Source organism: Salvelinus alpinus, chromosome 3 (genome assembly GCF_045679555.1).
Source record: "Salvelinus alpinus chromosome 3, SLU_Salpinus.1, whole genome shotgun sequence".
Classification (NCBI taxonomy): Eukaryota; Metazoa; Chordata; class Actinopteri; order Salmoniformes; family Salmonidae; genus Salvelinus; species Salvelinus alpinus.
Window position 1 is genome coordinate 36,579,576 of NC_092088.1, and position 117,203 is coordinate 36,696,778.

Below are 117,203 nucleotides of genomic sequence, written 5' to 3' on the forward strand. Positions count from 1 at the left end.
TTTATTTCAGACTCATGACTTAAGTGGCAGGCTGTGATTGATGGACTGTGAATCTCAATCTCCCTTGATTCCGTAGTACCGGAATCAAGTAATTACTCTGCATATAATGTATAATAATAGAAGTAACAATTGTATTTAGCATTTTATTTAGATCTGTGATAGTGTAGCTAGTTTACTGGTATGTCCTGAAATATTACTGGTATATCCTGTCTGCACAACCATTAAAGTGATTAGAGAGAAAAAATGAGAATATTTGAGCCTTAGTAGTTGCTCAAGGAAACCTTGCTGACAGTATATTGCGATGTTAGTCACAGTAGACTCAGAAAAAAGAGTGCTTTGGAGCACCATTTGTGCCTGTAGTGGAACCCTCTAAAAATAGGTTCCAGATTGAACCGGTTAAGATCAGATAAAACTCTTTCTGAGAGTGTTGGTTGTTCACTGTCCCACAGCTCACTGTCTTTATTGACGGTCAGGTAAAACACAGAATGACTGTTGTAGCCTAAGTGTGTGCACTGGGACAGCATCGACGGCAGCATCAGTGGACTAGACTGTGAAGGCTTACTGTCCAAGTCTACAGGGGCAACAGGGATGTGACCAGACAATAGTGCAACCAATAACACTATATGACTTTGGCAAGACTGCCCTATAAAAGCAAAACGCATTCACTATGAATTTGGTAAAACATATTTGATCTGTTGTAATGGTTTCCTGACACAAGAACAAGCCAGTTAATCAGAATATATCATGGATTATCAGATATTGCTGTCTGTCTAGATTTTGCAGTGAAAACAATTGCGTAGTTCCTGCGTTTTAACTTTTTAGGGTAGACGTGGGAGCCTAATAATCATATCTTACTATGAATATATAGCAACTATACAATAAAATATAGGCCTACAACATTTTACAAACATGGAGGAACCCAGTCTAAGTAGGCTATCCGTCAAGTATAGTCATTAAATAAAACAGACCTCCTAAATCTTTCTGTTGAACACTTTGGCATTACAGGCCAGTTACTAAAAGTACTCATAGAGTCATTGGAAGTACTATACAGATATTCAGTTTCTGTCTGGTTCTCTGCCAATAACTAACTCCAATAACTGAATCAGCATTCTTAATCAGTTTATTGATCTTGTTCCTGACGTGGACAACTTAATATCCAAAATAACCCTTTACGTACTACCTCATTCTGGAATTATGATTCACATAATATGACATGATGGTATGAGTATGATATTAAACTATTAGCCTTTTGTGTTGACATTGATAGATTATAAAGATGCACATTGTCCTCAATTTCAGAAATTCCGGGGTCAACAAAAAAGACGTGTCCAAGCTGTGCCCAAACCCTTGGGTAGGACCCCACAGCACTACAAAAGAACAAATAGAGGCTTGAAAAAATACTGAGGGAAAAAATCAAACAACGCTGAATTTGTCAGACTATGTATAATGCATACCTCCATGTGAGTGAAAATATTGTCGTCACAAGCACACCTGTTGATATTTTGTTTGTTGAGGCAGACTGGAAAATATACACTGAGTGTGCAAAACATGATGAACACCTGCTCTTTCCATGACATAGATTGTCCAGGTAAAAGCTATGATCCCTCATTTATGTATACCGGCTATTCCCAAACTGGGGTACGTGCAAAGCCGTCACGCCAAATAAAATTGTGATTCACGTATAAATTTTAAATGTGCAAAAGTACTATCTCACAACTCGATAAAACCTTCACTCTTGCTCAGACATTTAGAAACGAAACATGCCAATTTGAAAAATAAGCCGCAGAAGATTTTTGAGGGGCTAGAAGCTTCTTATATGGTGAGCTGTGGGGGACTTATTTCTTCCTGCTGCCGCGGATAAGGCTGGGACAGTGCTGGGGGAAAAGGCCCAAAAAACTATACAGACAATGCCTTTATCAAACAACACTGTTTGACAACGCATCAGTGACATGGCAGGAGATGTTCTGAAACAATTACTGCTTCGCATACAAGCCCGTGAATTCTATGCGTTACAGCTGGATGAGTCAACAGACGTGGCGGGCCTGGCACAGCTCCTGGTATATGTCCGTTACGTTTATGGTGGGGTCAATTAAGGACTACGTGCTCTTCTGCAAACCGCTGGAAACCAGGACAACAGGAGAGGATATTTTTTAAGTACTGGACAGCTTTGTGACATCAAATGGACTTTGGTGGTCAAGATGTGTTGGTATCTGTACTGATGGTCAAAAGCCATGACAGGGAGACATAGTGGAGTGATAACGCGCATGCAAGCAGTTGCTCCCGACGCCACTTGGGTACACTGCAGCATCCACCGAGAGGCTCTAGCTGCCACGATCCTCAAATGCAATTCTTGAGGTGGAGTAATTCTGCAAGATCACAGTCGAACCAGGGGCTGAACCTGTTTTTAATTCTCATTTTCTTTATGGGGGAGTGTTTGTTAACAATACCACTGAAAATATAAAAAAAGAAGGTCCAAGCATCTTTGACAGAGGGGATCTGGCCTATGTACTGTTTTACATAGGCCAGTTCATGAAGGAAGGCTTGGTCATTCAAGTTTTTTAGCAAGCGTCTATGACATATCAGGACAGGTTGTTTCATTGAGCAGCCATTACGAACACAGGCTGTAAAACAGTGATCACTAAGGTCATAACAGAAAGCACCAAACTGATACCTATCAGGATTATTTATGAGGATAACATTGAGGAGAGTAGCCTTTTCTGGATGTTTGGGGTCATACCTTGTGTAATTGGTAATAATCTGAGAAAGATTTAGGGAGTCCCATTGCTTTAGGACTTGGTCAGGTGGTTTCAGCATGTCCCAGTTTAGGTCACCTAGCAGGACAACTTCAGACTTAGTGTAAGGGGCCAGGGGCCAGGAGAGAGCTTAAGGCAGGTAGGGTACAGGCCGGTGCTGATGGAGGACGATAGCACCCAGCAACAGTCAACAAAGAGCTATTTGAAAGTTTAATGCTTAAAACCAGGAAATCAAATTGTTTGGGGACAGATGGGCCAGGGTGTACATGTACATTTCCAGATATCATCAACAGTAATACAATCAAGGCACGGCATAGGACAGGGAGAGCTCTGCAGTGCTGATTTATGACATCTGAATGTGTATCAGATGCAACAAGATCATATTGTACAGCAACTTCATCATGTAACATTAATACAAAGGTGGTTAGAATAGGATGGGAGGCCAAAAGTCAGTGTAACCAATAGAGAGTCAGAGTCCCGAGTGTGGGGGTGTGTGCCTTCTTAAAAGTTAGTTTGTGGAATTTCTTTCCTTCTTAATGCATTTGAGTCAATAAGTTGTGTTGTGACAAGGTAGGGGGGTATACAGAAGATATCCCTATTTGGTAAGACCAAGTCCATATTATGGCAAGAACAGCTCAAATAAGCAAAGAGTAACAACAGTCCATCATTACTTTAAGACATGAAGGCCAGTCAATACGGAAAATTTCAAGAACTTTAGTTCTTTAGAGTTACTAGCCTCAGAAATTGCAGCCCCCAAAATTTTTCACAGGGTTCAAGTAACAGACACATCTCAACATCAACTGTTCAGAGGAGACTGTGTGAATCAGGCCTTCATGGTCGAATTGCTGCAAAGAAACCACTACTAAAGGACACCATTGATTGGTCCAAGAAACACGAGCAATGGACATTAGACCGGTGGAAATCTGTCCTTTGGTCTGTCGAGTCCAAATTTTAGATTTTTATTTCCAATCACCGTGTCTTTGTGAGACGCAGAGTAAGTGGACAGATGATCTCCACATATGTGTTACCCACTGTGAAGCATAGAGGAGGAGGTGTGATGATGTGGGGGTGCTTTGTTGGTGACACTGTCAGTGATTTATTTAGAATTCAAGCCACACTTAACTAGCATAGCTAGCATGGCTACCACAGCATTCTGCAGCAGTACGCCATCCCATCTGGTTTCCACTTAGTGGGACTATCGTTTGTTTTTCAAAAGGACAATGACCCAACACACATCCAGGCTGTGTAAGGGCTATTTGACCAAGAAGGAGAGGGATGGAATGCTTCATCAGATGACCTGGCCTCCATAATCACCCGACCTCAATCCAATTGAGATGGTTTAGGATGAGTTGGACCGCAGAGTGAAGGATAAACAGCCAACAAGTGCTCAGCTTATGTGGGAACTCCTTGAAGATGTTGGAAAAGCATTCCAGGTGAAGCTGGTTGAGAGAATGCCAAGAGTGTGCAAATCTGTCATCAAGGCAAAGGGTGAGTACTTTGAAGAATCTAAAATCTAAAATATATTTTGATTTGTTTAACACTTTTTTGGTTACTACATGATTATCTTATGTGCTATTTCATAGTTTTTATGTATTCTTTGATGTCTTAGAAAATAGTAAAAATAAAGAAAAAACCTTGAATGAGTAGGTGAGTCCAAACTTTTGACTGGTACTGTATATAAATATATATTCACAAAAAATATATATGGGGGATTGGAAATTATGCAGACAAGTTATTTGATGGAAGCTACAATCTATCTGCAATATATATGAAAAAATTAATAATAATACTGTAAGCACCAGGAGAGTGCCGGAATCTCCATCTACATTTATCGACCTGTGTTTGTCATTTTCGGCTTTTTATTTTTCCCAGATTCCCACAGTGGCATGACTAGTAATTATAATTCTTACGATGTATGTATATTTTCTATGATGTAGGCATGTAGCCAATCACATTTACAACCACATTATTTTACTGTAACTGGTTGTACACAGACTTTTGTGTTCATACGTGGTTAATGAAAATTTGTAGCCTAATAAGTCTCTCCATGTCCCCAGTCACATTTGGAACCAAATCATTTGAACCATTCAAAATACAGTTGTACATGTCATTTCATTTTTTTTGGTAAATTAAATATGACACTTGTTTCCACCACAAAGTGTATTAAATGCATGCTTTTCAGTATCGGCTTGTGAGCCAGCCAACCAGGTGAATGTGGTCACCATGGAGGAGGCAGTTGAGGAGGGCCCCGTGGTAATGGAGGAGGCGGAGCAGGTGACCGTGGTCACCATGGAGGAGGCAGTTGAGGAGGGGCCCATGGTAATGGAGGAGGCGGAGCAGGTGGCCGTGGTCACCATGGAGGAGGCAGTTGAGGGGCCCGTGGTCACCATGGAGGAGGGAACTGATCCCAATCAGGGCAGGTAAGCCAGAAAGCTGAGTCTTAAGCAGAAATAACACAGGGGACTCTGTCATCCACGTGTGACAGCAGTAAGCGTTCATTCACATAGACAGCGTAGTGTATGCCGGTGTAATTGTCAGGAAAAGCTATTATAAGGAGTTGTATTCTCGTTTGAAATCTGAGTTACCCCATTCCTTAAGTTTTCCAGCCGTAACCTAGGCTACATGCCCATGATCTAAATATCAGTAGTAACTGGTGGATTTTTTTCAAATAGGTAGCCTATTTGTCAGATAAACCATTGCCCAGAGCTCAAATGTATTTTTTAACCTTTACTTAGCAATGTAGGGAAAATCATAACAATTCCTTGAATTCTCTTTCCACAAACAACCCACTCAATCTCTAAACCAGATGTGATTAATTTGAACCACTTTGTTTGAACTGTGCAATCAAATCGGCTATAAGCAACAACGGTGATGAGGTCAAGAAATTACATTGACAATGTGATATATCATTCAAAACACAATCCAGTTTATAAATGTAGAATAACGTTGCATTCATACATTGCTAAATTGTTTTCATAAGATCTAGTCTATATATATTGGCTTGCAGTTACATGTATTTACACTAAATTGACACTTTTTAACTGAACTTCACAAGCATGTTGACATTTATTGTCATCAGTCTTGTCCTGGAGGCAGAACTGGGTGATTTCCCATTAGACAGGCCTGCTGGCTATATTGTAAAAATGTATTGGCCTTATTTTAAGGTTAGGGTTAAGGTTAGGTTTAAAATCAGATTTTATAACTTTGTGGCTGTGCCAGATAGTGACTACTCTGCAGAACTGCCTCCAGAACAAGATTCATGATGAAAAACACTGCACTTCACAATTCCAGACTTGGTAACAATGCACATATAGTATATTTTCAGAGAATTTATCAGCATTGAGCCGTGAGAACATTTGTATTCCAATTTGTCGTTCTATATACTTGTGATGCCGTTGCGGCTCGCAGCAGGTCGGTTTTCTCTTATTGACTCCCATGCATTCTATTTCCAGCATAGACATGCTCATTCACGCACGTATAAAAAAGGCTTTACTCATAGTGAATCAGCCGGTCCCAGTTCACTCCCTAACTCTTTTCCCTTCCGATGGTTCTTCCTTTAAAAGTTGCATCATACTGCAGCACAGCTTGCGGGGTGCTGCAGAATTCTATGGCATATTAGAATGAATGACATATTATTTTACTGTCAGCCATTGTTGCCATTAATACTAGTTTGACCACCAGAGGGCATCTTTGACAAGTTATTGAAATGACATGGAGTTGTAAGCCGAAGAGTCCTGTTTGCTGTAGCTGTTTTAGCGTAACTTACTGTACTTATTGGCATAAAGGCTTAATTTATAGGTCTACATAAATCATACAACTCATCCATGTTTTTAGATACAGTCAAGCATTTTAGTTATAAAATTAGATAACAAAAGGGAGCCTTAAATAATTATTATATATTTAATTATAATTACAATGAATAAACGGCAACGTGTCGGCAAAGGCGATTGAATTTGACAGTTTTTTTATTGGCTGTACTAGAGACTTTAAAACTTTTTTTTGTTAGAACAGACTGAATTGGATTGATTATAATTTGTTTTAAAATGTATATAGTATTTGTTTGGTCAACATTTACAGTATTTGTTGTGCTGTTTATACTGTTAGAAATTTTGCTTAATTAAATTGATTAATGTTATGGTGTTTCTATTCCAAGAAAAATGAAAATGCATTTTACAGCAGCCTCAGGGTTTCCGTTAGGAAAATATGGCACTGTACAATGTAGTTGAGATGTAGTTGAAATAAACATCTGCATTTTGAAATAGTATTTTATTAACGAAAGCATAAAGACGTTGATGAACAAATACTGTATATGCATCTATATGATCTATATATGACAAGGCGGTGACCCGTTCCTGTAGGTTCATGCTCTACAACATTCGCAGAGTACGACCCTGCCTCACGCAGGAAGCGGCGCAGGTCCTAATCCAGGCACTTGTCATCTCCCGTCTGGATTACTGCAACTCGCTGTTGGCTGGGCTCCCTGCCTGTGCCATTAAACCCCTACAACTCATCCAGAACGCCGCAGCCCGTCTGGTGTTCAACTTTCCCAAGTTCTCTCACGTCACCCCGCTCCTCCGCTCTCTCCACTGGCTTCCAGTTGAAGCTCGCATCCGCTACAAGACCATGGTGCTTGCCTACGGAGCTGTGAGGGGAACGGCACCTCCGTACCTTCAGGCTCTGATCAGGCCCTACACCCAAACAAGGGCACTGCGTTCATCCACCTCTGGCCTGCTCGCCTCCCTACCTCTGAGGAAGTACAGTTCCCGCTCAGCCCAGTCAAAACTGTTCGCTGCTCTGGCACCCCAATGGTGGAACAAACTCCCTCACGACGCCAGGTCAGCGGAGTCAATCACCACCTTCCGGAGACACCTGAAACCCCACCTCTTTAAGGAATACCTAGGATAGGATAAAGTAATCCTTCTAACCCCCCCCCCCCTTAAAAGAGTTAGATGCACTATTGTAAAGTGGTTGTTCCACTGGATATCATAAGGTGAATGCACCAATTTGTAAGTCGCTCTGGATAAGAGCGTCTGCTAAATGACTTAAATGTAAATGTAAATGTATATGTGTGATACATGGTCCAGTTACAGCTTCTTCTGAGAAAGTAGGAAAAAAAGTGTATTTTTTTGTGTGAAGTTGCTTCGTCCAACATTTTGCAGTTGCATGAGGCTTGGTGATCACAGAATCAGTAGGATATTAAACTAACACTCAAATAGGCAACATAAGCAGGAACAGCAATGGGCTGACTGACTCACTCATTCCTGACTTCAATTCAAAATAGGTTATATTATTAAAACGGAGTCTTGTGCTCTCTAATGTGTGGAAAGGCCACTGGGAGTAAACAGATACCGGACTGCACTCTGGTCAAAGAGTGATGACAGACACAGAAACCCAGTCTAGGAGTTTAATGATGAAACAGAGTATACATGTGGTCTGTGTACAGAGGGAAACAGGATAAAATAAATAGAAAATTACTACAATTTAAATCCAATATACAATATTACATTAAACAGTAATGTCAACAATCTCTACACCCAATTGACAATGAAATAACGCACCATAATTCCTCTCAAGAGAATTAACGTTGGTCACGCTGCATAATGGAGCAGGAATACGTAATAGTTTTTTTTATTTCTCCACCCAAAATAAAGTACGTCATGAAAACGACAGGGACAAAGCCCAAAACAAACACGTAAACTCAGCAAAAAAAGAAACGTACCTATTTCAGGACCCTGTCTTTCAAAGATAATTCGTAAAAATCCAAATAATTTCACAGATCTTCATTGTAAAGGGTTTAAACACTGTTTCCCATGCTTGTTCAATGAACCATAAACAATTAATGAACATGCACCCGTGGAACGGTCGTTAAGACAATAACAGCTTACAGATGGTAGGTAATTAAGACCACAGTTATGAAAACAGGACACTAAAGAGATCTTTCTACCGGCTCTGAAAAGCACCAAAAGAAAGATGCCCAGGGTCCCTGCTCATCTGCGTGAATGTGCCTTAGGCATGCTGCAAGGAGGCACGAGGACTGCAGATGTGGCCAGGACAACAAATTGCAATGTCCGTACTGTGAGACGCCTAAGACAGCACTACAGGGAGACAGGACAGACAGCTGATCGTCCTCGCAGTGGCAGACCACGTGTAACAATATGGAAAAATATGACCTTGGCATCCCGTAATCCAAACCAACAATTTATACATTTGAAGTTTGTTCACAGACTGTATTGAACAGCAAGGAAACGTTTTACAATTAAATAAGCCCCAACTCCCCAAAATTTCCCCTAAATCAGGTAGGCACATTCCTCCATATGATGTGGGAGTGCCCTGCAGTTAAATGCTTCTGGGGCAAAGTTACATTTATTTCAAAGTGAATGAATGTAAATATTCAACACTTTGCATCTATTATGTTATTTAACAATGATAGCTTCTTGAATCTCTCAATCAATAAGAGATGATTACTGCTGGCAGGCAGCACTGCCACTCTTGAAAGGCTATCACCTCACTCTCTGGGAATTTGCCAGTGGATAGTTACTATTAGAAGTTATAACATTAGAATTATCGACAGTGAGAATGGAGTTAGACTCTGTAAAGAATAATCTCAGCTAAAGCCAGACACATACAAATATTCAATCCATAAAGCCCAACACATACAGCGGCTTGCGAAGGTATTCACCTCCCTTGGAATTTTTCCTATTTTGTTGCCTTACAACCTGGAATTAAAATGGATTTTGGGGGGGTTTGTATCATTTGATTTACCCAACATGCCTACCGCTTTGAAGATGCAAAATATGTTTTATTGTGAAACAAACAAGAAATAAGACAAAAAAAACAGAGCTTGAACTTGAGTGTGCATAACTATTCACCCCCCCCCCAAACGTCAATACTTTGTAGAGTCATCTTTTGCAGCAATTACAGCTGTAAGTCTCTTGGGGTATGTCTCTTTAAGCTTGGCACATCTAGCCACAGATTTTTGCACATTCTTCAAGGCAAAACTGCTCCAGCTCCTTCAAGTTGGATGGGTTCCGCTGGTGAACAGCAATATTTAAGTCATACACAGATTCTCAATTGGATTGAGGTCTGGGCTTTGACTAGGCCATTCCAAGACATTTAAATGTTTCCACTTAAACCACTCAAGTGTTGCTTTAGCAGTATGCTTAGGGTCATTGTCTTGCTGGAAGGTGAACTTCCGTCCCAGTCTCAAATCTCTGGAAGACTGAAACAGGTTTCTCTCAAGAATTTCCCTGTATTTAGCGCCATCCATCATTACTTCAATTCTGACTAGTTTCCCAGTCCCTGCCGATGAAAAACATACCCACAGCATGATGCTGTCACCACCATGCTTCACTGTGGGGATGGTATTCTCGGGAAGATGAGAAGTGTTGGGTTCGCAGCAGACATAGCGTTTTCCTTGATGGCCAAAAAGCTAATTTTTAGTCTCATCTGACCAGACTACCTTCTTCCATATGTTTGGGGAGTCTCCCACATGCCTTTTAGCAAACACCAAACGTGTTTGCCTATTTTTTTCTTGAGGCAATGGCTTTTTTCTGACCACTCTTCCGTAAAGCCCAGCTCTGTGGAGTGTACGGCTTAAAGCAGTCCTATGGACAGATACTCCAATCTCCGCTGTGGAGCTTTGCAGCTCCTTCTGGGTTATCTTTGGTCTCTTTGTTGCCTCTCTGATTAATTAATGTCCTCCATGCCTGGTCTGTGAGTTTTGGTGGGCGGCCCTCTTTTGGCAGGTTTGTTGTGGTGCCATATTCTTTCCATTTTTTTATAACGGATTTAAATGGTGCCCCATAGGATGTTCAAAGTTTTGGATATTTTTTTTATAACCCAACCCTGATCTGTACTTCTCCACAACTTTGTCCCTGACCTGTTTGGAGAGCTCCTTGGACTTAATGGTGCAGCTTGCTTGGTGGTGCCCCTTGCTTAGTGGTATTGCAGACTATGGGGCCTTTCAGAACAGGTGTATATATACTGAGATCATGTGACACTTAGATTGCACACAGGTGGACTTTATTTAACTAATTATGTGACTTCCGAAGGTAAATTGTTGCACCAGATCTTATTTAGGGGTTTCATAGCAAAGGCGGTGAATACATATGAATGCACCACTTTTCCGTTTTATAAAAAAAATAAATTTAAACAAGTAATTTTTTGCATTTCACTTCACCAATTTGGACTATTTTGTGTATGTCTATTACATGAAATCCAAATGAAAATCCATTTAAATTACAGGTTGTAATGCAATAAAATAGGAACAACGCCAAGGGGGATGAATACTTTTGCAAGGCATTGTACATACAAACTAATACACACACACACACTGCATTCGGAAAGTATTCAGACCCCTTGACTTTTTCCACTTGTGGAAACCGACTCAAAACAGTCTTATGTAGCAAAATCTGAAATTGTGTTTTTTACTTTGGATTAAAGTAGAGACTCAGAGCTACAAAATGGTATATCATATACTGCGTTTGAGAAACATGAAAAAGTAATTCCGCTGTAAAAGTTGATAAACCTGTAAACTTACCTTTGAGAAAATGGCCTTTGAATGTTTTGGTACCTACTGTAGAGCTCTCCTTTGTCTACACCCATTCAGCATTCTTCACACCCTCTTAAAATTTTAAGCGGGCATTGTGTCAAGAAGCAGTGCGGCTTGGCTGGGTTGTGTTTTGGAGGACGCACGGCTCTCGACCTTCACCTCTCCCGAGTCTGTACGGGAGTTGCAGCGATGGGACAGGACTTTAACTACCAATTGGGGAGAAAAAGGGTTAAAATAAATAAATAAAATAAAAGCTCAATCTTGTGGAAGCCTCACCACTCATTTGTTTGCCAGTATTATCTTATGTATAACTCTGTGTCTGTTCTGCCACCTCTCTTCTGTTTTTCCCTTGCATTAGCCTTAATTAGAGAAGCATGCCCAGGCTGCAATGAGTGAAGAGGCATATATACATACACACACACACACAGGTCTACATTTCTCTCATTCTACAGAGAGCATGGATCCCTCACTCCCGCCCCAGGCCAGACATGAGCCCCTGGTTTTCCTGTGTAAATAACATCAGCCCTCTCCTTTTACTCTCAGCCCTCACTCTTTCTCTCTCACGCACACACGTGCACACGCACGCACACAAACACAAACAGCTCAATATGGTTTGGTACTCAGTTACTTTGCAGGGAGGATTCACATGACACATGTCTAGCCCTAAGAAGTTTCTCTTTAAGGATTCACATGTGAGGTCATGTGCTAAACATTGAGTAGTGTAGTAAAGATTAAGACAAAGTGGTAAAAGTAGTAGCCTACAATAAGGAAAAAATCCAGGTGAACAGAAAATATTTTATAAATATTAGATGACGCTTACCAAGACATACTTGTCTAAATTGATGGGTCATGTGAAAGAAGTGCTATAAGTCCCAGCCACATCCAGTGGTGGAAAAAGCACCAAATTGTCATACTTGAGTAAAAGTAAGGATACCTTAGTATAAAATGACTCAAGTAAAAGTAAGTCACTCAGTAAAATACTACTTGAGTAAAACTCTAAAAGTATTTGGTTTTAAAAATACTTAAGTATCATAAGTAAAAGTAAAAGATTAAATAATTTCAAATTCCTTGTATTAAGCAAACCAGACGGCACAATTGTTAAAAACATTTTTAATTGACAGATAGCTAGGGGCATACTAACACTCAGACATAATTTACAAAGAAGCATTTGTGTTTAGTGAGTCTGCCAGATCAGATGCAGTAGGGATGACCAGGGATGTTCTCATGATAAGTGTGTGAATTGGACAATTTTCCTTTCAAAATGTAACGAGTACTTTTGGTTGTCAGGGAAAATGTACATTATTTTATTTTAGAATGTAGTGAAGTAAAAGTTTCCAGAAATATAAATAGTAAAGTAAAGTACAGATACCCAAAAAAATAATATAGTACTTGAAAGTATTTTTACACCACTGGCCACATCTTGCAAAGTGGATGGGTCTCTACAGAAGGTGTAAATGGTACAGCCAAACGGTTACTTGTGTTAGCAGTTAATGTTATTCTTCAATAACACAGACCCCAAAGCAAATCAAGGGGAGGAAAATAGGTTAATTCAAAGAGAACAAATCATACTTGGAAGTAGAGGGTAGATGGTCATTTCTTCCCTGTTCTCAGTGATTCTCTCCTGTGATTCTCTCCACAGAACAATTTTTATTTATTTTTAATTCCATCTTTATTTAACCAGGTAGGCCAGTTGAGAACAAGTTCTCATTTACAACTGCGACCTGGCCAAGATAAAGCAAAGCAGTGCGTCGAAAACAACAAAACAGAGTTATACAAGGGATAAACAAACGTATAGTCAATAACACTATAGAAAATCTGAATATAGTGTGTGCAAAGGAAGTAAGGAAGGCAATATATAGGCCATAGTCGCGAAGCAATTACAATTTAGCAATTACCACTGGAGTGATAGATGTGCAGATGAGGATGTGCAAGTATAAATACTGGTGTGCAAAAGAGCAGGAAAAACAAAAAACAAATATGGGGATGAGGTAGGTAGTTGGTTGGACGGGCTATTTAAAAATGGGCTGTGTACAGCTGTAGCGTTCAGTAAGCTGCTCTGACAGCCCATGCTTGAAAAAAGTGAGGGAGATATACAGTTGAAGTCGGAAGTTTACATACACTTAGGTTGGAGTCATTAAAACTCGTTTTTCAACCACGCCATCAAATTTCTTGGAAACAAACTGTAGTTTTGGCAAGCCGGTTAGGACATCTACTTTGTGCATGACACAAGTAATTTTTCCAACAATTGTTTACGTCACTAATGATTCACTGTATCACAATTTTAGTGGGTCAGAAATACACTAAGTTGACTGTGCCTTTAAACAGCTTGAAAAATTCCAGAAAATTATGTCATGGCTTTAGAAGCTTCTGATAGGCTAATTGACATCATTTGAGTCAATTGGAGGTGTACCTGTGGATGTATGAAAATGTCATTCCTTAACACTCAGTGCCTCAAAGACTTGACATCATGGGAAAATCAAAAGAAATCAGCCAAAACCTCTGATTTTCTTTTGGAACTCCATTAGTCTGGTTCATCCTGGGGAGCAATTTCCAAATGCCTGAAGGTACCACGTTCATCTGTACAAACAATAGTATGCAAATATAAAGAGCACGAGACCATGCAGCCGTCATACCGCTCAGGAAGGAGACGTGTTCTGTCTCCTTGAGATGAACGTACTTTGGTGCGAAAAGTGCAAGTCAATCCCAGAACAACAGCAAAGGAACTTGTGAAGATGCTGGAGGAAACAGGTACAAAAGTATCTATATCCACAGTAAAATGAGTCCTATATCGACATAACCTGAAAGGCCGCTCAGCAAGGAAGAAGCCACTGCTCCAAAACCGCAAAAAAAAAGCTTTTGCATCTGCAACTGCACATGGGGACAAAGATTGCAAGCCGAAGAACACCATCCCAACCATGAAGCATGGGGGTGGCAGCATCATGTTGTGGGGGTGCTTTGCTGCAGGAGGAACTGGTGCGCTTAACAAAATAGATGGCATCATGAGGGAGGAAAATTATATGGATATATTGAAGCAACATCTCAAGACATCCGTCAGGAAGTTAAAGCTTGGTCGCAAATGGGTCTTCCAAATGGACAATGACCCCAAGCATACTTCCAAAGTTGTGGCAAAATGGTTTAAGGATAGCAAAGTCAAGGTATTGGAGTGGCTATCACAAATCCCTGACCTCAATCCCATAGAAAATTTGTGGGCAGAACTGAAAAAGCGTGTGCGAGCAAGGAGGCATAGAAACCTGACTCAGTTACACCAGTTCTGTCAGGAGGAATGGGCCAACATTCACCCAACTTATTGTGGGAAGCTTGTGGAAGGCTACCCAAAACGTTTGACCCAAGTTAAACAATTTAAAGGCAATGCTACCAAATACTAATTGAGTGTATGTAAACTTCTTACCCACTGGGAATGCGATGAAAGAAATAAAACCTGAAAGAAATAATTCTCTACTATTATTCTGACATTTCACATTCTTAAAATAAAGTGGTGATCGTAACTGACCTAAGAAAGGGAATTTTTACTAGGATTAAATGTCAGGAATTGTGAAAAACTGAGTTTAAATGTACTTGGCTAAGGTGTATGTAAACTCCCGACTTCAACTGTAAGACTCTAACTTTAGTGATTTTTGCAATTAGTTCCAGTCATTGGCAGCAGAGAACTGGAGAAAGGCGGCCAAAGGAAGTGTTGGCTTTGGGAATGACCAGTGAAATATACCTGCTGGAGCGCGTGCTACGGGTGGGTGTTGCTATTGTGACCAGTGAGCTGAGATAAGGCGGAGCTTTACCTGGCAAAAACTTAGATGACCTGGAGCCAGTGGGTTTAGCGACGAATATGTAGTGAGGACCAGCCATCAAGAGCATACACGTCTCAATGGTGGGTAGTATATGGGGCTTTGGTGACAAAACTGATGGCACTGTGATAGACTGCATCCAATTTGCTGAGTAGAGTGTTGAAGGCTATTTTGTAAATGACATGCTGAAGTCAAGGATCGGCAGGATAGTAAGTTTTACGAGGGTATGTTTGGCAGCATGAGTGAAGGATGCTTTGTTGCGAATTAGGAAGACGATTCGAGATTTAATTTTGGATTGTAGATGCTTAAAATGAGACTGGAAGGAGAGTTTACAGTCTAGCCAGACACCTAGGTATTTGTAGTTGTCCACATATTCTAAGGCAGAACCGTCAAGAGTTGTGATGCTAGACGGGCGGGCGGGCGGGTGTGGGCAGCAATCGGTTGAAGAGCATGCATTTAGTTTTACTAGCATTTAAGAGCAGTTGGAGGCCACGGATGTAGTGTTGTATGGCATTGAAGCTCGTTTGAAGGTTTGTTAACTCAGTGTCCAAACAAGGGCCAGATGTATACAGAATGGTGTCGTCTGCGTAGAGGTGGATCAAAGAATCACCAGCAGCAAGAGCGACATCATTGATGTATACAGAGAAAAGAGTCGGCCTGAGAATTGAACCCTGTGGCACCCCCACAGAGACTGACAGAGGTCCGGACAACAGGCCCGCCGATTTGACACACTGAACTCTATCTGAGAAGTAGTTAGTGAACCAGGCAAGGCAGTCATTAGAGAAACCAAGGCTGTTGAGTCTGCCGATAAGAATACGGTGATTGACAGTCGAAAGCCTTGGCCAGGTCGATGAAGACGGTTGCACAGTACTGTATTTTACCGATGGTGGTTATGATATCGTTTAGGACCTTGGCGTGGCTGAGGTGCACCCGTGACCAGCTTGGAAACTGGATTGCATAGCGGAGAAGGTACGGTGGGATTTGAGATGGTCGATGATCTGTTTGTTCACTTGGCTTTAGAAAGTTAGTGCAGGATGGATATAGGTCTGTAACAGTTTTAATCTATAGTGTCTCCCCCCAATCTTTAGGAATCTTAGACGATACAAAAGAGAGGTTGAACAGACTAGTAATAGGGGTTGCGACAATGGCGGCTGATCATTTTAGGAAGAGAGGGTCCAGATTGTCTAGCCCAGCTGATTTGTAAGGATCCAGATACTACAGCTCTTTCAGAACATCAGCTGTCTGGATTTTGGTGAAGGAGAAGCGGGGGGGGGCTTGGGCCAGTTGCTGCGGGGGGTCTAGAGCTGTTGGCCGGGGTTGGGGTAGCCAGGTGGAAAGCGTGGCCAGCCGTAGAGAAATGCTTATTGAAATTCTCAATTATGGTGGATTTATCAGTGGTGACAGTGTTTCCTAGCCCCAGTGCAGCTGAGAGGCGTTGCTCGTTTTCTCCATGGACTTTACAGTGTCCCAAAACCTTTTGGAATTAGTGCTGCAGGATGCACATTTCTGTTTGAAAAAGCTAGCTTTTGCTTTCCTAACTGACTGTGTATATTGGTTCCTGACTTCCCTGAAAATGTGCATATCGGTGGGTCTATTCAAATCTAGTGCAACGCGCCACAGGATGTTTTTGTGCTGGTCAAGGGCAGTCAAGTCTGGAGTGAACCAAGGACTATATCTGTTCTTAGTTCAACATTTTTTGAAAGGAGCATGCTTATTTAAGATGGTGAGGAAGGATGTAGTTTTACAACTCAGCTCTGTGGTTGACCAATTAGAATTCCTTGCACTAAACCTGGGCCAATGGCCAAATAAAAAGTATCCTATTTCAGTTTCAATGTATAAACAATTTGGACCAATTAGAACTTGCCATGTAGCTATGAGTCCCCGGACGGAAATTCCTACAGAATAGCCCCTATTTCCATTCATCGCTAGTACTCTATTGACCTCTCATCCTCTGCGTTGTGTATTTATCTTCAAAATATTCTTCCACTTGCATAGTAGCAATATCAGAAATAGATGAGGTAGTTATATGCATACAATCAGGGGTAAAATGGCTGACCAGCAGGATAAAAAAAATAGTAGCAGCAACGTATGGCGTGTGTGTTAGGAGAGAATCATTGGAATAGAGGCACTGCAGATAATACTGATGACTGGTCCGTCCGAACCACGCATGATCAAGGGAATCTATATTTGGAGAGCTTGTTTCTGTCCTGCCCTTGACATTGGTGCAGGGCATGTGATGTCCATTGCCTCTTCATTGCAAAACTCCCTGATCTTCTCAAAAAGATACGTTTCTCTAGCTGTGTCCAGTCCAGGTGGTGCTTGTACAGGCAGACCATATATGGGAGGAAGGATATCAGCGTTGCGCAGGAGCTGAAACCTGTTCGACTGGTCCTGAACGTTCCTTGGCGACAACAACACCAGGCTCCAGAGCATCGAAGCTGTAAAACAGGAAATAACAAAAACAAATTGAAGACATTACAACCTTGCACAACATCAATTCACCTCCCAAGTTTAGATAAGAAGAATAACCTCATACAATGCAATGAAAATAATATTCACCTGAAGTGCTGGTACTGCTTGATCTGTGGCAGCGGCCTGAAGTACGGAGTCAGGTGTTGTTGCCAGCCATAGCTTTCCACCAGCACCGTAACATTCTCCAGTCCAACCAGCTGTGGGATGTTGACCCCTTAGCTAATTTGGCTAATCACCTGAGCGCCGTCTCAGATTATTGCATGGTTTATATTTCCGTAAAGTTTTTTTGAAAATCTGACATAGCGGTTGCATTAAGGAGAGGTATATCTATAATTCAATGTGTATAACTTGTATTATCATCTATATTTATGATGAGAATTTATGTTGAAACGATGGGCTATGCAAAGTCACTTGATAATTTTGCATTTAGTCAATCTAGTCGCCTCAATGTAAACTCAGATTTTTTAATATAAATATGAATTTAATCAAACAAAACATGCATGTATTGTGTAACATGAAGTCCTATGAGTGTCATCTGATGAAAATAATCGAAGGTTGGTGATTAATTTTATCTCTATTCTGGTTTTTGTGAAGCTATATTTAGCTGGGAAAAATGGCTATGCTTATTGTGGTTTTGTGGTGACCTAACATAATCGTTTGTAGTGCTTTCGCTGAAAAGCCTATTTGAAATCAGACACTTTGGTGGGATTAACAACAAGATTACCTTTAAAATGATATAAGACACATGAATGTCTGAGGAATTTTAATTATGAGATCTCTGGTTTTTGAATTTGGCGCCCTGCACTTGGACTGGCTGTTGTCATATCGGTCCCGTTACCGGGACTGCAGCCATAAGAAGTTTTAACACCACTCCCCGTGTGCCCCCCCCCCCCCATACATTTTTGGGGCTGCCTCTCGGGCTTCCTTGCCAGCCGTGGTCCCTCGTAACGCCGGTTCCCTTTAGCTGCTGCCTCCGCTCTCCTGGCTGCCTCCACCTGTTCCCATGGGAGGCGATCCCTTCCAGCCAGGATCTCCTCCCATGTGTAGCAACCCTTGCCGTCCAGAATGTCCTCCCATGTCCATTCCTCCTTATAGCGCTGCTCCTGCTGCCTGTTACCACGCTGCTTGGTCCTTTTTTGGTGGGTGGTTCTGTAACGGCTTTCGTCGGTGGAAGAAGGAGAGGACCAAAGCGCAGCGTGGTTAGTGTTCATCTTAATTTAATAATAAACAAAAAACTGAACACTACAAATTACAAAACAACAAAAGTGAAAACCGAAACAGTTCTATCTGGTGCAGACACACAAAGACTGAAAACAATCACCCACAAAACCCAACAGAAAACAGGCTACCTAAATATGGTTCCCAATCAGGGACAACGATTGACAGTTGCCTCTGATTGAGAACCATATCAGGCCAAACACAGAAAACCAACACAGAAATATAAAACATAGATTACCCACCCAACTCACGCCCTGACCACACTAAAACAAAGAAAATACAAAAGAACTATGGTCAGAACGTGACAATACCAAATTAAAGCTACACTTGTTGTGAATCCAGCCAACATGTCAGATTTCAAAAATGCTTTACGGCGAAAGCAAACAATGCTATTATCTGAGGATAGCACCCCAGCTAACAGAGACCATCATATTTGAATCCTCCCGGCACGACACAAAATGCAGAAATAAAGATATAATTCATGCCTTACCTTTGACGAGCTTCTTCTGTTAGCACTCCAATATGTTCCATAAACATCACAAATGGTCCATTTGTTCAATTAATTCCGTCGATATATATCCAAAATGTCAATTTATTTGGCGCGTTTGATCCAGAAAAACGGCGGTTCCAACTTGCACAACGTGACTACAAAATATCTCAAAAGTTACCTGTAAGCTTTGTCCAAACATTTCAAACTACTTTTGTGATATAACTTTAGGTATTTTTTTACGTAAATAATCAATAAAATTGAAGACGGGATGATCTGTGTTCAATACCGGAGGAAAACAATGTGTAGCATGCGCCTCTAACAAACAGTACACCTCACTGGAGCCTCATTCTGAACATGGCTACTTCTTCATTTCTCAAAGGAAAAACCTCAACCAATTTCTAAAGACTGTTGACATCCAGTGGGAGCGATAGGAACTGCAGGAAGGTTCCTTAGAAATCTGGATTCCCAATGAAATCCCATTGAAAAGAGAGTGACCACAATAACAACAAAAATCTGAACGGTTTGTCCTCGGGGTTTTGCCTGCCAAATAAGTTCTGTTATAGTCACAGACATGATTCAAACAGTTTTAAAAACTTCAGTGTTTTCTTTCCAATACTAATAATAATATGCATATATTAGCACATGGGACTGAGTAGGAGGCAGTTTACTCTGGGCACGCTTTTAATCCAAACGTGAAAATGCTGCCCCCTATCCTAGAGAAGTTAAATGGGTTTCCATCGCATTTTCAATTCTACTTATGCTTTTGTCACAAACTGTTGCATTATATAGCAAATGTGCCCACTCTGGTCTTGGCAGATGCGCTCTAGCCAACAGCTCACACATACAGTCGGGGTAGGCTATCTAAATTATGAGATTATTATGAATAAGAGCGAAACTATTTGTATTTGTCAAACGGCAGACAAGCATCAATCATCATGTCACCAGAATAAGACCCTCAATATTTATTGGAAAGGAGCATCAATCTTTGCACATTCACCATCCTGTAAAGTTCATCCTAATTAATTTAATCTGTAGTCTAATAAACTGCATGCTTGTTGTAGTGGAAAGACTACAAAACATATCACTCCAAGTTTACTTTGATGTGATGGTTTATATCAATATTTGCTCTTAAAGCGGTTTCCTCTGCCATTTATCTCATCATTATTTTTAACAACACAAAACTATCCTACCATGTCTGTCAGAGTCATGTGTATAGGTGGCAGGGAAGTCAGGCACAGGAGAATCAAACTTAATGAAATGGAGTTGTTTAATGACTGTAAACGAAACATAACTCCAAAACTATGAATAAAAATAAAACAAAGTGGGTACGAAAACCCGTCGCGCACCAATACAAACACGAAATCTGAATAACAAACAATCTCTGACAAAGACATGAGGGGAAACAGAGGGTTAAATACACAACAGGTAATGAATGGAATTGAAACCAGGTGTGTAGGAAGACAAGACAAAACCAATGGAAAATGAAAAATGGATCAATGATGGATAGAAGACCGGTGACGTCGAGCGCCGAGCACCGCCCGAACAAGGAGAGGCCTCGACTTCGGCAGAAGTCGTGACAGTACCCCCCCCCCCCCCCGACGCGCAGCTCCAGCCAGTACCTCCCATCAAGACAGCGCACCGTCCGACCTATCCCAGGATGACCAGAGGAGGGTGACGTAAGGGCCCAATAGATCAGTCGGTCGCGGACAGCAGACGGAACGTACAGACGCCCAGCTGGACACTGAGGGGGAGAGGGCTCTGCACGTGACGCCCGCTCAATGTCCGCGTTCAGCTCCCACACTACCGGCGACACCAAACAAGAAGATGGGAGTGGGATACATGGACCGCTCCTCTGTGTCATACAGCCGGGACAGTGCGTCTGCCTTAACGTTCTGGGAGCCTGGTCTGTAAGAGAGGGTAAACGCAAAACGGGATTCTCCTCGCCTCCCGGATGTACTCCAGATTGCGATGGTCAGTCCAGATGAGAAAAGGGTGTTTAGCTCCCTCAAGCCAATGTCTCCACGCCTTCAAGGCACTGACGACAGCCAACAGCTCCCGGTCCCCAACATCATAGTTTCGCACCGCCGGGCTGAGCTTCTTCGAAAAGAAGGCACAGGGGCGGAGCTTCAGTACCCGAGCTCTGAGAAAGCACTGCTCCTATCCCAGCTTCGGATTCATCCACCTCCACTATGAACGGCAAAGAGGAATCCGGATGAGCCAACACAGGAACCGAGATAAACAGAGCCTTCAGGTCCCTAAAAGCCCGGTTTGCCTCAGCTGACCACTGCAAGCGCACCGGGCCCCCCTTTAGCAGTGAAGTAATGGGAGCAGCAACCTGACCAAAACCCCGGATAAACCTCCGGTAGTAGTTGGTAAACCCTAAAAATCACTGCACCTCCTTTACCGTGGTGGGAGTCGGCCAATTACACACGGCTGCAATGCGGTCACTCTCCATCTCCACTCCTGACGTGGAAATTCGATGCCCTAGGAAGGAGAAGGACTGTTGGAAGAACAGGCATTTCTCAGCCTTGACGTACAGGTCATGCTCCCAACAGGCGACCAAGCGCTTTGCGCACCAGGGACACATGCTCGGCGCGTGTAGCGGAGTATATCAGAATGTCATCGATATACACCACTACACCCTGCCCGTGCAGGTCTCTGAAAATCTTGTCTACAAATGATTGGAAGACGGAGCATTCATCAACCCATACGTCATAACGAGGTATTCATAATGCCCTGAGTTGGTACTAAATGCCGTCTTCCACTCGTCTCCCTTCCGAATACGCACCAGATTGTACGCGCTCCTGAGATCCAGTTTAGTGAAGAAGCGCACCCCGTGCATTGACTCAATCGCCCTAGCGATAAGAGGTAGCGGGTAACTATACCTCACTGTGATTTAATTGAGACCTCGATAATCAATGCACGGGCGCAAACCTCCATCCTTCTTCACAAAAAAGAAACTCGAGGAGATGGGTGAAATGGAGGGCTGAATGTACACCTGACGCAGGGATTCGGAAACATATGTCTCCATAGCCACCGTCTCCGCTTGCGACAGGGGATACCTGTGACTACTGGGAAGTGCAGCGTCTACCAGGAGATCTATCGCACAATCCCCAAGTCGATGAGTCGCTTTCTTTTTACAGAGCCAAATCGGCATATTCTGGGGGAATGCGCACGGTGGAGACCTGGTCTGGACTTTCCACCGTAGTAGCACCAACGGAAACCCCTAAACACCTACCTGAGCACTCTCGCGACCACCCCGTGAGAGCCCTCTGTGGCCAAGAAACAGTGGGGTTATGACAAGCTAACCAGGGTAGGCCCAGCACCACAGAATACGCAGGAGAATCAATAAGGAAAAGACTGGGGGCTGGGAGAGGGAGGAGGTTGGGAGAGGACGAGGGAGGGGATTGGGAGACAGGAGGGGTCGGGAGACACTGCTGCCCCATCTGACGATACCCCCGGACAGGGCCAAACAGGCAGGACATAACCCCACCCATTTTGCCAAAGCAACGCCCACACACCACTAGAGGATATCTTCAACCACCAACTTACCATCCTGCGACAAGTCCGAGTATAGCCCACAAAGATCTCCCCCATGGCACAAACTCAAGGGGGGGCGCCAACCCAGACAGGAAGATCACGCCAGTGACTCAACCCACTCAAGTGAAGCACCCCTCCTAGGGATGGCATGGAAGAACACCAGTAGGCCAGTGACTCAGCCCCCATCATAGGGTTAGAGGCAGAGAATCCCAGTGGAGAGAGGGGAACCGTCCAGGTCCTCAATCAGAGGACCTACTGAAGAGATGAGTCTTCAATAAAGACTTAAAGGTTGAGACCGAGTCTGCGTCTCTCACATGGATAGGCAGACCATTCCATAAAAATTTAGCTCTATAGGAGAAAGCACTGCCTCCAGCTGTTTGCTTAGAAATTCTAGGGACAGTAAGGAGGCCTGCGTCTTGTGACCGTAGTGTACGTGTAGGTATGAACAGCAGGACCAAATCGGAAGATAGGTAGGAGCATGCCAATGTAATGCTTTGTAGGTTAGCAGTAAATCCTTGAAATCAGCCCATGCATTAACAGGAAGCCAGTGTCGAGGCTAGCACTGGAGTAATATGATAATTGTTTTTGGTTCTAGTCAAGATTCTAGCAGCCTTGTTTAGCACTAACTGAAGTTTATTTAGTGCTTTATCTGGGTAGCCGCAAAGTAAAGCATTGCAGTAGTCTAACCTAGAAGTGACAAAAGCATGGATTAATTGTTTTGCAATGTTACATGGAGGGAAGAAAGCTGTCCTTGAAACAGTCTTGATATGTTCATCAAAAGAGAGATCAGGGTCCAGAGTAACGCCGAGGTCCTTCACAGTTTCATTTGAGACGACTGTACAACCATCAAGATTAATTGTCAGATTCAACAGAAGATCTCTTTGTTTCTTGGGATCTAGAACTAGCATCTCTGTTTTGTCCGAGTTTAAAAGTAGAACATTTGCTGCCGATTTTGGAGCTTCACCATGTTTCATCAAAATGTATAGCTGTGTATCGTCCGCATAGCAGTGATAGTTAACATTGTGTTTCCGAATGACATCACCAAGAGGTAAAATATATAGTGAAAACAATAGTGGTCTTAAAACGGAGCCTTGAGGAACACTGAAATGTACAGCTGATTTGTCAGAGGACAAACCATCCACAGAGACAAACTGATATCTTTCCGACAGATAAGATCTTAACCAGGCCCGAACTTGTCCATGTAGACCAATTTGGTTTTCCAATCTCTCCAAAAGAATGTGGTGATCGATGGTATCAAAGCAGCACTAAGGTCCAGGATCACGATGACAGATGCAGAACCTCGGTCTGACGCCATTAAAAGGTCGGTTACCACCTTCACAAGTGCAGTCTCAATGCTATGATGGGGTCTAAAACCAGACAGAAGCGTTTCGTATATAGTGTTTGTCTTCAGGAAGGCAGTGAGTTGCGGCGCAACAGCTTTTTCTAAAATCTTTAAGAGGAATGGGAGATTCGATATAGGCCGATAGTTTTTTATATTTTCTGGGTCAAGATTTGGCTTTTTCAAGAGAGGCTTTATTACTGCCACTTTTAGTGAGTTTGGTACATGTCTGATGGATAGAGAGACATTTATTAGGTTCAACATAGCAGGGCCAAGCACAGGAAGCAGACATTTCAGTAGTTTAGTTGGAATAGGGTCCAGTATGCAGCTTGAAGGTTTAGAGGCCATGATTATTTTCTTGATTGTGTCAATTAGATATAGTATTGAAAAACTTGAGTGTCTCCCTTGATCCTAGGTCCTGGCAGAGTTGTGCAGACTCAGGACAATTGAGCTTTGGAGGAATAGGCAGATTTAAAGAGGAGTCCTTCATTTGCTTTCTAATGATCAAGATCTTTTCATCAAAGAAGTTCATAAATTTATCACTGCTGAAGTGAAAGCCATCCTCTCTTGGGGAACGCTACTTTTTTCGTTAGCCTTAAAAAAAAAATTAAAAAAGCAACTCACTGCCTTCCTGAAGAAAAAAAATGTATACGAAATGCTTCAGTCTGGCTTTAGACCCCATCATAGCACTGAGACTGCACTTGTGAAGGTGGTAAATTACCTTTAAATGGCGTCAGACCGAAGCTCTGCATCTGTCCTCGTGCTACTAGACCTTCGTGCTACCTTTGATACCATCGATCACCACATTCTTTTGGAGAGATTGGAAAACCAAATTGGTCTACACGGACAAGTTCTGGCCTGGTTTAGATCTTATCTGTCAGAAAGATATTAATTTGTCTCTGTGGATGGTTTGTCCTCTGACAAATTAACTGTACATTTCGGTGTTCCTCAAGGTTCCGTTTTAGGACCACTATTGTTTTCACTATATATTTTACCTCTTGGGGATGTCATTCGAAAACATAATGTTAACCTTCACTGCTATGCGGATGACACACAGCTGTACATTTCAATGAAACATGGTGAAGCCCCAAAATTGCCCTTGCTGGAAGCCTGTGTTTCAGACATAATGAAGTGGATGGCTGAAAACTTTCTACTTTTAAACTCGGACAAAACAGAGATGCTTGTTCTAGGTCCCAAGAAACAAAGAGATCTTCTGGTGAATCTGACAAATAATCTTGATGGTTGTAAAGTTGTCTCAAATAAAACTGTGAAGGACCTCGGTGTTAGTCTGGACCCTGATCTCTCTTTTGACGAACATATCAAGACTGTTTCAAGGACAGCTTTTTTCCATCTATGTAACATTGCAAAAATCTGAAATTTTCTGTCCGAAAATGATGCAGAAAAATGTATCCATGCTTTTGTTACTTCTAGGTTAGACTACTGCAATGCTCTACTTTCCGGCTACCCGGATAAAGCACTAAATAAACTTCAGTTAGTGCTAAATATGGTTGCTAGAATCCTGACTAGAACCAAAAAAATTGATCATATTACTGCAGTGCTAGCCTCCCTACACTGGCTTCCTGTTAAGGCATGGGCTGATTTCAAGGTTTTAATGCTAACCCACAAAGCGTTACATGGGCTTGCTCCTACCTATCTTTCCGAGTTGGTCCTGCCGTACATACCTACACGTACGCTACGGTCACAAGACGCAGGCCTCCTAATTGTCCCTAGAATTTCTAAGCAAACAGCTGGAGGCAGTGCTTTCTCCTATAGATCTCCATTTTTATAGAATGGTCTGCCTACCCATGTGAGAGACGCAGACTCGGTCTCAACCTTAAAGTCTTTACTGAAGACTTATCTCTTCAGTGGGTCATATGATTGAGTGTAGTCTAGCCCAGGAGTGTGAAGGTGAACGGAAAGGCTCTGGAGCAACGAACCGCCCTTGCTGTCTCTGCCTGGCCGGTTCCCCTCTCTCCACTGGGATTCTCTGCCTCAACCTATTACAGGGGCTGAGTCACTGGCTTATTGGTGCTCTTTCATGCCGTCCCTAGGAGGGGTGCGTCACTTGAGTGGGTTGAGTCACTGACGTGATCTTCCTGTCTGGGTTGGCGGCCCCCATTGGGTTGTGCCGTGGCGGAGATCTTTGTGGGCTATACTCGGCCTTGTACTTCTCCTGTCTTATCCGGTGTCCTGTGTGAATTTAAGTATGCTCTCTCTAATTCTCTCTTTCTCTCTCTCGGAGGACCTGAGCCCTAGGACCATGCCTCAGGACGACCTGGCATGATGACTCCTTGCTGTCCCCAGTCCACCTGGCCGTGCTGCTGCTCCAGTTTCAACTGTTCTGCCTATGGAACCCTGACCTGTTCACCGGACGTGCTACATGTCCCATACCTGCTGTTTTCAACTCTCTAGAGACCGCAGGAGCAGTAGAGATACTCTTAATGATCAGCTATGAAAAGCCAACTGACATTTACTCCTGAGGTGCTGACTTGCTGCACCCTCGACAACTACTGTGATTATTATTATTTGACCATGCTGGTCATTTATGAACATTTGAACATCCTGGCCATGTTCTGTTATAATCTCCACCCGGCACAGCCAAAAGAGGACTGGCCACCCCTCATTGCCTGGTTCCTCTCTAGGTTTCTTCCTAGGTTTTGGCCTTTCTAGGGAGTTTTTCCTAGCCACCGTGCTTCTACACCTGCATTGCTTGCTGTTTGGGGTTTTAGACTGGATTTCTATACAGCACTTTGAGATATCAGCTGATGTACGAAGGGCTATATAAATACATTTGATTTGATATATTTTATATATACAGTATATATATATTTTTTTTTTCTATATGTATACTTTGATAATGTAAGTAATAATGAACTTGCCATGTCAATAAAGTCAATTGAATTGAATTGAGAGCAGAGAGGGCATAGAGTGAGAAGAGAGAGAGAGCAGGCTGAGAGAGTGCGTGTCTAGAATCTCCCTCTCTGATGATGTCACAGGGTTCCTCTCCTAGAAGACAGTCCTCTGGTCTGGAGAGATTCCACCGGGCCATCACAACACTCTGTTGCTATAGTGACCCTGCATCACAACACTCTGTTGCTATAGTGACCCTGCATCACAACACTCTGTTGCTATAGTGACCCTGCATTACAACACTCTGTTGCTGTAGTGACCCTGCATCACAACACTGTTGTACAATTTGTTTAATTCAATTTTAATTGTTTTGTATTTCCTTTCATATTTGTTTCATGTTTCAACCAGTCGCAGGTTAACGTCAACCTGGCAGAGGCAATGTAAAATCAATAACAAAATTGTTTTCACAATTAACATGCCTTTTCTTGTTTCAAGTACGTTTTATTATTTTATTTATTATTATTTTCAACATAAAAGACAACTATTTTTCACATTGTATTTTAACAGTGTAATTGTAAGAGGTTCTGGGTCAAGGTCCTCACAATTATAGGAAGACGTGCATGTGTGTGTTTGTCCAGTATGTGTGTGTGTATGTTTGTCCAGTGTGTGTGTGTGTCCAGTATGTGTGTGTGTATGTTTGTACAGTGTGTGTGTGTGTGTGTGTGTGTACAGTGTGTGTGTGTGTACAGTGTGTGTACAGTGTGTGTGTGTGTACAGTGTGTGTGTGTGTGTGTGTGTACAGTGTGTGTGTGTGTGTATCACTGACAGAGGGACACTGAGTCGCCATCACCCCTAACCCTAAACCCTGGATAGAGGGACTCAGTGAACGTGGAGGTGAATGTGATCAGGTGGGTCAGTGTGTCAGAGGAGGCTCTATAGAAGGAAAGAGTGCCGGCTGGCCAGTCCAGATACACGCCTACTCTGTGGGAGCTGGAGGAGGGGACGTCTATGATAGTGTGATTATTATTGTGACAGGCAGAGTAACTGTTGTCAGAGCAGAACAGACTCCAGGACTTGTCATTGTGTCCAATCAGACAGTCATTAAACCCTCTCCTGCTGATTCCTTTATATGTCACTCCTATATCAGCCCAACTCCCACTCCACTCTACCTCCCAGTAACAGCGCCCAGTCAGACCCTCTCTACACAGCACCTGTCCACAGTCCTCAAATCTCGCTGGGTGATCAGGATACGGCTGCTTCTCTGTCCTACATGTCACCTTTCTGTTCTTCTCAGACAGAGAGAGGAGTCTGTCTACTGTGTTAAGGTCCAGTGTGAGATCACAGACATCTGATGGATGAAACCAGACACAATTTTAAAAATCCTCATCATTCACATTAGAATGTTAACTGACTTTTCATTAATTCATTTAATGTAGATGTTTCTAGGTATCAAAAGGAGAAGTTAAGGTAACTTGAGACATGATGAATGATCATATGTAATACTGTATGGTAATATAAAACACTAATTCCCATTAATTACACACACACACACACAGTCAAAACAACTCTTTGTAAACGTTGGTGTCCCTGATTTCTGCTTCTGTAGAACTACAGCTTATATTTAATGTGACCAAGTAAGTAATGATGGTGGTCTTTGACTTAACTTGAATTAAGACTTATTCTTAGTCATATTCTTCACAGCAGTCACTCACATTTTCTAAGCCCAGGTTTCATTGTGTTCTCTCCAACATGTTCCACACTGTAGAGGTAAGCAGAAGAACAGACAGTCATTGAGTGATACACCTTAACTCACACACACGGATATATAGCATAACTTCTAGCAAATGTTTGTCTGTGTGTGTGTGTGTGTGTGTGTGTGTGTGTCCAGTGTGTGTGTGTCTCTGCTGTGTGTGTGTGTCTCCAATGTGTGTGTGTGTCCAGTGTGTGTGTGTGTCCACTGGAGACACATAGACACTGGACACACACACACACAGCGGAGACATACACACACTGGACACACACACACACTGGACAAACACTGGAGACACACACACACACTGGACACACACAAACACACCACACAGTCAGCATATAACTTTGTTCAAGTGGTGGTGAGAATGTTTGTCTTAACTAGCCTGATAGGTCAAACATGTCTGATATGAACATGGACATAAACCCTCTACATACTTGAGTTTCTCCAGTCTGCAGCATGGATCCTCCAGTCCAGCAGAGAGCAGTCTGACTCCTGAGTCTCCTGGGTGATTGTAGCTCAGGTCCAGCTCTCTCAGGTGTGAAAGGTTTGACCTCAGAGCTGAGACTAGAGAAGCACAGCCTTCCTCTGTGACTAGACAGCCTGACAGCCTGCAAAGAGTCCAATCCGATTAAAATCACACTGCTATTCTTTGGTGGTGAAAATAGTGGCAGTATATTTTTTCAACATTTTCAGATATATCATTGTCCTGATACCTGCCATATCTATTCATAAATCAATGAATCATTATTATAAATGACAAATTATCAAAGTATTGTTTATAAAGAGAATAATGTATAGCATAAATAGAGTAGACTGACCAGACCAGTTTAAAAAGCAGTATCAGTCAAAAGACAGAGTGAGGTATCAGATTTAGATTGTATTGAGCAAACAGTCCACACCATATCTATTCTGACAGCGAAGCTAACATTTTAAATGTGGCTCTTTACTCCAACATTTTGGATTTCAGATAAATGTTTCAAATGAGGTGACAGTATATAATGTCACCTTTTATTTGAGGGTATTTTAATACATCTGTTTCACCATTTAGAAATGAAAGCACTTTATGTATCTAGTCCCCCTACTTGAATAAGTCATAAGTATTCTGACCAATTCACTCATAGTGTATTAAAGTAGTCAAAAGTTGAGTATTTGGTTGTAAACTCATTGGTTGCATTTGCAGTTTGTTTTGGTTGTGTTTTGGGTTATGTTTTGCCCAATAATAAATGTGTCCAATAGTAACTGAATGGTGGATGATGACTGGAATAATCTTCTGTGAGTGAGTAGATAGCATGTTTCTAAACACTACTAAATTAATGATGATGCCATGATTAATACAAATGAGTGAGAAAGTTACAGAGGCTACAACAAAACATGTGTAACGGCAGTCTAAGTCGTCCTCCTCATCGGACGAGGAGAAGCGAGAAGGATCGGAGGACCAATTTGCAGAGTGGTAAGTTTCCATGATATTTAATGAACACGAAAACAATATCCAATACAAAACAACAAACGAACATACCGTCACAGTCCCGTGTGGCAAAACACTAACACAGGAACAAAAACCCACAAAGCAAACGTGAAACCCCAGCTGCCTAAGTATGATTCTCAATCAGGAACAACGATTGACAGCTGCCTCTGATTGAGAATCATACCAGGCCGAACACAAAATACCAACATAGAAAAACACAGACAACCCACCCCAACTCACGCCCTGACCATACTAACTAAATACAAAACAAGGGAAAACGGGTCAGGAACGTGACAACATGCTAACCTCTCACCATTACCAATAACAGAGGCTACAACAAAACATGCTAACCTCTCACCATTACCAATAACAGAGGCTACAACAAAACATGCTAACTTCTCACCATTACCAATAACAGAGTTATTAACCTCTGACAAACTGTAGTTTGAGAGTCCCAGTCCCCGACCGCAGTTATGAACCGTTCATTTGAGGGGTTTGTGTCCCTAGCGAATGACGAAGCGTGTCAGCGTCCGGTTAAAATCCTTAGATATACTGGTGCGGCGCAGTCGTTTATATTGTCTGATGTGTTGCCCTTATCCGAAGATACATACTGTGGTTCCAGTGTGTTAGTTCAGGGTATTGAAATGGGTTTTGTCCCAGTGCCGTTGCACTTTGTGAAAGTACGCTCTGAGTTAATCAGTGGAATATTCAGAGTGGGGGTACGTCCTATGTTGCCAGTAAAAGGTGTGACCTTTATAATGGGTAACGATTTTGCCAGAAGAAAAGTACTTCCCGTATTGGATAAAAGTGATCACTCTCTCTCCAATGAGTTGGCACAGAGTTATCCACATGTGTTCCCCGCTTGTGCTGTCACTCGTGCTCAGGCACGACAAGTAGGTGACGTGATAGATTTGTCGAACACTGTTCTGTTTAAAGAGGTTGATCAAGAGGATGGGTTGTATGTTACCTCTGGGAAGCTGATCACCTCTGACAAACAGCCCAGGGAAGAATCAAATAATGTTGCACTTATTGCTGATGCAATACAGTTACCAGTCACTCGTGAGCAGCTGATTGTTAACCAAAAGGTTGACAACAAGCTTGCTAAATGTTTTTCTAGAGTTGTCTCATTGGAAGAGGTAAAGAAGAAGAACGTGGCTTACGTCATTGAAGCTAATCTCCTCATGCGTAAATGGAAATCCCATGTTGACACGGGCGGAGATTGGAATGCTGTTTACCAAATAGGGATTCCTACAGCCTTTTGACAAAATGTGTTATCCCTTGCTCATGATCACCAGTGGTCTGGTCATTTAGGAATCACCAAAACTTATGATCGGATCCTTCGACATTTTTTGGCCAGGTTTAAAACGAGTTGTGGCTCAGTTCTGTCGGACAAGCCACATATGTCAGATAACAGAAAAACCAAATAAGGTTATTCCTCCCGCTCCTCTTTGTCCAATACCTGTCATAGATGAACCATTCGAACATGTGGTGGTTGATTGTGTTGGACCGTTGCCGAAGACAAAAATCGGGTAACCAGTTTCTGTTAATGGTTTTGTGTATGGCAACAAGATACCCCCAGGCCATTCCTCTGAGAAGGATTACAGCTCCGGTAGCGAGTAAAGCCTTGATTAAATTCTTCACGACATTCGGATTACCTAAGGTGGTACAAAGTGATCAAGGTACCAATTTCCTACCAAAGCTCTTCAAGCAGGTGTTAAAATCCTTGTCAATTACGCACCGTGTGGCAAGTGCATATTACCCAGAGTCTCAGGGTGCGCTTGAATGATGGCATCAGACACTGAAGTCTATGCTCGTAAATATTGTTTGAAATCTGAGCAAGATTGGGATGAGGGAGTTCCTCTAGTTTTGTTTGCTGCTCGTGAAACTGTGCAGGAGTCCCTAGGGTTCAGCCCGGCTGAATAAGTGCTTGGCACACAGTGAGAGGACCAATGAAAGTCAGAACAATTTTTGTCCCAAGAGTTGTGTACAGGAGATGAGAATGTGTTGGACTACGTTAGTCACTTTCATGAGCGCCTACACCAAGCCTGTGCTCTCTGTCTTCCTCACAGAGGAGTATGAAAAGACACTATGATAAACTGGCTGTTTCTCGTCCACTACATCCAGGTGACCAAGTACTGGTGTTATTGCCTTGATCTTCACTGTCAGCTCGTTTCTCTGGTCCTTATTTCATTGAAAAGAAATTAAGTGAAACTGATTATGTGCTTCAAACTCCTGATAGAAAATGCCAGTCTCGTGTGTGCCAAATTAACATGTTGAAGGCATACCACACACAACCCATCACCCAGTTAGATAGTTCAAAAACAGCAGAAGGTACTGCTGTTTCCTCTGCTGCTATGATAGTGGGCTGTCATATTGATGATGTTGATGGAGCTGGATTAGAGTTAGGCAATACTCAGCAGCAGTGTGTTAGATTGCCCAACTCAGAAATGCTGCTGTCTCTCCAGTCAGGTCTGGTTCATCTAAAGGACGGACAGACCGACAATATTGGGAGGCTACTACACAGTTTTCCATGTCTCTTTAATGACGTTCCTACTCGCACAAACGTGTTGGAACATGACATTAATGTTGGAGATGCTGCCCCTATCAAGCAACACCCATATCGTATCAACGCTTCTAAGAGGAAGATAATGATGGATGAAGTGAGATATTTGTTGTTGCTATGCCAAGTTCAAGCCCTTGGAGTTCTCCTTGCATTCTAGTTCCTAAACCTGATGGTACGTCCAGGTTATGTACGGATTATAGAAAGGTAAATTCTGTCACAATGCAAGATTCGTTCCCGTTACCCAGACTGGACGACTGTATCGACACTGTTGGTCCTGATAATTATGTAAATAATTTGGACCTCGTAAAAGGTTACTGGCAGGTTCCGTTAACCTCACATGCTTCTGAGATTTCTGCCTTTGTAACCCCCGACAACTTCCTACAGTACTCAGTCATGGCTTTTGGGATGCGGAATGCACCAGCCACTTTCCAACAACTGGTTAACTCCGTATTAGCTGGCGTTCCCAATTGTAGTGCACACCTTGATGATCTAGTGATTTATTCGTCTGAGTGGTCAGATCATGTTAACTCTAAGGGTTGTATGTGAACGTTTGGCAGCTGCTTCTCTAACCCTGAACTTGGCAAAGTGCGAGTTTGAGAAGGCGACTGTTACCTATCTCGGCAAAGAGGTCGGCCATGGACAGGTGAGCCCTGTTGATGCCAAGGTCTGGGCTATAACCTCATTCCCCGTACCTACCACCAGACGAGAGCTACGCCGCTTTTTAGGGATGGTTGGCTACTACCGTAGTTTCTGTAAATTTCTCTGCGGTAGTTTCTTCATTGACCGATTTGCTCAGTCCGGCTAGATCATTTGAGTGGTCCCCTGATTGCAAGGTAGCTTTTGATACCCCTGTTCTTGCTGCTCAGGATTTTTTATAGATTTTTTTTGAATTTTACCCCCTTTTTCTGCCCATTTTCGTGGTATCCAATTGTTAGTAGCTACTATCTTGTCTCATCGCTACAACTCCCGTACGGGCTCAGGAGAGACGAAGGTCGAAAGTCATGCGTCCTCCGAAACACAACCCAACCAAGCCGCACTGCTTCTTAACCCAGCACGCATTCAACCCGGAAGCCAGCCGCACCAATGTGTCGGAGGAAACACTGTGCACCTGGCGACCTTGGTTAGCGTGCACTGCGCCCGGCCCGCCACAGGAGTCGCTGGTGCGCGATGAGACAAGGATATCCCTACCGGCCAAACCCTCCCTAACCCGGACAACGCTAGGCCAATTGTGCGTCGACCCACAGACCTCCCGGTCACGGACGGTTGCGACAGAGCCTGGGCGCGAGCTGCTACGAATTTTGAACAACCTTTTAAGCTTGAGGTAGATGCTAGTGCCAAAGGTGCTGGTGCTGTTCTACTGCAGCAGGACAAGAGTGGAGTGGATCATCCTGTTTGTTATTTTTCACGAATATTTAACAAATGTTAAACAAACTATGCGACCATAGAACAAGAAGCTCTTGCTTTGTTGTTAGCTCTGCAATACGTTGAAGTATATATTGGTTCCAGTGCCCTACCAGTGATCGTATATACTGACCATAACCCCTTAGTGTTTCTCCACCGGATGTACAACCAGAACCAGCGCCTTACTCTTCAAAGGGGGAGACACCCTGGACCCAAACTGTTACAGACCTATATCCATCCTGCCCTGCCTATCTAAGGTCTTCGAAAGCCAAGTCAACAAACAGATCACTGACCATCTCGAATCCCACCGTACCTTCTCCGCTGTGCAATCCGGTTTCCAAGCCGGTCACGGGTGCACCTCAGCCACGCTCAAGGTACTAAACGATATCATAACCGCCATCGATAAAAGACATTACTGTGCAGCCGTCTTCATCGACCTGGCCAAGGCTTTCGACTCTGTCAATCACCATATTCTTATCGGCAGACTCAGTAGCCTCGGTTTTTCTAATGACTGCCTTGCCTGGTTCACCAACTACTTTGCAGACAGAGTTCAGTGTGTCAAATCGGAGGGCATGTTGTCCGGTCCTCTGGCAGTCTCTATGGGGGTACCACAGGGTTCAATTCTCGGGCCGACTCTTTTCTCTGTATACATCAATGATGTTGCTCTTGCTGCGGGCGAATCCCTGATCCACCTCTACGCAGACGACACCATTCTATATACTTCCGGCCCTTCCTTGGACACTGTGCTATCTAACCTCCAAACGAGCTTCAATGCCATACAACACTCCTTCCGTGGCCTCCAACTGCTCTTAAACGCTAGTAAAACCAAATGCATGCTTTTCAACCGTTCGCTGCCTGCACCCGCACGCCCGACTAGCATCACCACCCTGGACGGTTCCGACCTAGAATATGTGGACATCTATAAGTACCTAGGTGTCTGGCTAGACTGCAAACTCTCCTTCCAGACTCATATCAAACATCTCCAATCCAAAATCAAATCAAGAATCGGCTTTCTATTCCGCAACAAAGCCTCCTTCACTCACGCCGCCAAACTTACCCTAGTAAAACTGACTATCCTACCGATCCTCGACTTCGGCGATGTCATCTACAAAATAGCTTCCAACACTCTACTCAGCAAACTGGATGCAGTTTATCACAGTGCCATTCGTTTTGTTACTAAAGCACCTTATACGACCCACCACTGCGACCTGTATGCCCTAGTCGGCTGGCCCTCGCTACATGTTCGTCGTCAGACCCACTGGCTCCAGGTCATCTACAAGGCTATGCTAGGTAAAGTGCCGCCTTATCTCAGTTCACTGGTCACGATGGCTACACCCACCCGCAGCACGCGCTCCAGCAGGTGTATCTCACTGATCATCCCTAAAGCTAAAACCTCATTTGGACGCCTTTCCTTCCAGTTCTCTGCTGCCTGCGACTGGAACGAATTGCAAAAATCTCTGAAGTTGGAGACTTTTATCTCCATCAACAACTTTAAAAATCTGCTATCCGATCAGCTAACCGATCGCTGCAGCTGTACATAGTCCATCTGTAAACTACCCACCCAATTTACCTACCTCACCCCCCATACTGCTTTTATTTATTTACTTTTCTGCTCTTTTGCACACCAGTATCTCTTCTTGCACATGATCATCTGATGATTTATCACTCCAGTGTTAATCTGCTAAATTGTAATTATTCGATTTATTGCCTACCTCATGCCTTTTGCACACATTGTATATAGATTCTCTTTTTTTCTACCATGTTATTGACTTGTTTATTGTTTACTCCATGTGTAACTCTGTGTTGTCTGTTCACACTGCTATGCTTTATCTTGGCCAGGTCGCAGTTGCAAATGAGAACTTGTTCTCAACTAGCCTACCTGGTTAAATAAAGGTGAAATAAAAAAATAAAAAAAATAAAAATAAAAAAAATGCGTTGGGCGCTTATTGTACAGAATTATAATTTGGAGATCCGCCACAAAAAGGGTTCTGAAAATGTGTTGGCAGATGCTTTGTCTCGTGTTTAAAAATTATGATTTTTGTATGTTTTGTAAATACTGTGGTCGCACTCCACAACCAATCAGGTGGAAGTGTTACAGATATAGGTATCCTGTGTGTGTATTTCTTTTCTCTCCTTCTCACAGGGGGAAATCATCATTCCCAAATCAGTTGCTAATCAGAAGACACCTAGAGACAATATTCTAGAGACAATATCTCTCTCATCATCACTCAATACCTAGGTTTACCTCCACTGTATTCACATCCTACCATACCTTTGTCTGTACATTATTCCTTGAAGCTATTTTATCGCCCCCAGAAACGTCCTTTTACTCTCTGTTCTAGACGTTCTAGACGACCAATTCTCATAGCTTTTAGCCGTACCCTTAACCTACTCCTCCTCTGTTCCTCTGGTGATGTAGAGGTGAATCCAGGCCCTGCAGTACCTAGCTCCACTCCTATTCCCCAGGCGCTCTCTTTTGATGACTTCTGTAACCGTAATAGCCTTGGTTTCATGCATGTTAACATTAGAAGCCTCCTCCCTAAGTTTGTTTTGTTCACTGCTTTAGCACACTCTGCCAACCCGGATGTTTTAGCCGTGTCTGAATCCTGGCTTAGAAAGACCACCAAAAATTCTGACATTTTCATCCCCAACTACAAGATTTTCAGACAAGATAGAACGGCCAAAGGGGGCGGTGTTGCAATCTACTGCAAAGATTGCCTGCAGAGTTCTGTTATACTATCCAGGTCTGTTCCCAAACAATTTGAACTTCTACTTTTAAAAATCCACCTCTCTAAAAACAAGTCTCTCACCGTTGCCGCCTGCTATAGACCACCCTCTGCCCCCAGCTGTGCTCTGGACACCATATGTGAACTGATTGCCCCCCATCTATCTTCAGAGCTCGTGCTGCTAGGCGACCTAAATTGGAACATGCTTAACACCCCAGCCATCCTACAATCTAAGCTTGATGCCCTCAATCTCACACAAATTATCAATGAACCTACCAGGTACCACCCCAATTCCGTAAACACGGGTACCCTCATAGATATCATCCTAACCAACTTGCCCTCCAAATACACCTCTGCTGTTTTCAACCAAGATCTCAGCGATCACTGCCTCATTGCCTGCATCCGTAATGGGTCAGCGGTCAAACGACCTCCACTCATCACTGTCAAACGCTCCCTGAAACACTTCAGCGAGCAGGCCTTTCTAATCGACCTGGCTGAGGTATCCTGGAAGGATATTGATCTCATCCCGTCAGTAGAGGATGCCTGGATATTTTTTTTAAATGCCTTCCTCACCATCTTGAATAAGCATGCCCCATTCAAGAAATTTAGAACCAGGAACAGATATAGCCCTTGGTTCTCTCCTGACCTGACTGCCCTTAACCAACAGAAAAACATCCTATGGCGTTCTGCATTAGCATCGAACAGCCCCCGTGATATGCAACTTTTCAGGGAAGCTAGAAACCAATATACACAGGCAGTTAGAAAAGCCAAGGCTAGCTTTTTCAAGCAGAAATTTGCTTCCTGCAACACAAATTCAAAAAAGTTCTGGGACACTGTAAAGTCCATGGAGAATAAGAACACCTCCTCCCAGCTTCCAACTGCACTGAAGATAGGAAACACTGTCACCACCGACAAATCCACTATAATTGAGAATTTCAATAAGCATTTTTCTACGGCTGGCCATGCTTTCCACCTGGCTACCCCTACCCCGATCAACAGCACTGCCCTCCCCTCTGCTACTCGCCCAAGCCTTCCCCATTTCTCTTTCTCCCAAATATAGTCAGCTGATGTTCTGAAAGAGCTGCAAAATCTGGACCCTTACAAATCAGCCGGGCTAGATAATCTGGACCCTTTCTTTCTAAAACTATCTGCTGAAATTGTTGCCACCCCTATTACTAGCCTTTTCAACCTCTCTTTCGTGTCATCTGAGATTCCCAAAGATTGGAAAGCAGCTGCGGTTATCCCCCTCTTCAAAGGGGGACACACTCTTGACCCTAACAGCTACAGACCTATATCTATCCTACCCTGCCTTTCTAAGGTATTCGAAAGCCAAGTCAACAAACAGATTACTGACCATTTCGAATCCCACCATACCTTCTCCGCTATGCAATCTGGTTTCAGAGCTGGTCATGGGTGCACCTCAGCCACGCTCAAGGTCATAAACGATATCTTAACCGCCATCGATAGGAAACAATACTGTGCAGCCGTATTCATTGACCTGGCCAAGGCTTTTGACTCTGTCAATCACCACATCCTCATCGGCAGACTCGAGGCAACTCTAATGATTGCCTCGCCTGGTTCTCGCCTGGTTCACCAACTACTTCTCTGATCGAGTTCAGTGTGTCAAATCGGAGGGTCTGTTGTCCGGGCCTCTGGCAGTCTATGGGGGTGCCACAGGGTTCAATTCTTGGACCGACTCTCTTCTCTGTATACATCAATGATGTCGCTCTTGCTGCTGGTGATTCTCTGATCCATCTCTACGCAGACTATTCTGTATACTTCTGTATACTTCTGGCCCTTCTTTTGACACTGTTAACAACCCTCCAGGCGAGCTTCAATGCCATACAACTCTCCTTCCGTGGCCTCCATTTGCTCTTAAATACAAGTAAAACTAAATGCATGCTCTTCAACCGATCGCTGCCTGCACCTGCCCGCCTGTCCAACATCACTACTCTGGACGGCTCTGACTTAGAATATGTGGACAACTACAAATACCTAGGTGTCTGGTTAGACTGTAAACTCTCCTTCCAGACTCACATCAAACATCTCCAATCCAAAGTTAAATCTAGAATTGGCTTCCTATTCCGCAACAAAGCATCCTTCACTCATGCTGCCAAACATACCCTTGTAAAACTGACCATCCTACCAATCCTCGACTTCGGTGATGCCATTTACAAAATAGCCTCCAAAACCCTACTCAATAAATTGGATGCAGTCTATCACAGTGCCATCCGTTTTGTCACCAAAGCCCCATATACTACCCACCACTGCGACCTGTACACTCTCGTTGGCTGGCCCTCGCTTCATACTCGTCGCCAAACCCACTGGCTCCAGGTCATCTACAAGACCCTGCTAGGTAAAGTCCCCCCTTATCTCAGCTCGCTGGTCACCATAGCAGCACCTACCTGTAGCACGCGCTCCAGCAGGTATATCTCTCTGGTCACCCCCAAAACCAATTCTTCCTTTGGCCGCCTCTCCTTCCAGTTCTCTGCTGCCAATGACTGGAACGAACTACAAAAATCTCTGAAACTGGAAACACTTATCTCCCTCACTAGCTGTCAGGTTTTGGCCAAGACTGTTCGGGTTTTGGTCACTAGATGTCCCCATTGCACCTTTTTTGTACCTTTTTGTTTTTCTTGCTCTTATTATTGTTTGCACCTGTAGGTCATTCCCTTGTTAGTATTTAAACTCTGTGTGTTCCTCAGTTCCTTGTTCAGTGTTTGTAAGTTAGCACCCAGCCCCAGCCCAAGCCTTGTTTTATACAGATATTTCTCTTGTTGGATTTTCCAGAGGGTCTCTGGTTTAGTTCTTGTGTATTATTTGAGTAGTCTTTTGAGGTTTGTTTTTCCCTGCTGTTTTTTACCACTTTGTGGAGTTTCTTTTGTATTTTGGAGGATTTCCATTTTGTGCCTCTTGGCTTTATTTTTGGACATTGTGGATTTAGTTTCTTTGCCTGAAGATTTTGTTCTTTAATTAAACCACCATCTCTAGTACTGCTGTGTCTGCCTCATCTTCTGGGTTCTGACGATTATTAGTGACTGTTTCTCGCACCGGGTCCTGACACTAGCTTTAAGCACCAGCTGTCAGAGCAGCTCATAGATTACTGCACCTGTACATAGCCCATCTATAATTTAGCCCAAACAACTACCTCTTTACCTACTGTATTTATTTATTTAGCTCCTTTGCACCCCATTATTTCTATCTCTACTTTTTCTATCTCTACTCTACTTTTTTTTTTTTACTTGCTATATTGTATTTACTTCACCACCATGGCCTTTTCATATTTATATATATATTTTGTTTGCCTTCACCTCCCTTATCTCACCTCACTTGCTCATATTGTATATAGACTTATTTTTCACTGTATTATTGACTGTATGTTTGTTTTACTCCATGTGTAACTATGTGTTGTATGTGTCGAACTGCTTTGCTTTATCTTGGCCAGGTCGCAATTGTAAATGAGAACGTGTTCTCAATTTGCTTACCTGGTTAAATAAAGGTTAAATAAAAAAATAAATAAACACCTGCTCCTTTTCTCTTACCCTATCAAATCCTTTCCCTTGGTATAAAAACCCAAACAGTTGTTTTCTCTGGAGCTAGATCTCTGTGTCGCTCTCACTCTCGCTATCTCTCTCTTGGATTGAGTTCTCTTTTGGTGTTTGTTCATACATGTCACATTTGTCCAGAATCCTGTGAGTATTGTTTTGTTATGGTGATTGACTGTTTGTTTGATGGTGGAAAAAGGGGGTACCAAGACAAGTTGCCCATGGGCATTCACTACCCGTAGGAATACTTTGTCTAAATACCCTAGTTTGAACTGGGCGGACCACCTACTGTGTTTTTGGTTAGTTAGCTGTTATTGAAGTAGGCTGGTCTAGCTTAGGGGTGTTTTTGGATATTTGTTTCTTTCCTTGGGTCTAGCTCAGCCCCTTTTCCTGCCCCCCTTTACCGTGTGTTTAAAAATAAACCATGAGTGTTTATAATCATAATTTAGATGGTAATTTAGTTGTCTGTGGTTTTTGTTCTCACCGTTACTTTTTCACTGTTATAATTTGTAGAGTTATGTTACAGGTCTCGTTACCCCCCCCCCCCAAATTGCCGGGCCAAAGGGATTCGTAACACCAACTACAGGAATACTGACGTCAGAGTCTCCAGTTTACAGTGGGTCCAGCAGAGAGCAGCTCCACTCCTGAATCCTTCAGGTCATTGTTACTCAGATCCAGCTCTCAGGTGTGAGGGGTTTGAACTGAGAACTGAGACGAGAGAAACACAGCCTTCCTCTGTCTCCACAGCCTGACAGCCTGCAAAGAGTCAAATCATATAAAATCACACTGCTATTCGTTGGTGTGTCATTTTCTTTCTAAGTGAGTGTCTAGTGTGTGTGTGTGTATGTGTGTGTTCATTGAGTGATACAGGGATACTGACCTCAGAGTCTCCAGTGGGGATTCCCCAGTCCAGCCAAGAGCAGCTTCACTCCTGAATCCTTCAGGTCATTGTAGCTCAGATCCAGCTCTATCGGGTGTGCGGGGTTTGACCTCAGAGCTGAGACCAGAGAAGCACAGCCTTCCTCTGTGACTAGACAGCCTGACAGCCTGCAAAGAGTCAAATCATATTAAAACCACACTGATATTCTTTGGTGGTGAAATATATTTTTTTCTAAGTGAGTAGATAACATGTCTCTAAACACTACTAAATTAATCCTGATGATGCCATTAATACAAATTATGAATAATAATGAGTGAGAAAGTTAGAGGCTGCAACAAAACATACTAACCTCTCACCATTAACCTCAATAAAAGGTGACATTCTGTACCTTCACCTAATATGAAACATTTGATCTCAAATCCAAAATGCTGGAGCATAGCACCAAATTTAAAACTGTAAGCTTCACTGTCCAAACACATATGGTGTGGACTATGTGTGCCTGGTAAACACATGTGGATCTGGTGAACAGTTATCACTTGTTGACCAACTACAGGAATACTAACCTCAGTCTCCAGTTTACAGTGGGGATTCCCCAGTCCAGCAGAGAGCAGCTTCACTCCTGAATCCTTCAGGTCATTGTTATTCAGATCCATCGCTCTCAGGTGTGAGGGGTTTGACCTCAGAGCTGAGACCAGAGAAGCACAGCCTTTCTCTGAGACTAGACAGCCTGACAGCCTGCAAAGAGTCAAATCATATTAAAACCACATTGTTATTCTTTGGTGGTGAAAATAATGACAGTGTATTTGTTCAACATTTTCAGATACATCAGTGTCCTGAAACCTGCAATATATATTTATAAATGAATGTATCAATTTAAGAAATTACAAATGATTGAAGTTTTACTTGTAGAAAGAAAAATGTATGGTACAAATATTTGAGTAGACAGACCAGTTTAAAAAGCAGAATCAGTCAAAAGATGGTGAGGTATCAGATTTAAATTGTATTGAGTATACAGTCCACACTATATATAAAACTGACCTCAGAGTCTCCAGTTTACAGTGGGGATTCCCCAGTCCAGCAGAGAACAGCTTCACTCCTGAATCCTTCAGGTCATTGTTACTCAGATCCAGCTCTCAGGTGTGAGGGGTTTGAACTGAGGCCAACACTTTACAGGATGTGTCTGAGTTTACATCCAGCGAGTCTGCAACCACAGAAGAAATACAATGACAGACAGGTTGTATTAAAATGTTACGCTTAACTTTCCCTGCTTACACTGTTACCCTGCACAAATAATGTGTATATCGTGCATTCATGACTCAATGCTACAACTTTTATTGATCAGTTTGTATTATAGTTCTCAGCTGATAGAAAGTTTAGTCAGCCAATTAAAATAATGGTGTTCCTACATACAGTATAGTTTGGTCTGAGGGATAGTCACATGAGTGCTTACAGCCAATGAAAAACTTAGAGCTTTCCTGCAGCCTCTCACAGCTGGGAGCAGTCTCCTACGACCCTCCTCCGACGTCTTGTATTCATTCAGGTTAAACACATCCAGAACCTCCTCTGATATCTGCAGCATGTAGGCCAGCGCTGAACACTGAGTAAGGGAGAGGTTTTTGGATCTGTTCTCTGACCTCAAGTACTCTTGGATTTCCTCCTGTACTGAATGGTCTTTCATCTCTATCAGACAGTGGAAGAGATTGATGCACCTCTCAGGGGACATGTTCTTCCTCTGCATCACCTTAAGGGATCGGATTGTTTTCTGGACACTCTCTGGACTGCTTTCTGTCTGTGTCACCAGACCTCGTAGGAGTTTCTGATTGGACGCAAGTGACATGCCATGAAGGAAGCGGACAAAAAGGTCCAGGTGTCCATTGTTACTCTCCAAGGCTTTATCCACGGTACTCTTCAGCAGCTCATGCACGGTTAACTTTTCAAACGCAGCTCTAGACTTTCTATTGAGGAAGGGCTTCAGTGCATCCGTGTTCCTGGTTGTGTAACAATGGTACATGTAGACAGCTGAGAGAAACTCCTGAATGCTCAGATGAACAAAGCAGTACACCACTCTGAAATAACACACTCTTCTTTATAGATTTGTGTGCACACTCCTGAGTACACTGAGGCTTCTTTGACATCAAGGCCAGCCTCTTTCAGGTCTTCTTCATAGAACATGAGATTTCCCTTCTCCAGATTTTCAAATGCCAGTTTCCCCAGCTTCAGAATAATTTCCTTATCTGACTCCATGAGCTTCTCTTGATCCATCTCATCTCTTCCGTGATACTTCTGGTTCTTCAGGCTGGTCTGAATGAGCAGGAAGTGTATGGACATCTCAGTCAGAGTCGTGGGCATCTCTCCTCTTTTCTGTACTCAACATCTGTTCAAGTACTATTGCAGAAATCCAACAGAACACTGGCATGTGGCACATGTGGAGGCTCCTTGATGTCTTTATGTGTGAGATGATTCTGCTGGCCAGGTCCTCATCACTGAATCTCTTCCTGAAGTACTCCTCCTTCTGTGGGTCATTGAACCCTCGTACCTCTGTCACCTGGTCAACACACCTGGTCAACACATCTGATTGGTTGCTGCTGGTCGGGAGGTTATCCATAGGAGAGTAGAGGGAAGCTGTCACGTTCCTGACCTTATTTCCTTTGTTTTGTATGGTCATGGCGTGAGTTGGGGTGGGCAGTCTATGTTATTTGTTTCTATGTTTAGGTTGGTTAACTAGCCTGATATGGTTCTCAATCAGGGGCAGGTGTTTTACGTTTCCTCTGATTGAGAACCATATTTAGGTAGGCTATTCACACTGTTTGTTTGTGGGTGATTGTTGCACCACACGGTACTGTTTTGTTTCGTTTCATTCGTTCTTTCCTGTTCGTGCGTTCATTGTTATATGTTCTCAAGTTCAGGTCTGTTTACGTCGTTTTGTCATTTATCAAGTGTGCTTCGTGTTCGTCTTTCTTTAAATAAATCATTATGTCTTCATACCTCGCTGCATATTGGTCCGATCCTTGCTCCTCCTCAGACGAGGAGGAGAACGAGCGTTACAGAAGCAGATTCCCCTTGATGAGGTTTGTCAGCAGAACATCAACAGATGATGTCTGGGTGACATCAGACACATTTTCATTGTGCTGGAAATCTAATGGAAGTCTGCTTTCATCCAAACCATCAAAGATGAACATAGCTTTACAGACAGCGAGTTTCTTTGCATTGTCTATGTCTAGTTCTGTGTGGTAGTCATTTAAAAGTCTGTGAAGACTGTACTGGCGATCTTTGATCAAGTTCAGCTCCCGGAAAGGAAGTACAAATATGAAATCCACATCTTGGTTTGCCTTCCCTTCAGCCCAGTCTAGGATGAACTTCTGCACAGATACTGTTTTTCCGATGCCAGCGATGCCCTTTGTCAGCACAGTTCTGATGCTTCTCTTGGCCAGGTAAGGGTTTAAAGACATCATTGCAGTGGATTGCTGTGTCATGTGAGGTTGGTGTCCTGGATGCTGTCTCTAGCTGCCACACCTCATGTTCATTGTTAATAGATGACGTTATTACGAAAACATTGTAACGTGAAGAGTTTTCCTAGTATTTGTTTGATGTTTATACATTGTACGTTGTGTGGAAAATGTCCAAATCAAAAGGGAATGTTTTGGATGAAATGTGATAGTTGTCTAAAATTGGATTTGAGTAAAACCTAGACCTTGCTCTTAACTTGGCATGCCCAGAGAATTGCCCTAATGGCAGTTACGCCCACTTCTGACCCGAGGGTATAAAACCTGTGGGTGAAGAATTAACAGATCAGACTAAGTGATACAAGCTGCAGCCGAGGTCTAAAAAGTCAACGAACCCAAAACGCAACACAAGTTTGAAGACAAAGAAATATTTTTCTACCCAAGCTACGGATGAGTAGCTGTGTCTAAGCAGGTGAATTCAAGTCGAACCACCTAGCTTCCACTTCCCATCGAATCGTGGTATCTACACTGTTTCATTCCTACGCTGTGAGCTACAGAGTTGTCTGTCCTCAGAAGAGCCCTTCCAGAACAAAGGCGAGGGAACAGCCAAGGAGCTTCAAATAAAATCAAGTTGTATTCGTCACATGCGCCGAATACAACAGGAACACTTTACTGTGAAATGCATATTTATGAGCCCTTTCCCAACATGCAGTCAAAAAAGTAAGAAAAAAGGAAATAGTAACACAATAATGAGGCTATAAGGAGAACCAGTACTGAGTCAACGTGCAGGGGTACCAGGTAGTTGAGGTAATATGTACATGTAGGTAGGGGTAAAAGTTACTAGGCAATCAGGATAGAGATTATATCTCCTCATCCAGGGAGTTCAGACACACACACAGGGAGGGAATGTTATGTTTGTTTAATATTGTTTTAGGACTAAGAAAATGGAAAAAAGATTAGCCTATGGATTATGAAAACAAAAATAAATGGTTAAATGGGAGAGGAGAATTGACTAGAGACAGTGTTGTTTAACTCACTGACCATGACCCATGAGTTCTTCTTTTTATTTTTTTTTATTTTTTTTTTAGGGGTGGATCAGCTTAATATTGCGGAAAGAATGTTGCTTCCAATGTAATTGTCTGCATCATTTCCAATCCCCCATATTTTTGGGGGTAAATATATATATCCATACACGCATGCATACATATACACATACACATACCTATATAGACATACATACTTTTTAAAAGAATATACCTTTTATTATTCCCCGCAACCCTACCACCGATCCCCCAATTGGAGTAAACATTTCTGCTTTTACCTTCAATTTATACATCTTATACCCATTTTACAGACACAGTCTACTTTACAATAGTTCTCTCTTGTTTGTTCTTAGTCCTTCCTTTATTTCTGTTGTCCATCCAGTTTTATTTCCACTTGTAACTGTGCTATTTCACAAAAGCTCCGCACCTATACACATTTCACAGATCCCGTATGCCCTACATTGTTTATCTTGTTATTAGTCCCACCCTTCAGTTCCACTCAACCCTTCCCATCTATCTTCCAACTTCATCCATTTCGGATTTTTATTTGCCATATATTTTTCAACTGTTGTGATGCTTCACAAAAGATTTGAACCTTCCTATTCTCATAGCTTCTACAGATTGTAAATTAAAAATAAACATTTTTGCTAAAATAATTATTATATTATTGATTGACTATGGCTTTTCAAATCCCCCAGTATTGCTATCTGTAGCGTTAGTTCTAGGCAAATGTTGCAATTCTTCAGCCATTCCTGGACCTGTGACCAAAAACGAGCTATATATGGACAATAACAAAATAAATGATCTAATGACTGCCTCCTCACAGCAGAATCTGCAGAGCTGGGAAGATTGTATCCCCCATATATATAACATTCTATTAGTTGCAAGAATTTTGTACAGTAATTTAAATTGAAAAATTCGAAGTTTTGAATCCGGCGTTGTTTTGCGTATCAATTCATAAACCATGTGCCATGGAATGGGTACATCGAAAATCTCTTCCCAACTATTTTGCAATTTATATGGCACAGCTGTCAGTTTTTTGGTCCTTAAATGAAATTGGTATATGTTTTTATTTATCACACTTTTCTTTAACCATTTATGTTCTTTAATATAGGGCCGACATACAAGTTCCTTACTTTTTTCCCCTTCTACTTGCCTCTTCCATTTTTGTGGTAATGCTGCAATTAATTGGTTGTAATTTTGGGTAGAGCAGACATTTCCATATGTCTGTGTTAGCTGCATGTGTAACATAACTCCAGCAGTCCTATTTATGATATCATTCACAAAAATTATACCTTTTTTTTAAATTTCTTCGATAAATACAGTTTTTTTTATCAATTACTATATTTGAATTTAACCACAATATTTGTTGTACTATTTGTTCCGTCCTTTCAGGTGGATTAAACTGAAATTGCAACCAACTTTCTAAGGCTTGTTTAAAAAATAAGGATATTTTGGAGATTATTTCCTTTTCAAACAACCGAAAGTGAGCAGGTGTAATCTGAATAAAGGGGAAAAGGCCCTTCTTGAACATAGGATGAGACATTCGTACCAATTTACTAGAGAACCAGTTTGGATTTAAGTATAACTTTTGTATGACTGATGCATTTAGTGAGAGGTCTAATGCTTTAATATTTAATAATTTCTGCCCTCCGAATTCATATTCGTTATATAAATAGGCCCTTTTAATTTTATCTGGCTTGCCGTTCCAAATAAAATTGAATATTTTTTGTTCATATAATTTAAAAAGCAGGTCACTAGGTGTAGGCAAAACCATAAGTGTCACATTCCTGACCTGTTTTCTCTTGTTTTTTTATGTGTTTAGTTGGTCAGGGCGTGAGTTGGGGTGGGCATTCTACGTTTTGTGTTTCTATGTTGGGTGCAATGTGTTGCCTGATATGGTTCTCAATTAGGGGGCAGGTGTTTTACGTTTCCTCTGATTGAGAACCATATTAAGGTAGGATGTTCTCACTGTTTGTTTGTGGGTGATTGTCTTCCGTGTCTGTGTATGTCGCACCACACGGGACTGTTTCGTTTGTCGTTCGTTTATGTAGTCTGTTCCTGTTTGTGCGTTCTTCGTGTTCTGTAAGTTCGTTTGTTCAGGTCTGTTGACTTCGTTTATTATTTTGTAAATTCTCAAGTGTGTTTAGTTTTCGTCTTGTTATATAAATATCATTATGTCCACATTCAACGCTGCGCTTTGGTCCAATCCCTACTTCTCTTCAGACGAATCACCCACCACAAAAGGACCAAGCAGCGTGTGAAACAGCAACAGGACCCACCTACACAGGATTTCTGGACATGGGAGGACGTTTTGGATGGCAAGGGTTGCTACACATGGGAGGAGATCCTGGCTGGTAGAGATCGCCTCCCATGGGAACAGCTGGAGGCAATTAGGAGAGCAGAGGCAACCGGAGAGAGGAACCAGCGTTATGAGGGTACGCGGCTAGCACAGAAGCCTGTGAGTCAAGCCCAAAAATGTATTGGGGGGGGCTAAAAGGGAGTGGCGAAGTCAGGTAGGAGACCTGCGCCTACTCCCTGTACTTACCGTGGAGAGCGAGTGTACGGGCAGACACCGTGTTACGCAGTAGAGCGCATGGTGTCTCCTGTACGTGTGATTAGCCCGGTGCGGTACATACCAGCTCTTCAGACGAAGAGGAGAACGACCGTTACAATAAGCAAATAGGTAAACTGTGATATGACTAAAGAGTTAATCAGGGTGATTTTTCCACAAATACAGGTATTTTCCTTTCCATGGTAGCAAGATCTTATCTATTTTTGCTAACTTTCTATAAAAATTTATTGAAGTGAGATCATTTCTTTCTTTTGGGATTTTTATACCGAGTATGTCCACATCTCCGTCAGACCATTTAATTGGTAAACTACATGGCAATATAAAATGTGTATTTTTTAGTGATCCAATACGTAATATGGTACATTTATCATAATTTGGTTTTAATCCAGAGAGGATAGCAAAGGTATCTAGATCCTCTAAGAGGCCGTGGAGAGACTCTAGTTGTGGTTTTAAAAGAAAACATGAATCATCAGCGTACAATGACACCTTAGTTTTTAAGCCACGGATTTCTAATCCCTTAATATTAAGTTTTGATCTAATTTTAACAGCTAACATTTCAATGGCAATAATAAATAGATATGCCGATAGTGGACAACCTTGTTTTACTCCTGTAGATAGTTTAAAACTTTCTGAGATGTAGCCATTATTTACTATTTTACACCTAGGGTTACTATACATAATTTTAACCCATTTTATAAGAGATTCCCCAAAATTGAAATATTCTAGGCATTTATATATAAACTCCAATCGTACTTTATCAAAAGCCTTTTCAAAATCAGCTATGAAAACCAGGCCTGGTGTCCCCGATATTTCATAGTGTTCTATTGTTTCCAGTACTTGCCTTATATCATCTCCAATGTATCGTCCATGTAAAAAACCTGTCTGATTAGGATGAATAATCTGACAACTTTTTTTTTATTCTATGCGCCAAGCATTTTGCTAGAATTTTTGCATCACAACACTGAAGTTTAAGATGTCTCCAATTTTTTAAATGGACTGGATCTTGGGTCCTGTTTCAGTAATAATGATATCAGACCTTCTTGTTGCGTGTCTGATAATCTACCATTTATATAGGAGTGGTTAAAACAAGCTAATAATGGTCCTTTGAGTATATCAAAAAAAGTTTTGTATACTTCCACTGGTATGCCATCCAGCCCTGGAGTTTTCCCATCTTTAAAGGCCCCAATTGCATCAAGCAGTTCCTCCTCTGTAATTTGGCCTTCACATGAGTCTTTCTGTACAGATGTTAATTTTACATTATTAATTATTAATCCATACAATTAGTTTCAGTTAGTGGAGATGGAGGAGCCTGAAATGAAAACATATTCTTAAAGTACTTTACTTCCTCTTTCAAAATATCATTTGGTGAATCATGCGTGACTCCATCATTTGTAACAAGTTTTAATAAAAAAAATTTGGTAGCATTTCTATATTGAAGATTGAAAAAGAATTTGGTGCATTTTTCCCCATATTCCATCCAGTTCGCTTTATTTTTATAATATATTACACTGGATCTTTCTTGAATAAGTTCCTCCATTTCTTTTTGTTTTTCTTCTAACTTATTCTGTGCCTCTATGGTACCGTTTTTATTGCTATCTAACTGTACTGTTAGTCCTTCAATTTCCTTTGTTAATATGGACTCTTTTGATCTAAATTGCTTTTGTTTTATAGATGAGTACTGAATTGCATGGCCTCTAAAGGCACACAAGTGTCCCATACAATAAGGGGATCTGCTGTACCTATGTTATGTCTGTAAAAGTCAGTTATAAAATCTTCTGTCCTAGTTATAAACAATTTATCATCTAGTAGACTTTGATTAAATTTCCAATATCCTCGCCCACGTGGAAATTCTGTAAGAGAAATATATATGCCAATTATGTGATGATCCGACCGATTCTGTCACCTATCAACATTTTTTAAACTTTTGGTGCCAGAGAGAGAGGTATAAGAAAGTAGTCAAGACGACTAGCTTGATTAAGCCTCCGCCATGTATATCTCACTAAGTCAGGGTATTTAAGTCTCCATATATCCACTAATTCCAATATATCCATGACATTCATGATTTCCTTAAGTGCCTGAGGGTGATAGTTTGTAGTGTGATTTCCTTTCCGGTCCATAGAGGTATTTAAGACCGTATTAAAATCTCCCACTATAATAATAGAGTCTAGTGCTGCTTGTAGAGTTGATAAATTCTTATATATATTTTCAAAGAAGCTTGGATCATCATTATTCGGACCGTATAGGTTAATAAGCCATCTGTTTATTGTCCAGTAACATATTTAAAATAATCCATCTACCTTGAGGATCTGTTTGGACAATTTGCACATTTGGAGTTGAGTTGTGTTGACATCCCAATGCCCGGCAGACCACCCTCGACCCCCTGTATCCCATAGCCCTGAACCGACTGGGATCCATTCTTTGAAAAGAGCACAGTGCCATTTACCGAATTGAAGTAGATCAATTGCCATATGCATTTCCATCGCTCTCACCTCGATTTTTATTATATATAGCTGTGGATCATCCGCTATTGTCCCTAACATCTTTTACTTCTTCCTTCGCAACAGTTGTGGGATACACACATCCACACACACTCAGCCCTTACCCCCACACAACCATAAGCTCACTTTCTCAACAATTGCCCCATCCCAGAGCCCAACTCAAGATGGGTTATGATTTACAAATGCACTTGCAGTTGCAGCTGCATGAGAAGGCCTGCAAGACCGTGCAAAAAATGAGCAAAAATTGAGAGATTTATTTACCAGTCACATCCTAGATGGAGGTCAAATGTACACCTTATTCCTGAAACACCCACAATACGGCCACCCGTCATGACCATGTCCCCACGCATCTCCATGTAGTCCGACTTTGATTTTGTGCCGCCAGGGCCACAATAATATACCCCCTCTGAATGTCCGAGTGTGACCCCCTCCCCATGGGTTACTGCAGCTAGTGTTGCCAGCACTGCCACTGCCTGGGTGGGGGCACCCCACCGGAATCCCCACCGGCTAGGTACAAGGTCGTCAAGGTTCTCATTAGCAGCTTTGAGAATTTCCTTGTATATTATGCTCTCCCTTTAGGGGGCTTTGGCTTTGCAGGACCAACCCTGCCAAGCAGGCTCAGAATCTTGAGGGGGCAGTGCTGCTCTTGGTCTCAGACCTCATTTTAGCTGCATACAGACCACTTACAGCGGGCACATAAAACAGTTAGGGACTTCTCCTTAGTATCTGGGTCATTCAGGTGGGTGTCTAGGGTATAGGACCATACCATTAAAATAGGATAATAAATAATTAGATATAATTTATTTAAAAAATGTAGTTCTCCATGATAGGACAATAAATAAGACGTATAATTCATTATAAAAGTATATCCATCATCTGAACAACATTGAAAGCCCTCATACCCGGCTCACAGCAATACATTGGCTCTGGGATATGCAACCATTTCATTACTCACTCAACTTCCCAAACATAATAAAATAAAAAATAAACAAACCACACCATCCACACATACTGTGCCTTCTGTTTACTTAGTTTTTACCTTCACTATGTTGAATTAGTGCTTGTGTTCAATTAGTTATATGTGAAGATTTATAGAAAAGCTATATTTTTTATTGTATTGTTAACCGGGCTTGAATTGTGTTTATTTTCCTCGTCTATGAGAACTTTGTAATTTTTAAAATAACCATGGAGTAGTCTTTGTGTCTCTGAACTGGTTATCAATATATAGTTTATCAACGACGAGAGCTACTCGTTTCGCTTTTAATCTATTTTCTTTGAAAATTGGATACAGAACGTTGCGCCGTTCTGCAATTTCCTTCGGAAACTGATCATTCATGCCAATTTTGGTCCCAGCAAGTCTTTTGCCCAGGCTTTAAATGAAGCAAATTTGGCAACGATTGGGGTGTACACGTTCAAGTTGGATTTTGTCGATAACTTCGCGTGGAATCTGAAGCGCTGAAAGGAGGAACTCTCTAACTATAGATTCAGGAACTTCTCCTTTTTCTTGGATACCTGTAAGTACCAAATTCTCTCTCATGGATCTAGTTTGTATGTCCAGTAAGACTTCTTTCAGAACGGTGTTCTCCTTTTTAATTTCATTCATTTCGGTTTCAATCTTATTGACTGTCCCTTTTAGCTTGTGTGTTTCCTTCTCCATTCCCGGTGGTGAGAATATTAAATCAGTGTCTGTAGGAGTCACGTTTTCGTTTTGGAATCGGTTCCCCTGTCTTACACTCCGTCATGTTTGGTTGTTGCCTGTTTTCGTAATATTTGTCGATAAATGTCTAGTTTTAGGATTTGTTTTGTGTTATTATCCAGATTGAAGGTTATCACTCAACAGATTATGTAGTGCTAATATTTTAGTCTAATTTAGCAGATATTTCAAATATTATGTTTTATCTTGAGGTGCTCTACATAACTTCCTTCAGTCCGCTATTACCCTTACGTTACCTTTCCCATGAGTTCTTCTTACCTTTGTTCAGTAGAAATGTCTTCCTCTCTAAAGTGTAGAGGTTGTTCCATAGACCAGTCACTCTTCATGGACACACAGCTGGGTACAGGGGAGGCTGGTCTCTCCTGCTTGATTGGTCTTCAACACAACAGAGACAAACATTACATATCTCATCTACTCTGAGCTCAGATGGGGAAACATAAGGAGAGTTTCATTCCAAAACGCTATATCACTTTTCAGAAATGTTGGTAAATTAGCTTTTATTGTTTAAAGAAATTAGTGAAAAAACAGAACATTCTATTTCATATCTAATCATGGCATGGGGTTGTTCAATGACAGACATGTATTTGTTTAAAATCTATCACTTGATGGTTTCATTTCAGAGAGACAAATGTTTTTTTTTTTTAAATGCTATGTCTGCCTCACACTCAGAGAAATCAGTAGTACTGCTAGGTTTTACACAATCAAATGTGACCGAACGGCTCGATTTGGTCTTATGTCGTAAAATTTGAAACTGTGTTTTTCACATAAGATAAAAGCAGACTCGGATGGTATAAAAATAGTATATCATACACTACAGTTGAGGAACAATGGGAAAGTAATTCTGCTTTGAAAGATGATAAACTTGTAACCTCACTTTTGAGAAAATGACCTTTGAATATTTGGGTACCTACTGGAGAGCTCTTCTTTGTCTACATGGCTGTTACTTTGGCAGATAATGTCACCCATCTGAATAAATATATTTATTTTTATATAATTAACTACATGTATGGCGTTTTTGGTTGATGTCAGTTTCATTGTTTGTTATGCTATAAATGGTTATTTTATGGTCGTAAGTGTAAAAATGAACTACAAAATGTTATATCTTGCAATTCTTAGTAATTAGTACTTTTGTAAGGAATTACACATTATTCAGTACTACTGCAGTTGCTACATATTTCCAATAGATGGCAGCATAAGACCACTAATGACATTTCAGAAGGTTAGTTTAGTTCTCCCTGGATACACCACCACTCCCCCTCACAGAAACTCCTGTGTGAGCTTCTTTCTGTCCCTTTCCACACTGCTAACGCAAGAGGAAGGACTGAAAAAGCATTTAACAGATTACTGTGAACTAATATAATGATTCATGTTTATTATTACCTGTTGATGCTCATGTTTGAAATTATACTTCATTAATATAATGAATATCAATAAACCTGAACATTAATTCAGTCACCTCTGTTCGAGAAACATTTTCCCAATGGATTCATTGTCAAATTCATCAACCAGCATCGACCCGCTCCCTTCTCTCGCTAGTAGTCATCTCAGCCTCGCTTAAGCTTGGGTCGTCACTCTGGTTGTTTACTCGCAATATCAGATATTAACATGATTTTTTATAATGCATGTATACTAAGGTTGAGGTTCTGACTAGTGATCATTTACCCGGGGTTCAATATCTGAACCTGCTGAACCTGAACCTGCTATAGTCACTATTTTTTGCTCTCCCAAAAGCAAAACAGCCCTAATACAAGATATTTTGCTAACTAAAGTAATGAGTGACCATTTTAGAAAATCATGGGACAGTCTTTAGTTGCGTGCTATTTTACGTCAATCATAGTGCTGCTTGAAGCCTATAACTGATGCGTTGTGGTCTTATGCTGCCATCTATTGGAAATATTTAGCACTTTAATTAATAACTTATGTACAGACATTGGTGAGACAGCTGAGAGTGTATTTTTCTTGTTAATTCCTTAGATCAGTCTCAAACCTGCCCCACCTATCCTACACCAATTGCTGGACATTCACATAGTTGTTACCAGGTCACCCAGTTCAAAACACATTTGAAAACTAAAACTAATGTGTCTTGTTTATCAAGTGTTCTGCCTTCCAATAACAAATAATAAAATAACAAAACAAAAAAGCAAAATGCTTAGACAGGTTTTGATGAACAAAATAATCAAAATTATATTTAGTACTATAATTGTATTTACTAACTAAAGTCTTCTAGGCTACCCTACTCTATAATTAGAGTTAAGGCTAAAATAGGTAATACGTATGGTTAGAGTTTCTGTATAGCACTTTGTGACATCTGCTGATGTAAAAAGAGCTTTATAAATACATTTGATATATTTTTAGGGTTAAGGCAAAAAAACAGTGTTTATAGCTCTCTTGCTTCTCCCTGTGGCCTTCTGTGGGTACTACATAACTCATTCACAACACCTGCTAGGCTCATAATCTGAGGTAGCAACTGCGTCAGATCTACAAATCAATTAACTACACCTATCCATTTGGTTTGCAACTCAGTGAACCTGCGCAGCATTCGCTCAATTCGATGCCTATGAATGAAGATTTTGATGCATATCAAATTACCCAGCAGCCATTCCGAAAAAGAAAATTGAAAAAAAAAAAAAACTTAATTTAAAAATGTTCTGGCTGTTTTAAATCAGCCACATCTTGAAAAAGAGGACAAGCATTAATAATAATATAAATAAGATATACCCATCTAAAATCTATTAATTGAAAATCTGAGAACAGTAATATTGAAGGTACCCATAAGCAACCATTTCTGTTGAAAAACAAATGTGATGCATTTTGGAAATAAACTCTTAATAATTATTTCAAAAATTGTTCTCACCTCTTAGCTTTGGTGTCATGTTCCCCAGAGAGTCTCATTTGAGGCAGGACCCCCCTCTCTCTCCACAGAGACGCCTTTTAGAGCACTGACCCCTAAACAGAGATCCACCACAGACATATCGAAACAGTCAGGTGATTTAATGCAAACACATGAATATGTAGTTGTGAAATGACATCTCCATGGTAACTGTCAATAATAATGTCACTGTTTGTTAAGGTAGTTCTAGACAGTACAGCAACAATAATAATAATAAGTCACTGTTTGATAAGGTAGTTATAGACAGTACAGCAACAATACTGATATACTGGGTTAACCCTGTTTATACTGATACCGGGTTAACACTATTTACACTGATACCTTGTTAACCCTATTTATACTGATACTCGGTTAACCCTATGTACACTGATGCTGGGTTAACCCTATTTATACTGATACTGGGTTATGTAACGGCAGCCTTCCTCCCCTTCGTCTGAGGAGGTGTAGCAGGGATCGGACCAAGACGCAGCGTAGCTCGTGTTCAACATGATTTAATAAATGACGATTAAACAGTGAACACTTACAAAATAACAAACGTGGCTTACCGATACAGCCCTATCTGGTGCAGAGAAAACACAGAGACAGGAAACAACCACCCACCAAATCCCAACACAAAACAAGCCACCTATATATGATTCCCAATCAGAGACAACACAAAACATCTGCCTCTGAGAACCATATTAGGCCAAACATAGAAATGGACAAACTAGACACACAACATAGAATGCCCACCCAGCTCACGTCCTGACCAACACTAAAACAAGCACAACACACAAGAACTATGGTCAGAACGTGACAGGTTAACCCTATTTATACTGATACTGGGTTAACCCTATTTACACTGATACTGGGTTAACACTATTTATACTGATACTGGGTTAACCCTATTTATACTGATGCTGGTTTAACACTATTTATACCTATACTGGGTTAACCCTATTTACACTGATACAGGGTTAACCCTATTTACAATGATACTGGGTTAACCCTATTGATACTGGGTTAACCCTATTGATACTGATGCTGGGTTAACACTATTTATACAGATACTGGGTTAACCCTATTTATACAGATACTGGGTTAACCCTATTGATACTGATGCTGGGTTAACCCTATTAATACTGATACTGGGTTAACCCTATTAATACTGATACTGGGTTAACCCTATTGATACTGATACTGGGTTAACTGTATTGGTACTTATAGTGTGTTAACCCTATTGATAGTGATACTATGTTAACCCTATTTATACTGATACTGGGTTAACCCTATTGCTGCGATGCATAGGGTCTTTGCCTTTTACGCCAGCGACCTGGGTTCACTGCCCTGCCCCGCTGTTTGCTACAATGTTAATACCATAGGCTGCCCAACATTCATTGAACAAAGCGACACAATAATACGAGGGAAAGTATTTTAGTAAAATATCAGTAAGTGTTGCTTTAGAGTTGTCTTCTGGGTTCAGGGTTGGGAGATAATCAGTCTCAGAGTTGGGAGATAACCCAGTATCTGTATAAATCAACTATATGAATACACATAACAATATCATCAACTATATGAATACACAATCGTTGTCTTACCTTGTATCTCTCCCTAGGTTGTTGAAAGTTACTTTTGTTTGCTCTGCTCATTTACATATCAGGTTCTGCCTGTTCTCTCTCCCACTCCCTCTCTCTTTATAGCTCTTACAATGTGCGTTGGCATACATTCTACAACTGTCTGGAACTCTATTGGAGGGATGTGACACCATTCTTCCACAAGAAATTCCATAATTTGGTGTTTTGTTGATGGTGGTGTTCTATTGTGTTGAGACCTGGGGCCTGTTGCACAAAAGTAGAATTAAGACATCCGGGATAAATGACTCAGCTGAGCTCAATGAAGCCAAAACATGTGCGTCCAGGCTTAATTGGTTGCACAAAGACCAAGCCAGGATGAGCAGACACGGATTCATTAAGCCAGGTGAAACCAATCCTGGATAGGTGCGCGCTCACGGCTCACTCAAATAGACCCCGCCACAGATCACAGATTAACTGATTTACCATGGCAACTAGAGCCGCGTACTTTTCCCCGTCGGAAGCACAAATCCTCATGGAGGCATACGAGGAGGTAAAAGATATAATTAAGAAGAAAGGCAACACCGCCACAGTGATAAAGCAAAGAGAAAAAGCGTGGCAAAGTATTGCAGACCGCCTGAATGCGTAAGTAGTGCACAATTACACACTCACCGCTCCGCTGAAACATCACAATTACAATTCAAATATTTAATTCACATCTCCAAAAATGCAGTTGTACTGTAATTATGAAACGGTTAAATTTTTAATTGAAATGCACTGCAGATATGAGTGAAATTGTGTAAAGTAACTCCATCACACTGTATAAAGCTATGATAAATTTTTTGATATTTTTACTGAAAACAAGACAAAAATACCAAGTAATTTTTTGCAGTGTGACTCCATTAAATGTGTGTGTGTGTGTGTGTGTGTGTGTGTGTGTAGATTAAACATGAACGGGCCAAAACGGACATGGCAGCAGGTCAAAATCAAATACAAGAACATTCTGCAGAATGGTATGGTCCCTGACTAATATTTAACAAAGCACAAGCATATATTGTACCCAGAAGGTGCCTGCTCACACATTGTCTGTACTGTTTTAGCAGTGAAAAAGAATACCCACAGACAAGGCACGGGTGGTGGGTCACCAAAGGCTGACCTTACCTTAGCAGAGGACATGGCCTTGGAGCTAAATAAAGGCAGGCCCGTCTTAGAGGGGATCCCTGGGGGGAAAGAGACGAGCATAGGTTCCTCCCAAGATGCCACCCGCTTCATTCAAGGTATGTCCTTCCATCTCTACATGGGATACAACCACATTCATATTGAATCAATTTGGACTGTCTGACTTTGGTTTACCTATTGCCTTGCAGTGTCTGGCAGCACTGTGTTCCTGTTAGAGCCACCAGCACAAGCACCAGACGATGCTGATCCAGTGAGTACTCCATCAAAGGCATACTGTAGGCCTGGCATGTCTTGTCTACTAGCTTCAATATGAATCCGATTAAATGTGATAGGGTGAAGGCCCCAGTGCAGCAGCAACAGCACATGATGGAGACGATGATGAGGAGGAGACCATCTCTCTGGATTCCAGAAGGCATGAGGTATCATGTTAAGACTGTGAAAGTACTATTTACTCTACAATGGTGAGGAGTCCTCATCAAAAAATCTAATTTCTTTTACAGGACCCAGATGCTATACAGTGGGAAAACCAGCCTGGCAACATAGTGCGTATTAATAAAAGGACACCACATCCTGCCAAATTCCAGCTGCGCTAATTGTATTGTGTTCACAGAGCTCACAAGCTATCAGAAAGTTGTATGGCAACCACCTCCGGCGCCAAATAGAACTGGCAGACATAGACATTCAGTACAAGAAGAAAAAGATGGAAAATCTTGCACTGGAGTCCGAAATAAAAAAGAGGACAATTAGGAAACTGGACCTTGAAATAAAAAAACTTGAGAGGGAGGTGAGATATGCCTTCAATGTACACTGTATGCTAACTGTAACACAAATGTATTATTCATTATTTTTCTTTCCTCCCCCAGCTCCAAGAAGATGACACAGCTCAAAATAAAAATTAGGTATATTCTCGTAAAGTCAAGTGAGCCATGACATATGAGCTCTTATTGTGAGCACACAGGACGGTGGCATCTTTCTAAGGTTTTTTTTATTTTCCCAGCAATCAGTACAACCAAGTCATCGTTATAAGGCATCGCCCTCTTTTGCCCACCCCCCCAGCACCAGGTGTGGCCACTAGCCTATATGAAGGCCCAAAATTGTGTGTTCCTTTCTGCTCTGACAATGGCATGCCCATTCGTGCGAGATGTGGTGGATGAAGAAGCACTTGTGCTGAGGAGAGCCTTCAGGCGAGAAAGGGTCTTCAGGGACCGGTTGGACCCACTGGCCTTCCCTGATGACCATCTATATGAAAGATACAGGTTTTCTGCAGATGGCATCAGGTATCTATGCAGACTACTGGGTCCCAGGATTAAGCACCGCACTGCACGGAGCCATGCACTGAGTGTGGAGCAAATGGTTTGTGTGGCCTTGCGCTTTTTTGCTAGTGGAGCCTTCCTGTACTCAGTGGGGGATGCAGAACAGCTGAACAAGGCCACAATTTGCCGCACAATAAGGAGTGTGTGTCTGGCTATCAAAGCATTAGCAGATGTCTTCATCTCCTTCCCTGGCCACAGAAGACTCTGTGACATCAAAGAGGAGTTCTATAGGATTGCAGGTAAGAGGATCTACAAATTACAGGACAACTGTTAACACATAGTAGGATACTCATTACTTTGTGTGACAGGTTTCCCCAATGTCATTGGTGCAGTGGACTGCACACACATAAGGATAAAAGCCCCCTCAGGTGCCCATGAGGCCGATTTTGTGAATAGGAAATCCTTTCACAGCATTAATGTTCAGGTGAACATAACTTTTTGATATTGTCCATTGACGAACACTCTGCATTGCCAGTGATGTGCATTGATTGGTGTAATATTCCTCATCTTATGATTTCAGATGGTCTGCAATGCTGACTGTGTGATCAGCAATGTTGTGGCAAAATGGCCTGGCTCAGTCCATGACTCCAGAATCTTTCGGGCCTCTGAAATCTATCAGTGCCTATCACAAGGTAAGCCACACAACCCCTATTTATAACCATCATGGCTGTGTCAAGAATATCACTGTGTTTATGAGGTAGTAATGATGAGATTTTGTGTTGACAGGTGAATTCTCTGGTGTGTTGCTGGGAGACAGGGGGTATGGCTGCCAGCCTTTTCTCCTGACACCTTTCACAGACCCCCAGGAAGCACAGCAGGCCTACAACCATGCCCATGCCAGGACCAGGGCCAGAGTTGAAATGACCTTTGGCCTCCTGAAGGCACGCTTTCACTGCCTTCACAAATTAAGGGTCAGCCCTGTTAGGGCATGTGATATTACTGTGGCTTGTGCTGTCCTCCACAATGTGGCCTGCCTGAGGAAGGAGAGGGCCCCCAGAGTGCCACCAGCCATGGACTGGGACAATCCGGCAATCTTCCCTGATGACGACAGTGGTCGGCTGCTGAGGGACCAATATGTGTTGAATTATTTTAGTTAGTATGTGTGCTTTCAATTTTGGTTAAATATGTCCTGCGGTGGCAGAGGAATTTGGGTTTTTTTGGGTTCGTTTTTTGACGAATTTGGCCTCTTATGATGTTTGTGCGGTATACTGTGTGTAATACAAGGCTGCAGGGAGGCTACTGCATCCATTCATTTGTCTGTTCAGTTGATGTGTATGGATTTGTCCTGCATTTATTTTAGTGTGCAGACATGCAGGGTGTGTTATATACAGACCTTTGAATGTGTATGTATCATTTTGTATAATATGCTTGGATTCTGTGCTTTCCATCTTGTAGAGTCACTGTGACTTCAGTTTCGAAAGGAGCTGATGGTTTACCTGCTTTGTTTTGTCCTTATTCAATAAAGGAACATAATGTTACACATTGTGTTTTTATATTCATATGGAATGTGTATTTGTTTATATGACAGAGTACTAGGGCCACACTGAAGAAAAAGGATAAAGTCATAAATTTATGAGGCTGGTTCTTTCTGCAGAAAAGCTACATATTGTTTTTACAGTTTTGATACTTATGACAATGTGATACTTAATATTCTGGCACATCAGCATGTCTTTGTTTATGAAACCATACTGAAGTACAATTTCACGAAATGCCCCACATCTGTCATTTTAACAACTGTCCTCCTTTAAAACAACTGGTTACAATATTATGACTTGTGTTTTTTTCCCCTCTGTGGCCCTAATATTCTATCATTTTATATATAGCCTTATAGTCTATGGGAAACTGTAAATTATCTAATGATAGCAACATCATCTAAAAATCATTTTTTATCCAAAATCATTGAAATTAATGATCACAAACGTTTAAATAATAACAGTGGGTCTAGTTATATGTGATAACAATGTATAGTGAGCAGTGAAATAACTATTGGTTTCCATTTGTGGTGACTGCTGACTGACATTAGGGATGAGATTAAATAGATCCTGGAATTTAGCCTGGTCTGGAGCAGGCTAGCTCCACAGAATAAATCTCCATGGTAATTTATACCATAACATATCCTCCTGCCCCCTATCCATTTTTAGTGCAACCGGATTACGGATCAATTGAGCCAGGATCACCAAGATATCCTGGCTTAATCCCTTATCCTAGTTTTGTGCAACAGGCCCCTGGTGACAGACGGACATGGCATATTGTGAAACATCAGCATGTTGAGCAGTCTTCACCACTGAAGCTCCTGACAAACGTGCCCCAACAATCACCAATCATTAAAACCTCTACTTCTTCACCCTCCCGGATACGGGATCCTCCTCATCAAAAAAGCTGACTAGCATAGCCTATCCTAACGGGACAGGGATATCATATAATATAATTTTCATAAAATCACAAGTCCAATACAGCAAATGAAAGATAAACATCTTGTGAATCCAGCCATCATTTCCGATTTTTAAAATGTTTTACAGCGAAAACACTATGTATTTCTATTAGCTAACCACAATAGCCAAACAGACAACCGCATATTTTCACCGTGTTTCCACCACATAGGTAGCTTTCACAAAACCGACAAAATAGAGATGAAAATTAATCACTAACCTTGAACAACTTCATCAGATGACAGTCTTGTAACATGTTATACAATACATTTATGTTTTGTTCAAAAATGTGCATATTTGAGGTATAAATCATAGTTTTACATTGCAGCCACCATCAAAAATAGCACCAAAGCAGCCAGAATAATTACAGAGACCAACGTCAAATACCTAAATACTCATCATAAAACATTTCTGAAAAATATATGGTGTACAGCAAATGAAAGACAAACATCTTGTGAATCCAGCCAATATTTCAGATTCTTTAAGTGTTTTACAGCGAAAACACAATTTAGCATTATATTAGCTTACCACAATAGCCAGAAACACAAGCCATTTACCAGCAGCAAAGGTTAGCGATCGTAACAAACCAGCAAAAGATATATAATTTTTGACTAACCTTCATAAACTTCATCAGATGACAGTCCTGTAACATCATATTACACAATGCATATAGGGTTTGTTCGAAAATGTGCATATGTAGCGGCACAAATCGTGGTTATACAATGTCAACAGTAGCCAAACTTCAAGCAATCTGTCCGGCGCCATCTTGGAGAGGCACCTAATCTAATCAATAACTAATCATAAACTTGACTAAAAAATACAGGTTGGACAGCAAATGAAAGATACATTAGTTCTTAATGCAACCGCTGTGTTAGATTTTTAAAATTAACGTTACTACGACATACAGCGTGCGTTACAGCGAGACCGTGCCGAAATTAATGGCGGAATTATTGTTTAACATTTTTCAACATAAATACGAATTAACAGCATAAAGACTTCTTACTTTTTGATGAGCTTCCATCAGAATCTTGGGCAAGTTGTCCTTTGTCCATAATAATCGTTGCTCGGCTGTAGAATGTCGTCTTCAACCGTGTAATTAGCAGCAAACATTAGCTATGTGGCCCAGACATGCCCAACTCTTCAAAACGCAGGACAAAGAAAATTCCGAAAATCGCAATATACTCATATAAACTGATATAACTCGGTTTAAAATAAATACGTTATGATGTTTCTAACACCTATAGCGAATAAAATCAGAGCCGGATATATCTAAGGCCTATAACGTGAGCTTTTCAGAATGCCATTCTGAGGTCTGTCTCGCGTCATGGCGATAGTTGAAAAGGCTGCACCCCTCGTGCCAAGCCCATTTATACGGCCTCAGATCTGCCTAGCAACACCATTTCAATTCTCAACGCTTGCTGACATCTAGGGGAAATCGTATGCAGTGCTTGTCGACCAATAGAATAATTGCAAATTATTTAACTGACCCAGGAACAGAGTTCCCAATTTCACGTTTTTGGGCACGTTTTTTTCTTAAAGTGAAAACAGCGCCCCCCTATTGACAATACGTTTTTTAAGCTCTTCCCGAGCAGGGTCACAGTCTCTCCTGGTTGCAGCTCCTCTCTCCCCAGGGATAGCAGCTCCTCTCTCCCCAGGGATAGCAGCTCCTCTCTCCCCAGGGGTAGCAGCTCCTCACTCTCCAGGGGTAGCAGCTCCTCACTCTCCAGGGGTAGCAGCTCCTCACTCTCCAGGGGTAGCAGCTCCTCACTCTCCAGGGGTAGCAGCTCCTCACTCTCCAGGGGTAGCAGCTCCTCACTCTCCAGGGGTAGCAGCTCCTCACTCTCCAGGGGTAGCAGCTCCTCTCTCTCCAGGGGTTGCAGCTCCTCTGTTCCCAGAAGTAGCAGCTCCTCTCTCCCCAGGGGTAGCAGCTCCTCTCTCCCCAGGGGTAGCAGCTCCTCTCTCCAGGGGTAGCAGCTCCTCTCTCTCCCCCAGGTGTAGCAGCTCCTCTGTCCCCAGGGGTAGCAGCTCCTCTATCCCCAGGGGTAGCAGCTCCTCTCTCACCAGGGGTAGCAGCTCCTCTGTCCCCAGGGGTAGCAGCTCCTCTGTCTCCAGGGGTAGCAGCTCCTCTGTCCCCAGGGGTAGCAGCTCCTCTGTCCCCAGGGGTAGCAGCTCCTCTGTCCCCAGGGGTAGCAGCTCCTCTCTCCCCAGGGGTAGCAGCTCCTCTCTCCCCAGGGGTAGCAGCTCCTTTCTCCCCAGGTGTAGCAGCTCCACTCTCCCCAGGGGTAGCAGCTCCTCTGTCCCCAGGGATAGCAGCTCCTCTCTCCCCTATTCTGTTGCTGTCTCTGTGTCTTGTCTGGTGTCTCTCTCCATCATATCCTATAATTTTGTTGATGTCTCTGTGACAATATTTCGAGAATAAAGTGGTAATATTTTTAGAATAAAGTGGCAATATTTTGAGAATAGACTCTGAATTTAATTGTTAGATTAAAGTCTGTTATATTTCTAGATGAATGTAGGGGATGTGTTTAAGTGCATGTCTCCCTGGCTACCTGTTGCTGTACCACTGTTGAAATGCCTCAGTTAGATGTCCTGGATGTACACAGAATTGGCTTTACTAAAGTTTGTATCATTCACAACTAAAGTTGCCAAATAACTGTTTCAACATAGACACTTCATATGCTCGCTCCGGAATGAGAAATATATGCTTTCTATTTTATTCAGCTAAATTAAATTATATTCTTCTTACTATAAAATCATATAATATAAAAGAATGGCACAGGACTTATAAGCATATATTGTCTTCTAATTGAACAAGCCTACATCCTATGGCATGGAGCATAGCCAGAAACAATCAGTATCTAGTCAGCTAAATGAACAAGCCTACATCCTATGGCATGGAGCATAGCCAGATAACATACAGTAGTTGACTCATATTCTGTTCACCTGAAATACATTTTCTTCATATCATGTTTCTTTAGACCTGTCTAAAATAAATTATGGATTTATTGTGATGGTGAATATTAAATTTAGACTTTTTAAATGCAGATGTTCCAAAGGTGCTCATCAGTGGTTTGTATGAGGCTTGTAGACAGTGGTTTGTATGAGGCTTGTAGACAGTGGTTTGTATGAGGCTTGTAGACAGTGGTTTGTAGGAGGCTTGTAGACAGTGGTTTGTAGGAGGCTTGTAGACAGTGGTTTGTATGAGGCTTGTAGACAGTGGTTTGTATGAGGCTTGTAGACAGTGGTTTGTGTGAGGCTTGTAGACAGTGGTTTGTGTGAGGCTTGTAGACAGTGGTTTGTGTGAGGCTTGTAGACAGTGGTTTGTGTGAGGCTTGTAGACAGTGGTTTGTGTGAGGCTTGTAGACAGTGGTTTGTATGAGGCTTGTAGACAGTGGTTTGTATGAGGCTTGTAGACAATGGTTTGTATGAGGCTTGTATACAGTGGTTTGTATGAGGCTTGTCTACAGTGGAGGACTGGAGTTGATAAACGTGTTTATGTTAATTAACGGCCATTTCCCTTGAGACCAACATGACAATAACCGGCTGACAAAATATCATGACCGCCACAGCTCTAGGCCTGTGTCTGGGCCACCTAAATCATCAACTTCCCTCCACAATCTAACCACAAATCTGTTGTTCTTTTCCCCTCCCTTTCTGGCTGCCCTCCCTCTTCCCTTCTCAGTTCAAGTTTGTTTATTATATACACATGATATACACTGTGTGCAAAACATTAGGAATACCTGTTTTTTTACACGACAGACTGACCAGGTGAATCCAGGTGAAAGCTATGATCCCTTATTTATGTCACCTAGGGCTGTGTCGGTCATGACATTTTGTCACCCGTTGATTGTTTTGCAGATAACTGACAGTCTCATGGTAATTGACCCTTAATTAACATCAATACAATTAGCATCTCCTGGATTCCACGCAAAGACTACAAGCCAATGATACAGACCTTTAGAACATCTACATTTGAAAAAGTCCAATAAATCCATGTAATATAGCCTACACCTTCACAATAACTATTTTATTTATTTTAGACAGGTCTAAAGAAACATGACATGAAGAAAATCTATTTCAGAAGAACACACAAAGAATCCAGGCTGTATCCCAACTGGCCGTGATTGGGAGTCCCATAAGGCGGCGCAAAATTGGCCCAGCTTCGTCCAGGTTTGGCCGGGGTAGGCCGTCATTGTAAATAAGAACTTGTTCTTAACTGACTTGCCCAGTTAAATAAAGGTTCAATAAAATAATAATAATAATAATTAGGGGTTCAATTAGGAAAGTTGAAATGTAAAAAAGATTCTTACAAGAACCTTTTCATCTTTAGAGTTCCTCTGGTGTCCCGCTTGTCGAAAGGAATGGACCAAGGTGCAGCGTGGTAGGCGTACATTTTCCTTTATTAAATGAACACCGAACAAAAACAACGAAATGAACAAACGAAACGTGACGCTATACAAATAGTGCTGACAAGCAACTAAACATAGACAAGATCCCACAAAGCACAATGGGAAAATGGCTACCTAAATATGATCCACCATACCAGGCCAACATAAACCATTAAATCACCTAGATGATCCACCCTAGTCACTATCACGCCCCAACCAACAGAGAATAAACAGCTCTCTATGGTTAGGGCGTGACATCTGGGAACATTTCCTATCAATGGGTTCACATTTGAACCTTTCCTAATCAATGGGTTCGTATTTAAAACTTTCTTATCATAACTGGTTATTGGAGGAACCTGAAGACGAATAGGTTCCAGGAGGAACCTTTCAAAATGCTGGCGCCCTCTTATTATCAATAGCTTCCGCATGACTACTACCACCCGCATCAACACTGCATTCTAGTGTCTCTGAACAGCTACTACCACCCACATCAACATTCCATTCCAGGACAGCCTAGTAGCTACACAAAAACACTTGCTGGAAAACAGTTTCTCGAAATTTACACAACAAACTCCTGCTAAGTGGTAGTCCCTGTTCTGCATTCTCTAGTGAGAAGAACGTCAAGGAATGTTTGCTAGCTAGCTGGCTTATTTTAGCTAGCTAATGTCAATTACCTCTGGTCAATTCTTTGTAGCTAGCTAAGGTTTTGACTCCATTGGTTCCTGATACCAATCACCCAATTGGTTCCAAGCCCAAACCTGAGTTTAAACCAGCACTCTGTTTTTCGTCAGCTGTATGGGGACAGGACCCCCAACTGCTGTATGGGGACAGGCCCCCCACATGGTGTATGGGGACAGGAGCCCCACCTGCTGTATGTGGTCAGGACCCCCAACTGCTGTATGGGGACAGGCCCCCCACATGGTGTATGGGGACAGGACCCCACCTGCTGTATGGGGACAGGCCCCCACCTGCTGTATGGGGACAGGACACCACCTGCTGTATGGGGACAGGACCCCCACCTGCTGTATGGGGACAGGACCCCCTCATGGTTTATGGTGACAGGACCCCACCTGCTGTATGGGGACAGGACCCCCTCATGGTGTATGGGGACAGGCCTTCCACCTGCTGTATGGGGACAGGCCCCCCACCTGCTGTATGGGTGCAGGCCCTCCACCTGCTGTATGGGGACAGACCCCCCACCTGCTGTATGAGCGCAGGCCCTCCACCTGCTGTAGGAATTTGCATGCCAAAGCAAGGCTCTAATCAAGAGTGGCCCACTGGCTTCACCTAGTGGATTTTCACAGCTATAGAAAAGAATTACAACACATTTTATTATGTGTGCGTGGACTGTATCTATAATGTTATCTCTCTCCCAATGCATAAGAAGTTTTAATTGTTTTATTTAAAAGTTTTTAATATTTAGTTTTTGCAGACATTTTAAGAATGGAAGACATACAATTTGAGGTAATTAATTGTATTACTATATTGTATTTTGTGTAAACTATCTGTGTTTGTAAGTAAAACATGTATATTGTAATATTATGTAAATCTCTACAGGTTACCCTACATTTACACAGGAGGAACCCTACATTTACACAGGAGGTACCCAAAGTAATTGATGTGGATCAAGAACCAACACCCCCACCAACACCAACACTGCCGGGGCGGCAGGTAACCTAGTGGTTAGAGTGTTGGGCTAGTAATCAAAAGGTTGCAAGACCAACTCCCTGAGCTGACAAGGTAAAAATCTGTCATTATGCCTCTGAATAAGGCAGTTAACCCACTTTTCCTAGGCCATCATTGAAAATAAGAATTTGTTCTTAACTGACTTGCCTAGTTAAATAAAGGTACAAAAATTGGTTATTGTTATAGAGGATAAAGAACCAACACCCCAACAGAAGTGATTGTTATGGATAAAGAACCAACACCCCAACAGAAGTGATTGTTATAGAGGATCATGAACCAACACCCCAACAGAAGTGATTGTTATAGAGGATAAAGAACCAACAACCCAACAGAAGTGATTGTTATAGAGGATAAAGGCCTAACACCCCAACATAAGTGATTGTTATAGAGGATAAAGAACCAACACCCCAACAGAAGTGATTGTTATAGAGGATAAAGGCCAAACACCCCAACAGAAGCCAAATTAACGAGACTGACCCAACCCCCACACAAAAACTCACACCTCCTATAACTCCTGCAAATGAGGACACATTATCACAGGTACTCCCAGAACTTAGCTCCTTAATTAACCAAATTAATGAGCTGACTCCTCCCTCAACACCACCCCCCACAACTAACCCTCCTACAGCCCCTGTAGGCCATGAGGACACCTAACCCTCCTACAGCCCCTGCAGGTCATGAGGACACCTAACCCTCCTACAGCCCCTGCAGGCCATGAGGACACCTAACCCTCCTACAGCCCCTGCAGGCCATGAGGACACCTAACCCTCCTACAGACCCTGTAGGCCATCAGGACACCTAACCCTTCTACAGCCCTGCAGACCACGAGGACACCTAACCCTCCTACAGCCCCTGTAGGCCATGAGGACATCTAACCTGTTCAGTGTGTCAGGCTACACCAGACAGGGGGGGGGGGGCACTCTTGTCAGTATAACTGTTCAGTGTGTCAGGCTACACCAGCCAGGGGGGGGACTCTTGTCAGTATAACTGTTCAGTGTGTCAGGCTACACCAGACAGGGGGGGCACTCTTGTCAGTATAACTGTTCAGTGTGTCAGGCTACACCAGACAAGGGGGGGGGAGGAGTCTTGTCAGTATAACTGTTCAGTGTGTCAGGCTACACCAGACAGGGAGGGGGGGGGCAGTCTTGTCAGTATAACTGTTCAGTGTGTCAGGCTACACCAGACAGGGGGGGGGGGGCATTCTTGTCAGTATAACTGTTCAGTGTGTCAGGCTACACCAGACAGGGGGGGGACACTCTTGTCAGTATAACTGTTCAGTGTGTCAGGCTACACCATACATAGGGGGGGCACTCTTGTCAGTAAACCTGTTCAGTGTGTCAGGCTACACCAGCCAGGGGGGGGACACTCTTGTCAGTATAACTGTTCAGTGTGTCAGGCTACACCAGACAGGGGGGGCACTCTTGTCAGTATAACTGTTCAGTGTGTCAGGCTACACCAGACAGGGGGGGGGGGCACTCTTGTCAGTATAACTGTTCAGTGTGTCAGGCTACACCAGCCAGGGGGGGACTCTTGTCAGTATAACTGTTCAGTGTGTCAGGCTACACCAGACAGGGGGGGCACTCTTGTCAGTATAACTGTTCAGTGTGTCAGGCTACACCAGACAGGGGGGGGGGGCACTCTTGTCAGTATAACTGTTCAGTGTGTCAGGCTACACCAGACAAGGGGGGGGGGGACTCTTGTCAGTATATCTGTTCAGTGTGTCAGGCTACACCAGACAGAGGGGGGGGGGGGGAACTCTTGTCAGTATAACTGTTCAGTGTGTCAGGCTACACCAGACTGGGGGGGGGGCACTCTTGTCAGTATAACTGTTCAGTGTGTCAGGCTACACCAGACAGGGGGGGGGGGGGGGCATTCTTGTCAGTATAACTGTTCAGTGTGTCAGGCTACACCAGACAGGGGGGGGATTCTTGTCAGTATAACTGTTCAGTGTGTCAGGCTACACCAGACAGGGGGGGGACACTCTTGTCAGTATAACTGTTCAGTGTGTCAGGCTACACCAGACAGGGGGGGGGGGGGCATTCTTGTCAGTATAACTGTTCAGTGTTTCATGCTACACCAGACAGGGGGGGGGGGGGCACTCTTGTCAGTATAACTGTTCAGTGTGTCAGGCTACACCAGACAGGGGGGGGGGGGGGACTCTTGTCAGTATATCTGTTCAGTGTGTCAGGCTACACCAGACTGGGGGGGGCACTCTTGTCAGTATAACTGTTCAGTGTGTCAGGCTACACCAGACGGGGGGGGGGGGGGCATTCTTGTCAGTATAACTGTTCAGTGTGTCAGGCTACACCAGACAGGGGGGTGGGGGGGCACTCTTGTCAGTATAACTGTTCAGTGTGTCAGGCTACACCAGACAGGGGGGGGGACACTCTTGTCAGTATAACTGTTCAGTGTGTTAGGCTACACCAGACTGGGGGGGGCACTCTTGTCAGTATAACTGTTCAGTGTGTCAGGCTACACCAGACAGGGGGGTGGGGGGGCACTCTTGTCAGTATAACTGTTCAGTGTGTCAGGCTACACCAGACAGGGGGGGGGACACTCTTGTCAGTATAACTGTTCAGTGTGTCAGGCTACACCAGACAGGGGGGGGGGCACTCTTTTCAGTATAACTGTTCAGTGTGTCAGGATGAAACATGTCTGATGCAACGTACAACTAACGCCATGTCCGTACAACTAACGCCTTGTGAGGATTGTCATCGTACATGTCGTTCCTCCTACTGCTAAGAAAAACACAAAATTGAAACATGGCATCCCAAGGCATGTAAATCTGTCAGCTGGTATTACCTCAACAAGAATCGCAATTATAGCGTTAAAATAGACAATCCCCAACCTCACATATGTGGTATCCTACACTGCCCTGTCTGTAAAGGTATGTGGTATCCTACACTATTCTGTCTGTAAAAGCATGGGGTATCCTACACTGCCCTGTCTGTAAAGGTATGTGGTATCCTACACTGTCCTGTCTGTAAAGGTATGTGGTATCCTACACTGCCCTGTCTGTAAAGGTATGTGGTATCCTACACTGCCCTGTCTGTAAAGGTATGTGGTATCCTACACTGCCCTGTCTGTAAAGGTATGTGGTATCCTACACTGCCCTCTCTGTAAAGGTATGTGGTATCCTACACTGCCTTGTGAGTAAAGGTATGTGGTATCCTACACTGTCCTGTCTGTAAAGATATGTGGTATCCTACACTGCACTGTCTGTAAAGGTATGTGGTATCCTACACTGGCCTGTCTGTAAAGGTATGTGGTATCCTACACTGCCCTGTCTGTAAAGGTATGTGGTATCCTACACTGTCCTGTCTGTAAAGGTATGTGGTATCCTACACTGCCCTGTCTGTAATGGTATGTGGCATCCTACACTGTCCTGTCTGTAAAGGTATGTGGTATCCTACACTGGCCTGTCTGTAAAGGTATGTGGTATCCTACACTGGCCTGTCTGTAAAGGTATGTTGTCTCCTACACTGGCCTGTCTGTAAAGGTATGTGGTATCCTACACTGCCCTGTCTGTAAAGGTATGTGGTATCCTACACTGTCCTGTCTGTAAAGGGCCTTTGAAAAGCTGAGACACTGAAGTGGTTCAGGAAGTGGAACATGAGTGCTACCTTCAACCATTGGATGAATATGGACATTCAGAGACGTTTGTGTTTTCTGATTTTGGGAGTAATCAGCAATCAGGGGTTCACCTGCCTATTTTTGAATCTACCATGATTTTCAAGGGTGAAAAGTGGTCGGCAGAGGGCCCCAACCGTGCAATACTCTTTCTAAAACATTTCAGAAAACCCAAGTACAAAAACTTCACTTTTATAGCTCACAATGCCAGAGCCAATGATTCTTATCTTCTTGTGAACCTCTTGATACAACAAGGTGTTGCACCACGGGCCATAGCCCAAGGTAGTAAAATCTTGTGTTTTGTAGACCCAGCCTTCAACCAGAGGTACATTGACAGTTTAAGTTTCTTACCCATGAGATTGGGCTTTGAAAACTCTGTGAAAGGATGGTTTTCTAATTTCTTCACATCTGAAGAGAATCTGCATTTTGTTGGATCTTATCCTGGTCCCGAAATGTACGTGTGTGATCTTATGTCTCCCAAAGAGAGAGAGAGATATTCATGACTTGGTATGAGAAAGTAATCCATAATACCTTTGATTTCCATAAAGAGATGGAATTATGCTGTGACAATGATGTGGTTATCCTGCTTGAATGATGCCTCAGATTCAGAGAAGAGGTAATCAAAGATGCCGGCATTGACCCCTGGAGTTGTACAACTATTGCATCGGCATGCATGAAAACCTATCGTACACACTTTTTACCTCCAGCATCTATAGCTATTCCATCGCCTGACGACTACCGTAGACAATACAAGTCAAACTCTAGCGGCTCCATCCATAGCTATTCCATCACCTGACAACTACCGCAGACAATACAAATCAAACTCTAGCGGCTCCATTCAATGGTTGGAGTACTTGTCACAGAATAAAAACATTTTTACTCAACATACTTTGTATAAAGGGGAGAAAAAAATGTTGACCCTAAATTGTAGATGGTTACTAACAGATTGACGGTGTTGAGACAGTGTTTGAGTACAACGGTTGTTTCTTCCACGGTTGTAAATCTTGCTTTGGACCCCAGGCCATGTGTGTCTTAACCCAAAATACTTTTGGGGATATTTAATTGTTAAAGTCAAGGATGCTAAGGTTAATGATGGTGCCGATGAAGGGTTGAGCTATGATGAGGATGATGTGTTGATGAGGATGATGTGTTGATGTATGATGCGGCTAAACTGCTTGACACAATAATGTCTGAGGTAGAGCCTATACTGATTGAAGATAGCATCAATGAGGAATATGATCAGGATATAGATCTTCAAGATAGGTTTCTCACAGCCTTTTACAGGACTCTAAAAGACAGAGAGGTGCAGTTACTAGATAGGTTTCTCACAGCCTTATACAGGGCTCTAAAAGACAGACAGGTCCAGTTACTAGATAGGTTTCTCACAGCCTTTTACAGGACTCTAAAAGACGGAGAGGTCCAGTTACTAAATAGGTTTCTCACAGCCTTTTACGGGACTCTAAAAGACGGAGAGGTCCAGTTACTAGATAGGTTTCTCACGGCCTTTAACAGGACTCTAAAAGACGGAGAGGTCCAGTTACTAAATAGGTTTCTCACAGCCTTTTACAGGACTCTAAAAGACGGAGAGGTCCAGTTACTAGATAGGTTTCTCACGGCCTTTAACAGGACTCTAAAAGACAAAGAGGTCTAGTTACTAGATAGGTTTCTCACGGCCTTTTACAGGACTCTAAAAGACAGAGAGGTGCAGTTACTAGATAGGTTTCTCACAGCCTTTTACAGGACTCTAAAAGACAGAGAACTAGTGTGTCAGGACAGATGATAACACAGAAGGATTACCACGCTTTACATTGTTTTACCTGGAGGGAGGGAACTTGATTTAAAAGGTATTGATTTTATTAGAAGGTTTACATTGCAAACAGATTGTTGGGCTTAGATTCCATACAGATTGAGTCTGCCTTGATGTCAGCATTGCACATTCTTCTCTCACATCCTTGTCTATTTAGTTATTTAGTTGGGATTGTTAGTTTAACCTCAACACACTCTGCAGATACAGCTGTAACCTGTAGAGTTAATACAGAGATGTTCAAGCACTGTATTGTAGTCAACCTTTATGGAATGTAGTCATTCATAATGTCATCTCTTTCCAAAGGTGCCAAAGGAACAAAAAGGTATTGGTCGACAGTAGAGGTGGATGCAGTTGAAGATTCCTCGATGAATTTATCCGAATGGGAAAAACGCCTGGAAAACAAGACTGTGAGAAATGCATTGCTGCTTCTCCCCAAGTGCTAGTAAACAGGGACTGGAGAGCAGTAAAGTTCTATGTACACAACAGAATAGTACAGTTCTATGTACACAACAGAATAGTTGCAGATCAGAGACAATAAGTGTATGAGATGCTTCTGGCTATCTTGGTGTACCTCTGAATATTTAATGGGACACACTTGACTTAAGCTCATAGGCAGATGACGAATGTCCTCCATCTCATTCTGTTCGGGGGAAGTTTTCCCAGGTGGGTTGTTCACTTTTGGAGTGACTAAGGTCTTCAAAATACAAAGCCTGCTGGAGTCTTGTGGAAAGACTGCATGTTGTTTTGGGAGTATTGAGTAACGTGTGTGTCCAGTGTGTGTGTGTCCAGTGTGTGTGTGTGTGTGTGTGTGTGTCCAGTGTGTGTAAGTGTGTGTCCTGTGTGTGTCAGGTTATTATTTACAGGGACACTGAGGAGTCAACATCATAAACCCTAAACCCTGGATAGAGGGGTTCAGTGAATGTGGAGGTGAATGTGATCAGGTGGGTCAGTGTGTCAGAGGAGGCTCTATAGAAGGACAGAGTGCCAGCTGGCCAGTCCAGATACACTCCTACTCTGTGGGAGCTGGAGGGGCAGACGTCTATGCTAATGGAATTATTATTGTGACAGGCTCTGTAACTGATGTCAGAGCAGAACAGACTCCAGGATTTGTCATTGTATCCAAGATAACAGTCATTAAACTCTCCTCTCCTGTTTGTTCCTTTATATGTCACTCCTATAACAACCTCTCTCCCACTCCACTCTATCTCCCAGTAACAGCGCCCAGTCAGACCCTCTCTACACAGCACCTGCTGCCAGTCCTCAAATCTCTCTGGGTGTTCTGGATACGGCTGCAGCTGTCTCCTCCATGTCACCTTTCTGTTCTCCTCAGACAGAGAGAGGAGTCTGTTTACTGTGTTTAGGTCCAGTGTGAGATCACAGACATCTGATGGATGAAACCAGACACAATATTAGAAATCATCATCATTCACATTAGAATGTTAACTCACTTTTCACTAATTCATTTAAAGTAGATGTTTCTAGGTATCAAAAGGAGAAGTTTAGGTAACTTGAGACTTGTTGAATGATCATATGTTATACTGTATGGTAATATAAAACACACTTATTCCCATTAATTACACACACACACACACATCATGACCACGAACACACATTTCACAAACAAACACTTCTTATATAACACGAGCGCGCCACACACACACACTCACCTGTATGCATCATGAACACAAACAAACACTTCTAACAGAACACACACACACACGTACACACATACATCCACACACACACACACACTGGACACACACACACCTGTAATCATGAACTTAAACACACATTTCTTATGTAACACAAACATGCCACACACACACACAGACACACACATTGTCAAAGCAACTGTTTGTAAACTTTGGTGTCCCTGAATTCTACTTCTGTTGAACTACAGCTGATATTTAATATGACCAAGTAAGTATTGATGGTGGTCTTTGACTTTGACTTAACTTGAATTAAGACTTATTCTTAGTCATATTCTTCACAGCAGTCAACACTCACATTTTCTCAGCCCAGGTTTCATTGTGTACTCTCCACCATGTTCCACACTGTAGCGGTAAGCAGAAGAACAGACAGTCATTGAGTGATACACCTTAACTCACACACACACACACACACACACACACACACACACACACACACACACACACACACACACACACACACACACACACACATACACACATACACACACACACACACACACACAGTCAGCATATAACTTTGTCCAAGTGGTGGTAAGAATGTTTGTCTTAACTAGCCTGATAAGTCAAACATGTCTGATATGAACATTGACATAAACCCTCAACATACTTGAGTTTCTCCAGTCTGCAGTGTGGATCCTCCAGTCCAGCAGAGAGCAGTCTGACTCCTGAGACTCCTGGGTGATTGTAGCTCAGATCCAGCTCTCTCAGGTGTGAGGGGTTTGAACTCAGAGCTGAGGCCAGAGAAGCACAGCCTTCCTTGGTGACTAGACAGCCTGACAGCCTGCAAAGAGTCACATCATATTAAAACCACACTGCTATTCTTTGGTGGTGAAAATAGTGGCAGAATATTTTTACAACATATTCAGATATATCAGTGTTATGAAACCTGCCATATCTATTCAGATATTAATGTATCATTATTAGAAATGACAAATGATCAAAGTATTGCCTGCAGATAGAAACATGTATAGTTGAGTAGACTGACCAGACCAGTTTAAAAAGCATCAGTCAAAAGACAGACAGTGAGGTATCAGATTTAGATTGTATTGAGTATACATTCCACACCATTTCTATTTTGACAGTGAAGCTCACATTTTAAATGTGTCTCTATACTCCAGCATTTTGGAATTCATATCAAATGTTTCATATGAAGTGAGAGTATTTTACTAATTTCACCTTTTATTTGAGGGTATTTTCATACATATCTGTTTCACCATTGAGAAAAATAAAAGCACTTTATGCATCTAGTCCCCCCATTTGAAGAAGTCATAAGAATTCTGACCAATTCACTTACAGTGTACGAAAGTAGTCAAAAGTTTAGTATTTGATCCCATATTCTTTGAATGCAATGACTACATCAAGACTGTGACTGCCATGATTGAGAAAGATCATGAATGAATCATAAATAATAATGAGTGAGAAAGTTACCTCTCACCATTACCAATAACAGAGACTACAACATAACATGCTAACTTCTCACCATTACCAATAACAGAGGCTACAACAAAACATGCTAACCTCTCACCAGTACCAATGACAGAGGCTACAACAAAACATGCTAACCTCTCACCAGTACCAATAACAGAGGCTACTGTCACGTTCTGACCTTAGTTCCTTTGTTTTGTCTTTTGTTTTAGTTGGTCAGGGCGTGAGTTGGGTGGGTAATCTATGTTTTCTATTTCTGTGTTGGTTTTCTGTGTTTGGCCAGATATGGTTCTCAATCAGAGGCAGCTGTCAATCGTTGTCCCTGATTGGGAACCATATTTAGGTAGCCTGTTTTCTGTTGGGTTTTGTGGGTGGTTGTTTTCAGTCTTTGTGTGTCTGCACCAGAGAAAACTGTTTCGGTTTTCACTTTGTTGTTTTGTAATTTGTAGTGTTCAGTTTTTTGATTATCATTAAATTAAGATGAACACTAACCACGCTGCGCTTTGGTCCTCTCCTTCTTCCACCGACGAAAGCCGTTACAGCTACAACAAAACATGCTAACCTCTCACCATTACCAATAACAGAGACTACAACAAAGCATGCTAACCTCTAACCATTAACCACAAATAAAAGGTGACATTCTGTACTGTCACATATGAAACATTCTATCTCAAGTCCAAAATGCTGGAGCATAGCACCAAATTTAAAACTGTAAGCTTCACTGTCCAAACACATTGTGTGGACTATGTGTGTCTGATAAACACATGTGGATCTTGTGAACAGTTGTCACTATTTGACCAACTACAGGAATACTGACCTCAGAGTCTCCAGTTTACAGTGGGGATTCGCCAGTCCAGCAGAGAGCAGCTTCACTCTTGAATCGTTCAGGTCATTGTTACTCAGATCCAGCTCTCTCAGATGTGAGGGGTTTGAACTGAGAACTGAGGCCAACACTTTACAGGATGTGTCTGTGAGTTTACACCCACTGAGTCTGCCAAAACAGAAGAAATACAATAACAGACAGGTTGTATTGAAATGTTACGCTTAGCTTTTCCTGTTTACGCTATTACTCGTTTACAAATAATGTGTTGGGTTTGACCACAGAGCTGAGACCAGAGAAGCACAGCCTTCCTTTGTGACAAGACAGCCTGACATCCTTCAAAAGTTAAATCATATTAAAATCACACTGCTATTCTTTGGTGGTGAAAAAAGTGGCAGTATATTTTTTCAACATATTCAGATATATCAGTGTCCTGAAACCTGCCATATCTAATCAGAAATTAATGTATCATTTTTAGAAATGACAAATTATGAAAGTATTGCCTGCAGATAGAAACATGTATAGTACAAATATTTGAGTAGACTGTCCAGACCAATTTAAAAAGCAGTATCAGTCCAAAGACAGACAGTGAGGTATCAGATTTAGATTGTATTGAGTATACAGTCCACATCATATCTATTTTGACAGTGAAGCTAACATTTTAAATGTGGCTCTATACTCCAGCATTTTGGATTTGAGATCAAATGTTTCATATGAGGTGACAGTGTCACGCACTGACCTTAGTTCCTTTTTTATGTCTATATTTTGGTTTGGTCAGGGCGTGAGTTGGGGTGGGCATTCTATGTTTTTTTTCCTATGTTTTCTTTTCTATGTGTTTGGCCTGGTATGGTTCCCAATCAGAGGCAGCTGTCTATTGTTGTCTCTGATTGAGAACCATACTTAGGTAGCCTTTTCCCACCTGGTGTTTGTGGGTAGTTGTTTTGTGTTGTGTCATCTTTCAGGACTGTTTCGATTTTCGTTGTTTCATTTTGTATTTCGTGTTCAGTTATATTAAATTAACATGGACACTTACCACGCTGCGTTTTGGTCCCATCTTTCCTGTTCCTCAGATGAAGAAGATCGTTACAGACAGTATATAATGTCCCCTTTTATTTGAGGGTATTTTAATACATATCTGATTCACCGTTTTGAAATGAAATGACTTTATGTATCTAGTCCCCTTATTTGAAGAAGTCATAAGTATTCTGACCAATTCACTTATAGTGGTTTAAAGTTGAGTATTTGAAAATATTAAGTTGAGTATTTGATCCGATATTCCTTGAACGCAGCGACTACATCAAGCTTGTGACTCAAACTCGTTGATTGCATTTTCAGTTTGTTTTGGTTGTTTTTTGGGTTATGTTTTGCCTATTATTAAAATGATGGATCGTGTAACGTCTGCTTCCAACTCACACTCTCAAACACCTAGATCCCCTGAACGCAGCTCACTCTCCAGATCACAATCACCTGAATTCTGATTACCTGTTCACACACCTGTATGTCATTATCAGTATTTAGTTCAGTTCTTTGCACCCCATCACTGTGAGTTAAAGTTTGTTTTGTGAAACACTTTTATTCGGGAATGCTGTACGTCCTGTAATTTACTCCTCCCGTGGATGATAGTGTTTACCTGCCTCACTAATGACGCCTTTTGCCTTTTCCCTGCCTGTACCTATTGGATTTCCTGTTATCAACCTATTGCCTGATCTCCCGGACTACGTTACTAGCCTTTTCCCTGTCTGTACTGTTGCCTTTTTGGACCTCCTGTATATGACGTTGTGCCTGCCCCTGGACCCAGCTACCTGCCTCCTCCTGTGTATGACCTTGTGCCTGCTCCTGGACCCAGCTACCTGCCTCCTACTGTGGTCCTCTAATAATAAAAACCTGCTGCACCCTGCGCTTGAAACCAGCTCTCTGTCTCCCATCGTATTAATTAAAGATGGTGACTGGAGTATTTTTATTTACAAGTGAGTAGATAACATGTTTCTAAACACTACTAAATGAATCCTGATGATGCCATGATTAAGAAAAATCACGAATGAATCAAGAATAATAATGAGTGAGTTACAGAGGCTACACCAAAACATGCTAACATCTCATCATTACCAATAACAGAGGCTACACCAAAACATGCTAACCTCTCACCATTACCAATAACAGAGGCTACAACAAACCATACTAACCTCTCACCATTACCAATAACAGAGGCTATAACAAAACATGCTAACCTCTCACCATTACCAATAACAGGGGATACACCAAAACATGCTAACCTCTCACCATTACCAATAACAGAGGCTACAACAAAACATGCTAATCTCTCACCATTACCAATAACAGAGGCTACAAAAAAACATGCTAATCTCTCACCATTACCAATAACAGAGGCTACAACAAAACATGCTAATCTCTCACCATTACCAATAACAGAGGCTACAAAAAAACATGCTAACCTCTCACCATTACCAATAACAGAGGCTACAACAAAACATGCTAACCTCTAACCATTACCAATAACAGAGGCTACAACAAAACATGCTAACCTCTAACCATTACCAATAATAGGAAGGGTTAGCATTTATTCTGATCTTTGTGCCACAAACTTTGTTATTCATCATTATTCATGATTCATTCATGCATCCACATGAATGTAGAAGTGTTCAGAAACATCTATTCTTACTGACAATACAAGTGAAGTGACTCCAAAATGACAGGACATTATTCACCATTCAGTTTCTATTAGGAAAAACATCATCCAAAACACAACCAAAAAAACTTGTAAATGCATTCAACAAGTTAGTAGAATCACAAGCTTGATGTTATCACTGCAGGCATGGAATATGGGACCAAATACTAAACTTTTGATTGAATGTATTTGTCCAAATAATTAAGACTTCTTCAAATTGGAGAACTACATACTGTATATAAAGTGCTTTCATTTCTAAATGGTAAAATATATGTATGAAAATATCTTTAAATAAAACGTGACATTCTGTACTGTCACCTAATATGAAACTTTGTATCTCAAATCCAAAATGCTGGAGCATAGCACCACATTTAAAACTATAAGCTTCACTGTCCAAACACATATGGTGTGGACTATGTGTGTCTGGTAAACACATGTGTAACGATCGTCATATTCGTTCTCCTCCTCAGACGAGGAGGAGCATGGATCGGACCAACACGCAGCGAGGTAAGTAGACATAATGAATTTATTAAACAAACGACGAAACACGAAATAACACTTGACTAATACAAAACAACAAAACGACGTAGACTGACCTAAAACATGAGAACTTACATATACACGAAGAACGCACGAACAGGTACAGACTACAAACAAACGCTACAGTCCCGTGTGGTACGAACATACATACAGACACGGAAGACAACCACCCACAAACAAACAGTGAGAACAACCTACCTTAAATATGGTTCTCAATCAGAGGAAACGTCAAACACCTGCCTCTAATTGAGAACCATATCAGGCAACACATTAAACCCAACATAGAAACACAACACATAGAATGCCCACCCCAACTCACGCCCTGACCAACTAAACACATACAAAAACAACAGAAAACAGGTCAGGAACGTGACAACATGTGAATCTGGTGAACAGTTATCACTTGTTGACCAACTACAGGAATACAGACCTCAGAGTCTCCAGTTTACAGTGGGGATTCCCCAGTACAGCAGAGAGCAGCTTCACTCCTGAATCCTTCAGGTCATTGTAGCTCAGATCCAGCTCTCTCAGGTGTGAGGGGTTTGACTCGAGAGCTGAGACCAGAGAAGCACAGCCTTTCTCTGTGACTCCACAGCCTGACAACCTGACAAAGAGATCATCATGATTTCACAAACACCCTGTTATATTAATGAGTAGTGTAGAAGGACAATGGCAGATGCATTTGGTTAATTCTGTCAAACAACATATAGATTAATCTTACACTAATGTGAAAATCAATGCATTTATTCAATATGTTATTCAATATAACATTATATACATATTATAATACATATTTTTCTCTGAACTGAATATTGCTTCCTGATGATTAGTTCTTATATTTAATTTTATGTACTCACAGAACAGCTCTGGAGGCTTTGACCACTGGCAGCAGCCTCAGAAGACCTTCCTCTGATCTGGAGTATTTCTTCAGGTCGAACACATCCAGCTCCTTTTCTGAAGTCAGCAACACAAAGACCAGAGCTGACCACTGTGCAGGGGACAGGTTGGGTTTTGAGAGACTTCCTGATCTCAGGTATCTTTGGATCTCCTGCACTAGAGACTGGTCATTCAGTTCATTCAGACAGTGGAAGAGATTGATGCTCCTCTCTGGAGAGGGATTCTCCCTGATCTTCTCCTTGATGTACTTGATTGTTTCTTCATGGCTCTGTGAGCTGCTTCTTGTCTTTGTCAGTAGACCTCGTAAGTGCTTCTGATTGGACTCCAGTGAGAGGCCCAGAAGGAAGCGGAGGAAAAGGTCCAGGTTTCCCGTCTCACTTAGTAAGGCTTTATCCACAGCACTCTTGTAGAAAGTAACTTTACGCCTTTGTTTGATCCTCACACAAAAGTTCCAGGGCGTTGATTGCGGTTCGGCCATTAGATTCTCATTGTTGTTGATGAATGAGAGGAACACATATACAGCAGCCAGAAATTCCTGAATGCTCAGATGAACAAAGCAGTACACCTTGTCCTGGTACAGCCCACTTTCCTCTTTAAAGAGCTGTGTGCACAATCCTGAGTACACTGAGGCTTCGTTGACATCAATGCCAGCCTCTTTCAGGTCTTCTTCATAGAATATCAGATTGCCATTCACAAGCTGTTGAAAAGCCAGTTTTCCCAGTGACAGAATGCTCTCTTTATTCCAGTGTGGACCTGTCTCTTCTTTCCTAAGATACTTTTCATTCTTCTGTTTGGTATGAAACACCACAAGGTGTGTGTACATCTCAGTTAGAGTCTTGGGCATCTCTTCTCTCTTATGTTCCAGCATGTGTTCAAGGACTGTTGCAGAAATCCAACAGAAGACTGGCATGTGGCACATGATGTGAAGGCTCCTTGATGTCTTTATGTGTGAGATGATTCTGTTGGCCAGGTCCTCATCACTGAATCTCTTCCTGAAGTACTCCTCCTTCTGTGGGTCATTGAACCCTCGTACCTCTGTTAGCTGGTCAACACACCCTGAAGGGATCTTATTGGCTGCTGCAGGTCGGGTAGTTATCCAGAGGAGAGCAGAGGGAAGCAGATTTCCCTTGATAAAATTTGTCAGCAGAACATCCACTGAGGTTGACTCTGTGACGTCACAACAGATCTTGTTCTTCTGGAAGTCTAGGGGCAGTCGGCACTCATCCAGACCATCAAAGATGAAGAGAACTTTGTACTTGTCGAAGTTGGAGATTCTTGATTGTTTGGTTTCCATTGAGAAGTGATTAAGAAGTTCAATGAAAGTGTGTTGGTCCCCTTTCATCAAATTCAGCTCCCGAAAAGGGAATGAAAATACAAATTGGACATCCTGATTTGCTTTTCCTTCAGCCCATTCCAGAATGAACTTCTGCACAGAGACTGTTTTTCCAATGCCAGCAACTCCCTTTGTCAGCACAGTTCTGATAAGTTTGTCTTGTCCAGTTAAGGGTTTGAAGATGTCATTACATTTGATTGGCGTCTCTGGTCTTGTTTGTTTCCTGGTTGTTGTCTCAATCTGTCTCAGCTCATGTTCATTATTGACCTCTCCTGTTCCCCCCTCTGTGATGTAGAGCTCTGTGTAGATCTTATTGAGAAGTGTTGGGTTTCCATGTTTAGCGATCCCCTCAAATACACATTGAAACTTCTTCTTTAGATTAGATTTGAGTTCACGTTGGCAAACCATAGCATGCTCATCTGAATGAAGAATTAACACAGAGGATATTAATATTTTTTATATGTTTTAATGCCTACAGTATTGTAGGACGGTTATGATATATTATATATATATTATATATATAAATACTATCATTTATTCTCTTAACTAACTGTATAAATGTGTAAATGTTTTCATAATGCATTACAGACTGGTATGACTGATTACATTATTATTGGTATTATTGATGGTATTATTAATGTTGTCTCTCTCTCTCGCTCTAAATTAATCACCACAACACATCCCTGCTGCTACTTGATGAGGTCACTAGGTGTTGTGTGTTGTGTACAATATCATTGGGTTACACAGCTACTTTAGCTGTACTTTAACAACAGCTTTTAAATGTTATAAAACATAATTCAACATGAGGCAGACAGATCTTACTTTTCTCCAGTGTGTCAGCAAGCTCCTTCTGGTTCATTTTCCTCAGGACGTGCAGTGTGATCTTAAGAGCCCCCTCTCTGGCACTGCTCTCCTGCTTCTCATCTTCAGTGTCCACCACTTCCTTATCCTGCTTCTGACTCTCAAAGCCTTCTGGGAGTTCTGGACTAAGAATCCTCTTGAACATATTCAGCTCGTTCTTCACAAATGTCATAATATTCTCTTCAAGGAACTGAAATAAATAAAGTAAATAAGTTAAGCAAGAGAATAAATGCTTTCTCATTAACACATGAATGAATGATTAACATATCAACTTTACTTGAGGTAAACAAAAACAAATGTTCATAACAGGACCACATACACTGAATATGGAGACCAGGTCTGTTTGATGACTCTGGGAAGACTGATCACTGAGAATCTCTGACTCTGATCTCTCCTGTTGGTTTCTGTGGACAAAATATGAGATTACATCTCCTCATCCAGGGAGTACACACACACACACACACACACACACACACACACACACACACACACACACACACACACACACACACACACACACACACACACACACACACACACACACACACACACACACACACACACACACACACACACACACACACACACACACACACACACACACACACACACACACAGGGAATGTTGTGTTTGTTTAGTATTGTTTTAGGACTATGAAAATGGACAAAAGGATTAGGCTATGGATTATGAAAACAGCAAAGGAAATGGGAAAATGGGAGAGGAGAAATGACTAGAGACAGTGTTGTTTAACTCACTGACCATGACCCATGAGTTCTTCTTACCTTTGTTCAGTAGAAAAGTCTCCCTCTCTAAACAATATAGGTTGTTGCATAGAACAGTCACTCTTCATGGACACACAGCTGGGTACAGGGGAGGCTGGTCTCTCCTTATTGATTGCACTTCAACACAACAGAGACAAACATTACATCTCTCATTTACTCTGAGCTCAGTTGGGGAAACACAAGAGTTTCATTCTAAAGCGCTACATATCACTTTTCATAAATGTTCGTAAATTAGCTTTTATTGTTTAAAAAAATTATGAAAGAGATTGGTGTGTTTTTCACTAGCTAATCAGACATGTGATTGTTCAATGACAGACATGTATTTGTTTAAAAATCACTTGATTTTTTCATTTCAGAGAGACAAATAGTCATGTTTTTTTTGCTAAATGCTATATACTGTATATGCCTCACTCTCAGAGAAATCAGTAGTACTGCTAGGTTTTACACAGTAATAATATATATCTGCCTCACTCTCAGTGAAATCAGTAGTACTGCTAGGTTTTACACAGTCAAATGTGACCGACCGGCTCGATTCGGTCTTATGTAGCAAAATTTGAAATTTTGTTATTTTCATTGGATAATAGTAGAGACTCAGAGCTAGAAAATAGTATATCATACGCTACAGTTGAGGAACAATGGGAAAGTAATTCTGCTTCGAAAGATGATAAACTTGTAACCTCACTTTTGAGAAAATGACCTTTGAATGTTTTGGTACCTACTGGAGAGCTCTTCCTTGTCTACAGGGCTCTAACTTCGGCAGATAATGTCACCCATCTAAACAAATAGTTAATTATATATATATATATATACAGTGGGGAGAACAAGTATTTGATACACTGCTGATTTTCCTACTTACAAAGCATGTAAAGGTCTGTCATTTTTTATCATAGGTACACTTCAACTGTGAGAGACGGAATCTAAAACAAAAATCCAGAAAATCACATTGTATGATTTTTAAGTAATTAATTTGCATTTTATTGCATGACATAAGTATTTGATACATCAGAAAAGCAGAATTTAATATTTGGTACAGAAACCTTTGTTTGCAATTACAGAGATCATACGTTTCCTGTAGTTCTTGACCAGGTTTGCACACATTGCAGCAGGGATTTTGGCCCACTCCTCCATACAGACCTTCTCCAGATCCTTCAGGTTTCGGGGCTGTCGCTGGGCAATACGAACTCCAAAGATTTTCTATTGGGTTCAGGTCTGGAGACTGGCTAGGCCACTCCAGGACCTTGAGATGCTTCTTACGGAGCCACTCCTTAGTTGCCCTGGCTGTGTGTTTCGGGTCGTTGTCATGCTGGAAGACCCCGCCACGACCCATCTTCAATGCTCTTACTGAGGGAAGGAGGTTGTTGGCCAAGATCTCGCGATACATGGCCCTATCCATCCTCCCCTCAACACGGTGCAGTCGTCCTGTACCCTTTGCAGAAAAGCATCCCCAAAGAATGATGTTTCCACCTCCATGCTTCACGGTTGGGATGGTGTTCTTGTGGTTGTACTCATCCTTCTTTTTCCTCCAAACACGGCGAGTGGAGTTTAGACCAAAAAGCTCTATTTTCGTCTCATCAGACCACATGACCTTCTCCCATTCCTCCCCTCCCCTTGCGCTGTAGGATTTTAATCCATGACGGCGTAGTGTGTTACCAATGCTTTTCTTTGAGACTGTGGTCCCAGCTCTCTTCAGGTCATTGACCAGGTCCTGCCGTGTAGTTCTGGGCTGATCCCTCACCTTCCTCATGATCATTGATGCCCCACGAGGTGAGATCTTGCATGGAGCCCCAGACCGAGGGTGATTGACCGTCCTCTTGAACTTCCAACTTCCATTTTCTAATAATTGTGCCTTCTCACCAAGCTGCTTGCCTATTGTCCTGTAGCCCATCCCAGCCTTGTGCAGGTCTACAATTTTATCCCTGATGTCTTTACACAGCTCTCTGGTCTTGGCCATTGTGGAGAGGTTGGAGTCTGTTTGATTGAGTGTGTGGACAGGTGTCTTTTATACAGGTAACGAGTTCAAACAGGTGCAGTTAATACAGGTAATGAGTGGAGAACAGGAGGGCTTCTTAAAGAAAAACTAACAGGTCTGTGAGAGCCGGAATTCTTACTGGTTGGTAGGTGATCAAATACTTATGTCATGCAATAAAATGCAAATGTATTACTTAAAAATCATACATTTTCTGGATTTTTGTTTTAGATTCCGTCTCTCACAGTTGAAGTGTACCTATGATAAAAATTACAGACCTCTACATGCTTTGTAAGTAGGAAAACCTGCAAAATCAGCAGTGTTTCAAATACTTGTTCTCCCCACTGTATATATAATTAACAAAATGTTAACAAATTAACAAAATGTTTGGGGTTTTTGGTTTATGTCAGTTTCATTGTTTTTTACGCTATAAATTGTTATTTTATGGTTGTAAGTGGTAAAATGAACTGGAAAATGTTATATTTTGCAATTCTGAGTAATTAATGCTTTAGTAAGGAATTAAACATTATTCAGTACTACTGCAGTTGCTACATAATTCCAATAGATGGCAGCATAAGACCACAAATGACATTTCAGAAGATTAGTTAAGTTTTCTCCCTGGATACACCACCACTACCCTTTTTTCTGTCCCTTTCCACACTGCTAACGCAAGAGGAAGGACTGAAAAAGCATTTAACAGATTACTAGGAAGTAATATAATGATGATTCATGTTTTTTATTATCTGTTTTTATGCTCATGTTTTGCAATTATTCTTCATTTACTATAACGATTATCAATGAGCCTGAACATTAATTCAGTCACCTCTGGTCGAGAAAAACAGATTTTCCTTGTACATTCATTGTCAAATTCATCAACCAGCATCGACCCGCTCTGCATTCTCTCGCTAGTAGTTAACTCAGCCCCGCTAAAAAGCTTGCAATATCACAATATCAGATATTAAGATGATTTTTCATAATACAGGTATAGTGAGGTTGAGGTTCTGACTAGTGATTATTTACCCGGGGTTCAATACCCGCTAGTCACTATTTTTTGCTCTCCCAATAGCAACACAGCCCTAATACGAGATATATAGCTAACGAAAGTACTGAGTGACCATTTTAGAAAATCATGGGACATATAGTCTGTGATTGCATGCTATTTTATGTTAATCATATTGCTGCTTGTAGCCTATAACTGATGCTTCGTGGTCTTATGCTGCCATCTTTTGGAAATATTTAGCAAATAAAGTTATTAATTCACTTACAGACATTGGTGAGGCTGAATGTAAAAAAAATATGTGTCCAACCTACTTGAGGCGCCCCGAAAATAATATTCAAAAGGTTGGTCCATGGACACAGAGCATATTATTAGTAGATTTGGATAGAAAACACTCTGAAGTTTCTAAAACGGTTTGAATGATGTCTGTGAGTATAACATAACTCATTTGGCAGGCAAAAACCTGAGAAAAATCCAACCAGGAAGTGGGAAATCGGAGGTTTGTAGTTTTTCAACTCATTGCCTATCGAATATACAGTGTCTATGGGGTCATATTGCACATCCTAAGGCTTCCAATATATGTCAACAGTCTTTAGAACCTTGTTTGAGGCTTCTAATGTGAAGTGGGGGCTAATAAGAGCTGTTTGAGTCGGGTGTCTGGCAGAGTTCCATGAGCTGATCACGCGTGCACACGTGAGAGCGACCTGCGTTCCATTGCATTTCTAAAGACAAAGGAATTGTCCAGTTAATTAAAAACTTCTTATGGCTGCAATCCCGTCACCGGGATGATATGACAACAGCCAGTGACAGTGCAGGGCGCCAAATTAAAAGAACAGAAATCTCATAAATAAAATTCCTCAGACATTCATGTGTCTTATATCATTTTAAATGTAATCTTGTTGTTAATCCCACCAAAGTGTCCGATTTCAAATATGCTTTTCAGCGAAAGCACTACAAACAATTATGTTAGGTCACCACAAAACCACAATAAGCACAGCCATTTTTCCAGCGAAAGATAGCTTTCACAAAAAGCAGAAATAGAGATAAAATTAATCACTAACCTTTGATTATCTTCATCAGATGACACTCATAGGACTTCATGTTACACAATACACGCATGTTTTGTTTGATAAAGTTCATATTTATAACAAAAAATATGAGTTTACATTGGCGCGTTACATTCACTAGTTTCAAAAGCATCAAGTGATTTTGCATAGCCACATCGTTTCAACAGAAATACTCATCATAAATGTAGATGATAATGCAAGTTATACACATGGAATTATAGATATACCTCTCCTTAATGCAGCCGCTGTGTCAGATTTCAAAAAAACTTTACGGAAAAAGCAAATCATGCAATAATCTGAGACGGAGCTCAGAACAATAGCCAAATTAGTTGCCATGTTGGGGTCAACAGAAACCAGAAAATACATGATAAATGTTTCCTTACCTTTGATGAACTACATCAGAATGCAGTCCTAGGAATCCCAGGTCCACAATAAATGCTTGATTTGTTTGATAATGTCCGTTATTTATGTCCAATTAGCTACTTTGGTTAGCGCCTTTGGTAAACAATTCCAAAGTCACAAAGCGCCTCCACTATAACGTGACGAAATGTCCAAAAGTTCCATAACAGTCAGTAGAAACATGTCAAACGATGTACTGAATCAATCTTTAGAATGTTGTTAACATACATCTTGAATAACGTTCCAACCGGAGAATTAGATTGACTTCAGAAGAGCGGTGGAACGAACATCCTCCTCATGTGAAGAAGCATTGTGAATGCGTGATCAGCTCGTGGCAGTGATTACTCCTTCCTGTCTCCTTCGGCCCCCCTTCACATTAGAGTCATCAGACAAAGTTCTGTTGACTGTTGACATCTAGTGGAAGCCGTAGGAAGTGAAAACGCATCCATATCTCGCTGTAATTTCATTGAGAGCTTGGTTGAAAATCTGCCACCTCAGAAACAATTCAAACAGGAAGTGGAACTTCTCAGGTTTTTGCCTGCCATATGAGTTCTGTTATACTCAGACATATTTCAAACAGTTTTAGAAACTTCAGAGTGTTTTCTATCCAATACTGATAATAATATGCATATATTAGCAACTGGGACTGAGGAGCAGGCCGTTTAATATGGGAACCTCTGTGCACCTTTCATCCAAGCTACTCAATACTGCCCCTGCAGCCATGAGAAGTTAAAAGATAATCCTAAATTGGGCATGGTGCATCAAAGCAGGGACCGAGAGACTGAAAAACAGCTTCTATCTCAAGGCCATCAGACTGTTAAACAGCCACCACTAACATTGAGTGGCTGCTGCCAACATACTCACTCAACTCCAGCTCACTTAATAATAATGGAAACTGATAATAATGGAAATTGATGGAAATTGATCAAAAATGTATCACTAGCCACTTTAAACAATGCCACTTAATATAATGTGTATGTATATACTGTACTCTATATCATCTACTGCATCTTGCCATCTTTATGTAATACATGTATCACTAGCCACTTTAAACTATGCACTTTTATGTTTACCTACCCTTCATTACTCATCTCATATGTATATACTGTACTCGATACCATGTACTGCATCTTGCCTATGCCGTTCTGTACCATCACTCATTCATATATCTTTATGTACATATTCTTTATTCCTTTACACTTGTGTGTATAAGGTAGTAGTTGTGGAATTGTTAGGTTAGATTACTCGTTGGTTATTACTGCATTGTCGGAACTAGAAGCACAAGCATTTCGCTACACTCGCATTAACATCTGCTAACCATGTGTATGTGACAAATAAACATTTATTTCATTTGATTTGGCTACAAATTGGGCAATTGAAGGCATCTAGGGCATACTATGTGTTCGATGAAAATGAACATTGTATGCAACGTTGTAGGCAACATTATTGGCAAGAGACTTGATGCCTACTGTGCCAAAGCTATTTAGAGTTGTTAAACAGGTGTGAAGAGTGTGTTGATATAACGATAATATTGTAAACATTCTGCTTGTAACAACGATCAGAATTGGTAAAAAAATATCCATTCCATTATATTAGGCAATAATTAAGAGTAGGCAAAGTTGTCTTGTCAAATGAAAATTCTATCAAATGTCTAACATTGCAACGAGTACAGTCAGGGTGCCGCGGAACCCCTGCAGTACCTCCACAGACCCCGGATTGAGAACCCCTGATTTAGCAGATGCTCTTATCCAGAGTGATTTACAGTAAGTGCATTAATTTTACGATAGCTAGGTGAGACAACCATATATCAGAGTCAAATATACAGGATGCGAACATTCCCTTCCAGCTAAACAATGGACATATAGCGTTTTGCAATAAAAAACATTTTTTATACACATCTAAAAACTATTAATAAAAAATCTGATAACAGTAATATTGAAGGTACCCATAAGCAACAATTGTTGATTAAAAAACAAATGTGAACATTTTGGGAAATATCGTTTTGGAAATAATCTCAATAATTCTTAAACAAAATTGTCATCTCACCTCTTAGCTTTGGTGTCATGTTCCCCAGAGAGTTTAATTTTAGAGGCAGGGCCCCCCTCCCCTCTCTCCCCAGAGACACTCATTTTAGAGTACTGACCCCTAAACAGGGGAGATCCAGCATGTTGATTGTGGTTAAGTAATTCTTGTCAATTAATATAATTATAATTATCTCTTATAAAACATTTACTAACAGACATAGAAACAGTCAGGTGATTTAATGCAATCACATGAATATGTAGTTGTGAAATGTCGTCTCCATGGTAACTGTCAATAATAATAATAATAATAATAAGTCACTGTTTGTTAAGGTAGTTATAGACAGTACAGCAACAATAATAATAATAATAATAACAATAATAATAATAAGTCACTGTTTGTTAAGGTAGTCCTAGACAGTACAGCAACAATAATAATAATAATAATAATAATTTTAAGTCACTGTTTGTTAAGGTAGTTATAGACAGTACAGCAACAATAACAATAATAATAAGTCACTGTTTGTTAAGGTAGTTATAGACAGTACAGCAACAATAATAATAATAATAATAATAATAAGTGACTGTTTGTTATTAAGGTAGTTCTAGACAGTACAGCAACAATAACAATAATAATAAGTCACTGTTTGTTAAGGTAGTTATAGACAGTACAGCAACAATAATAATAATAATAATAATAATAATTTTAAGTCACTGTTTGTTAAGGTAGTTATAGACAGTACAGCAACAATAATAATAATAATAATAATAATAAGTCACTGTTTGTTAAGGTAGTTCTAGACAGTGCAGCAACACAAGGCCATGTCTCACAATTATTTTTATTCGTTAAAAGTAGGCTATTTATTGTCTTTCAATCTGTTCCTTTCTAAATGTATCTGAGAATGTAGACAGAAGGGCTAAAACGGACATGATTGATCTGAGGGTGAAATCATTGATCCATTCAAAGTTTATTTGTAATAAGTAAGAGATTTTATATTATGTGAAGTAGGCTAGGTTATAATGTATAGTAGCGGTTTGTCAGTAATATGCAGATCGAGGTCTATACCTCGGCTATAGCCTGCATATCATAGATGACCAGCGTAAACCTGTTCAGATCAGTTCAAAGAGAACATCAGGTGTGTCAGTGATCATAGCCTTATAATAGTTTGTAGGTAGCCTAGACCTACGAGAGTCTGCCCGTCTTTCTTACATACCAACACATTTATTTAATGTTACCAAGAAATATGTGTCACAGTTTTAACAGCCATTTTGTAACTGCGTAGGCTACAAACATATTTTTAATTTCATATGAGGAAATCACATAACTTACAGTCACTGGTGCTTTCTTGCAGATGAAGTAGCTTTCACAGGCAACTCATTCAACCAGCCTAAACAACAGTAAATAAAAGGTCAAAAGTGAATCCTGATATAGTCATATACATTAGAGAGAGGTATAGTGCTACAGATGTTGGGTCTTAATTTGAGCCAGTTTGCTACAGCAGGAAAATAATCCTGCAGAAACAGGACATTTGAATTATTTGATTATAATTAATGAACAATTTTAAAATGGAAAAGTGGAATTTATCATCTTCAGAAATCCTTTTTAAAGCTTAAATACACTCAAATACAGTACACGTTTCAGTTTCCCTGTAACAGGGTGATCAACTTCAGATCCTACATCTGTACAGAGATGATAAATAAGGCAGTTATTAGCAATGAAGTTGCAACTGTCAGCTGCTGTGATTAGATGTTATAGACCCCCATATGAACAGTTTCTTTCCCCTTGCTGTGGCCCTCACCAACTGAGCATCTGGCCCATAGAGACTAAAGGACTATGCTGTGGCCTCACCAACTGGCCACCTGGCCCATAGAGACTAATGGACTATGCTGTGGCCCTCACCAACTGGCCACATGGCCCATAGAGACTAAAGGAATATGCTGTGGCCCTCACCAACTGGCCACCTGGCCCATAGAGACTAAAGGACTATGCTGTGGCCCTCACCAACTGGTCACCTGGCCCATAGAGACTAAAGGACTGTGCACTCTATGCTGCACACCACATCAAGCCATCTCTGAACTGAACACTAAATAACTGAACTATACTGCATTAGCTCTCTGTTCATCTCTCTTAGAATTATTTATACTGATAATGTAAATGTGGACATCCACTGTGTATCAACTGTATAGCCACTGTACTGTATATCAACTGTATATCCACTGTTCTGTATATCAACTGTATATCCACTGTGCTGTATATCAACTGTATATCCACTGTACTGTATATCAACTGTATATCCACTGTATATCAACTGTATAGCCACTGTACTGTATATCCACTGTACTGTATATCAACTGTATAACCACTGTACTGTATATCAACTGTATATCCACGGTACTGTTTATCAACTGTATAGCCACTGTATATCAACTGTATAGCCACTGTACTGCATATCAACTGTATAGCCACTGTACTGTATATCAAATGTACTGCATATCAACTGTATATCCACTGTACTGTATATCAACTGTATATCCACTGTACTGTTTATCAACTGTATATCCACTGTACTGTTTATCAACTGTATAGCCACTGTATATCAACTGTATAGCCACTGTATATCAACTGTATAGCCACTGTACTGTATATCCACTGTACTGTTTATCAACTGTATAGCCACTGTATATCAACTGTATAGCCACTGTACTGTATCTCCACTGTACTGTATATCAACTGTATATCCACTGTACTGTATATCAACTGTATAGCCACTGTACTGTATATCTACTGTACTGTATATCAACTGTATATCCACTGCACTGTATATCAACTGTATATCCACTGTGCTGTATATCAACTGTATATCCACTGTACTGTATATCAACTGTATATCCACTGTATATCAACTGTATATCCACTGTACTGTATATCCACTGTACTGTACATCAACTGTATAACCACTGTACTGTATATCAACTGTATATCCACGGTACTGTTTATCAACTGTATAGCCACTGTATATCAACTGTATAGCCACTATACTGCATATCAACTGTATAGCCACTGTACTGTATATCCACTGTACTGTATATCAACAATACTGCATATCAACTGTATATCCACTGTACTGTATATCAACTGTATATCCACTGTACTGTTTATCAACTGTATATCCACTGTACTGTTTATCAACTGTATAGCCACTGTATATCAACTGTATAGCCACTGTATATCAACTGTATAGCCACTGTATATCAACTGTATAGCCACTGTACTGTATATCCACTGTACTGTTTATCAACTGTATAGCCACTGTATTTCAACTGTATAGCCACGGTACTGTAGCTCCACTGTACTGTATATCAACTGTATATCCACTGTACTGTATATCCACTGTACTGTATATCAACTGTATATCCACTGCACTGTATATCAACTGTATATCCACTGTACTGTATATCAACTGTATATCCACTGTACTGTTTATCAACTGTATAGCCACTGTACTGTATATCAACTGTATAGCCACTGTACTGTATATCAACTGTATATCCACTGTACTGTATATCAACTGTATATCCACTGTACTGTTTATCAACTGCATAGCCACTGTACTGTATATCAACTGTATAGCCACTGTACTGTATATGTGTATATCCACTGTTCATTCTCTTATAGCTCTATGCTCACTCTATCTAGTTGTGTATAATGATGTATGGAAACTTTGTGTAAACTCTTCTGTCTTTATTCCTTCTCTAAATGTTGTCTATCACTAGCAGCACCATATCACCATGTAAAATAATATGTACAGATGTAGGATCTTAATTTGATAACCCCCCACTGCAGAAGAAAACGTGTTGTGTATTTGAGGTTTAAAAAGGCACACAACCAAACATGTCAAGTCTTTGAGATATTTTCAATTCTGCTGAGAGAGGATTCTCACCTTGTAGTCTGAATTCACAACCAGAACATGTCAAGTCATTGAGATATTTTCCATTCTGCTGAGAGAGCGCCTCCTGATGACTAGCGCTCTGTATATTCTTATGGATGAGGCCTGAGCTGGAATGTGAAGCTAACTGAAGCTGGCTAACTTCAGAAAACCAGTATATCTAGATTGCATCATTGTATACCCCTCAGGCTACAATCAGGTTTCAGCATCAGGCAGGTATAAACAGCCAAGTCGTAGGCTACAACCTGGGTTGTATTCATTAGTTTACTCCACAGCCAACAGTTTTAAAATGTTGCATAAACAGTTTACTCTAAACACTGTACAACGTGGACCAAACGGTTTCTGTTGCAAAACGTTTTGCTACGGTGGGCGCTAATGAATACACACAACTTGTTTTGAGGAAGTGTCATTTGTTTTTAGGCTTTCCACAATATTTATTTGTCTCTCCTTCACACAACTGAGTGAAAAGCATAAAACGTAGATTAGAAAGAGAAAATGTTTGTTTGTTGCTTGTTGTGTTTTAAACCTGTTTTGAGAAGAAAAGTCTATAGGCCTATGATACAGTACACTCTTAGAATCAAGGGTTCCAAACGGGTCCTCCGGCTGTCCCCATAGGAGAACGCTTTTGGGTTTCAGGTAGAACCCGTCTGGCTTCCATGTCGAACCCTCTGTGGAAAGGGTTCTGTATGGAACCCAAAAGGGTTCTACCTAGTACCAAAAAGGGTTCTACAATGGGTTCTCCTATGGGGACAGCCAAAGATTCTAGATAGTGTGGGAGCGATCACCCTGGGGCACACAGATTGGCACAGAACAAGTTCACCCCACGCATCTAATTTATATCGAAAACATTTTAAGGAGAGTAGGCCTATTATAACACTGTCCACCAAAAATATCCTCAACTATATGAATACACATAACAATATCATCAACTATATTAATACACATAACAATATCATCAACTATATTAATACACATAACAATATCATCAACTATATGAATACACATAACCATATCATCAACTATATGAATACACATAACAATATCATCAACTATATGAATACACATTACAATATCATCAACTATATTAATAAACATAACAATCATCGTCTTACCTTTTATCTCTCAATAGAAACAGAGTCTGAAATGATCATTCACTCGTAGAAAGTTACTTTTGTTTGCTCAACTCATTTACATATCAGGTTCTGCCTGTTCTCTCACCCACTCCCACTCTCTCTCAAACACACACACACACACACACACACACACACACACACACACACACACACACACACACACACACACACACACACACACACACACACACACACACACACACACACACACACACACACACACACACACACACACACAACCAATGGAACAAATAACAAAATTGACTAAATAAAACAGAAATGTACAGAAACACATCATTGGCTCAAAAGTTACAACAAATGTTATATTTTAGTACCAACTGAATTATCAATGAAACTTTCATTTGAGGCATTAGAATGTATGTAAGAGACATGATTGTATGAAATCTATGTCAATGTAGACCAGCATAAAGTACAACAACAGATCTATGTCAATGTAGAACAGCATAAAGTACAACAACATATCTATGTCAATGTAGACCAGCATAAAGTACAACAACAGATCTATGTCAATGTAGACCAGCATAAAGTACAACAACGGATCTATGTCAATGTAGACCAGCATAAAGTACAACAACGGATCTATGTCAAAGTAGACCAGCATAAAGTACAACAACAGATCTATGTCAATGTAGACCAGCATAAAGTACAACAACAGATCTATGTCAATGTAGACCAGCATAAAGTACAACAACAGATCTATGTCAATGTAGACCAGCATAAAGTACAACAACAGATCTATGTCAATGTAGACCAGCATAAAGTACAACAACGGATCTATGTCAATGTAGACCAGCATAAAGTACAATAACAGATGGATTGCAGTGATGAGTAACATACACCTACAGGTAACTGCCAAAATAAAGGAAACACCAACATAGTGTCTTACCGTTTTTTACAATCGCTAACAAGTGTTTACCTGTACTTATGATACTTTTACTAAACTCTTAACGCAGCAACACACCTACATCAAATAGTTACTTTTCTGCTCAAACCATATTTTGTTCATTAAATACTAACTCTACATTTCAAAATGCTAAAAAACTTTCTCTACATACACTAACTCTATCAAAACACGGCAAACCCGACTCAATATCTAAAACATGGCAAACCCGACTCAATATCTAATCCTTCTGTCAAAACTCTAGCACATGTTTTCTATCCAAGAGGAACATACACTGCTCAAAAAAATAAAGGGAACACTAAAATAACTTATCCTAGATCTGAATGAATGAAATATTCTTATTAAATACTTTTGTCTTTACATAGTTGAATGTGCTGACAACAAAATCACACAAAAATTATCAATGGAAATCAAATTTATCAACCCATGGAGGTCTGGATTTGGAGTCACACTCAAAATTAAAGTGGAAAACCACACTACAGGCTGATCCAACTTTGATGTAATGTCCTTAAAACAAGTCCAAATGAGGCTCAGTAGTGTGTGTGGCCTCCACGTGCCTGTATGACCTCCCTACAATGCCTGGGCATGCTCCTGATGAGGTGGCGGATGGTCTCCTGAGGCATCTCCTCCCAGACCTGGACTAAAGCATCCGCCAACTCCTGGACAGTCTGTGGTGCAACATGGCGTTGGTGGATGGAGCGAGACATGATGTCCCAGATGTGCTCAATTGGATTCAGGTCTGGGGAATGGGCGGGCGAGTCCATAGCATCAATGCCTTCCTCTTGCAACACACTCCAGCCACATGAGGTCTAGCATTGTTTTGCATTAGGAGGAACCCAGGGCCAACCGCACCAGCATATGGTCTCACAAGGGGTCTGAGGATCTCATCTCGGTACCTAATGGCAGTTAGGCTACCTCTGGCGAGCACATGGAGGGCTGTGCGGCCCCCCAAAGAAATGCCACCCCACACCATGACTGACCCACCATCAAACCGGTCATGCTGGAGGATGTTGCAGGCAGCAGAACGTTCTCCACGGCGTCTCCAGACAAAGTCACGTCTGTCACGTGCTCAGTGTGAACCTGCTTTCATCTGTGAAGAGCACAGGGCGCCAGAGGCGAATTTGCCAATCTTGGTGTTCTCTGGCAAATGCCAAACGTCCTGCACGGTGTTGGGCTGTAAGCACAACCCCCACCTGTGGACGTCGGGCCCTCATACCACCCTCATGGAGTCTGTTTCTGACCGTGTGAGCAAACACATGCACAGTTGTGGCCTGCTGGAGGTCATTTTGCAGGGCTCTTGCAGTGCTCCTCCTGCTCAAAGGCGGAGGTAGCGGTCTTGCTGCTGGGTTGTTGCCCTCCTACGGCCTCCTCCACGTCTCCTGATGTACCGCCTCCATGCTCGGGACACTACGCTGACAGACACAGCAAACCTTCTTGCCACACCTCGCATTGATGTGCCATCTTGGATGAGCTGCACTACCTGAGCCACTTGTGTGGGTTGTAGACTCCGTCTCATGCTACCACTAGAGTGAAAGCACCGCCAGCATTCAAAAGTGACCAATACATCAGCCAGGAAGCATAGGAACTGAGAAGTGGTCTGTGGTCACCACCTGCAGAACCACTCCTTTATTGGGGGTGTCTTGCTAATTGCCTATAATTTCCACCTGTTGTCTATTCCATTTGCACAACAGCATGTGAAATTTATTGTCAATCAGTGTTGCTTCCTAAGTGGACAGTTTGATTTCACAGAAGTGGGATTGACTTGGAGCTAAATTGTGTTGTTTAAGTGTTCCCTTTATTTTTTTGAGCAGTGTATAATCAATCATGGCACACCAACTTTCAAAATACTTTCAAAAGTATTTCAACTTTCAAAATACTTTCAAAATACAAAATATTCAAAATACTAATAATGTTTACTTGTAGAGTAGCATAGTGCCCTACTGTATGTACTGTAACCCATGTAGCATGGTGTCCTACTGTATGTACTGTAACCCATGTTTACATGTAGAGTAGCATAGTGTCCTACTGTATGTACTGTAACCCATGTTTACATGTAGAGTAGCATAGTTTCCTACTGTATGTACTGTAACCCATGTAGCATAGGGTCCTACTGTATGTACTGTAACCCATGTAGCATAGTGTCCTACTGTATGTACTGTAGCCCATGTTTATATGTAGAGTAGCATAGTGTCCTACTGTATGTACTGTAACCCATGTTTACATGTAGAGTAGCATAGTGTCCTACTGTATGTACTGTAACCATGTTAACATGTAGAGTAGGATAGTGTCCTACTGTATGTACTGTAACCCATGTAGGATAGTGTCCTACTGTATGTACTGTAACCCATATTAACATGTAGAGTAGCATAGTGTCCTACTGTATGTACTGTAACCCATGTTAACATGTAGAGTAGCATAGTTCCTACTGTATGTACTGTAACCCATGTTTACATGAGAGTAGCATAGTTCCTACTGTATGTACTGTAACCCATGTTTACATGAGAGTAGCAGAGTGTCCTACTGTATGTACTGTAACCCATGTTTACAAGTAGAGTAGCATAGTTTCCTACTGTATGTACTGTAACCCATGTTTACATGTAGAGTAGCATAGTGTCATACTGTATGTACTGTAACCCATGTTAACATGTAGAGTAGGATATTTTCCTACTCTATGTACTGTAACCCATGTTTACATGTTGGGTAGCATAGTGTCCTACTGTATGTACTGTAACCCATGTTTACATGTAGAGTAGCATAGTGTCCTACTGTATGTACAGTAACCCATATTTACATGTAGAGTAGGATAGTGTCCTACTGTATGTACTGTAACCAATGTTAACATGTAGAGTAGAATAGTGTCCTACTGTATGTACTGTAACCCGTGTTTACATGTAGAGTAGCATAGTTTTCTACTGTATGTACTGTAACCCATGTTAACATGTAGAGCAGCATAGTGTCCTACTGTATGTACTGTAACCCATGTTAACATGCAGAGTAGCATAGTGTCCTACTGTATGTACTGTAACCCATGTAGCATATTGTCCTACTGTATGTACTGTAGCCCATGTTTACATGTAGAGTAGAATAGTGTCCTACTGTATGTACTGTAACCCATGTAGCATAGTGTCCTACTGTATGTTCTGTAACCCATGTTAACATGTAGAGTAGCATAGGGTCCTACTGTATGTACTGTAACCCATGTAGCATAGTGTCCTACTGTATGTACTGTAACCCATATTAACATGTAGAGTAGCATAGTGTCCTACTCTATGTACTGTAACCCATGTTTACATGAGAGTAGCATAGTGTCCTACTGTATGTACGTTAACCCATGTTAACATGTAGAGTAGCATATTTTCCTACTCTATGTACTGTAACCCATGTTTACATGTAGGGTAGCATAGTGTCCTACTGTATGTACTGTAATCCATGTTTACATGTAGAGTAGCATAGTGTCCTGCTGTATGTACTGTAACCCATATTTACATGTAGAGTAGCATAGTGTCCTACTGTATGTACTGTAACCCATGTTTACATGTAGAGTAGAATGGTATCCTACTGTATGTACTGTAACCCATGTTAACATGTAGAGTAGCATAGTGTCCTACTGTATGTACTGTAACCCATGTAGCATAGTGTCCTACTGTATGTACTGTAGCCCATGTTTACATGTAGAGTAGAATAGTGTCCTACTGTATGTACTGTAACCCATGTAGCATAATGTCCTACTGTATGTACTGTAACCCATGTTAACATGTAGAGTAGCATAGTGTCCTTCTGTATGTACTCTAACCCATGTTTACATGTAGAGTAGCATAGTGTCCTACTCTATGTACTGTAACCCATGTAGCATAGTTTCCTACTGTATGTACTGTAGCCCATGTTTACCTGTAGAGTAGCATAGTGTCCTACTGTGTGTACTGTAACCAATGTTAACATGTAGAGTAGCATAGTGTCCTACTGTATGTACTGTAACCCATGTTAACATGTAGAGCAGCATAGTGTCCTACTGTATGTACTGTAACCCATGTTTACATGTAGAGTAGCACACCGTTCTACTGTATGTACTGTAACCCACGTAGCATAGTGTCCTACTGTATGTACTGTAGCCCATGTTTACATGTAGAGTAGCATAGTGTCCTATTGTATGTACTGTAACCCATGTTAACATGTAGAGTAGCATAGTGTCCTACTGTATGTACTGTAACCCATGTAGCATAGTGTCCTACTGTATGTACTTTAACCCATGTTAACATGTAGAGTAGCATAGTGTCCTACTGTATGTACTGTAACCCATGTTAACATGTAGAGCAGCATAGTGTCCTACTGTATGTACTGTAACCCATGTTTACATGTAGAGTAGCACACCGTTCTACTGTATGTACTGTAACCCACGTAGCATAGTGTCCTACTGTATGTACTGTAGCCCATGTTTACATGTAGAGTAGCATAGTGTCCTATTGTATGTACTGTAACCCATGTTAACATGTAGAGTAGCATAGTGTCCTACTGTATGTACTGTAACCCATGTAGCATAGTGTCCTACTGTATGTACTGTAACCCATGTTTACTTGTAGAGTAGCATAGTGTCCTACTGTATGTACTGTAACCCATGTAGCATAGTGTCCTACTGTATGTACTTTAACCCATGTTAACATGTAGAGTAGCATAGTGTCCTACTGTATGTACTGTAACCCATGTTAACATGTAGAGCAGCATAGTGTCCTACTGTATGTACTGTAACCCATGTTAACATGTAGAGTAGCATAGTGTCCTACTGTATGTACTGTAACCCACGTAGCATAGTGTCCTACTGCATTTACTGTAGCCCATGTTTACATGTAGAGTAGCATAGTGTCCTACTGTATGTACTGTAACCCATGTTAACATGTAGAGTAGCATAGTGTCCTACTGTATGTACTGTAACCCATGTTAACATGTAGAGTAGCATAGTGTCCTACTGTGTGTACTGTAACCCATGTTAACATGTAGAGTAGCATAGTGTCCTACTGTATGTACTGTAACCCATGTTTACATGTAGAGTAGCATAGTTTCCTACTGTATGTACTGTAACCCATGTTAACATGTAGAGTAGCATAGTGTCCTACTGTATGTACTGTAACCAATGTTAACATGTAGAGTAGCATAGTGTCCTACTGTATGTACTGTAACCCATGTTAACATGTAGAGTGGCATCGTGTCCTACTGTATGTATTGTAATCCATGTTTACATGTAGAGTAGCATAGTGTCCTACTGTATGTACTGTAACCCATGTTAACATGTAGAGTAGCATATTGTCCTACTGTATGTACTGTAACCCATGTTAACATATATAGTAGCATAGTGTCCTACTGTATGTACTGTAACCCATGTTTACATGTAGAGTAGCATAGGGCCTTACTTTATGTACTGTAACCCATGTAGCATAGTGTCCTACTGTATGTACTGTAACCCATGTTTACATGTAGAGTAGCATATTGTCCTACTGTATGTACTGTAACCCATGTTAACATGTAGAGTAGCATAGTGTCCTACTGTATGTACTGTAACCCATGTTAACATGAGAGTAGCATAGTGTCCTACTGTATGTACTGTAACCCATGTTTACATGTAGAGTAGCATAGTTTCCTACTGTATGTACTGTAACCCATGTTTACATGTAGAGTAGAATAGTGTCATACTGTATGTACGTTAACCCATGTTAACATGTATAGTAGCATATTTTCCTACTCTATGTACTGTAACCCATGTTTACATGTAGGGTAGCATAGTGTCCTACTGTATGTACTGTAACCCATGTTTACATGTAGAGTAGCATAGTGTCTTACTGTATGTACTGTAACCCATATTTACATGTAGAGTAGCAGAGTGTCCTACTGTATGTACTGTAACCCATGTTTACATGTAGAGTAGAATGGTATCCTACTGTATGTACTGTAACCCATGTTTACATGTAGAGTAGCATAGTGTCCTACTGTTTGTACTGTAACCCATCTTAACATGTAGAGCAGCATAGTGTCCTACTGTATGTACTGTAACCCATGTTAACATTTAGAGTAGCATAGTGTCCTACTGTAGAGAATATCTCTCTAGTGTGTAAACCTCTCTATCCAGGGTGTTTGGTATGAATATCTCTCTAGTGTGTAAACCCCTCTATCCAGGGTGTTTGGTATGAATTTCTCTCTAGTGTGTAAACCCCTCTATCCAGGGTGTTTGGTATGAATATCTCTCTAGTGTGTTAACCCCTCTATCCAGGGTGTTTGGTATGAATATCTCTCTAGTGTGTTAACCCCTCTATCCAGGGTGTTTGGTATGAATATCTCTCTAGTGTGTAAACCCCTCTATCCAGGGTGTTTGGTATGAATATCTCTCTACTGTGTAAACCTCTCTATCCAGGATGTTTGGTATGAATATCTCTCTAGTGTGTAAACCCCTCTATCCAGGGTGTTTGGTATGAATATCTATTTCAAGTCAGCGAAGAACACATTTTTATTTTACAACGACGGCCAACCCCGGCCAAACCCTCCCCTAACCCTGACGACACTGAGACAATTTTGTTGCCGCCCTATGGAACTCCCGATCATTATTGTATTGGTTATGATACAGCCTGGGAACAAACCAGGGTCTGTAGTGACGCCTCTATAAGCTCTGTACTTTTTACTTCCATGGTAACAGAATGTATCTCTCGATGTAGCCATTGTTTTTTATTTCCATGGTAACAGAATGTATCTATCTCTCTTGATGTTGCCATTGCTTTTTTATTTCCATAGTAACAGAATGTATCTATCTCTCGATGTAGCCATTTTTTTTTCTTCCCATGGTAACAGAATGTATCTATCTCTCTTGATGTAGCCATTGTTTTTTATTTCCATGGTAACAGAATGTATCTATCTTTCTTGATGTAGCCATTGTTTTTTATTTCCATGGTAACAGAATGTATCTATCTCTCTCGATATAGCCATTGTTTTTTATTTCCATGGTAACAGAATGTATCTATCTCTCTTGATGTAGCCATTGTTTTTTATTTCCATGGTAACAGAATGTATCTATCTTTCTTGATGTAGCCATTGTTTTTTATTTCCATGGTAACAGAATGTATCTATCTCTCTCGATATAGCCATTGTTTTTTATTTCCATGGTAACAGAATGTATCTATCTCTCTTGATGTAGCCATTGTTTTTTATTTCCATGGTAACAGAATGTATCTATCTCTCTTGATGTAGCCATTGTTTTTTATTTCCATGGTAACAGAATGTATCTATCTCTCTTGATGTAGCCATTGTTAATTTCCATGGTAACAGAATGCGTCTATCTCTCTTGATATAGCCATTGTTTTTTATTTCCATGGTAACAGAATGAATCTATCTCTCTTGATGTAGCCATTGTTTATTTCCATGGTAACAGAATGAATCTATCTCTCTTGATGTAGCCATTGTTTATTTCCATGGTAACAGAATGCGTCTATCTCTCTTGATGTAGCCATTGTTTTTTATTTCAATGGTAACAGAATGTATCTCTCTTGATGTAGCCATTGTTTTTTATTTCCATGGTAACAGAATGTATATCTCTTCATGTAGCCATTGTTGTTTATTTCCATGGTAACAGAATGAAACTATCTCTCTTGATGTAGCCATTGTTTATTTCCATGGTAACAGAATGTATCTATCTCTCTTGATGTAGCCATTGCTTTTTTATTTCCATGGTAACAGAATGTATCTATCTCTCTTGATGTAGCCATTGCTTTTTTATTTCCATGGTAACAGAATGTATCTATCTAGATGTAGCCAGTGTTTTTTATTTCCATGGTAACAGAATGTATCTCTCTTGATGTAGCCATTGTTTTTATTTCCATGGTAACAGAATGTATATAGCTCTCTTGATGTAGCCATTGTTTTTTATTTCCATGGTAACAGAATGTATCTATCTTTCTTGATGTAGCCATTGTTTTTTATTTCCATGGTAACAGAATGTATCTATCTCTCTTGATGTAGCCATTGTTTTTTATTTCCATGGTAACAGAATGTATCTCTCTCTCGATATAGCCATTGTTTTTTATTTCCATGGTAACAGAATGTATCTATCTCTCTTGATGTAGCCATTGTTTTTTATTTCCATGGTAACAGAATGTATCTCTCTTGATGTAGCCATTGTTAATTTCCATGGTAACAGAATGCGTCTATCTCTCTTGATATAGCCATTGTTTTTTATTTCCATGGTAACAGAATGAATCTATCTCTCTTTATGTAGCCATTGTTTATTTCCATGGTAACAGAATGAATCTATCTCTCTTGATGTAGCCATTGTTTATTTCCATGGTAACAGAATGCGTCTATCTCTCTTGATGTAGCCATTGTTTTTTATTTCAATGGTAACAGAATGTATCTCTCTTGATGTAGCCATTGTTTTTTATTTCCATGGTTACAGAATGTATATCTCTTCATGTAGCCATTGTTGTTTATTTCCATGGTAACAGAATGTATCTATCTTTCTTGATGTAGCCATTGTTTTTTATTTCCATGGTAACAGAATGTATCTATCTCTCTTGATGTAGCCATTGTTTTTTATTTCCATGGTAACAGAATGTATCTCTCTCTCGATATAGCCATTGTTTTTATTTCCATGGTAACAGAATGTATCTATCTCTCTTGATGTAGCCATTGTTTTTTATTTCCATGGTAACAGAATGTATCTCTCTTGATGTAGCCATTGTTAATTTCCATGGTAACAGAATGCGTCTATCTCTCTTGATATAGCCATTGTTTTTTATTTCCATGGTAACAGAATGAATCTATCTCTCTTGATGTAGCCATTGTTTATTTCCATGGTAACAGAATGAATCTATCTCTCTTGATGTAGCCATTGTTTATTTCCATGGTAACAGAATGCGTCTATCTCTCTTGATGTAGCCATTGTTTTTTATTTCAATGGTAACAGAATGTATCTCTCTTGATGTAGCCATTGTTTTTTATTTCCATGGTAACAGAATGTATATCTCTTCATGTAGCCATTGTTGTTTATTTCCATGGTAACAGAATGAATCTATCTCTCTTGATGTAGCCATTGTTTATTTCCATGGTAACAGAATGTATCTATCTCTCTTGATGTAGCCATTGCTTTTTTATTTCCATGGTAACAGAATGTATCTATCTCTCTTGATGTAGCCATTGCTTTTTTATTTCCATGGTAACAGAATGTATCTATCTAGATGTAGCCAGTGTTTTTTATTTCCATGGTAACAGAATGTATCTCTCTTGATGTAGCCATTGTTTTTATTTCCATGGTAACAGAATGTATATAGCTCTCTTGATGTAGCCATTGTTTTTTATTTCCATGGTAACAGAATGTATCTATCTTTCTTGATGTAGCCATTGTTTTTTATTTCCATGGTAACAGAATGTATCTATCTCTCTTGATGTAGCCATTGTTTTTTATTTCCATGGTAACAGAATGTATCTCTCTCTCGATATAGCCATTGTTTTTTATTTCCATGGTAACAGAATGTATCTATCTCTCTTGATGTAGCCATTGTTTTTTATTTCCATGGTAACAGAATGTATCTCTCTTGATGTAGCCATTGTTAATTTCCATGGTAACAGAATGCGTCTATCTCTCTTGATATAGCCATTGTTTTTTATTTCCATGGTAACAGAATGAATCTATCTCTCTTGATGTAGCCATTGTTTATTTCCATGGTAACAGAATGAATCTATCTCTCTTGATGTAGCCATTGTTTATTTCCATGGTAACAGAATGCGTCTATCTCTCTTGATGTAGCCATTGTTTTTTATTTCAATGGTAACAGAATGTATCTCTCTTGATGTAGCCATTGTTTTTTATTTCCATGGTTACAGAATGTATATCTCTTCATGTAGCCATTGTTGTTTATTTCCATGGTAACAGAATGAATCTATCTCTCTTGATGTAGCCATTAATTATTTCCATGGTAACAGAATGTATCTATCTCTCTTGATGTAGCCATTGCTTTTTTATTTCCATAGTAACAGAATGTATCTATCTCTCTTGATGTAGCCATTGCTTTTTTATTTCCATGGTAACAGAATGTATCTATCTAGATGTAGCCAGTGTTTTTTATTTCCATGGTAACAGAATGTATCTCTCTTGATGTAGCCATTGTTTTTATTTCCATGGTAACAGAATGTATATAGCTCTCTTGATGTAGCCATTGTTTTTTATTTCCATGGTAACAGAATGTATATCTCTCTTGATGTAGCCATTGTTTTTTATTTTCATGGTAACAGAATGTATCTATCTTTCTTGATGTAGCCAATGTTTTTTATTTCCATGGTAACAGAATGTATCTATCTAGATGTAGCCAGTGTTTTTTATTTCCATGGTAACAGAATGTATCTCTCTTGATGTAGCCATTGTTTTTATTTCCATGGTAACAGAATGTATATAGCTCTCTTGATGTAGCCATTGTTTTTTATTTCCATGGTAACAGAATGTATATCTCTCTTGATGTAGCCATTGTTTTTTATTTTCATGGTAACAGAATGTATCTATCTTTCTTGATGTAGCCAATGTTTTTTATTTCCATGGTAACAGAATGTATCTATCTTTCTTGATGTAGCCATTGTTTTTTATTTCCATGGTAACAGAATGTATCTATCTCTCTTCATGTAGCCATTGTTGTTTATTTCCATGGTAACAGAATGTATCTCTCTTGATGTAGCCATTGTTTTTTATTTCCATGGTAACATAATGTATCTCTCTTTGATGTAGCCATTGTTTTTTATTTCCATGGTAACAGAATGTATCTATCTTTCTTGATGTAGCCATTGTTTTTTATTTCCATGGTAACAGAATGTATCTCTCTTGATGTAGCCATTGTTTTTTATTTCCATGGTAACATAATGTATCTCTCTTGATGTAGCCATTGTTTTTTCCCCCCATGGTAACAGAATGTATCTATCTCTCTTGATGTTGCCATTTTTATTTCCATGGTAACAGAATGTATCTATCTCTCTTTGTCATTTTAGTTAGGCCAGGGTGTGACATGGGGGATGTATATGTTTTATATTGTCTAGGGGTTTTTGTATGTTTATGGGGCAGTGTTTAGTCTAGGTGTATGTATATCTATGGTTGCCTAGATTGGTTCTCAATTAGAGACAGCTTTCTATCGTTGTCTCTGATTGGGAGCCATATTTAGGCAGCCATAGTCATTAGGTAGTTTGTGGGTGATTGTCTATGTGTAAGTTGCCTGTGTCTGCACTTTTGTTTATATAGCTTCACGTTCATCGGTTCTTTATTTAGTTTGTCAGTGTCGTTTCGTTTCGTCTTCGTCTTCCAATAAAGAGAAGATGGATTGTTATCACGCTGCGCCTTGGTCCTCCTCTCTTCAAAGTTACGACGAGCGTGACACTCTAGATGTAGCCATTGTTTTTTATTTCCATGGTAACAGAATGTATCTATCTCTCTTGATGTAGCCATTGTTTTTTATTTCCATGGTAACAGAATGAATCTATCTCTCTTGATGTAGCCATTGTTTTTCTCTGGTCTATTGACTGTTCCCTACTATCTTATGACCTTGTATAAGATGTATTTTTAGGGGGTAGGTCAGCTTTAATCTTTCATCTTTCATCTTGAACTTCTTCCATTTTCTAATAATTGTGCCAACAATTGTTGCCTTCTCACCAAGCTGCTTGCCTATTGTCCTGTAGCCCATCCCAGCCTTGTGCAGGTCTACAATTTTATCCCTGATGTCCTTACACAGCTCCCTGGTCTTGGCCATTGTGGAGAGGTTGGAGTCTGTTTGAGTGTGTGGACAGGTGTCTTTTATACAGGTAACGATTTCAAACAGGTGCAGTTAGTACATGTAATGAGTGGAGAACAGGAGGTTTTCTTAAAGAAAAACTAACAGGTCTGTGAGAGCCGGAATTCTTACTGGTTGGTAGGTTATCAAATACTTATGTCATGCAATAAAATGCAAATGAATTACTTAAAAATCATACAATGTGATTTTCTGTATTTTTGTTTTAGATTCCGTCTCTCACAGTTGAAGTGTACCTGTGATAAAAATTACAGACCTCTACATGCTTTGTAAGTAGGAAAACCTGCAAAATCGGCAGTGTATCAAATACTTGTTCTCCCTACTGTATATATATATATAGATACATTTTGTTACCATGGAAATATATATGTATGTATATATATATATATTTCCTTTATTCCCCTCCAACCCTACCACCCCTCCCCCAATTGGAGTAAACTAGTGAACAACAACACTTAGGCCTGTATTTCCAGCTTATACATAAAATGTACATTTTATGGACACAGTCTATTTTACAATAGTTATATTTTGTTTGTTTTCACTCCTGTCCTTCCCCTACCCTCAACCTCCCATCTATATCTGATCTCCATCTGGTGTGATTTGACCCTGCTGGTCATCTATGAACATTTGAACATCTTGGCCATGTTCTGTCCTCCACCCGGCACAGCCAGAGGAGGACTGGCCACCCCTCATTGCCTGGTTCCTCTCTAGGTTTCTTCCTAGGTTCTGGTTCTTCCTAGGTTCTAGGTCCCTTTCTAGGGATTTTTTCCTAGCCACTGTGCTTCTACACCTGCTTTGCTTGCTGTTTGGGGTTTTAGGCTGGGTTTCTGTACAGGACTTTGTGACATCAGCTGATGTAAGAAGGGCTTTATAAATACATTTGACTGATTTCTATTTGCCATATTTACATTTACATTTACATTTAAGTCATTTAGCAGACGCTCTTATCCAGAGCGACTTACAAATTGGTGCATTCACCTTATGATATCCAGTGGAACAACCACTTTACAATAGTGCATCTAACTCTTTTAAGGGGGAGGGGGGTTAGAAGGATTACTTTATCCTATCCTAGGTATTCCTTAAAGAGGTGGGGTTTCAGGTGTCTCCGGAAGGTGGTGATTGACTCCGCTGACCTGGCGTCGTGAGGGAGTTTGTTCCACCATTGGGGTGCCAGAGCATCGAACAGTTTTGACTGGGCTGAGCGGGAACTGTACTTCCTCAGAGGTAGGGAGGCGAGCAGGCCAGAGGTGGAGGAACGCAGTGCCCTTGTTTGGGTGTAGGGCCTGATCAGAGCCTGAAGGTACGGAGGTGCCGTTCCCCTCACAGCTCCGTAGGCAAGCACCATGGTCTTGTAGCGGATGCGAGCTTCAACTGGAAGCCAGTGGAGAGAGCGGAGGAGCGGGGTGACGTGAGAGAACTTGGGAAGGTTGAACACCAGACGGGCTGCGGCGTTCTGGATGAGTTGTAGGGGTTTAATAGCACAGGCAGGGAGCCCAGCCAACAGCGAGTTGCAGTAATCCAGACGGGAGATGACAAGTGCCTGGATTAGGACCTGCGCCGCTTCCTGTGTGAGGCAGGGTCGTACTCTGCGAATGTTGTAGAGCATGAACCTACAGGAACGGGTCACCGCCTTGATGTGAGTTGAGAACGACAGGGTGTTGTCCAAGATCACGCCAAGGTTCTTAGCACTCTGGGAGGAGGACACAATGGAGTTGTCAACCGTGATGGCGAGATCATGGAACGGGCAGTCCTTCCCCGGGAGGAAGAGCAGCTCCGTCTTGCCGAGGTTCAGCTTGAGGTGGTGATCCGTCATCCACACTGATATGTCTGCCAGACATGCAGAGATGCGATTCGCCACCTGGTTATCAGAGGGGGGAAAGGAGAAGATTAATTGTGTGTCGTCTGCATAGCAATGATAGGAGAGACCATGTGAGAATATGACAGAGCCAAGTGACTTGGTGTATAGCGAGAATAGGAGAGGGCCTAGAACAGAGCCCTGGGGGACACCAGTGGTGAGAGCGCGTGGTGCGGAGACAGATTCTCGCCACGCCACCTGGTAGGAGCGACCTGTCAGGTAGGACGCAATCCAAGCGTGGGCCGCGCCGGAGATGCCCAGCTCGGAGAGGGTGGAGAGGAGGATCTGATGGTTCACAGTATCAAAGGCAGCCGATAGGTCTAGAAGGATGAGAGCAGAGGAGAGAGAGTTAGCTTTAGCAGTGCGGAGCGCCTCCGTGACACAGAGAAGAGCAGTCTCAGTTGAATGACTAGTCTTAAAACCTGACTGATTTGGATCAAGAAGGTCATTATGAGAGAGATAGCAGGAGAGCTGGCCAAGGACGGCACGTTCAAGAGTTTTGGAGAGAAAAGAAAGAAGGGATACTGGTCTGTAGTTGTTGACATCGGAGGGATCGAGTGTAGGTTTTTTCAGAAGGGGTGCAACTCTCGCTCTCTTGAAGATGGAAGGGACGTAGCCAGCGGTCAAGGATGAGTTGATGAGCGAGGTGAGGTAAGGGAGAAGGTCTCCGGAAATGGTCTGGAGAAGAGAGGAGGGGATAGGGTCAAGCGGGCAGGTTGTTGGGCGGCCGGCCGTCACAAGACGCGAGATTTCATCTGGAGAGAGAGGGGAGAAAGAGGTCAAAGCACAGGGTAGGGCAGTGTGAGCAAAACCAGCGGTGTCGTTTGACTTAGCAAACGAGGATCGGATGTCGTCGACCTTCTTTTCAAAATGGTTGACGAAGTCATCCGCAGAGAGGGAGGAGGGGGGGGGAGGGGGAGGGGGATTCAGGAGGGAGGAGAAGGTGGCAAAGAGCTTCCTAGGGTTAGAGGCAGATGCTTGGAATTTAGAGTGGTAGAAAGTGGCTTTAGCAGCAGAGACAGAAGAGGAGAATGTAGAGAGGAGGGAGTGAAAGGATGCCAGGTCCGCAGGGAGGCGAGTTTTCCTCCATTTCCGCTCGGCTGCCCGGAGCCCTGATCTGTGAGCTCGCAGTGAGTCGTCGAGCCACAGAGCAGGAGGGGAGGACCGAGCCGGCCTGGAGGATAGGGGACATAGAGAGTCAAAGGATGCAGAAAGGGAGGAGAGGAGGGTTGAGGAGGCAGAATCAGGAGATAGGTTGGAGAAGGTTTGAGCAGAGGGAAGAGATGATAGGATGGAAGAGGAGAGAGTAGCGGGGGAGAGAGAGCGAAGGTTGGGACGGCGCGATACCATCCGAGTAGGGGCAGTGTGGGAAGTGTTGGATGAGAGCGAGAGGGAAAAGGATACAAGGTAGTGGTCGGAGACTTGGAGGGGAGTTGCAATGAGATTAGTGGAAGAACAGCATCTAGTAAAGATGAGGTCAAGCGTATTGCCTGCCTTGTGAGTAGGGGGGGAAGGTGAGAGGGTGAGGTCAAAAGAGGAGAGGAGTGGAAAGAAGGAGGCAGAGAGGAATGAGTCAAAGGTAGACGTGGGGAGGTTAAAGTCACCCAGAACTGTGAGAGGTGAGCCATCCTCAGGAAAGGAACTTATCAGGGCGTCAAGCTCATTGATGAACTCTCCAAGGGAACCTGGAGGGCGATAAATGATAAGGATGTTAAGCTTGAAAGGGCTGGTAACTGTGACAGCATGGAATTCAAAGGAGGCGATAGACAGATGGGTCAAGGGAGAAAGAGAGAATGTCCACTTGGGAGAGATGAGGATCCCAGTGCCACCACCCCGCTGACCAGAAGCTCTCGGGGTGTGCGAGAACACGTGGGCAGACGAGGAGAGAGCAGTAGGAGTAGCAGTGTTATCAGTGGTAATCCATGTTTCCGTCAGTGCCAAGAAGTCGAGGGACTGGAGGGACGCATAGGCTGAGATGAACTCTGCCTTGTTGGCCGCAGATCGGCAGTTCCAGAGGCTGCCGGAGACCTGGAACTCCACGTGGGTCGTGCGCGCTGGGACCACCAGGTTAGAGTAGCGGCGGCCACGCGGTGTGAAGCGTTTGTATGGTCTGTGCAGAGAGGAGAGAAGAGGGATAGACAGACACATAGTTGACAGGCTACAGAAGAGGCTACGCTAATGCAAAGGAGATTAGAATGACAAGTGGACTACACGTCTCGAATGTTCAGAAAGTTAAGCTTACGTTGCAAAAATTAAAATTAAATAATAATAATAATAATAATAAATTTAAAAAAAAATATATATATATAATCTTATTGACTAAAATGATATAGTACTGCTGGCTGGTGAAGTAGGCTGGCTAGCAGTGGCTGCGTTGTTGACTTTGTTTGAAAGTGTAGCTGGCTAGGTAACCTCGACAATTTCTCAAAATTTCTCTAAACTACACAATTATCTTGGATACAAGGACAGCAAAGACAACTATGTAGCTAGCTAACACTACGCTAATCAAGTCGTTCCGTTGTAATGTAAGTTTCTACAGTGCTGCTATTCGGTAGAAGTTGGCTAGCTAGCAGTGTTAGCTAGCAGTGTTGACCAGGTAGGAGAACGGCAGCGCGGCGGACGAAAATAGCTGGCTAGCTAACCGATAATTACTCAAAACTACACAATTATCTTAGATACAAAGATAGCAAAGACAACTATGTAGCTAGCTAACACTACACTAATCAAGTCGTTCCGTTGTAATGTAATCGTTTCTACAGTGCTGCTATTCGGTGGCTAGCTGGCTAGCTAGCAGTGTTGACTACGTTACGTTACGTTAGGACGAAAATAGCTGGCTAGCGAACCTCAATAACTACACAATTATCTTTGATACAAAGACGGCTATGTAGCTAGCTAAGATCAAACAAATCAAACCGTTGTACTGTAATTAAAATGAAAATGAAATGGTAATACTACCTGTGGAGCGAAGCGGAATGCGGAATGCGACTACTCGCTCCAACCCGGAAGTAAGATTTTTCAATCTTACTTTCTTTCAAACTGTGCTTAAAAAGTTCTTATTATTAACCTATATACGTTTTACAGACACAGTATGTTTTGCATTAGTTATTAGTTGTTATTATAAGGAACAGTATGTTTTACATTAGTTCTCTTGATATTAGTTGTTATTATAAGGACACCGTATGTTTTACATTACTAATCTTGTTATTAGTTGTTATTATAAGGACACAGTATGTTTTACATTAGGTATCTTGTTGTTATTAGTCCCAACCTTCAGTTCCATTCAACCCCTCTGTCACGCCCTGACCTTAGTTATCTCCGTTTTCCTTATTATTTTGGTTAGGTCAGGGTGTGACGAGGGTGAGTATGCTTGTTTTGTATTGTCTAGGGGTGTTGGTAAGTCTAGGCATATGTATGTCTATGGTGGCCTGAATTGGTTCCCAATCAGAGGCAGCTGTTTATCGTTCTCTCTGATTGGGGATCATATTTAGGTTGCCGTTTTCCCTTTTGGTTTTGTGGGTTCTTGATCTATGTTCAGTTGCCTGTATGCACTATCCATATTAGCTTCACGGTTCATTTTGTTCGTTTTGTTCAGTGTTTGTACTTTTAATAAAGAAGAATGTACTCTTACCACGCTGCGCCTTGGTCTCCTCCTTACGACGGCCGTGACACCCTCCCATCTATCTCTTAACAACATCCATATTGGATTTATATTTGTCATATATTTTTGCTGTGATGTTTCACGAAAGTTCTGAACATTTCTATTCTCATAGTTTCTATGGATTGTAAATTGAAAATATTTTTTTTTTCTGAAAGTATTATTGATCGATTGACTATGACTTTTCAGATCACCCAGTATTACTATCTGTGGGGTTAGCTCCAGAAAAATATAAAAATTCTTCAGCCATTCCTGGACCTGTGACCAAAAACAAACTACATATGGACAGTAACAAAACAAATTATCTAATGATTCTGCCTCTTCACAGAGCTGAGAAGGTTGTATCCCCCATGTAAATAACATTCTATTGGTTGCAAGAATTTTGTATAGAAATTTAAATTGAAACATTTTAAGTTCTATGGCTTGTTTTAAAAATAGCGATATTTGGGAGATCATTTAATTTTCAAATAACTGAAAGTGAGAGGTTGTAATCTGAATAAAGGGATAAAGGCCTTTCTTGAACATGGGGTGAGACATTCTTACTAATTTGCTAGAAAACAAGTTTGGATTTAACTATAACTTTTGTATGACTGAAGCCTTTAGTGAGAGGTCTAATGCTTTAATATTGAATAATTTCTGCCCTCCGAATTCATTTTCATTATATAAATAGACCCGTTTAATTTTGTCTGGCTTGCCATATAAAATAAAATAGAATTCTCATATCATTTTCAAAAAACTGTTCGCTAGGTGTAGGCAAGACCATAAGCAAATAGGTAAACTGGGATATGACTAAAGAGTTAATCAGGGTAAACTGGGATATGACTAAAGAGTTAATCAGGGTGATTTTTCGACAAATAGAAAGGTATTTACCTTTCCATGGCAACAAGATCTTATCTATTTTTGCTAACTTTCTATAAAATGTATTGGAGTGAGATCATTTAGTTCTTTCAGGATATGTATAACAAGTATGCCCACATCCCCGTCAGACCATTTTATTGGTAAACTGCACGGTAATGTTAAAGCTGTATTGTTTAGTGATCCTACACATAATACAGAACACTGATCATAATTTGGTTGTAATCCAGAGAGGTTGCAATACAATGATCTAGATCTTCTATGAGGCTGTGGAGGGATTCTAATTCTAAAATCATCTAGATCCTCTATGAGGCTGTGGAGGGATTCTAATTCTAAAATGATCTAGATCCTCTAGGAGGCTGTGGAGGGATTCTAATTCTAAAATGATCTAGATCCTCTAGGAGGCTGTGGAGGGATTCTAATTCTAAAATGAGCTAGATCCTCTAGGAGGCTGTGGAGGGATTCTAATTCTAAAATGATTTAGATCCTCTGAGGCTGTGGAGGGATTCTAATTCTAAAATGATCTAGAGCCTCTATGAGGCTGTGGAGGGATTCTAATTCTAAAATGATCTAGATCCTCTGAGGCTGTGGAGGGATTCTAATTCTAAAATGATCTAGATCCTCTATGAGGCTGTGGAGGGATTCTAATTCTAAAATGATCTAGATCCTCTATGAGGCTGTGGAGGGATTCTAATTCTAAAATTATCTAGATCCTCTATGAGGCTGTGGAGAATCCAAGTTGTGGATTTAAAAGAAAACATGAATCATCAACATACAATGACACCTTTGTTTTAAACTTTGTGTTTCTAATCCCTTGATATTGTTGTTGGATCAGATTTTAATAACTAACATTTCGATGGCCATAATAAATAGATATGCCAATAGTGGACAACCTGGTTTTACTCCTCTAGACAGTTTAAAACTTTGAGAAGCAGCCATTATTTACTATTTTACACCTAGGATTACTATACATGATTTTACATTTTTTTATAACAGATTCTCCAGATTTGAAATGTTCCAGGCATTTATATATAAACTCCAGTCGTACTTTATCAAAAGATTATTCAAAGTCAGCTATGAAAACCAGGCCTTCTATCCCAGATGTTTCATAGTGTTATATTGTTTCCAGTACTTGTCTTATATTATCACCAATGTAAAAAACATTTCTGATAAGAATGAATAATGTCCGACAATACCTTTTTTAATTCTGTGCGCTATGCATTTTGCTAGAATTTTTGCATCACAACACTGAAGTGTAAGGGGCCTCCAGTTGTGTAAATGGACTGGATCTTTATATTCCCCACTTGTATCCTGTTTCAGTAATAATGAATTCAGACCTTCTTGTTTAGTGTCTGATAATCTACCATTTACATAGGAGTGGTTAAAACATGCAAATAATGGTCCTCTGAGTATATATAAACAAAATAAAAAAGGTATGTTATACCTCAACTGGTGTGTCATCCAGCCCAGGAGTTTTCTCAGACTTAAAGGCTTTAATTGTATCAAGAAGTTCCTACTCTGTAATTTCACCTTCACATGAGTCTTTCTGTACGGCTGTTAATTTTACATGATTAATATGAAAAGAATCAACACAATTAGCTTTGGTTAGAGGAGATGGAGGAGATGCCATCGGAAAACATATCCTTAAAGTACTTTACTTCCTCTTTCAAAATATAATTTTGTGAATCATGGGTGACTCCATCATTTGTAACAAGTTTCAGTAAATTATTTTTGTTATCATTTCTATGTTGAAGATAAAAAAAATAATTTGGTGCATTTTTCACCATATTCCATCCAGTTTGCTTTATTATTATAATATATTACACTTGATCTTTGAATAAGTTCATCGATTTCTTTTTGTTTTTCCTATAACTTATTCTGAGCCTCTATGGTACAGTTTTTATTGCAATCTATCTGTTCTGTTAGACCTTCAATTTACTTTGTTAATATGGACTCTTTTGAACTAAATTGCTTTGTTTTAGAGATGAGTACTGAGTTGCTTGGACTCTTTAAAAGTGTCCCATACAATAAGTGGACCTACGGTATG

General features: G+C 41.2%; 2 protein-coding genes and 1 pseudogene across 6 annotated transcripts; 1 reads left to right on the forward strand and 2 right to left on the reverse strand.

Moving 5' to 3' along the window:
* Window positions 1-27,471: 27,471 nt before the first annotated feature.
* Window positions 27,472-96,118, reverse strand: LOC139570630 (NLR family CARD domain-containing protein 3-like). Of its 5 annotated transcripts, XM_071392662.1 has the most exons (12): window positions 96,057-96,118; window positions 92,328-92,385; window positions 91,023-91,121; window positions 84,548-84,664; window positions 84,085-84,169; window positions 83,727-83,955; window positions 81,532-83,323; window positions 81,105-81,278; window positions 77,446-77,619; window positions 75,811-75,984; window positions 28,726-28,772; window positions 27,519-28,361 (listed from the first exon to the last, which is right to left on the reverse strand). In XM_071392662.1, the coding sequence occupies exons 3-12, from the start codon at window positions 91,103-91,105 to the stop codon at window positions 27,832-27,834; spliced, it is 3,405 nt and encodes a 1,134-aa protein (XP_071248763.1). In that variant the 5' UTR covers window positions 91,106-91,121; window positions 92,328-92,385; window positions 96,057-96,118; the 3' UTR covers window positions 27,519-27,831. The 5 variants fall into 5 exon arrangements, with proteins under 5 accessions (XP_071248765.1, XP_071248763.1, XP_071248762.1 ...); XM_071392661.1 differs by lacking the exon at window positions 96,057-96,118 and having other exon boundaries at window positions 92,328-96,027; XM_071392663.1 differs by lacking the exons at window positions 27,519-28,361; window positions 28,726-28,772; window positions 96,057-96,118 and adding exons at window positions 73,521-74,875; window positions 75,499-75,545 and having other exon boundaries at window positions 92,328-96,024.
* LOC139569657 (NLR family CARD domain-containing protein 3-like) lies at window positions 41,358-55,511 on the reverse strand (annotated as a pseudogene).
* LOC139570632 (uncharacterized) lies at window positions 57,319-61,048 on the forward strand. The gene is made up of 10 exons (XM_071392666.1): window positions 57,319-58,072; window positions 58,160-58,336; window positions 58,427-58,488; window positions 58,571-58,657; window positions 58,739-58,780; window positions 58,849-59,022; window positions 59,102-59,137; window positions 59,236-59,790; window positions 60,072-60,183; window positions 60,278-61,048. The coding sequence occupies exons 1-7, from the start codon at window positions 58,009-58,011 to the stop codon at window positions 59,135-59,137; spliced, it is 642 nt and encodes a 213-aa protein (XP_071248767.1). The 5' UTR covers window positions 57,319-58,008; the 3' UTR covers window positions 59,236-59,790; window positions 60,072-60,183; window positions 60,278-61,048.
* Window positions 96,119-117,203: the final 21,085 nt, after the last annotated feature.

Coding starts and splice junctions, on each gene's coding strand:
- LOC139570632 (XM_071392666.1), top strand. CDS start 58,009: ATGAACGGGCCAAAACGGACATGGCAGCAGGTCAAAATCAAATACAAG. Junction 58,781..58,848: donor AAAACCAGCCTGGCAACATA/GTGCGTATTAAT, acceptor TTGTGTTCACAG/AGCTCACAAGCTATCAGAAA. Junction 59,023..59,101: donor TAAAAAAACTTGAGAGGGAG/GTGAGATATGCC, acceptor TTCCTCCCCCAG/CTCCAAGAAGATGACACAGC.
- LOC139570630 (XM_071392662.1), bottom strand. CDS start 91,105: ATGAGTGTCTCTGGGGAGAGAGGGGAGGGGGGCCCTGCCTCTAAAATT. Junction 83,956..84,084: donor ACCTGGTCTCCATATTCAGT/GTATGTGGTCCT, acceptor TATTTATTTCAG/TTCCTTGAAGAGAATATTAT. Junction 77,620..81,104: donor TGTAAACTGGAGACTCTGAG/GTCTGTATTCCT, acceptor CTGTTTTGGCAG/ACTCAGTGGGTGTAAACTCA.